This window comes from Mobula birostris, chromosome 12, assembly GCF_030028105.1.
Source record: "Mobula birostris isolate sMobBir1 chromosome 12, sMobBir1.hap1, whole genome shotgun sequence".
NCBI lineage: Eukaryota > Metazoa > Chordata > Chondrichthyes > Myliobatiformes > Myliobatidae > Mobula > Mobula birostris.
The window spans coordinates 5,161,214-5,305,392 of NC_092381.1; the positions used below are offsets into that span (position 1 = coordinate 5,161,214).

General features: G+C 46.2%; 2 protein-coding genes and 1 long non-coding RNA gene across 4 annotated transcripts in view; 2 read left to right on the top strand and 1 right to left on the bottom strand.

Annotated features, from left to right (window-relative positions):
* Nucleotides 1-1,084: 1,084 nt before the first annotated feature.
* Nucleotides 1,085-8,381, bottom strand: ccn1 (cellular communication network factor 1). Its single transcript, XM_072273273.1, has 5 exons — nt 8,157-8,381; nt 7,460-7,670; nt 5,893-6,252; nt 4,334-4,506; nt 1,085-2,704 (listed from the first exon to the last, which is right to left on the bottom strand). Exons 1-5 carry the CDS (start codon nt 8,205-8,207, stop codon nt 2,402-2,404), a joined length of 1,098 nt encoding a protein of 365 aa, XP_072129374.1. The 5' UTR covers nt 8,208-8,381; the 3' UTR covers nt 1,085-2,401.
* A 662-nt stretch (nt 8,382-9,043) lies between these two features.
* On the top strand, nt 9,044-59,463 carry LOC140205726 (uncharacterized). The gene is made up of 4 exons (XR_011887960.1): nt 9,044-9,619; nt 50,605-50,704; nt 54,541-54,772; nt 58,718-59,463. It is a non-coding gene; the product is annotated as an uncharacterized lncRNA (long non-coding RNA).
* A 6,860-nt stretch (nt 59,464-66,323) lies between these two features.
* ddah1 (dimethylarginine dimethylaminohydrolase 1) overlaps nt 66,324-144,179 on the top strand; it is a 154,166-nt gene continuing 76,310 nt past the window's right edge. For both annotated transcript variants that reach the window (XM_072273274.1, XM_072273275.1), the window contains exon 1: nt 66,324-66,658. In XM_072273274.1, coding sequence (XP_072129375.1) covers nt 66,371-66,658 — 288 coding nt within the window. In that variant the 5' untranslated portion in view covers nt 66,324-66,370. The remainder of the gene's footprint in view (nt 66,659-144,179) is intronic.

The window sequence follows — 144,179 nt, forward strand, 5'->3', positions numbered from 1 at the left end:
AAGGCAGAGGTTGTTAGGTTCTTGATTAGTCAGGGTGTCCAGGGTTACAGGGAGAAGGCAGGAGAATGAGGTGGAGAGGGAATATAAATCACCCATGTTGGAATGGTGGAGAAGATCCAAATGCAGCATTAAAAAACAGTAAGATAAAGAACACAATAATAATAAAGTACAATAAATACAAAGGATAGCTTATGTACACTGATTGATTGTATGTCCATGAAATGACGCTCTGCACAGGAGTGCAACTGACAGGCAATGATAAAGTCGTGGTACATGTGTTTTTGATGGTGAGTGGGCTGTGTTGGGCAGCATTGACTTCCCGTTCTAGAGCCTTCCTGGCCACCAGTGCCATTTCCCGGCTATGCATTAATGCTCTCCTAACTGATGTTGGACTCATTGTTAATTTTAAGATGAGGTTATGAGTTTTTTTTAGTTGACTAATGATTGAGGAAGGTGAATGGAATTAAGTCACAGATCAACCAGGACTTCAGTGAAAGGCCATACTTGTTTTAAAGCTTTGGTGAAAAAAGTTGTGTTGCTATTTTGGGAATATGTCACTGGTAGTGTAGATGTTCTGTCCAAACCTGGGACTAAACTAAGACAGTTCAGAATGAACCACAAGGGTTCACTATCAGCTATCCACACAGCAGGTCCAGTCTCTCTCGCTCTCTGCTGAACGATACCCCTGAACCAGGTGGAGGTTCTCATACACACTCTTTATGTATTTAGTGGGATCTGAATTCCCCGGGGAGGATTCGAACTCTTTGTCACTGGATCACTGGTCCCAGGCCTCTGGTTAGTAATCCAGTAACTTAACCACTAAACTATCACATGGTCCGTTTGAGTGATTGCGTGAGTGCATATATGTATATATGTCTGTTATGTGTTACACCACAGTCCTGGGTGGTTCCCGTTCCTTCGTTCAGAGTCCTGCCAACAGTATCCAATGATACCTGATATTGGAACCAGTAAGACCCCAACCAAATCAAACATCTCATTTAATTTTCCTTTTACTTAATTTCTCTCACTTTCATGACTTACAACTGGGTTGAACTTCCAAAGAAACAATCACCTTGCAACAAAATTCAGTTCCATAAATAAATCGTTTAATTTCCTTAAAAAATTAAATCTATGTACATTTAATTCCAGTACGACTTTTTTTTTTACCCGATAGTATCTGCTACATGTGCGATAAATAATGCAACATTCAATGAATATATCGCAGGATTTAACATCACCGATTTCTTCCTCTGTGCTAAAGCAGAACTCCAAACAGTTTTGGCTTCTCGCTGCCATGTAACGTGAGCTGTTCGACCCACACGAGAGAATAACGTGAGCTGTTCACTCGCTGCCTGGCAACTCACAACTTCGTTCGACTTTCTAGTCAAAACCATTGGGTTCTTTTCTTAAACACGACACGATGAACTCGGTCATGGACAGTCCCAAGTCCGGCTGTGAACGGCGGAGGGCCGGGCATGGAGCTAGCAACCCCGTCCCGTTAAAAACCCAGATCTAAAGAAACGCCAACAGAAGCTCCAAAGATCTCATCCCTGGGAGCGGACAGACCTTCGCCTAGAGAATAGGCTACACCTGGAGACAGGGTGAAAGGCTGGCCCAGAACAGAGGACTCTGGTGAGCTGCTGTCGGCAGCCTACAGTCTAGGGGTGGTGGGCTTTAGTAAATAAGAGGACACAATGGGTTGCTAAGAGTACACAATAAGACATTATATAATAATACGAATATACACCATTTTGTTACAATCAGAACAATAAAAGTGAGTAAGCTATGCTCCAATATGAAGCTTTTTCTCTGCTCCAATTAATTGAAGCTTCAACTTAACACTTGAGGGTTCACCCACCCCTCAGTCTCAGTTGCCCCCAAGGGCATTAATGCACAGTGCACATAGGAATAAGTAACAGTCTAACAATTGCTGTAACATTTCCCTCACCTCCGTTCCTGGTCCCTTTTGTACTACCAAGCCAAAGCGACCCCCACCCAGGTAGGCTGGTGAATCTGTGGAATTCACTGCCACAGATGGCTTTGGAGGCTGAGTCATTAGGCATATTTAAGGTTACGGGTAGAATGGAGTTGAGAAGGAAAATAAATTAGCCTTGATCGAACAGCAGAGCAGATTCGATGGGCCGAATGGCTTAATTCTACTCGTAAGTCTCTTGGTCTTACACTCTAAGAGCCTTAAACATCCCAACTGTCTGCGCTCACTGACGGGGAGACAGGAGTGCACAGTTAGAGGCAACCACCCAGTCTTACTGACTTGTACTGGTGTCCGTATAACCATGGGAGAGGATAAATTCCTGCTGGTGGTGTCCCTCTCACTGAAAAGGCGGACGCCTCTGCTGCCTGCCTCGTGCCCACCAGAGATGGCGGCAGGGTGGGGGGGGCTTCAATCGATGAACTTATGGATGTCGTTGTGCAGCATGACGTAAGGACTGGAGGCCTCGTTGTGGTGGGGGCAGTCGTAGTGGCAGCGACAGGACTGGATCATCATCATGTCCTTGGTGAAGGTCTCGCCATCAGGGCAGCGAAAGCGCACTCGGACCGTGCGGGTCTGCTGGGGCGTACAGCAGCGGCCGTCCACGCACGAGCCGCAGTACTTGGAGCGGTACCTCTTCACACTGCTGCAGCCAGCGGAGGTGAAGTGTGTCGCTGTGTTTGACTTCCTCGTTCTAAAACATTTCTTCCCTCTCTGTATTGGGGGAGGAAGAAAGCAAAGTACATGAACTGGCTGTTTGGCAATTCAAACTGCATATAGAACATCAAACAGCACAGTACAGGCCCTTCAGCCCATCATGTTGTACCAGTCCTTTAACTCACTCTAAGGTAAATCTAACCCTTCCCTCCCACATAACCCTCCACTTTTCTGCCACCCATGTGCCTTTCTAAGAGTCTTTTTAATGTCCCTAATGTATCTGCCTTGACCACCACCCCTGGCAGCGCGTTCCATATACCCAGCACTCTCTGCCTCTGAAATCTCCCCTATACTTTCCTCCAATCACTTTAAAATTATGCCCCCTCACATTAGCCATTTCCACCCTTCCTCTGGCTGTCCGCTCTATCTATGCCTCTTATCATCTGGTACACCTCTATCAAGTCACCGCTCATCCTCCTTCCCTCCAAAGAGTAAAGCCCTAGCTCAATCAACCTTTTCTCATAAGACATGCTCTCTAATCCAGGCAGTTTCCTGGTAAATCTCCTCTGCACCCTCTCTAATCCAGGCAGCATCCTGGTAAATCTCCTCTGCACCCTCTCTAATCCAGGCAGCTTTCTGGCAAATCTCCTCTGCATCCTCTCTAATCCAGGCAGCATCCTGGTAAATCTCCTCTGCACCCTCTCTAATCCAGGCAGCTTTCTGGCAAATCTCCTCTGCACCCTCTCTAAAGCTTCCACATCCTCCCTGTAAATGAGGTGACCAGAAATAAACACAATATTCCGAGTGTGGTCTAACCAGGTTTTCAATAAAAATGCCTACAATTCCCACTACCAGCATAATCAAAGACCCCCACCCACCCTAGAAATTGTATCTTCTGCCCAGTGGGAGAAGAGAGAAAAACCTGAAAGCACGTACCACCAGGCTGAAGGACAGCTTCTATCCCACTGTATCAGACTATTGAAGGGTCCTCTAGTGCAATGAGATGGTGTCTGGACCTCACTATCTACGTTGCACCTTGTTGGCTGCCTGCACTGCACTCTCTCTGTAAGTATAACACTTCATTCTGCATTGTTACTGCTTTATCTTGTTCTGCCTCTGCACTGTGTAATGATCTGATATGCATGAACAGTACAAGACAAACCTTTCACTGTACCGAGACCCACAAAAAGTAAACAATATAAAATTCTGTTGTTATAAAACCCAGAGAGAAGTTACAGCCACTTGGCCCAATGAATTTATGACCAGCAAACTCGTACCAGTCTCCCGTGTTTGGCCCATATCCCTCCAAGCCTCGCTCCGACAGTCGTGGGGAGTAAAACATCATGGAACCAGGCCCTTTGGAAGATTGAGTCTGTACTGACCATCACCCTCCCGTTGATACCAATCCTACACTGATCCCATTTCACTCTCCCCCGCTCCCACCCCTCACCCACACATTGTGGGTGATTGACAGCGAAACCCACCGTCCCACACGTCTGCGGGACAAGAGAGGGAACAGCAGCACCCGCGGGAAACCCATACGGTCACATGGAGGACGTGCAAACTCCACGCAGACAGCGCCAGAGGTCGGGATTGAACCCTGGTCCCTGGCACCACACGAGGCAGGGACTCTACCCGCTGCACGAGTGTACGTGCACAGGTGGAGGAGGAGAGCGAGGGTCTCACCTTGAGGTCAGGAAGGGCAACCTGGTGGCAGGGCCGGAGGTTGCAGAGTCTGGTCTCTTTCCGAAGCTTGCATTGGGGGTTGTCATTGGTGACCCTGGTGGAGACACCCACCCCACAGGTCCTGGAACACTGCGACCACTCCGTTGTCTGAACGTAGCACTTGGGTCTCCAAGCTACAACCAAAGAAGGCAGGTGAATGTAGACACATGGGGAATGAAAATTTTTTTGTCATATGTACATTGAACATACAGTATAATGAAATTTTTTTGCTTTGTGATAATCAACCCCGCGGGGCGCCACAGTAGTATAGCAGTCAGTGTGACGCTATTGCAACCTGAGGCGTCTGAGTTCAGAGTTCAATTCCGGCGTCCTCTGTAAGCAAGTTTGTACGTTCATTCCCACGTGCATGAGGGTTTCCTCCGGGTGCTCTGGTTTCCTCCCACACTCCAAAGACGTACTGGTTCGTAGGCTGACTGGTCATTGTAAATTGTCCTGTGATTAGGCTCGGGTTAAATCGGTGGGTTGCTGGGCGGTGTGGTTCGAAGGGCCTGACCCACAGTGTATCTCTAAATAAAATAAATAACTCAGTCCGTGGATGTGCAGGTGTTACCATGCTTCCACCACCAACATAGGCACGTCCGCAACACTAATCCATACACGTCTATGATAGATTGATTTATTTTTGGAGATTTGGCACGGTAACGAGCCCACACTGCCATGTGACCAATTGAGCTACTAACCCGTACATCATTGGAACGTGGGAGGACACCGGAGCACGTGGAGCAAACGGGGAGAACGTGCAAACCCCACACAGACAGCGTCAGGAATTATAGCCCAGTCACTGGCACTGTAGTAGCATTATGCTAGCCATCACATGGAGGAGGACCATGCTGGATCTAACCTTTCCAATTTACCTCACGGAGATGTTTTGCTCTTTTCCACAGTTTGGAAGCAGGATTGAGAGAATTTTCCCTTCCAGGATCTGACACGAGTGCAAGGATTGGGGATGAGGATGGGGGTGGGGGGGCAGCACATTCACTGGAGCAGGGGAGTATGGGTGAGGGGAAAGGTCACAGGGTGAGTGAAGGAGAGGAGCAATAACTGGACGCTCCACCGACTGTCAGAGGCACAAAGGCAGACTGACCACCCGGGCCATGCTCTCTTCTCACTGCTGCCATCAGGAAGGAGGCACAGGAGCCTCAGGATTCGCACCACCAGGTTCAGGAACAGTTACTACCCCTAAACCATCAGGCTCCTGAACCAGAAGGGATAACTTCACTCGCCCCATCACTGAAGTGATACCACAAACTATGGGCTCACTTTCAAAGACTCTTCATCTCATATTCTCGGTATTTATTGATTATTGTTAATTTGCTTAACTCTGCCATAGGCCACTACGAAAGGAGTGATGGCCATGGGGCTAGCAGACCTATCCTGTGAAAACCAGAGCTACAGGACTGCCATCAGAAGCTCCGAGGTCCTCATCCCCGGGAGAAGATGAATCTCATGTCCTTTGACAATAAATTTACTTTGAACTTTGACCCGACACCTGTGCTCACCTGGTTGCCCCTTCATCGTCTTCTTGAGCAGAGAGAGGAGCTGGTTGTTGTAGCGCGGCTGGTCCTGCCACAGTTCCACCGCCGTCTCCTGGCTGAGGATGCCCCGCCCGGTCTCAGCCTCACCCCTGCGCCGGGCCTTGCCCGCGTCGCAGACCCACTCCTCGCAGCAGCGGCCTGGAACCTTGACCAGACGGGGGTTGGGGCAGGCCGCGTCGGGCAGCGACAGCTCCTGGGGGCAGAGGGGGAGGCAGCCGACTGCCCCGTCCATGCAGGTACATTGGTGCTTGCAGTTGGGCCGGAAGATCTCGCCGTTCTGGTAGATCCGGCTGCCGTACTCACAGGGGCGACCCTCCAGCTTGGCTGTGGAAACACAGGGGGAGGCACAAAGGTATGTAAGTGAGGGGGAAAGCGGCAGAGAGCAAGATCCCCTCCCCACACACCCAAAACCACCCAGAGTCCCCTCCCCTCCTGCTCAGTCTCCATAAGACCATTAGCCATAGGAGCAGAAAGGCCTTTCGGCCCATCAAGTCTGCTCTGCCATTTATTATCCCTTTCAACCCCATTCTCCTGCCTTCTCCCCATAATCTTTGACTAATCAAGAACCTATCAACCTCCACTTTAAATACAGCCAATGACTTTGTTTCCACAACAGGTGGTGGTAATGAATTCCACAGGTTCACCCCCACCCCCCGCTAAAGAAATTTCCCCTCATCTCTGTTCTAAATGGACGTCCCTCTAATCTGAGGTTGTGCCCTCTATTCCTAGACTCCCCACTATTGGGAACATCCTCTCCACATCCACTCTAACCAGATCTTTCAATATCCTGATGAAGGGTCTCGGCCCGAAACGTCGACTGTACCTCTTTCTAGAGGTGCTGCCTGGCCTGCTGTGTTCACCAGCAACTTTGATGTGTGTTGCTTGAATTTCCAGCATCTGCAGAATTCCTCGTGTTTGCGTTTTTCAATATTCATCAGGTTTCAATGAGATTCTCTCTGCCCCCCCATTCTTCTAAACTCCAGTCTGACCAGTGCTTTAGAAAGCCTGAGCATCACATCCTTGCTTTTATATTCTAGTCCTCTTGAAGTGAGGATTTGCCTTCCTTGCCACCACTCAACCTGCAAGTTAACCTTTAGGGAATCCTACACAACGACTTCCAAGTCCCTTTGCACCTCAGATTTTTGAATTTTCTCCCAGTTTAAAAAGTAGTCTGTGCCTTTACTCCTTCTACCAAAGTGCATGACAGTACACTTCCCTACACTGTACTCCATCTGCCCGAAGTTCTCCCCGACTAACTGGACTGATAGTTCCCCTCTCAAACATGGGCTGTACTCCCCCTCCTCTCAGGAGACGCCGTCTGCCCCCCCCCACCCCGCCCCCAGCACTCCTGTTTTCTTAGCCCCGAGTTCTAGCATCTGCCGTCTCCTGTGTCTTCGGTTGGAAAAGAGCTGAATTGCATTCCACACGAGTGAAGTCAGGATTGTTCACTGCCAGTCCGTGACCAAAGCAGAACCATACATGGTTTTAAGTGTTGGCGGGGGATCACTGTGGGGCCGGTCCTCCCTCTTACCTCTGCAGATCCCTCGCTGGGCGCTGGGGCTGGCGCCGAAGTTGCACTCGAGGCCTCTGGAGTGGTCGCAGGGCAGCGCCTTGCTACAGTCCTCATTCAGCTGCCGGGCGCAGACTTGGCAACAACCGCAGCCGTCCAAAACCAGGCTGACCCCGGGAGCGCACAGCGGCTCCTGGGGGCACCGGCACTCGGGTCCGCAGCTCAGTTCGGCCTGTGGAAACATCGCGGATCAGTCAGGCTCAACGTGGCAACGGGATTTACAACCCCCACCCCACGCCACACACTCACTGACACACTCACAGACACACATATTCACAGTCACTGACACACACACTCAGACATACACACATTCACAGACATACATACACACAGTCACTGACACACACACACACACACACACAGTACCAAAGCGGTTCGACTCGTAAACGTTACCCCGCATTTGAGGATGGCCGCTCGGCCCCTCCCTCCCGCCCCGTGCTAGACGCGTGGTGCTGGACTCAGGAGCGGCAAACCAGCCGGTGGAGGGATTCAGCGGGTCAGACAGCACCCGTGGGGAGATGTTCCTGGTCGAGACCCTGCCTCCGGGTAGGATTTGGAAGTCCGACCCCATCCACCAAGGACGGGACATTACTCCAGGGCTCGCAAAAGAAAATAATATAGACACAGACATTAAAAGTCTGCAAACCAGGCGACTTACTTCAACGAGGGAGAGGGTGAGGAGGACAGCGACAGCTACACAGTGGATCATTCTGGAGAGAGAAGGGAGCGAAGCCTTTAATTCCTCAGCGAGTCCTTGGCTGGCGACGGTCGTGGAGTCAGTGTGAGTGATTGAGAATGTCAGCGAGCGACTCCGGCTCGAGTTGCGGCTTCTCTGCTAGTCTGGAGTCTCTCGCTGCGCGTTTAGCCTTATATAAGCCTCCCTGGCGTCCTCTCGGCTGACGTTCTCCTTCCCCACCCCACCCCCCTTCAAAAACCTCTGTCTCAGGGCACCTCACCAACAATTTCAGGAATGTCTCCGGCGGGTTTTCCACAGACACCGCCCCGGTTACAGCGGCAGAGAAAAATAATCCGAGCCGTTCCGCTCTTCCCTCTCCCTCCCTCCCCAATGAAAACACCACACATCACTTTTGGACACATCCAACGGGAGTCTGCAAGCAAGGAGGGAGGGAGGGAGGGGGCACACAGCATGCTTTGAAGATTGCATAATAGAATATATACAAACCATTTCGTATTCACTACTGGGAGAATTAGATCTTCTTCCCGCCCCGTACACTTTGCCCGCATCCGTTTTAACACATTCCAGATGAATTATCCTCCACGAGGTAACATTATTCCCATATTTGGTAACGCAGAAATCTCCTCTTTTCCACATTTTTCGACTGCCATCTCGACCACAAAATATTGTTGACATCTCAAAACTTTTTTTTGAGGGAATGTGTATATGTGTGTTTTGTTTTGCTTAAAAAAGGTTTTCATTCATGTTTGAGCAGAGGTCTTGGTGTAGGGTTCCCAGACTTAATCCCGTCTTTTTGGGGAACTTTATTGACGGGGAGACAGAGTTGCGGGGGGGGGGGAGTCACAGTAATTCTGAAAGCGACACTGTTTTGTGTTTTCACTCCCAGTTAGGGGAACGTGGTTTAACCCATGTCTGACCTGGAAAAGTCTGAGAGGTCTGGTGAAAGGACTCGGCCCGAGACGTCGACTGTTTATTCATTTCCATAGATGCTGCCTTACCTGCTGAGTTCCTCCAGCATTGTGTGTGCGCGTGTGTGTGTGTTGTGTGTGTTTATCTGGATTTCCAGCATCTGCAGAATCTCTTGCATTTATAAATTCTGAGACGATTCAGTTTTTCCAAGGAGAACTGCCTGAGAACGTATACTACCTTCTGAAGTGACTCCCTTTTCAATGGTGTGGGTCGCATCTCTGCAATTGGAACTACACGGTGATTCTCTTTTATGTGTAAAGTCACAGCTTTGCTTAAGATTCTAGGAAGATTCTGCACAGCAGACCAGACAGGAATTGTACGCACGCTCTTTCCCGAGCCTCTATTCGGTGTCCTAAATCAGACTGATCCGCAAAGTGCGTGATTAGTTAAAGATCTGAGCACATTCATCTGGTCCAACGACCCCGTGGATTTGTCAGACGCCCGTGGAATTTGAGGTAATTTAGTTTTTTTTTAGCTGTAACTGTTGAAGGAGCAGACTTCCAACAACAATATTGAAGATGTTTTCGGAAGCCCGTTGCGCAGCGGGGCGCGATGGAGGGATGATGTCCCGTGGTCGAACAGCAGCCAGGGAGATGTGTCAGCTATACTGTACCTGACACTGCGGTTAAATTTCGTTCTTGGTTTTCAAGTAACGGGAAAGTGTCAATGCGAGTGTGTGTGTGTGTGTGTGTGTGTGTGTATGTCTGTCTGTGTGTGTGTCTGTGTGTGTATGTATGTTTCCGTGAATGTGTTTGTGTATGTTTGATGTTATGTGTATGTGTATATGTTTGAGTGTGTGTGTATGAGAAATTGTGTGTGTCTGTGAGAGAGTGTGTGTGTATGTTTGTGTGTGTGTATGTGTCTGTGAGAGTGTGTGTGTCTGTGAGAGTGTATGTGTGTGTATGTGTGTGTGTCTGTGAGAGTGTATGTGTATGTGTGTGTCTGAGAGTGCGTGTGTATGTCTGTGTGTCTGTGTGTGTCTGTGAGAGTGTGTGTGTCTGTGTGTGTGTATGTGTATATGTTTGTGTGTGTGTCTGTGTGTATGTCTGTGAGAGTGTGTGTGTGTGTGTGTGTGAGAGAGAGAGAGAGAGAGAGAGAGAGAAATTGTGTGCGTGTGAGAGAAAGATTTATAAAATAGTCAAAGAGAAGGATTATCGTTTCTTGGTAGAGATACCCCGTCAGAATAGTTACACCACGCACACAGACACATACACAAAATATGCGGCTGAAGACGCGAGATTCGGCAGTCAGTCTAGTCGCCGCTTTCATTTGAGAATCTGATGTCCCATTGTAAAATAACTCCCAGAAACAGACGAGCAGGAATTTCCAAATAAGCACATCCTTGTTCCGGCTGTCAGACCTTGGTAGAATCTTCGCAGTCCGCTCTATATTTAGGCATTGTCCGCGTCTCCCTGAAGAAATGTTTACAGATGTGAAAATATTTAGTTGTGGAGTGACTGGAATGGGGAACTGACTAGTAAGTGAACCCTTTGGTTCGAGAGCCTGATGATTGAGAGGTACAGTAATAACTTCCTTAACCTGATGGTGCTGGTCCTGAGGTTCCAGTAGCTCATTCCTGACGGCAGGAACGAGAGAACAGGAACTTTCTTGTTCTTGAATCTGGTAGTGTGGGACTTTAGGGTTCTGTACCTCCTGCCCGGTGCTAGCTGTGAGAAGGTACAATGGGCCGGATAGTGGGGATCTCTGATGAAAGACGTTGCCTTCTTAAGGCAGCACCTCCTGTAGATGTTTCCGATGGTGGGGAGGGACGTGTATTGGGCAGAGTTCACTACTCTCCAGAGCTCCCTTATCTTCCTGCAGTGACTGATCTTTCAGAATCAGATCAGGTTTAATATCACTGGAATATCTCATGAAATTGTTGTTTTGTGGCAGCGATATCTTGCAATATATAATGTTAAAAACCATAAATTACAATAAATTTCTAGAACACGAGGTGAAGAGTCGTTGAAAGTGAGTCTATAGGTTGTGGGAACAGTTCAGTGATGGGGAGAGTGAAGTTATCCCCTCTGGTGCAAGAGCTTGGTGCTTGAGGGGTAATATCTGTTCCTGAGCCTGGTGGTGTGGGCCCTGAGGCTCCTGTACCTTGTTGATGATACACACACACACACACACATACATCTCACAAAGGTAGACAGCACCGGGGTCGGGATCGAACCCGGGACCCTGGCAGCGCTTCTACTCGCGGCGTTGCTGACAGGTTGAAAGCCATAGAACGCAAGGAAAGAATGAGCGATGAATCTTTGAGGGTTTTTTTTTTGGTCGGCAGAGACAGAATCCAAACGCAGGGAGGTCAAACAGCAAGGGCCGAACAAACAGATGAAGTACTGTGAGCATTTCGTTTCGGGACCCCAGGCTGCAGGAAGGCGAGGGCGCAGTGGAGATTAGTGAGGTTGTTGTCAGTGCTGAAGCCCTAGAACGATGCGGAGAACCCGTCAGTGCCGAGCCTGAGAGGAGAATGAGTCATGAACTGGCGGTTTCCCTGAGAGAGAGGTCAAAAACATGGATGGGAGATCAAACGGGGGTTGTGGGGAATTCTTGGGAGGTGAATCGCTGGAATTCTCCACCCCACGGGGTGTGGAGATTGGATCACCAGGGAGATTTGTGTTTGGGTGGAAAAAGCTGCAGAGAGTTATAAATTTAGCTAGCTCAATCATGGACACTAGCTACCACAACATCATGGACATCTTCAAAAGGTGAAACCTCAAAAATGTGGCATCAGTCATTAAGTACCCTCACCATTAGGGACCTGCCTCTTTCTCAATGCTGTCATCAGGGAGGAGCTACAGGAGCCTGAAGACACACACTCAGTGATTCAGGAACAGCTTCTTCCCTCTACCAGCAGATTCCTGAACGGACAATGAACTCATTAACTCATTGTTTTTGCACTAATTATATATATTTATTATTGTAATTTATAGTTTCAAAATTATGTATTGCAATATATTGCTGCCACAAAACAACAATTTCATGACATATTCCAGTGATATTAAACCTGATCTGATTCTGAAAGATCAGTCACTGCAGGAAGATAAGGGAGCTCTGGAGAGCAGTGAACTCTGCCCAATACATCACCGGCACGTCCCCCCCCCCCCCCCCACCCACCATCGGAAACATCTACAGGAGGCGCTGCCTTAAGAAGGCAACGTCTTTCATCAGAGGTCCCCACTATCCGGCCCATGCCATCCTCTCACAGGTGCCGTCAGGAGGAGGCAGAGAAGTCGGAAGACCCACACCACCAGACTGAGAAACAGCTGGTAAGGCCATGCTCTTTTCTTGCTGCTGTCATCAGGGAGGAGGTACAGGAGCCGCACCACCAAAGTTCAGGGACAGTAATTACCTCTCAACCATCAAGCTCCTGAACCAGAGGGGATAACTTCACTCAATTTCAGTCACCCCATCACTGAATCTTTCCACAATCTAGGACTCGCAAGGATTTTCATCTCATGTTCTCTAAATGTATTGCTTATTTATTTACTATTATTATTCATTTTCTTTTGTATTTGCACAGTCTGTTGTTTGTTTGTCCATCCTGTTGGGTGCAGCCTTGGATTTACTGTAGATGCCTGCAAGAAAATGAATCTCAGGGTTGTATACAGTGACATGCATGCCCCTTGCTCAGAACTTTGAGCTACTTCCCTTCAGCCATTCAGTTCGTGAAACTACTGGCAAATTAGAGTTTAGAATGCTATGACCGCTTTGCACTAAAATAGACTTTTTATTGTAATTCTGTTCCGTCTTGTAAAAATTGTGTATGATTTCTGTTTAGCTTTTGTTTTTCTTGTGACTGTTGCTGACCTGAGGCTCTCTGTAGCCCTGTGATGCTGTTGGTTTTCATTGCACCTGTGGATCCAGGGACTTGAGCCGATGACAATCAATGTTATTTATTTACGTAGATACAGTGAGGAACAGGCTCTTCAAGCCTCTCCACCCAGCAGCCTACCTATTTAACCCTAGCCCTGTTTACAATGACCAATTAACCTACCAACTGGTACATCTTTGGACTGCGGGAGGGAACCCACGTGGTCACGGGGAGAACGTACAAACTCCTTACGGATGGCACTGCAATTGAACTCTGAGCTCTGACAGGCTGAGCTGCCAGACTACCATGGTGCCCTTGACTTTGACTTTTATGGGGAACTGGTTAGGGAGATGACCTGGGGCAGATCGGTCATGGTCTAATTGAACCGTGAGACAGAACTGAAGGGCCAAGTAGCCTCCTCCTACTTCTGTTTGCTTGTTCGTGCAGAAGTAGGAAACATTTCAAGAGAGATGGTACAACATAATCTGTTGTACTTCTCTGAGGATCTTCACCTTATCACAGTGGAGAGGCTTGTGAGTTCCTCAGATCCCCAGAGCAATGCCGTCTGGAATTTAGCTCCTGGTAGGGTCACCCTTGGCAGTAAGGTAAGGGGGAGGTTCTAGATAAAGAATGATTCAACCAAGAGCTGGTGGAAGACGATGACACATGGTCAGGTGTCAGATCTCTCAATGGTAGAGCATTTTGGAGATAGTGATCACAATTCTATCTCCTTTACCATAGCATTGGAGAGGGATAGGAACAGACAAGTTAGGGAAACATTTAATTGGAGTAAGGGGAAATATGAGGCTATCAGGCAGGAATTTGGAAGCATAAATTGGAAACAGATGTTCTCAGGGAAACGTATGGAAGAAATGTGGAAAATGTTCAGGGGATATTTGCGTGGAGTTCTGCATAGGTACGTTCCAATGAGACAGGGAAAGGATGGTAGGGTACAGGAACCGTGGTGTACAAAGGCTGTTGTAAATCTAGTCAAGAAGAAAAGAAGAGCTTACGAAAGGTTCAAAAAACTAGGTAATGATAGAGATCTAGAAGATTATAAGGCTAGCAGGAAGGAGATCAAGAAAGAAATTAGGAGAGCCAGAAGGGGCATAAGAAGGCCTTGGCAGACAGGATTAAGGAAAACACCAAGGCATTCTACAAGTATGTTAAAAGTAAGAGGATAAGATGTGAGAGAATAGGACCAATCAAGTGTGACAGTGAAAAAGTGTGTACGGAACCGGAGGAAATAGCAGAGGCACTTAATGAGTACTTTGCTTCAGTATTTACTACGGAAAAGGATTTTGGCAATTATAGGGATGACTTACAGTGGCCCGAAAAGCTCCAGCATGTAGATATTAAGAAAGAGGATGTGCTGGAGCTTTTGGAAAGCATCAAGTTGGATGAGTCACCAGGACCAGATGAGATGTATCTCAGGTTAATGTGGGAGGCAAGGGAGGAGATTGCTGAGCCTCTGGCGATGATCTTTGCATCATCAATGGGGACGAGAGATGTTCTGGAGGATTGGAGGGTTACGGATGTTGTACCATTATTCAAGAAAGGGAGTAGGGAAGTGAGTCTTACTTCAGTGGTTGGTAAGTTGATGAAGAAGATCCTGAGAGGCAGGACTTATGAACATTTAGAGAGGCATAATATGATTAGGAATAGTCAGCATGGCTTTGTGAAAGGCAGGTCATGCCTTATGAACCCAAATGAATTTTTTGAGGATGTGACTAAACACATTGATGATGGTAGAGCAGTAGATGTAGTGTATATGGATTTCAGCAAGGCATTTGACAAGGTACCCCATGCAAGGCTTATTGAGAAAGTAAGGAGGCATGGGATCCAAGGGGACATTGCTTTGTGGATCCAGAACTGGCTTGCCCACAGAAGGCAAAGAGTGGTTGTAGACAGGTCATTTTCTGCATGGAGGTTGGTCACCAGTGGTGTGCCTCAGGGATCTATTCTGTGACCCACTACTCCTCATGATTTTTAGAAATGACCTGGATGAGGAAGTGGAGGGATGGGTTAGTAGATTTGCTGATGACACAAAGGTTGGGGGTGTTGTGGATAGTGTGGAGGGCTGTCAGAGTTTACAGCGGGACATTGATAGGATGCAAAACTGGGCTGAGAAGTGACAGATGGAGTTCAATCCAGATAGCTGTGAAGAGGTTCATTTTGGTAGGTCAAGTATGATGGCAGAATATAGTATTAATGGTAAGACTCTTGGCAGTGTGGAGGATCAGAGTGATCTTGGGGTCCGAGTTCATAGGACACTCAAGGCTGCGACACAGGTTGACTCTGTGGTTCAGAAAGCATAAGGTGCATTTGTCTTCATCAATCGTGGGATTGAGTTTAAGAGCCGAGAGGTAATGTTGCAGCTATATAGGACCCTGGTCAGACCCCACTTGGAGTACTGTGCTCAGTTCTAATTGCCTCACTACAGGGAGGACGTGGAAACCATAGAAAGGGTGCAGAAGAGATTTACAAGGATGTTGCCTGGATTGGGGAGCATGCCTTATGAGAATAAGTTGAGTGAACCCGGCCTTTTTTCCTTGGAGCAACAGAGGATGAGAGGTGATCTGATAGAGGTGAATAAGATAATAAGAGGCATTGATTATGTGGATAGTCAGAGGCTTTTCTCCAAGGCTGATATGGCTACCACAAAAGGGCACAGTTTTAAGGTGCTTGGAAGTAGGTATAGAGGAGATATCAGGGGTAAGTTTTTTACTCAGAGAGTGGTGAGTGCGTGGGCTGCCGGCAACGGTGGTGGTGGAGGCGGGTACGATAGCGTCTTTTAAGAGACTCCTGGACAGGTATATGGAGCTTAGAAAAATAGAGGGCTATGGGGAACCCTAGGTAATTTCTCAGGTAAGGACATGTTCAGCTCAGCTTTGTGGGCCAAAGGGCCTGTATTGTGCTGTAGGTTTTCTATATTTCTGTGTTTCTCTATCACAATGGCTACAGCAGTGAAGGGTTCCCAGTCACCTTACATTTAACGCCACTGGACCCTGATCCTTGATCTCAATCTGTCAAGGACCACGTGATGGGTGCCTGTGCATCAGCCTCCCCACGTTAAACAAAGTCATGCACAGGTGTTCTCCACTAAGGGAATATCCCCTTCGAGGAATATCGCACTTGACTCGAGTGATCGCACTACACTAAACTACTGTGTTGTAACTGAGCTGGTTGAAAGCTAGGGAAGCAGATTAGGCTGAGCAATGTACCCGAGTATACCAGCAGATCCTTTGACAGGCAGAGGTTTAGAGGGATATGGGTCAAACCATGGGAAGTGGGAGCACCTTGGAAGGACATCTTAGTTAGTGTGGATGGGTTTAGCTGAAGGTCCATTTTCTGTGCTGTATTGACTCTGTGACTCTGAAGATCTATCTATCCATATTGATGCACTCGCAAAGAGGACATGTTAGTGGTATGAGTCTGAGGAGGTTTGCTATGTCACCAGAGACTCTGGTGAATTTCTCCAGATCTACTCTGAAGGGCATTCTGACTGGCTGCATCTCTGTTCGGTATAGGGGCTCCAATGCACAGGATCGGAAAAAGCTGCAGACGGTTGTGACTCGGCCATCTCCAGCACGAGCACTGGCCTCCCCCACCTTCGGGGACATTTTCAAAAAGGCAAATCCTCAAGACCGTTGCATCCATTATAAAGAACCCTCACTATCCAGGACATGCCCTCTTCTCATTGCTAACATCAGGGAGGAGCTACAGGAGCCTGAAGACACTCACTCAATGTTTCAGGAACAGCTCCTTCCTCTCCGCCATTAGATTTCTGAATGGACAATGAGCCCACTAACACTAACTTGGTATTTGTCTTTTTGCACTATTTGTATTTCTGTTTGCATTGTAATTTATAGTAATATTTATACATTGCACTGTGCTGCTGCCACAAAACAACACCTTTCACAACGTATTTCATTTGTAAGGCCAGTGATGTTGTGGGGATGGAACTGGACTCTCTGACGGTGGTGTCTGAAAAGAGGATGCTGTCTAAGTTGCATGCCATCTTGGACAATGTCTCCCATCCACTACATAATGTACTGGTTGGGCACAGGAGTACATTCAGCCAGAGACTGATTCCACTGAGATGCAACACAGAGTGTCATAGGAAGTCATTCCTGCCTGTGGCCATCAAACTTTACAACTCCTCCCTTGGAGGGTCAGACACCCGAGCCAATAGGCTGGTCCTGGACTTATTTCATAACTTACTGGCATAATTTACCTATTACTATTTAACTATTTATGGTTCTATTACTATTTATTATTTATGGAGCAACTGTAATGAAAACCAATTTCCCCCGGGATCAATAAAGTATGACTATGACTATGTATGTCAGTGATGATAAACCTGATTCTAATTCAACTTTCAGGATTCTAAACGGGAATCTGAAGGGGAATTTTTCACCCGTGGTGGTTGCCTGAGTGGCTGGAGACAGAGACTCTCACAACATGTGATAAGAAAGAAGATATTGTGGCAGCTCTATAAAACTCTGGTTGGACAGCACTTGGAGTGTTGTGTTCAGTTCTGGTTGTCTAATTATAGGGAGGATGTGGAAGCTTTAGAGAGGGTGCAGAGGAGATTTACCAGGATGCCACCTGGATTAGAGAGCGTGTCTTTTGAGGATAGGCTGAGTGAGCTTGGCTTTTCTCTCTGGAGAGAAGAAGGATGAGTGGTGACTTGATAGAGATGTACGGGACAAGAAGCATGGATAGAGTGGACAGCCAGAGACTTTTCGCCAGGGTGGAAGTGGCTAATACAAGGAGCATAATTTTAAGGTGATTGGAGGAAAGTACAGGGGGATGTCAGGGATAAATTTTTACACTGAGAGTGATGGGTGTGTGGAACGCCCTGCCAGCTGTGGTGGTAGAGACTGACACATTAAGGACATTTAAGGGACTCAGATAGGCAAAGAAAACTGGAGGGCTATGTGGGAGCGAAGGATTACATTGATCGTGGAGTAGGTTAGAAGATCGGCAAAACGTTTTGGGCTGAAGGGTTGTACTGTTTATGTTCTGTTGTATACAGACATTGTTGATCGAAGTGCCTGTTCCTGTACTGAACTGTTCTTTGCTCTATTTTCTGTTTTCGATGTGTTGGAAATATCCTCTGTTCTACACCTTTTAAAGAAATGTGCCATTTCTGGCTCTTGGACTTCACATGTGGCCTAGCTACTAAACCCGGAGGAACCCGTTCTACTGACAGGAGAAGGGGCAAAGGTGGGTTACTGGCATCTTAAAACCAGGCAGGTGGGGCTCGTCAGCCGTGGTTGGCAGCTCATCGAGGAGAAGGAGAACTCTGGTCTCAAACCCCCGCCGCTTTGCGGCTGCACCCACTCACGGGGAAGGCTTCAGGAGTAAACCCTGAGGAAAAACCCAGATCTGGAGTCCCTAAGGCAGTCGTAGGTTGAGTTCAATGCTGACTGGCAACTCCTGCGACACCATTGGTGCCAAATTGTATCGGTCTCTGCCATTGCTTTGGATTCATCTGCTGCATGGAGAGGTGAGGCCTGCTATGTGGGCAACAGCTTGCTCTCCATATCTTACAGACCTGGCTTGTGTAGTGATTGGACTTAGACAATGAGGACACAACATCCATGGTCGACCTGACTAACGGATTTCAAAGTTCAGATGAAATTTTATTATCAAAGTACATATATGTCACTATATACAACCCTGAGATTCATTTTCTTCTCGGCATGCTCAATAAATCTATAGTCCACATTATTGTGACACATACACCCTGTGCCAAATGTATCATTTTATTCTGGAAGTATTTCCACTGGAACCGTTCTAGTGAAGTATTACAGTTGCTGTATATACTAGGTGATCCACTGACCTCAGGTGGGACTTTTAGTCCCTCTTCAGGAATGTAGTGACAATTTCAGAAACATAATGAACATCTTGGTCAAAACATTCCCTGTGACACCTTAAGGACTGCAGTGGTTCAAGGTCAAGTTCAAGTTTAATTGCCATTCAAACATGCTCATGAAGACAGGCAAATGAAACAGCGTGTCTCTGGGGCCAAGGTGCAAAACTCGGGGCCAACAGTCAGACGTAGCACAAGGCACATATAGTTACAATAGAAGAAAAACATAGAGTCACAAAAAAAACCCAGCCCAAGTCCCAGAGTGTCATGGCCTGTAGATTGATGTCATCCTGGAGCCATGTTTCTGCAAGGACAAGAATGCAGCAGTTCCTCATCTCGCACTAGTGCAGCCGCATGCGAACATAATCTGGCTTGTCTTCCACCCAGCATTCTTGAACCAAGCGTTTATAAGGCAGCTCAGTGACCCCTTCTCAATGACATCTAGGGACAGACAATAAACACCGGCTCAGTGAAGCCCACACTCCTTGAATGAATGTAAAGAAAATGTCCATCCCTGTCTCTGGGCTGTGTTGATGTCTCAGAGGTTTTGTGGTTGTGCCTGAGGTGTCACAGCCTTACCTTTGAGCCAGAACTTTGTGGGTTCAAATCCTGCTCCAGACTCCCAACCATAAGACCACAGGACATAGGAGCAGAATTGGGCCATTCAGCCCATCGAGTCTGTTCCACCATTCCAGCATGGCTGATTTATTATTAGTTTCAACTCCATTCTCCTTGAAGATTGGGCCATTGTAAATTGTCCCAGTATGTGGGTGAGGGGGAGTTGACAGTAATGTCAGGCGTATAAAATAATGTGGGCACGTGGCCAAGTGGTTAAGGCATTGGACTAGCGATCTGAAGGTTGTGAGTTTGAGCCCCAGCCGAGGCAATGTGTTGTGTCCTTGAGCAAGGCACTTAATCACACATTGCTCTGTGACGACACTAGTGCCAAGCTGTATGGGTCCTAATGCCCTTCCCTTGGACAACATTGCTGTCGTGGAGACGGGAGACTTGCAGCATGGGCAACCGCCTGTCTTCCATACAACCTTGCCCAGGCCTGCACCCTGGAGGCGCAGATCCATGGTCTCGCAAGACTAATGGCTACGATAAAAGGCATAGATGGAATGAATAGCCAGAGACAAGGTATAATGTTAATTTGATTGGAGGAGAGTATGGGGGGATAGTTGCAGAGGTAAATTTCTTACATAGATTGGTGGGTACGTGGAATATCCTGCCAGGGGTGGTGGTAGAGGCAGATACATTAGGGACATTTAACAGATTCTTAGATAGGCTGATAGATGATAGAAAAAAAAGAGGGCTATATAGGAGGGAAGGGTTAGATTGATGTCCCCTCGTATTAGTCATTCTCTGGGAAAAGTCCCTGGTTGTCCACTTGATCCATGCCTCTTATCATCTTATACACATCTATCAAGTCATCTCCCATCCATCACTCCCAAGCTCACTCAAACTCTGCACCCTCTCTAAAGTTCCCACATCCTTCCTATAGTAAGGTGACTAGAACTGAACACAGCACTCCAAGTGTCATGCAAAGGAGGACGAAGAGAGAAGGGAAGTTTTTGCTTTCTGTTTCTCTTTCCTGGTATTGATGAAGTTCTTGGACTTGAAACATTGACCCTGTTTCTCTCTCCACAGATGCTGACTGACCTGCTGAGTGTTTCCAGCATGCTATTTTGGATTTATAACATCTGTCTTTTGTTTATTTTCCTTATCTGGTCTAAGCCTCCACAGCTGCCCTGACAGCCTCATCATAGCAAATTAGAAAATAGGTTGATAATTTTATTCACAAACAAGAGAAAACCTGCAGATGCTGGAAATCCAAACAACACACACATTTTGTTATTTTATCTATTTATCTATTTATTTAGAGTATCAGGCCCTTCCTGGTTCAGGAACAATTATTATCCCTCTACAATCAGGAAGGAGGTACAGGAGCCTCAGGACTCACACCACCAGGTTCAGGAACAATTACTACTTCTCAGCCAACAGGCTCTTGAACCAGAGGGAATAACTTCACTCACTCCATCACTGAACTGTTCCCACAACCTACAGACTCACTTTCAAGGACTCTTCATCTCATGTTCTCAATATTTATTGCCTATTTATTTATTATTATTTCTATTTTTTTTCAGCTGAAGCTGGTAAAACCTAGAGCTTAGCTAAGCACACTCCTTTGTCAATTACTAGGAACTTTCGGACTATTCTAGTGGCGTTTAGTGTTGTGGCTTTTTGAAAATTTATGTAGCCCTAATTTTTACTGCGTAGCCCTAATTGTTTAATACTATTGTGTAGTGACTTTAGTGATGATACCAGTCGTAGATATTACTATTGGGACAATTTATACTGTGTTCATGTTCCATAGTCTTTCAATTTCCTCTTTTAATTCAATGTATTTCTGGTATATTTCATTTATTGATTTATGTAAGTGTATGAAATCCCCATCAACAAGGTGGAAAAGCTCGAAAGAGTGATCAGCACATATGTGAAACAGTGGCTTGGAAATCCACAATGCTTAAGTCTGTTGTACTGTACAGGAACGGCAAATTGGGAGTACCAATTGCAAGTCTCGTGGAAGAATTCAGATGCACCAAGGTCATGACCCTCACTGAATCTGAAGATACTGTTATTGGAACAGTGGCCCCCCATGTGGCAACTGGGGGGAAGTGGAACCCATCTGTGCTATTCTGACTCTAAGATTGGATCAAGCTTGTATTTATTGTAATTATTATTATTATTATTTCTTTTTTCTTCTTTTTGCATTAGTGCAGTTTGTTGTTTTTTGTACATTGGTAATTTGTCAGCCCTGTTGTATGTGGTCGTTCATTGATTCTATAGTGTTTCTTGCATTTGCTATGATTGCCCACAAGAAAATGAATCCTGGGGTTGTGTACAGTGATATATATGTACTTTGATAATAAATTTACTTTGAACTTTGAACTTCCAGCCCAACAAGCCTGCACAACCCAATAACACCCATGTGACCAATTAATCTAATAACCAGTACATCTGGAAGGAAGCAGGAGCAGCCGTGGAAATCCACACAGTCACGGGGAGAACGTGCAAACTCCTCAGAGACAGCGATGGGAATTGAACCCTGAACACTGCCCTAACTGTCAAGCTACTGTGCCACACAATTGTCACATGCACTGAGGTACAACGAAAATCCTCGTTTTGCACCCGTGCTTGAGGTAGAACAAGGGGAAAGTGAATATAGAATGTAGAATAAAGTGTTACAGTTACAGAGAAATTGCAGTGCAGGTAGGCAATAAGGTGCAAGATCAGAGCAAGTTAGATTGTGAGGTCAATAGTCCATCTTACCATACTGAGGACTGTTCACTAGTTTCATCACAGCAGGCAGTGTGAGAAGGAGCAGGAGCTGTGTCTTCACTGGCCAGGCTAATAGTTACCCCTCAATCAACATTGTAAAGAGTATTAATTGTTCAGTAACACATGTTGTAAAGTGTATTAATTGTTCAGCGACACATGTGTTGTGAAGAGTATTAATTGGTCACTGACACACGTGTTGTGAAGAGTATTGGTCACTGACACACGTGTTGTGAAGAGTATTAATTGGTCACTGATACACATGTTGTGAAGAGTATTAATTGGTCACTGACACACGTGTTGTGAAGAGTATTAATTGGTCACTGACACACGTGTTGTGAAGAGTATTAATTGGTCACTGATACACTCATGGAGAACTGTGTGCAGAGCTCTCTGCACCTGCAGTGCTGTACCTCCCACACAACCACAGTGCCTCCAAGTCCAAAACTACTGCCTGGGCTAAGAGGAACTTGAAGGCTGTGAAAGATACTGGACATATTTCACTACCGATTCATGCTGTTCCCAGGCATGAAGGCAATTTATAGTTAGAACTCACTTCCTATACACTCATCAAATGGCAAACTGTTGCGACAATCTGCCTAGAAAGGCCATAAGACACAGAAGCAGAATTAAGCCATTCGGCCCATCAAGTTTGCTCCACTATTCTATCATGGCTGATTTATTATCCCTCTCAACCCCATTGTCCCCGTAACCTTTGACACACTGACTAATCAGAAACCTATCAACCTCTGCTCTCTGTCATAATGAATTCTGATTATCTACCCTTTGGCTAGAAGAATTCCTTCTCATGTCTGCCCTAAAGTGACGTCCTTCTATTCTAAGGCTGTGACCTCTGGTCCTAGACTCCTATGCTATGGGAAACATCCTCTCCATGTCCTCTCTATCTCAACCTTCCAGGAAGGTCAGTTATCCGATCACTGGTAACCAGCCTCTAAACCTTACCGATGTGTGTTCAGCAGCCTGAGCACAGGCAATCTGCAAACAGATGGCAGACAGCCCGCAGACAGTCCACCGATCATCAAAAGACAAGGGCAGCACTTAGTGTGGTGGCTAGTGTAACACTTCACAGCACCAGTGACCCAGGTTCAATTCCTGGCACTGTGTGTAAGGAGTTTGTACATTCTCCCTGTAACCATTTGGATTTCCACTGGGTGCCCTGGTTTCCTCCGAAATCCCAAAGACATATGGGTTACGGTTAGTAAGTTGTGGCATGCTATTTTGGCGCCAGGAAAAAGCACTTGAAGGCTGACCCCAGCGCATCTTCAAAGTTCAAAGTACAAAGTAAATTTATTATCAAAGTACATGTATGTCACCATATACAACCCTGAGATTCATTTTCTTGTGGGCATTCACAGTAAATACAGGAAACACAATAGAATCAATGAAATATTGCACCCCACAGGAAGAACAAGCAATCAACGTGCAAAAGACAACAAACTCTGCGTGTGTGTTTCCTCGGACTGTGTTGGTTGTTGACACAACGCATTTCACTGTATGTTTCGATGTTAGTCAGTCAGCCAGTGGGTGCCGTCCCGAATCCAGGGGTGGCGGCTATGCACCTCCATCTTCTTCGATCTTGCGCTCTTTTTCTGGCCTCAGCATAACTCAACCCAGTCCATTGCCTCACATTATCGTATCAAGTGGTTCGCTGCCTTCCTCTTTCCCTCTTTCCTCCTATCATCCCTTCCAATAACAATTTCTGCAGTCCACCACCTCTTAACAAGTGCCCGGCATATTCCAGCTTCCTTTTCTGCACATTCTTCAGCAACTCCTTTTCTCTCCTCACTCTCTTCAACATTTCCATATTACTGACCTTCATCACCCATCTAATTTTCTGCATTCTCCTTAAACACCACATTTCAAATGCCTCCGGTCGTCGTTGCGTTTCCTTGCATAAGGTCCACGATTCGACTCCATACAACAAACTGCTCCAGACGTAGCATTTCCAAGTTCTACAACGCAGCCCAAAGTCCAACCTCTTGCTACACAGCACGTCACTCAGGCTCCAGAACGTTGATCTTGCAATCTCAATTCTTTGTCTAATTTCTGTATCACATTTCCCATCTTCTGTCACCATCTGTCCCAAATACACAAACTTCTTGACTTGCTCTATGCCTACGCTATTAATTTTGATTCTGATTTTGGGGACTTCTTTCTTCCGTGATACTACCATCATCTTCATCTTTACAGCATTTATTTTCATTCCAAATCGCTCTCCTTCAGCATTTACTTATCTACTATTCTGAGTAACTCGTCCTCAATCTCGGCTAACAACAGTGAATCATCTGCATACCTCGAGTTGTTCACTGTCACTCCACCAATTTGGGCACCAGCTTCATCGTTCAACACCCTGAAGATTACCTCTGAGTAAATGGTAAATAATAAAGGGGAGATAATGCAGCCCTAGCGAACCCCTTTTTGGATCTCAACTTCCGATGAATTCCCACCACTAGTTCTTATTACTGCCTTCTCAATGAACGTTTGAGAAATGAAGCTAATATTTAATCCACAGTCTACAGACTTCCTGCAGACTGATCACGAACAGTCCAGTCCAGACATTCTGAAGACATTCTGCAGATAGTTCACTGAAAATCCAAAGGAGCCCGTAGACAGGCCATAGGCAGGTCACAGACAGACCCCAGGCCAATTGCAGGCAATCCACAGACAGTCCACGGACAAACCACAGACAGACCACAGACAGACTACAGAAAAACCACAAACGGACCCAAGACAGTCGGCTGCCACTTGTTCTGCAACCCCTGAATAAACCCGTCTATAACTTATTTCCACACAGCCACTAGAGGGCAGTCAGCCACCACCATCATACAATGTCGGGCAACCTGACTGGTAACTCTATAGCACCTTTCTCAACCTCAGCAAGTCGCAAGCATTTCACAATCATAGACTCTCAGAGCTGGAAAACAGGCCTTTCAGCCCAACATGTCCACGATATAAAAGGTTCCTATCTAAGCTGGTCCCAATTGGCCAAATGTGGCCCATATCCCTCAAATGGAGCGGCTTTGTTGGAGAGAGCCAGTGTTAGAGTGGTCCAGCTTTGGGTCAACAGGCTTGGACAAGCGCAAGTGTGGGCTCTAAGTAAGTTTTTTTTCTGTTAGTACATAGCTGAGAATGGGTTAGTGATATATTTCTTGTGTGAGATGTGGGAACGTTGGGAGACCTCCGCTGTCCCTGATAACTGCATCATGAAGTACACCGAGTTGCAGCACCTCAGAAACTGTGTTAAGAAATTGGAGGTGTAACTGGATGACCTTTGGCTCATATGGGAGAATGAGGGGGTGATAGACAGGAACCACAGGGAGGGAGTCACGCCAAGGTTGCAGGAGGAAGGTGCCTGGGTGACTGTCAGCAGAGGGAAAGGGAATGTGCAGATAGTGTAGAATATCCCTGAGACCGTTCTGCTCAATAATAAGTATTCAGCTTTGGATGCAGTTAGGGGGTGGGGGGTTGTTGAGGAACGACCTACAAAGGGGAAGCCACAACGAAGGTCTCTGGAAGGGAGCAGTTACTCTACTGGGGGTATCCTATAGGCACCCTGGTAGCAGCAGAGATACCGAGGCGCAGACTGGGAGGCAGATTTTGGAAAGGTGCAAAAATAAAAGGGTTGTTATCATCAGTGACTTTCACTTCCCTAATACTGATTGGCACCTCATTAGTTCCAATGGTTTAGACGGGGCAGAGTTTGTTAAGTGTGTCCAGGACAGATTCCTGTCACAATATGTTGACAAGCCGACTGGGGGAATACCATACTAGATCTAGTATTAGGTAACGAACCGGGTCAGGTCACAGATCTCTCAGTGAGTGAGCATCTGGGGGACAGTGACCACCGCTCCCTGGCCTTTAGCATTATCATGGAAAAGGATGGAATCAGAGAGGACAGGAAAATTTTTAATTGGGGAAGGGCAAATTATGAAGCTATAAGGCTGGAACTTGTGGGTGTGAATTGGGATGATGTTTTTGCAGGGAAATGTACTGTGGACATGTGGTTGATGTTTAGGGATCTCTTGATGGATGTTAGGGATAAATTTGTCCCGGTGAGGAAGATAAAGAATGGTAGGGTGAAGGAACCATGGGTGACAAGTGAGGTGGAAAATCTAGTCAGGTGGAAGAAGGCAGCATACGTGAGGTTCAGGAAGCAAGGATCAGATGGGTCTATTGAGGAATATAGGGTAGCAAGAAAGGAGCTTAAGAAGGGGCTGAGGAGAGCAAGAAGGGGGCATAAGAAGGCCTTGGCGAGTAGGGTAAAGGAAAACACCAAGACATTCTTCAATTATGTGAAGAACAAAATGATGACAGGAGTGAAGGTAGGACCGATTAGAGATAAAGGTGGGAAGATGTGCCTGGAGGCTGTGGAAGTGAGCAAGGTCCTCAATGAATACTTCTCTTCGGTATTCACCAATGGGAGAGAACTTGATGGTGGTGAGGACAATATGAGTGAGGTTGATGTTCTGGAGCATGTTGATATGAAGGGAGAGGAGGTGTTGGAGTTGTTAAAATACATTAGGACAGATAACTCCCCAAGGCCTGATGGAATATTCCCCAGGCTGCTCCACGAGGTGAGAGAAGAGATTGCTGAGCCTCTGGCTAGAATCTTCAGGTCCTCGTTGTCCACGGGAATGGTACCGGAGGCTTGGAGGGGGCAAATGCTGTCCCCTTGTTCAAAAAAGGTAGTCGGGATAGTTCGGGTAATTATAGACCAGTGAACCTTACGTCTGTGGTGGGAAAGCTGTTGGAAAAGATTCTTAGAGATAGGATCTATGGGCATTTAGAGAATCATGGTCTGATCAGGGACAGTCAGCATAGCTTTGTGAAGGGCAGATTGTGTCTAACAAGCCTGATAGAGTTCTTTGAGGAGGTGAGCAGGCATATTGATGAGGGTAGTGCAGTGGATGTGATATGCATGGATTTTAGTAAGGCATTTGACAAGGTTCCACATGGTAGGCTTATTCAGAAAGACAGAAGGCATGGGATCCAGGGAAGTTTGGCCAGGTGGATTCAGAATTGGCTTGCCTTTAGGAAGCAGAGGGTCATGGTGGAGGGAGTACATTCAGATTGGAGGATTGTGACTAGTGGTGTCCCACAAGGATCAGTTCTGGGACCTCTACTTTTCATGATTTTTATTAATGACTTGGATGTGGAGGTAGAAGGGTGGGTTGGAAAGTTTGCAGACGACACAAAGGTTGGTGGTGTTGTGGATAGTGTGGAGGATTGTCAAAGATTGCAGGGAGACATTGATAGGATGCAGAAGTGGGCTGAGAAGTGGCAGATGGAGTTCAACCCGGAGAAGTGTGAGGTGGTACACTTTGGAAGGACAAACTCCAAGGCAGAGTACAAAGTAAATGGCAGGATACTTGGGAGTGTGGAGGAGCAGAGAGATCTGGGGGTACATGTCCATAGGTCCCTGAAATTGCCTCACAGGTAGATAAGGTCGTTAAGAAAGCTTTTGGGGTGTTAGCTTTCACAAGTCGAGGGATAGAGCTTAAGAGTCGTGGGGTAATGATGCAGCTCTATAAAACTCTGGTTAGGCCACACTTGGAGTACTGTGTCCAGTTCTGGTCGCCTCACTATATGAAGGATGTGGAAGCATTGGAAAGGGTACAGAGGAGATTTACCAGGATGCTGCCTGGTTTAGAGAGTATGCATTATGATCAGAGATCAAGGGAGATTGGACTTCACTCTTTGGAGAGAAGGAGGATGAGGGGAGACATGATAGAGATATTAAGAGGAATAGATAGAGTGGACAGCCAGCGCCTCTTCCCCAGGGCACCACTGCTCAATACAAGAGGACATGGGTTTAAGATAAGGGGTGGGAAGTTCTAGGGGCATACTAGAGGAAGGTTTTTTACTCAGAGAGTGGTTGGTGCATGGAATGAACTGCCTGAGTCAGTGGTGGAGGCAGATACACTAGTGAAGTTTAAGAGACTACTAGACAGGTATATGGAGGAATTTAAGGTGAGGGGTTATATGGGAGGCAGGGTTTGAGGGTTAGCTCAACATTGTGGGCCGAAGGGCCTGTACTGTGCTGTACTATTCTATGTTCTATGTTCTGGCTCTGTGGCTCAGAAGGAAAGTGAAGGGAGAAGAGAGCTACAATACTGACAGAGATTCCATAGTTAGGGGAGTGGACAGGAGATTCTGTGGATGTGAAAGAGATGCCCAGATGATATGTTGTCTGCCAAGTGCCAGGGTCAAGGATGTCTTGGACTGGGTCCACAGCATTCTAAAAGGGTGGGTGAACAGCCAGAAGTTGTGCTACATATTTGTATCAATGACATAGGCAGGAAAAGAGAGGGGGTCCTGAAGAGACAATATAGGGACTATGGCAGAAACGTGAAAAGCAAGACTTCTAGGGTAGTAATCACTGGATTGCTGTTTGTGGCACGCACCGGTAAGGTTAAGAATGAGATGATCTGGCTGAGAAACTGGTGCAGGGGGGCATAGATTCAGATTTCTGGATCACTGGGATCTCTTCTGGGGAAGATATGACCAGTACAAAAAGGATGAGTTAGATCTGAACCTGAGGGGGAGCAATGTCCTTGCAGGCAGGTTTGTTAGAGCTGTTGGGGAGGGTGTAAACTAATTTGACAGGGGATGGGAACCAGAGTGATAGGGCTGAGGATGGGGCAGTTGGTATACAAGTAAATGTAGTGTGTAGTGAGACTGTGAGGAAGGACAGGCAGGTGATTGGGAAAAATTGCTGTCAGTGGGATGAGTTGAAGTGTAACATTGGCGGCAAAGTCAAAAATGGTGATGAATGCTGGACTGAAGGTTTTATACTGAATACACGGAGTGTATGGAATAAGGCAGATGATCTTGTAGCACAGGTAGAGATTGGCAGGTATGAGGTGGGCGTCACTGAATCATAGCTGAAAGATCATAGTTGGGAGCTTAACATCCAAGGCTACACATCTGGGCCGTACCCTCCAAATATCCAGACCTGCCTCTCGGTTTTTTGCAATACCTTACTTTCCCTTTTCTATTTTCTATTTATGATTTATAATTTAAATTTTTACTGTTTACTATCAATTTGTACTCCAGGGAGCGTGAAGTGCAGAATCAAATATTGCTGTGATGATTGTATGCTATAGTATCAATTGTTTGGTGACAATAAAGTAAAGTGTATTGAAAGGACAGGCAGGTAGATGGGGTGGCTCTGTTGGTGCAGAGGAGGTTCACCAGGAAGCTGCCTGGTTTAGAGGGCATGGGCTATCATGAGAGGCTGGATAAACTTGGGTTGTTTTCTCTGGAGGTGGAGGGGAGATCTGATAGAGGTTTATAAGATTACGAGAGGCATAGATAGAGTAGATAGAGAGTATCTGTTTCCCAGGGTAGCGATGTCTAATACCTGAAGGCTTGTATTGAAGGTGAGAGAGGGGTAGTTCAAAGGGGATGAGAGGGGTAAGTTTTTCACTCAGAGTGGTGGATGCCTGGAAAGCACTGCCTGGTATGATGGTAGAGGCAAATACATTAGAGGCTTTTAAGAAATGTTTGGATAAGCACATGGATGTGAGGGAATATGGAGGAATTAGTAGTGAGTGGGTGGCTTTGATTTGCTGTTTAGTGGGCTCAGCTCAACGTTATGAGCTGAATGGCCTGATCCTGTGCTGTACTGTTCTACGTTCTATATAAACCCTTAGAACAGGGTGACATGGGATTGGAAGATGTAGAATCCTTGTGGATAGAGCTAAGCCACTCCAAGGGTAAAAAGACTCTGATGGAAGTTATATACAGATCTCTGAACGGTAGCCAGAACGTGGGCTACAAATTACAGAGGGGGGTTGAAAAGGCATGTCAAAAGGGCAATGTTACAATAGTCATGGGGGATTTCAAAATGCTGCTACATTGGGAAAATCAGGTTGCTGCTGGATCCCAAGAGAGGGAATTTGTAGACTGCCTACAAGATGGCTTTTTAGAGCAGCTCGTGGTTGAGCTCACTGCAGAAAGGCAATTCTGAATTGGGTGTTGTGTAATGAACCACATTCGATTAAGGTGAATAAACCCTAATGAGGCAGAGGTAGAATTCACCCTGCAGTCTGAGAGGGAGAAGGTAAAGCCAGATATATCAGTGTTACAGTGGAGTAAAGAGAAATACAGAGGCACGAGACGGAGCTGGCCAAAATTAATCAGAAGGGAATACTAACAAGGATGATGGCAGAGTGTTTTTGGAAGCAATCCAGAAGGCACAGGATAGGCGTATCCCAGTGATGAAGAAGTATTCATCACTGTCACACCACTGTTCAAAAAAGGATGTAGGCAAAAGGCAGGTAACTATGGGCCAGTTAGCTTAACATCTGTAGTTGGGGAAAATGCTTGAAGCTATCATTAAAGAAGAAATAGCGAGGCATCTGGAAAAAAATTGACCCATCAGGCAGACGCAATGTGGATTCAGCAAAGGCAGGTCCTGCTTGACAAACTTACTGGAGTTCTCTGAGGATATAACAAGCACAGTGGATATAACAAACGTGGATAGAGGGTAACAGATGGACGTTATTTACTTGGATTTCCAGAAGGCGTTCGATAAGGTGCCACATAAAAGACTCATCCATAAGATAAGGATGCATAGAGTTGGGCTGATCTATTAGCATGGATGGAGGATTGGTTAACTAATAGAAAGCAGAGAGTTGGGATATATGGGTGTTACTCCGGTTGACAATCAGTGGTGAGCGATGTGCCGCAGGGGTTGATGCTGGGCCTCTAACTGTTCATGATATATAACGATCTGGAAAAGGGGACCGAGTGTAGTGTATCTACGTTTGATGATGATCCTAAACTGAGTGGAAAAGCAAATTGTGCAGAAGAGTCTGCAGAGAGATGTAGATAGGTTAAGTGAGTGGGCAAGGGTCTGGCAGATGAAGTACAATTGGTAAATGCGAGGTCATCCACTTTAGAAGGAAAATTGAAAGCAGATTATTATTTAAATGTTAGAAAACTGCAGCACGCTGCTGTGCAGAGGGACTTGGGAGTGCTTGTGCATGAATCACAAATGTTGGCTTGCAGGTGCAGCAGGCTATCAGGAAGGCAAATGAAATGTTGGCTTTCATTGCTAGAGGGATTGAATTCAAGAGCAGAGGGGTTATGCTGCAACTGTACAGGGTACTGGTGAGGCCACACATGGAGTACTGTGTGCAGTTCTGGTCTCCTTACTTGAGGAGGGATATACTGGCTTTGGAGGCAGTGCAGAGGAGGTTCACCAGGTTGATTCCAGAGATGAGGGGGTGTGGTTAGCATATGAGGAGAGATTGAGTTGCTTGGGACTGTACTCACTGGAATTCAGAAGAATGAGAGGAGATCTTATAGAAACATAAAATTATGAACGGGATAGAGAAGATAGAGGCAGGAGAGCTGTTTCTAGGGGACAGGGGACGGTTCTAGTCTCAGGACTGGGGAGAGTAGATTTAGGACAGAGATGAGGAGGAACTGCTTTTCCCAGAGAGTGGTGAATCTGTGGAATTCTCTGCCCAATGAAGCAGTGGAGGCTACCTCAGTAAATATACTTAAGACAAAGTTGGATAGATTTTTGCATAGTAGGGGAATTAAGGGTTATGGGGAAAAGGAAGGTAGGTGGAGATAAGTCCATGGCCAGATCAGCCATGATCTTATTGAATGATGGAGCAGGCTCGATGGGTCAGATGGCCGACTCCTGCTCCTATTTCTTATGATCTTATGTTAAAGGCAGGATGCTGCAACCACAGCTGACAAGGAAAGTTAATGACGATATAAGAGCAAAATTGGTGAGGTTAGAGGATTGAGAAGCCTTTAAAAACCACAGAAAGCTAGTCAATAATATAAAAGAGGATACCAAAAGGTTTTTCAGATAAATAAAGAGTAAAAGCGAGGCAAGACTGGATATCGGACTGCTGGAAAATGACACTGGAGTGGTAGTCATGGGGGACAAAGAAATAGTGGACAAACTGTATAGTATTTTGTGTCAGTCTTTGCTATAGAAGATGCTAGCAGTTTGCCGGAAATTCGAGAGTATCAAGGGGCAGGAATGAGTGTTGCTGCTATTACTAAGGAGAAGGTGCTTGGGAAGATGAAAGGTGAAAGTATCATCTGGACCAGATGGACTGCACACTAGAGTTCTGAAAGATGTGGCTGAAGAGATCATGGAGGCATTAGTAATGACCTTTCAAGAATCACTAGATTCTGGAATGGTCCTGGAGGACTGGAAAATTGCAAATGTCACTCCACTCTTTAAGAAGGGATGGAGGCAGAAGAAAGGAAGTTATAGACCAGTTAGTCTGACCTCAGTGGCTGGGCAGATGTTGGAGTTGACTGGTAACAATGAGGTGTCAGTGCGCTTGGAGGCACAGGATAAAGTAGACAAAATTCAGCATGGTTTCCATAAAGAGAAATGTTGCCTAAAAAACTCTGTTGGAATTCTTTGAGGAAATAACAAGCAGGTTAGACAGTCTGTGGATGATGTTTACTTTGATTTTCAGAAGGCTTTTGACAAGGTGCCTCACGTGAGGCTGCTTAACAAGATAAGAGCCATAGTGTTACAGGAAAGGTACTAACATTAGATGATTGGCAGTAGGCAAAGAGTGGGAATGAAGCCTCTGCTGTTTGGCTGCCAGTGTTCCACAGAAGCGGGTGTTGGGACCACTTCTTTTCACATTATATGTCAATGATTTGGATGATGGGAATTGATTGCTTTGTTGATGATACAAAGATAGGTTGAGGGGCAAGTGGTGTTGAGGAAACAGGGAGTCTGCAGAAGGACTTAGACGGATTGGGTGAGTGGGCAAAGAAGTGGCAGATGGAACACAGTTTCAGAAAGTGTATTGTCATGCACTTTTGTGGAAGAAATGAAGGTGTAGACTATTTTCTAAATGGGGAGAAAATTCAAAAATCAGAGGTGCAAAGAGACTTGGGACTCCTCATGCAGGGTTCCCCTAAAGGTTAACTTGCAGGTTGAGTTGGTGGTAAGAAAGGCAAATGCAGTTCCGAGGGGTCTAGAATACAAAAGCAAAGATATAAGGCTGAGGCTTTACAAGGCATTGGTCTGACCGTACTTGGAGTACTGTGAACAGTTTTGTGTCCCTAATCGAAGAAAAGATGTGCTGGCATTGGAGGAAGTCCAGAGGAGATTCATGAGAATTTCGGGAATGAAAGAGTTAACATGGGAGGATTGTTTGATGTCTGTGGGCCTCTTCTTATTGGTGTTTAGAAGAATGGGGGGGGGAACTCATCGAAACCTATTGAATATTCAAAGATTTGGATAGAGCGGATGTGGGGAGGAAATTTCATAGAGTGGATGTAGGGAGGATATTTCGTATAGTGAGTGAATCTTGGACCAGAGGGCACAGCCTCAGACTGGAGGGACGTCCATTTGGAATGAAGATGAGGAGGAATTTCTTTAGCCAGAGAGTGGTGAATCTGTGGAATGTGTTGCCACAGCTGGCTGTAGAGGCCATATCATTGAGTATATTTAAAGTAGAGATTGATAGGTTTTTGATTAATCAGGGCATCAAAAGTTACAGGGAGAAAAAGAAGAATGGTGTTGAAAGGGATAATAAATTAGCCATGATGGAACGATGGAGTAGACCTGATGGGCCAAATGGCCTAATCCTTCGTCTACGTCTTATGTTCTAAAACATTCCTCAGTATGCACATATCCCCAAAGTATCCCTGCACATGAAGTTATGCAAATCTTGCAATCCATTCCTCTCCATGTTTTTATCCACATCTTTTAAATGTTGTCCTGCACTCCCACCCACCACTTCTTCCAGAAGCTTGTTCCATCTACAGACCACCCTCTGCATGAAGAAGCTACCCTCAGATTCCTAATGTATTTCTCACCCTTCAACCCATCAACGCTACAATCATCAGGTTCCCGATATTGTACCTCTTCCTATAATCTTTTATAATTATTCCTATAATTAGATAGATCCTCAGAGATGTTGACACTCAGGAACTTGAAAATGCTCACCCTGTGTACTGCTGATCCCTTGACGTGTTCTTTCAATTTCTCCTCTTGAAGTCCACAATCAATTCCCTGGTTGTACTGATGTTGAGTGCAAGATTGTTGCTGTGACACCACTGAACCAGCTGATCTATCTCTCTCCTGTACGCCCTCTCATTACCATCTGAGATTCTGTCAACAGTAGTTGTGTCATCTGCAAATTTACAGGTGGCGTTTTAGCTGTGCCTAGCCACACAGTCATGAGTATAGAGAGAGTAGAGCAGTGGGCTAAACACGCATCCCTGAGGTATGCCAGTGTTGATCATCAGTGAGGAAGAGGTGTTATTACCAATCTGCGCTGACTGTGGTCATCTGGTGTGTAAGTTAAGGATCCAGTTACACAGGCCCAGGTTTTGGAGCTTTTTGATTAGAACTGAGGGTATGATTGTGTTGAACACTGAGCAGCCTGACATAGATTTACTATTGTGTATAAAGTTTTTTTACATGGAATGTGTCTGACAACTGGATCTCACTGAGCAGCCTGACGTAGATTTACTATTGTGTATAAAGTTTTTTTACATGGAATGTGTCTGACAACTGGATCTCACTGCCAGAGGAGGTGACGGAATCAGTTAGTCAGTCCTGAACAATTAAGAACCATTCAGATATACACTGAAATAGACAAGATAATGAAGGCAAATCTTGCCCTCCAATTGAGGGAAAATAGCAATGGTGTAGAATATAGAACATAGAACAGTGTAGCGCAGTACAGGCCCTTTGGCCCACTATGTTGTGCTGACCCTTTAAACTATACAGTGCAGATTATTAACCAAATCAGTAATTATTTGAGTTGCTGTCACCTTCCAGTCAGCTTGAACCAGTCTGGCCATTCTCCTCTGACTCTCTCATTGACAAGGTGTTTTATCCCCTGAACTGACTTTTGTTTTTTTTTTGCACCACTCTCTGTAAACTCTACAGTCTGATGCAGAACTCATTGATGACAAAGGCAGAACTCATTGACTTCATTCACTTTGCCTCCAACTTCCACCCCGCCCTCAAGTTTACCTGGTCCGTTTCCGACACCTCCCTCCCCTTTCCCAATCTCTGCCTCTATCTCTGGAGACATCTTATCTACTGATGTCTATTACAAACCCACGGACTCTCACAGCTACCTGGACTATAATTCCTCCCACCCTGTTACTTGTAAAAGCGCAATCCTCTTCTCTCAATTCCTCCATCTCCACCACATCTGCTCTCAGGATGAGGTTTTTCATCCCAGAACGAATGAGATGCCATCCTTCTTCAAAGAAAGGGGCTTCCCTTATTCCACCATCAATGCTGCCCTCAACTGTATCTCTTCCATTTCACACATGTCTGCTCTCACCCCATCCTCCCGCCACCCTACCCAGAGATAGGGTTCCTCTTGTCCTCACCTATCACCCCACCAGCACATAATTCTCTGCAACTTCCGCCATCTTCAATGGTATCCCACTACCAAGCACATCTTTCCCTCCTCCCACTTCCTGCTTTCGCTCCCAACATGACTCCCTTGTCCAACTCCTGGCACTCACCCTTGCAAGCAGAACAAATGCTATACTTGCCCCTACACCTCCTCACTCATTACCATTCAGGGCCCCAAATAGTCCTTTCAGGTGAGGTGATACTTCACCTGTGAGTCTATTCGGGTCATATACTGTGTCCAGTGCACACAGTGTGTCCTCCTGTCTATCAGTGAGACCTGACCTAGATTGGGAAACCGTTTCACCGAGCGCCTATGCTCTGTCTGCCACAAAAAGAGGGATCTCTCAGTGGCCACCCATTTCAGTTTCTCATTCCCATTCCAACATGTCGATCCATGGCCTCCTCCACAGTGGTGATGAGGCCGCACTCAGGTTGGAGGAACAACACCTGATATGCCGTCTGGGCAACCTCCAACCTGGTGGCATGAACTTTAATTTCTCGAACTTCTGGTAATGACCCCCCACTTCTTCTTCACCATTCCCCACCCCCTTTTCCCTCTCTCACCTTATCTCCTTGCCTGCCCACTGCCTCCCTCTGGGGCTCCTCCCCCCTTTTCTTTCTTCCATGGCCTTCTGTTCTCTCAAATCAGTCTTCCCCTTCTCCAGCCCTGTATCTCTTTCAACAATCAACTTCCCAGCTCTTTACTTCACCCCTCGCCCTCCTGGTTTTCTCCTATCACCTTGTGTTTCTCCCTCCCCTCTCTCCCTCTACTCCTCACCTTTTTTTCACAAGTCCTGCTGAAGAGTCTCGGCCCAAAACGTCGACTGTACTATTTTCCATAGCTGCTGCCCGGTCTGCTGAGTTCCTCCACCATTTTGTGTCTGTTGCTCGGATTTCCAGCATCGGCAGGTTTTCGCTTGTTTGGGATTGGAACTCTACAGACCGTTGTGTGTGAAAACTCCAAGAGATTTCCTCAGGTATTCCATAAGACCAAAAGACATAGGAGTAGAATTAGGGCATTTGGCCCTTCAAGTCAGCCATTCAATCATGGCTGATCCTTTTTTTCCCCTCCTTAACCCCAGTCACTGGCCTTCTTCCCGTAACCTTTGATGCTGTGTCCAATCAAGAACTTATCAATCTCTGCCTTAAATAAGCCCAATGACCTGGCCTCCACAGTTTCCTGTAGTAATAAATCCCACAAATTCACCACCCTCTGGCTAAAGAAATTTTCTCTGCGTCTCTATTTTAAATGCACACCCCTCTATCCTGAGGCCATGTCCTCTTGTCCTAGACTTCCTCACCATGGGAATCATCCTTTCCACATCTACTCTGTCTAGGACTTTCAACATTAAAAAAGTTTCAATGAGATTCCCACCTCATCCTTCAAAATTCCAGTGAGTACAGACCCAGAGCCATCAAACCTTCCTCATACGATATCCTTTCATTCCCAGAATCATCCTTGTGAATCTCCGCTGGACCCTCTCCAATGCCAGCACATCTTTTCTTAGATGAGAAGCCCAGAACAGTTCACAATACTCAAGGTGAAGCCTCACCAGTGCCTTATAAAGCCCCAGCATCACATCCCTGCTCTTGTATTCGAAACTTCTTGAAATGAATGCTAACATTGCATTTGCCTTCCTCACCACCAGCTTTACATGCAAGTTAACCTTTAGGGTATCCTGTACAAGTACTGCCAAGTCCCTTTGCATCTCATATTTTTGGATTTTCTCCCTATTTAGAAAATAGTCTGCACATTTATTTCTTCTACCAAAGTGCATGACCATGCCATTTCCAACATTATATTTTATTTGCCACTTTCTAGCCCATTCTCCTAATCTGACCAAGTCCTTCTGTAGCCTACCTCTTTCCTCAACACTACCTGCCCCTCCACCAATCTTCCTATCAATCATCTGCAAACTTGGCAAGACTGAGTGTAGTGTAACTAAATTTGATGATGATACAAAGTTGAGTGGAAAACCAAATCATACAGAAGGTATGGAGAGTCTGCAGAGAGATATAAATAGGTTAAGTGAGTGGGCAGGGGTGTGGCAGATGCAGTACAATGTTGCTAGCCAATGACAGCCGATGTTAGGTTGTCTTTAAAGACAGCCCTCGAAAGGCCGAAGGTCCCAATGGAGTATCCGGTAAGAATATAGAACATAGAACATAGAATAGTACAGCACAGTACAGGCCCTTTGGCCCACAATGTTGTGCTGACCCTCAAACCCTGCCTCCCATATAAGCCCCCACCTTAAATTCCTCCATTTACCTGTCTAGTAGTCTCTTAAACTTCACTAGTGTATCTACCTCCACTACTGACTCAGGCAGTGCATTCCACGCACCAACCACTCTCTGAGTAAAAAACCTTCCTCTAATATCCCCCTTGAACTTCCCACCCCTTACCTTAAAGCCATATCCTCTTGTATTGAGCAGTCATGCTCTGGGGAAGAGGTGCTGGCTATCCACTCTATCTATTCCTCTTATTATCTTGTACACCTCTATCATGTCTCCTCTCATCCTCCTTCTCTCCAAAGAGTAAAGCCCTAGCTCCCTTAATCTCTGATCATAATACATACTTTCTAAACCAGGCAGCATCCTGGTAAATCTCCTCTGTACCCTTTCCAATGCTTCCACATCCTTCCTATAGTGAGGCGACCAGAACTGGACACAGTACTCCAAGTGTGGCCTAACTAGAGTTTGATAGAGCTGCATCATTACATCGCGACTCTTAAACTCTATCCCTCGACTTATGAAAGATAACACCCCATAAGCTTTCTTAACTACCTTATCCACCTGTGAGGCAACTTTCAGTGATCTGTGGACATGTACCCCGAGATCCCTCTGCTCCTCCACACTACCAAGTATCCTGCCATTTACTTTGTACTCTGCCTTGGAGTTTGTCCTTCCAAAGTGTACCACCTCACACTTCTCTGGGTTGAACTCCATCTGCCACTTCTCAGCCCACTCCTGCATCCTATCAATGTCTCTCTGCAATCTTTGACAATCCTCTACACTATCTACAACACCACCAACCTTTGTGTCGTCTGCAAACTTGCCAACCCACCCTTCTACCCCCACATCCAGGTCGTTAATAAAAATCACGAAAAGTAGAGGTCCCAGAACAGATCCTTGTGGGACACCACTAGTCACAATCCTCCAATCTGAATGTACTCCCTCCACCACCACCCTCTGCCTTCTGCAGGCAAGCTAATTCTGAATCCACCTGGCCAAACTTCCCTGGATCCCATGCCTTCTGAATTTCTGAACAAGCCTACCATGTGGAACCTTGTCAAATGCCTTACTAAAATCCATATAGATCACATCCACAACACTACCCTCAGCTATATGCCTGGTCACCTCCTCAAAGAACTCTGTCAGGCTTGTTAGACACGATCTGCCCTTCACAAAGCCATGCTAACCGTCCCTGATCAGACCATGATTCTCTAAATGCCCAGAGATCCTATCTCTAAGAATCTTTTCCAACAGCTTTCCCACCACAGACGTAAGGCTCACTGGTCTATCATTACCCGGACTATCCTTACTACCTTTTTTAAATAAGGGAACAACATTCACCTCCCTCCAATCCTCCGGTACCATTCCTGTGGACAATGAGGACGTAAAGATCCTATCCAGAGGCTCAGCAAACTCTTCCCTCACCTCGTGGAGCAGCCTGGGGAAACCTGTGCCAACCAACTAGCAGGAGTATTCAAGGACATTTTCAACCTCTCACTGCTATGGGTGGAAGTTCCCACTTGCTTCAAAAAGTCAACAATTATACCAATGCCTAAGAAGAATAATGTGGTCTGTCTTAATGACTATTGCCTGGTAGCACTCACATCGACAGTGATGAAATGCTTTGAGAGGTTGGTCATGACTAGACTGAGCTCCTGCCTCAGCAAGGACCTGGACCCATTGCAATTTACCTATTACCACAATAGATCAAAGGCAGACACAATCTCAGTGGCTCTTCACATGGCCTTAGGCCACCTGGACAACACAAACACCTATATCAGGATGCTGTTCATTGACTATAGCTCAGCGTTTAATACCATCATTCCCACAATCCTGATTGAGAAGTTGCAAAACCTGGGCCTCTGTATCTCCCTCTGCAATTGGATACTCAACTTCCTAACCGGAAGACCACAGTCTGTGCGGATTAGTGGTAAAATATCCTCCTTGCTGACGATCAACACTAGCGCACCTCAGCTGTGTGTGCTTAGCCCATTGCTCTACTCTCTGTATACACATGACTGTGTGGCTAGGCATAGCGCAAATACCATCTATAAATTTGCTGAAGATACAATCATTGTTGGTAAGAATCTCAGGTGGTGAGGAGAGGGTGTACAGGAGTGAGATATGCCAACTAGTGGAGTGGTGCCACAGCAACAACCTGGCATTCAACGTCAGTAAGACGAAAGAGCTGATTGTGGACTTCAGGAAGGGCAAGACAAAGGAACACATACCAGTCCTCATAGAGGGATCAGAAGTGGAGAGAGTGAGCAGCTTCAAGTTCCTGGGTGTCAATATCTCTGAGGATCTAACCTGGTCCGAACATATCGATGTAGTTATAAAGAAGACAAGACAGCAGCTATACTTCATTAGGGGTTTGAAGGGATTTGGCATGTCAACAAATACACTCAAAAACTTCTATAGTTTTACCATGGAGAGCATTCTGACAGGCCGCATCACTGTCTGGTATGGAGGGGCTACTGCACAGGACCGAAAGAAGCTGCAGAAGGTTGTAAATCTAGTCAGCTCCATCCTGGGCACTAGCCTACAAAGTTCCCAGGACATCTTAAGGGAGCGGTGCCTCAGAAAGGCAGCGTCCATTATTAAGGACCTCCAGCACCCAGGGCATGCCCTTTCCTCACTGTTACCATCAGGCAGGAGATACAGAAGCCTGAAGGCACACACTCAGTGATTCAGGAACAGCTTCTCACTCCCTGCCATCTGATTCCTAAATGTACATTGAACCCTTGGACACAAATTCACTTTTTTAATATACAGTATTTTTGTTTTTGCATGTTTGATTTACCTGTTTATTTATTATTATTTTTTAAATTTGATCTATGTAAGGGGGTTTCGTCTCTTATGTTACTGTGTAGGCTAGTTAAAATGGCTTCTTTGTTATGTTATACTTGGGAATGCTTCTTTGTTATGTTAAATGCTGAGAAAGTCCTTCCCGCTAGCAGTTTGTTTTGTATTATCTATTGATATGTGGATGAATGAACCAATTGGGATAGTTGTTATGACTTTGGTGTATCTGGAAGATTTGTATGTGTGGGGTTTTGGGGCAGAAGGTGGGAGAGAGGGACAGAGGATGAACCAGGTGCTGTGATGTCCGCTAACGGGGTCGGACCCCGAGGAGGGCATTCAGCTAGGAGGGGAGACGGAGGTGGATTCGTGTGGAGTGTCTGGTCGACCACCGTTGTTGGTCCCAGGCAGCCGGTCAAGGTGGTCCGAGGGGTCGCAGGGTGAAGAAGAACGGTCCTGAGCTCCAACTGTTTGTGCACGAAGAGATTGAACTTTGATAAGTGTGGCGCCTTTTATTTTCCTTTTATATTTTATTCTCTATTCATTATATAGTTCCAGTAATATCTATAAACTGTATGTCAGTTATTTGTATCTGGTGTATTATCTGTTATTTGGGTGGGCTGGGGTACCTCACACAGCATCCACACAAACTACTTACCCAGTTTGGCAGGGCCGAGGGCTGTTTCCCTCGATGACAGCGGGCCGAGCGACCCTGAGGGTGGCCGGGGGGGGGGGGCTACATTTATTTATTTATTTATTTATTTTTCTTCTACATTATGTATTGCATTGAATTGCTGCTGCTAAATTAACAAATTTTACACCACATGCTGGTGATAATAAACCTGATTCTGATTAGTAAGTGTGAGGTCATCCACTTAGATTTTTATTTAAATGGAAAAAATTGCAGCATGCTGTTGTGCAGAGGGACTTGGGAGAGCTTGTGCACGAATCACAAAAGGTTGGTTAGTAGGTGCAGCAGACTGTCAAAAAGAGAAATGAAATGTTGGCCTTCATTGCTAGAGGGATTGAATTTATGAGCAGGGAGGTTATGCTGCAACTATACAGGGTACTGGTGAGGCCACACCTGGAGTACTGCGTGCAGTTCTGGTCTCCTTACTTGAGAAGGGGTATTCTGGCTTTGCAGTCGGTGCAGGGGAGGTTCACCAGGTTGATTCCAGAAATGAGGTGGTTAGACTGATTTGGCAGGGGGGATGGGAACCAGAGTGATAGCACTGAGGAAGGGGAAAACAGAAATAAATCAAAGATAGCATGCAACGGAGATGATAGGAATGAAAGGCAGGAGATGAGGCATAATCACAGCCAGTGGGATAATTTACAACAGAAAGAAACAAATGTTGGACTGAAAGTGTTATACTTGAATGCACGCAGCATAAGAAATAAAATGGACAATCTTGAAATTCAGCTACAGATTGGCAAGTTTGATGTTGTGGCCATCTCTGAAACTTGGCTGAAGGATGGCTTCCAAGGATATACGGTGTATCGGAAAGATAGGTTAGTAGGCAGAGGGGGTGGTATAGCCCTGTGTATAAGAAATAATATTAAATCATTAGAAAGAGATGACATAGGATCGGAAGGTGTAGAGTCTCTATGGGTTGAGTTAAGAAATGGCAAGGGTAAAAGGACCCTAATGGCAGTTGTATACAGGCCTCCAAACAGCAGCCAGGATGTGGATTACAAATTACAGCAGGAGATAGAAAAGGTGTGTCAGAAGGGCAATTTAATGATAATCATTGGGGATTTTAACATGAAAGTGGATTGGGAAACCAGGGCCAGTACTCAAGAGAGAGAATTTGTAGAATATCTAAGGAATGGGTTTTTAGAACAGCTTGTTGTTGAGCCCACTAGGGGATCGGCTATGTTGGATTGGGTGTTGTGCAATGATCCAGAGGTGATACGAGAGCTTAAGGTTAAGGAACACTTAGGGAACAGTGATCACAATATGATCAAGTTCACTTTGATATTTCAGAAGGAGAAACTAAATTCCAAAGTGTCAGTATTTCAGTGGAATAAAGGAAAATACAATGGCATGAGAAGGAACTGGCCAAAGTTGACTGGAAAGGGACACTAGCAGGAAGGACAGAAGAGCAGCAATGGCTGGAGTTTCTGTGAAAAATGAGGGAAGTGCAAGACAGGTCATCATCATCAGGTGCCGTGCCCAGTTTGAGCTTTGACTGCCATGGCCCACACACTCCTGTTTCGGGTCAAGTGGATCAATTCATCGGTATTCATTTCCAGTTCTCTGGCTGCTGTCTCCATCATCATTTGTCTTTGTCTTCCTCTTGCTTTCTTCCCTTCAATCTTTCCCATAATTACTGTGCATTCTAACTCCTCTTTCCTAACCACATGTCCAATGAAGTTACGTTGCCTTTTCATGATATCATACATTATTTCTCTTTTTGTCTTTGCTCTGTCCATGACATCCTCATTAGATATTCGTTTCGTCCATGATATTCTTTGCATCCTCCTCAAAAATCACATTTCTGCTGCTACAATTCGTTTCCTCATGTTACTGGATATTGTCCAACATTCTGAGCCATATAACATAACCGGACAAACATAACATTTCAGTGCTCTGAGGTGGGTTGTCATGCCTAGTTTAGTGTTGGTCAGTATACTCTTCATATTCGTAAAGGTGTCTTTTGGCATCCCTATTCTTCTTTTGTGTCCATGTCGCACCTGCCATCTGATGTCACCCAGCTTCCTAGGTAGCAAAAGTTCTGTACTTTTTGGATATCACCATACATTCTGTCTTGTTGCAATTGATAGACCCATTTTTGCACTTTCTTCAACAATTATATCAATTAAGTTTTGTAGTTCTTCCTCCGTACTTGCAATTAACACAGCGTCATCTGCATGTCTGAAATTATTGATGTTTTCACCGCCAACTTTAATTCCCAAGATGTGTCTTATTTTTTGTAATATTGTTTCACTGGACACATTAAATAAATCAGGGGAGAAAACACTCACTTGTCTAACACCTCTCTTGATTTTCGTAAACTGACTCACTTCTCCATCTATTCTTACAGTGACAGTTTGTTCCCAGTACAGATTTCTGATTAGGTGGAGGTCTTTTGAATCTAGATCTAGAGTTTTCTGTAATATTTCAAATAACTTACTGTGCTTCACTTTATCAAATGCTTTTGTGTAGTCGATAAAACAAACACGAGGAAACAAACAAATATTTTTGCACTTGAATAGCTTGTTCTGATAGTATCCTTAACATAAATATTGTGTTTCTTGTACCTTTGTCTTTCACAAAACCACATCGTTCTTTGCCTATTTCAGCTTGTATCTTACTTTTAGCTCTTGTCCTCAAAATTCTTAGAAGTATCTTGGTGATATGACTCATTAAACTTATGGTCCTATGTAATTCACATTCTATTGCTTCAGCTTTCTTAGGAAGAGTGATAAATACTCACATGACCCACTCAGCCAACACACTTTTCATCCCTCTTCCCTCCGGGAAAAGGCTCAGGAGCTTGAAGACTCGTACGGCCAGATTTGGGAACAGCTTCTTTCCAATTGTGATAAGACAGCTGAACGGATACTGACCCAGATCTGGGACGCACCCTCCAACTGTCCGGACCTGCCTGTCGGTTTTTTGCACTACCTTACTTTGCATTTTTTATTTTCTATTCATGATTTATAATTTAAATTTTTAATATTTACTAATTTTTACTATTTTTAATATTTAATATTTGTAATCCAGGGAGTGGGAAGCACAGAATCAAATATCACTGTGATGATTGTACATTCTAGTATCAATTGTTTGGCGACAATATAGTATAAGTATAAATACTGATTTTTTTAATCTCTTCTGGCATTATTCCAGTCTCATCAATGTCATTGATTAAATCAGTAAGTTTTTCAATTCCATAATCTTCAAAGGCGATAATTTGTTCTGTTACTAATTCATCAGGACCTGCTGCCTTTCCTTTCCTCACTTTATTCGATGAGATTATGAACAGGTGGACTGAGTATATTCAGGAATTGTTTGAAGACGATCGAGGCGAAAAATCAGAAATTAAGAAAAACATTGAAGGTCCAAGTATTTTAAAATCTGAAGTTCGTAATGCAAGACAGATATATTCCAAATAAAAAGAAATTTTCAAATGGAAGAAGGACAATACCGTGGCTGACAAGTGAAGTCAGAGCCAAAGTAAAAACAAAAGAGAAGACATACAAGGAAGCCAGAGCTAGTGGGAAGATAGAGGATTGGGGAGCTTGCAGAAGGAAACTAAGAAGGTCATTAGGAAGGAAAAGATGAATTATGAAAGGAAATTGGCGACTAACATCAAAGAAAATACTAAAAGTTTTTTTAAGTATATAAAGGGCAAAGGAGAGTTGACGGTAGATATAGGACCAATAAAATTTGTTGCTGGAGAATTTGTAATGAGAGATACAGAGATGGCAGAGGAACTGAATGCGTATTTTGCATCAGTCTTCACAGTGGAAGACATTTGCAGTATACCGGACATACAAGAGTGTCAGGGAAGTGAAGTATGTGCAGTGAAAATTATGACTGAAAAGGTAACCAGGAAGAAGACCATACATGGCCTCCTCTACTGCCATGATGAGGCTAAACTCAGGTTGGAGGAGCAACACCTCATATACCGTCTAGGTAGTCTCCAGACCCTTGGTATGAACATAGAATTCTCCAACTTCCAGTAATTCCCTCCCCCTCCCTTCCTCTATCCCTATTTCACTCTACCCCCTCCCCCAGCTCCCTAATGGTTCCGCCTCCTTCTTCTACTACCCATTATTTTCAGGGCTATGATGTCAATGCTTCCCCTCCCCCACTCCTTTGTCTTTCAAATTACTGGTCTTTCAACTGAAGCTACAAGCATTCTTCAAATCCTTCCCCATCTTTCATTCTTCAGTCCTGACGAAGGGTTCCGGCCCAAAACATCGACTCATCATTTCTGATTCATGCTGCCCGACCTGCTGAGTTCATCCAGCGTACTGAAAGTGTTGCTGCAAATTAACATTCAGGGTGTTCTGTGCAAGGAGTCCCAAGTCCCTTTGCATCTCAGATTTCTGGATTTTCTCACTGTTTAGAAAATAGTCTCCACATTTATTTCTACAACCGAAGTGCATGACTATGCATTTTCCAACATTGTATTTCATTTGCCATTTTCTTGCCCATTCTCCTAACCTGTCTAAGTCCTTCTGCATCCTGTTTCCTCAACACTACCTGCCCTCCACCAATCTTCGTATCATCTCCAAATTTAGCAACAAAGCCACCTATTCCATCATCTAAGTCATTGATATACAACATAAAATGAAGTGGTTCCAACACCAACCCCTTTCTCGAGTCTATCTCGGACACTTCTCTCCCCTTTCTCGATCTCCCGGACTCCATCTCTGGAGACAGACTGTCCACTGACATCTTCTACAAGCCCACTGACTCTCATAACTACCTCGACTATACCTCTTCCCACCCTGCCACATGCAAAAATTCCATTCCCTATTCCCAGTTCCTCCGGCTCCACCACATCTGTTCCCAGGATGAGGTTTTCCGTTCCAGGACATCTCAAATGTCCTCTTTCTTTAAGGATCGTGGTTTCCCTTCTGCCGTCATCAATGATACCCTCACCCACATCTTCTCCATTTCCTGCACCGGCCCTCACCCCATCCTCCCACCACCACAACAGGGACAGAGTTCCCCTTGTCCCCACCTACCACCCCACCAGCCTCTGGATCCAGCACATTATCCTCTGCAACTTCCGCCACCTTCAACAGGACCCCACCACTAAGCACATCTTTCCCTCTCCACCCCTCTCTGCTTTCCACAGGGATTGGTCCCTCTGCGACTCCCTGATCCACACGTCCCTCCCCACGGATCTCCCACCTGACACTTATCTCTGTAAGCGCAAGTGCTACACCTGTCCCTACACCTCCTCTCTTGCCACCATTCAAGACCCCAAACAGTCCTTCCAGGTGAGGCAACACTTCACTTCTGAGTCTGTTGGGGTCACCTATTGCATCCGGTGCTCCCGGTGCGGCCTCCTCTACATCGGTGAAACCCGACGCAGATTGGGGGACCGCTTCATCGAGCACCTCCGCTCCCTCCGCCACAACAGACAGGATCTCCCAGTAGCCACCCACTTCAACTCTGCTTCCCATTCCCATTTGGATATGTCCATACATGGCCTCCTCTACTGCTATGATGAGGCTAAACTCAGGTTGGAGGAGCAACACCTCATATACCGTCTAGGTAGTCTCCAGCCCCTTGGTGTGAACATAGAATTCTCCAACTTCTGGTAATTCCCTCCCCCTCCCTTCCTCTATCCCTATGTCACTCTGCCCCCTCCCCAGCTGCCTATCACCTCCCTCATGGTTCCGCCTCCTTCTACTACCCATTGTGTTTTCCCCTATTCCTTCTTCACCTTTCCTGCCTATCACCTCCCTGCTTCCCCTCTCCCACCCCTTTATCTTTCCCCTTACTGGTTCTTCACCTGGAACCTACCAGCCTTCTCCTTCCCACCCTCCCCCCACCTTCTTTATAGGGCCTCTGCCCCTTCCCTCTACAGTCCTGACGAAGGGTTCCGGCCCGAAATGTCGACTGATCGTTTCCACGGATGCTGCCGGACCTGCTGAGTTCCTCCAGCGTATTGTGAGTGTTGCGTTGACCCCTGCGGAACACCATGAGTCACTGGCAGCCAACCAGACAAGGATCCTTTTATTCCCACTCGCTGCCTCCTACCATTCAGCCAATGCTCTACATATGCCAGTTACTTTCCTGTAATGCCATGGGCTGTTAACTTGGTAAGCAGCCTCATGTGTGACACCTTGTCAAAGGCCTTATGAAAGTCCAAATATACAACATCCACTGCATCACTTTTATCTATCCTACATGTAATTTCCTCAAATAATTCCACCAGGTTTGTCAGGCAGGATTTTCCCTTAAGGAAACCAAGCTGACTTTGTCCTATCTTGTCCTGTGTCACCAAGTACTCCATAACCTCATCCTTAACAATTGACTCCAGCATCTTCCCAACCACTGAGGTCAGGCTAACTGGTCTATAATTTCCTTTCTGCTGCCTTTCTCCTTTCTTAAAGAGTGGAGTAACATTTGCAATTTTCCAGTCCTCTGGCACCAAGTCAGAGTCCAATAATTTTTGAAAGATTATTTCTAATGCTGCCCCAATCTCTAACACTACCCCTTTCAGAACCCTAGGGTGTAATTCATCTGGTCCAGGTGTCTTGCGTACTCTTAGGTCTTTCAGCTTTTTGAGCACCTTCTCTCTGTAATAGTAACTGCACCCACTTCTCTTCCCTCACAACCTTCAACATCTGGCACACTGTTAGTGTCTTCCACGGTGAAGACTGATGCAAAATACTGATTTAGTTCATCTGCCATCTCCTTGTCCCCCGTTATTATTTCTCCTGCCTCACTTTCTCGTGGTCCTATATCCTCTCTCATCTCTCTTTTATTTTTAACATACTTGAAAAAACTTCTGCTATCCACTTTGATATTGTTTGCTAGCTTGATTTCATATTTAGTCCTTTCCTTCCTAATGATTCTTTTAGTTGTTCTCTGCAGGTTTTTAAAAGCTTCCCAATCCTCTGTCTTACCACTAATTTTTGCTTTGTTGTATGCCTTCTCTTTTGCTTTTACATTAGCTTTGACTTCCCTTGTCAGCCATAGTTGTACTATTTTTCCATTGAATATTTCTTTGTTTTTGGAATATTTCTATCATCCACCTTCATCATTTTCCCCAGAAACACACACCATTGCTCCTCTGCAGTCAAACCTGCCAGCAGCTCCTTCCAATTTACTTTGCCCAACTCCTCTCTGATACCACTGTAATTTCCTTTACTCCATTGAAACACTTTACGTCAGACTTTACTTTCTCCCTATCAAATTTCAAGTTGAGCTCAATCATTTTGTATTCACTGCCTCCTAAGGGTTCTTTCACCTCTGGTTCATTATGCAACACCCAATCCAGTATAACTGATCTCCTAGTAGGTTCAACGACAAACTGCTCTAAAAAGCCATCTCATGGGCATTCAATAAACTCACTCTCTTGAGATCTATTACCAACCTGATTTTCTCATTTGACCTGCATGTTGAAATCTCCTATTACTATCATAACATTGCCCTTTTAACAGGCCTTTTCTATTTCCCATAGTAAGCTGTGGTCCACATCCTGGCTACTGTTGGGAGACCTGTATATAACTGCCATCAGGGTCCTTTTACCCTTGCAGTTTCTTAACTCAACCCACAAAGTTTCAACATTTTCTAATCCTATGTCACATCTTTCTACTGATTTCAGCTGTGGCAGCGTGTTTGTGTCCTTGAGCAAGGCACTTAATCACACATTGCTGCAGTCTGTGCGAGGAATGGCGCCCCACACAGACTTCCAATCTGCGCCTTGTAAGGCATGAAAGTACCTGACGCAGGCCTCTCATGGTCTGAGTTGACGTTCCCCTCCCTCTACTGATTTGATGTCATTCTTTATCAACAAAGCCATGGCAACCCTTCTGCCTACCTTCTTATCCCTCTGAAACAACATGTAATCTTGGACATTCAGCTCCCAACTACAACCATCCTTCAGCCATGATTCAGTGATGGCCACAGCATCATACCTGACAATCTGTAATAGTGCAAAAAGATCATCCACTTTATTTCTTATACTCTGTACATCAAGATATAGTGCTTTGAATACTCTATTTGCTACCCTTTTTGATTCTGCATCCCTAATGTACTGATACTCACCCTGCTGGCTGCAATTTTGTCCCATCACCTGCCTGCCCTTCCTGACAATCTGACTACACGCTATCATTACTTCTTTACCATCCTTCCTTTCCTGAGTCCCGTCACTTTTGTTACCACCCCGCTGCCAAATGAGTTTAAACCCTCCCCAACAGCTCTAACAAAGCTGCCCGTGAGAATATTGGTTCCCATTGGGTTCAAGTGCAACCTGTCACTTTTGAACAGGTCATACCTCCCCCCCCCAGAAGAGATCCCAATGATCCAAGAACCTGAAGCCCTGCCCCCTGCACCAGCTTCTTAGCCATGCATTAATCTGCCAATTCATCCTGCTTCTACCCTGACAGGCATATGGCACAGGCAGCAATCCAGAAATTACTTCCCTGGTGGTCCTCCTTTTCAGCTTTCAAAGTAGCTCATTAAATTCTCTTCTCAGAACCTCTTTGCTTTTCCTGCCTATGTCATTGGTACCAATTTGTACCAAGACATCTAGCTGCTCGCCCTCCCTATCCAAAACATTGTGGACGTGATCCGAAGATGTCCCTGACCCTGGCACTTGGGAGGCAACATACCATTTGGGTGTCCGGTTCACCTCCACAGAATCTCCTGTCTGTTCCTGTATCACCATCACTCCCCTCTTCTCCTTCCTTACCTTCTGCATTAGAGACCCATGCTCAATGCCAGTAACCAGGTCTCCATGGCATTCCCCTGGGAAGTCACCCCTACAACAGCATCCAAAGTGGTATACTGATTATTGAGGGGAATGGCCACCGGGGTGCTCTGTGCTAACTGTCTATTAATGTTCTACTTCTCCTGACAGTCACCCAGCTACTCGCCTCCTGCAACTTCGGGGTGACTACTTCCCTGTAACTGTGATCGATTATCTCCTCACTCGCCCGTACAAGCCGAAGGTCAACCAGCTGCTCTCGAGATCCCTAACACGGTCTTCAAGGAGCTGCTGCCGGATGCACCTCACACAGATGTTGTTCCCTGGGAGACTCTGGGTCTCCCAGGACTCCAACATCCAGCATGAAGAACACACAACAGCCATTTACTACACTCAGTACAGCAAGAGAGAGAAAAAGGAACTTTAACAGAAGCTTACTCAGAGCCAATGCCTTTTTCGAGCTGAAGCCTCCTTTGACCCAAAGCCTGACACTCCTACTCTCACCACAGGCCTACGCCCAACAATGGCCAACCCGCCTGTCCCTTTTGTACTTTCAGACAGGTGTCTTGAACTTGAGAGAAACCTCGTCGCTGTGGCCTGCTCCTGCCACTAATTGGGCTGTTGGAATGAGCTGGAAAACCCAAACCACCCTGTCAGGTACCACAATCATTCCATGGTTAAAGTTACTTTGATTTCCATTCTGTTGTTTGGTCTCAACAACAACTGAACCTCTTGACCATGTCTGCATGCTTTTATGTGTAAGGGGTTTCTTCTTTTATGTTACTGCATAGGCTAATTAAAATGACTTCTTTGTTATGTTGTAATTGTAATGTCTTCTTTGTTATGTTAACTGCTGAGAAAATCCTCCCGCTAGCAGTTTGTTTGGATTATGTTACTGATAAGAGGATGAACGAACCAATTGGGATAGATGTTATTCTTTCTGTGTGACTGTAAGTTATCATGATGCACGGGTTTTGGGGGAGAAGGCGCGAGAGAGACAGAGGATGGACAAGGTGCTGTCCGTCTGCTAGTGGGGTCGGACCCCGAGCAGGAGTCCGAGGTCCAGGGTGTGCGGCGAGTAGAGGAGACGGAGACAGACTAGTGTGGAGCGTCTGGTCGACCACCATTGTTGGTCCCAGGCAGCAGGTCGAGGTGGTCCGAGGGGATCGCAGAGTGAAGAAGAAGGGTCCTGAGCTCCAACTGTTTGTGCACGAAGAGATTGAACTTTCATAAGTATAGCGTCTTTTATTTTCCTTTTATATTTTATCTCTATTAATTATATAGTTCCAGTAATATCTATAAACTGCAAGTCATTTAATTGTATCTGGTGTATTGTCTGTTATGTGGGTGGGGTGGGGTACATCACACAGCATCCACACAAACTAATTACCCAGTTTGGTGGGGCCGAGGGCTGTTTCCCTACACGACAGCAAGCCGAGCGACCCTAAGGCTTGCCGGGGGGCTACATATGTTTTGAGTTGCTCCCAAGTGTTTGACTGATTATATGTTTGCATTAACAAGCAGGTGTACAGGTATACCTGATAAAGAGGCCACAGAATGTAACCTAAGATCAGTCTAACCCCTCCCTCCTACATAGCCCTCCATTTTTCTATCATCCACGTGCCTATCCAAGAGTCTCTTAAATGTCCCTAATGTATCTGTCTCTACCACCACCCCAGGCAGGGAGAAAGACCACTCCCCATTTAAAAAACATTACCTCTGACATCCCCCATTACTATCCTTCAGCCAACTTAAAATCATGCCTCCTCTTTTAAGTTTTTCCGCGCTGGGAAAAAGTCCCCTCTATCAATGCCTCTTATCATCTTGTACATCTTTATCAAGAAAGTTCTCGTCCTCCTTTGTCCACAACCTATGGACAGGTGTTCTTTACCTCACATTATCGATATTTATTGCTTATTTATTTATTTACCTACTTATGTTATTTCTTTTCTCTTGTGTATTTGCACAGTTCGTTGTTTTTTGCACATTGGTTGTTGCCTTTCCTGTTAGGTGTCCTGTCTTTCACTGATTCTATTGTGTTTCTTGTATTTACTGTGAATGCCCACAAGAAAATGAAGCTCAGTGTTGCATACCGTGACATATACGCACTTTGATAATAATTTACTTTGGACTTCGAACTTGCAGGGAGTTTTTACGATCTCCTCATGGCTGTGTGTGTGTGTTACCTGCGGGTTCTCTGGTTTCCTCTCACATTGCAAAGACATTTAAATCAGGGTTAGTGAGTTGTGGGCATGCTGTGTTGTCACCAGAAACATGGTGACACTTGTGGGCTGCCCCCAGCACATCCTTGGACTGTGTTGGTCATTGACACAAATAACACATTTCACTGTATGTTTTGATGTACTGGTAATAAATAAAGCTTTTTGGTGCTAATCTGGGGCTTAAACCATAAATCATAAGAGCAGAATTAGGCCATTCAGCCCATCGTCTGCTCTATTATTCCATCATGGCTGATTTGTTATCCCTCTCAACCTTATTCTCTTGCCTTCTCCCTGTAACCTTTGATGCCCTTTATAAGCCTTGAACCCACAACTAAATTCCATTCCTTGGGAACTTGCTATCTGCCTATTTGCCGCCATTTTCTATTTTCCAGTTGGGGCAACCATTCAGAAATGTTTCTTAAGCCCATTATCTCTGCTGGGGTGTAGGCCGCTGACAGCAACTGACTAGAATCTCTGAAGTGGGCCAGTCCTCTGCGGGAAAACCCTCCTCTCCCACGGATGAGGTCGCTAGACCATCGGTTGGTGTTTGTGTATTGCTGGCTTTTTACAGGAAGGTGTTGCTAGCCCCTTGCCCTACCCACATCCTTTCACATTCCGGCTCGGAGGAGTTCAAAAATTTTATTACATTGACTGTGAAACCTTTTGGGGTTGGGGTGCCCTGAGTGTTTTGGGTTTGGGCTGTCCTGAGTGTTTTGGGGATGGGGTGTCCTGAGTGTCTTGGAGATGAGATGTCCTGAGTGTTTTGGGGTTGGAGTATCCTGAATGTTTTGGGGTTGGGGTGTCCTGAGTGTTTTGGGGTTGGGGTGTCCTGAGTGTTTTGGGAGTGGGGTGTCCTGAGTATTTTGGGTTGGGGTGTCCTGAGTGTTTTGGGAGTGGGGTGTCCTGAGTATTTTGGGTTGGGGTGTCCTGAGTGTTTTGGGGGTGGGGTGTCCTGAGTGTTTTGGGTTGGGGTGTCCTGAGTGTTTTTGGGTTGGGGTGTCCTGAGTGTTTTGGGGGTGGGGTGTCCTGAGTGTTTTGGGTTGGGGTGTCCTGAGTGTTTTGGGATTGGGGTGTCCTGAGTGTTTTGGGGGTGGGGTGTCCTGACCATTTGGGTTTGGATGTCCTCAGTGTTTTGGGGTTGGGCTTTCTGAGTATTTGAATCCGATAAAGAAATAGGAAACATTTCTTTTATCTTCTCTCTCCACTGACTTGCTTAAGCTATTGAGTGTTTCATTGTGGTTGCCTTTTGATTGGCAAATGCTTCTGTACTTTGCTACTCTCTGGGGTTTCCATGACATTGGTCTAGTTCAATTTTCCAGTGTTATAATTTCCTTCCAATTTGCAGAATCACGGGATGATTATTGATCAGAAACAGACCCTTCGGCCCGACTCTCCCTGCTGATCTGTGAATGAAGCATATGCCTCTAAACCTGTATCCCTCTGGCCTTTTTATGCCATGGACTCCTGCCGTTAACCGAGGGGTCCATGTACCCCGGGCTGGGAACTTCTGTCTGCTCTAAAGCTTTCCTATCCATTTACCTCGATATATCACCAAAGACTCTCACAAATTTAGGGGACTCTCACAAAAGGAGGGGAGGGGAAGATGGCAGCGCGATGCAGTGCGCGCGGCCGCTCCGAAATGATATCGTATTTGTAAGAAGGATGCCGTGCACATTCCTGATTTGATGGAGACAGACGTGAGAAGCACAGAGGAACATCTGGAGAAACTTCTGAAATGCCTGCTTCGCTGCCGCTGCTACTGTGCGATTGAGAATCTCCGGAGATGAAGGCCCCAATTCCTCGGCTTTGCCTATTGCCTGTTGCCGGGGCCGGGGCCGAAGTGCTCGGAGATGGTGCTCGGTGTTGGAGGGCTGGTCGGAGGCTCAAAGTTTTCGGACGGACTCAAGAGTCGGCTGTGGTCGGGTGCTTCCAGGGTGCTGGATCAGCAAGTTTGCGGCGCTGGAAGCTCATGGCAGGGAGAGTTTTTCTTCCTTCTACCGTCTGCGTGAGATGATGGGACTTTTGAGAGACTTTGAGACTTTTTTACCATGCTCATGGTCTGTTCTTTATCAAATTACGGTATTGCTTTGCACTGCTGTAACTATATGTTATAATTATGTGGTCTTTGTCAGTTTTTCAGTCTTGTTTGTCTTGTGTTTCTGTGATATCATTCTGGAGGAACATTGTATCATTTCTTAATGCATGCATTACTAAATGACAATAAAAGAGGACTGCGTGTCCTCATAATCTAATCTAATCTAATTTCTACAGATGTTATGTGGAGAGCATTCTGACTGGCTGCATCACCATCTGGTACGGAGGGGCCACTGCAGAGGATCAGAAAAAGCTGCAGAAAGTTGCAAACTAAGTCAGTTCCACCACAGGCACCAGCCTCCCCAGCATCGAGGACAACTTCAACTGGTGATGCCTCGAAAAGGCAGTGTCCATCATTGAGGACCCTCCCTCGCCCAGGATGCGTCCTCTACTCATTGTTACCACCAAGGTGATGGGACAGGAGCCTGAAGACACATGCTGTATCTCAAAATAAAATAAAATAAATACATTTCCGTGACATAAATGGTGATGGAAGAACCTGACAAGTCAGGCAGCATCTGTGAGAAAGCAGACCATCATATACAGGAGCAGAATTTGGCCATTTGGCCCATCGAATCTGCTCCGCTATTCCATCGGGCTGATTTATGATCCCTCTCAATCCCAGTCTCTTGCCTTCTCCCGTAACCTTTGACACCCTGACTGACGAACCTATCAACTGCTATACCCAATGACTTGGCCTCCACAGCCATCTGCGGCAATGAATTCAACAGGTTCGTCAACCTCTGGCTAAAGAAATTTCCCCTCATCTCTGTTCTAAATGATCGCCCCCTCTATGCAGAGACTGTACCCTCTGGTTCTAGACTCCCCCACTATAGGAAAAATCCTCTCCACTCTATCTGGGCCTTTCAATAATTGATAGGTTTCAATGCGATCAGAGACCTTTCCTTGGAACTGGAATGAGTTGAGGCTGTGGTAGGGGGAGCCAACCCTGAACATTAACTGATTGCTCTTTGCAGTTCAAATTTCCACCCTTTGTTTCTTTTCTTTTGATTCTCAAACCCCTGGGAGGTGTAGGTGTTGGATTGTGGAGATCGAGCAAGGGAATACGATGAATTCTAAGTGCCAGCGCATAGGTATGCAAGTGGCTTCTGCCTGTCCTTGCATTTGCTAGAAAGATCATAAGACAGAAGAGCAGAATCAGGCTATTCAAAGTTTCAGGGGTGCATTTAATATTCGAAAAATGTATATAATATACATCCTGAAATTCCTTTTCTTCGCAACCCTCCACGAAAGAAGAATGAATGACAGGTAAGTATTAGAACCCCCAAAGCCCCCCTAACTCCCCCCTCCCACATATAAGCATCAGCAAAGTAATGACACCCCCTCCCCAACCAGCAAAAAACATCGGCACCCCCCACCGAGCACTCAAGCGTGCAGCAAAGCATCAATGAAGATACAGACTTGCAGTACCCCAAAGACTACTTGTTCACCCAGTAATTCGACAGACCACAGGCTCTCTCTCTCTTTCCCTAATAAGGGAGAAAGAGGTGTCCCTGTTTCACCCATTGAGTCTGCTCCACCATTCCATCATGGCTGATTTATTTATTTATTGAGATACAGCGCAGAACAGGCCCTTGCGGCCCCATTGAGCCATGCCTCCCAGTAACCCGGCTACTAAACCCTAGCCTAATCATAGGACAATTTACCATGAGGAATTAACCTACTAACCCATACATCTTTGGACTGTGGTCAGAAACCGGAGCACATGGGGAGAACTCCTTAGCAAGGATGTCAGAATTGAACTCTGAACTCTGACTCCCCAAGCTGTGATGGTGTTGTTCTAACTGCTACGTTACCATGGTGCCCATCTGTATCATCCCTCCCTACCCCAGTCTCCTGCCTTCTCCCCGTAACCTGTGACACCCAGAATACTCAAGACCCTATCAACCTTCACTTCAACTATACTTAATGACTTGGCCTCCACGGCCTTTTGTGGCAACGAATCCCTCAGATTGTTTCCACCCCCCAGTAGCTAAAGAAATTTCTCCTCATATGAGACACAAGACACAGGACTGGAGCAGGAACTTAGTGGAAAAGCAAGATTTGGAAATGAATTATAGATGTTAGGAATTCCCCTGATACCATGTTCCTTTTCACTTGACTGGGAGAAATTGAGAGGTTTCGCAAGGGCAGTACTCTGCCTGCTGTGTTAATTATCCACTGTCACAGGTCTGCCTGACGTGCAAATGGAGCCTGTGTTAGTATGAATCATTTTCCAGAGATGGGCGGGTGGAGGAAGAGAGGGGTGGGAGGGAGGGAGGGGGGGGAGAGAGGGAGATAGAGAGAGAGAGAGAAAGAGAGAGAGAGAGAGAGAGAGAGAACAAACCTGTGGGATGTTGAAATATTGGAAGTTAGCTTTTGATGTACTGTAGAGTGAGCCGGGAGAGAGGAAGAGAGGGTGTGGGGGAAGTGGAAAGGGAAGGAGAGGGAAAGGGAGCTGGAGATGAAGTGGAAAGAGAAAGGGGAGAAGGAGAGAAGAAAAGTGGGATGGAAGATAGGGGTTGAGAGGGGAGGCAGGGAGAGGGAGAGAGGAAGAGAATGGGGGACAGAATGCTGAGAGAGGAAGAGGAAGGGGGTGAGGGAGAGGGAGATGGGGGTGGGAGAGAGAGAAGGGTTAGGGACAGAGAGATACAGAAAGAGAGAGAGTGGCAGAGGGAGAGAGGGCAGTGAGAGTGAGAGAGGGGATGTGAGAGAGGGTGATAGGGGAAGGTAGAGAGGGAGGTTTGAAATTATCTCCCGGATACATACAGCAGTTCAGCAGAGAAACAGGCCCTTTAGCCCAATATGTCTGTGCTAAGCAATGCCCAATTAAGCTCAATCCATTCTCTCTGCATCTGATCCACATTCCTCTATATTCATGTAGCTGTCTAACAGCCTCTATATGCCACTATCATATCTATCTAGCATATCATATCTACTTATCTGTCATATCTGCCTCTACCACCACCCCGGGCAATACACTTATGATACCCACCAGCCTCTATGTCAAAAAACCTTCCCCTCATACCTCCACCAAGCTCTCCCTCCCACTTATCTTAAAGCTAAGTCCTCTGGTATTAGCCATTTCAACCCTGGGAAAGGGACACTGTCTATCAACTCTGTGCTTCTCGTAATCTTATAAACCTCTCTCAGATCTCCCCTCAGCCTCTGGTCTCCGGAGAAAACAACCCAGATTTGTCCAACTTCTGATTATAGCCCATGCCCTCTAATCCAGGCAGCCTCCTGGTTGACCTCTTCTGCACCCTCTCCAAAGCCTCGACATCCTTCCTATAATGGGTTAACCGTAACTGCACACAATACTTCTGATGTGGATGAACCGAAGTTTTATACTGCAACATAACTTGTAGAGTATGACTCTCATGCTCAGTGACCAGGCCCACGAAGGCCATTCTATTTGTTTGCAAAGCTGGTTCGAAGTTCAAGTTTATTGTCATTCAACCATTCACATGTTTACAGCTGAATGAAACATTGTCCCCTGGGGCCTAGGTGCAAAATACTGTACATGTACTCTCACACAGCACATATAGTAACCATCCAGCACAAAATACCAGGAACACAAGCCCCCGAGTGGCCGTGCCTGACATCAAGTATGAGCTGCATGTTTATATAACGTCCCTGCTACTATTATAACGTATGTATTTATTGAGGTACAGCATTTATGGCCTTCCGAGCTGTGTCACCCACTAACCTCCAATTTAATCTTAGCCTAATCACGGGACGATTTACAGTGACCTGCCAGTACTGTATGTCTTCGGACTGTGGGAGGAAACCCCCATGGGGTCACAGGGAGACGAAACGAGCAGTCATATAAACGTGTGAAGCAGCAGTGAAAACTGACCGGTGCACAATGGCCCCTGTCACCCTCACTGTTCCAAAGGCAGGACAGAAAATTGCTACTTTTATGCAGAATTGGGCATTTGGTAAATTATGTTTGAATTCCTTACTCGCAAGATTTTTTAAAATATACTCATTTATGGGATGTGGGTGTGGCCAGCTAAGTCAGCATTTATTGCTCATCCCCAGTAAGATCATTGCCATTCACAATGGAGGTATTAAAAGTCAATTGAAACTACTAACAGTATCACAGGAGAGCCCAACTTTAAATGTATGGATGGAAATTACATAGACATTTACAAAATGGAGAAGATAACAGCATCTGTTAATCATAAGTTGGAACAGTTTTATTCATACTGGAAAAATGGTTTAACTACATAACACCTCATAGGCCTGATTTTCTTCTCACAAGTCAATGAATATGTTGTAAAAAAAAGATCACTCCCTACTCTGTACATAGTTTTCATCTTTCGATTGTTCTTTCTTTCCTCTCCTTTAGGTGTATACCTCAGATAAATATTATGTGGAGATTTCGCAGCGCATCTCGTGCTCCCGGTGCGGCCTCCTGTACATCGGTGAAACCGGACACAGATTGGGGGACCGCTTCGTCGAGCACCTCCGCTCCGTCCGCCACAACAGACAGGATCTCCCGGTAGCCACCCACTTCAACTCTGCTTCCCACTCCCATTCAGATATGTCCATACATGGCCTCCTCTACTGCCATGATCAGGCCAAACTCAGGTTGGAGGAGCAACACCTCATATACCATCTAGGTAGTCTCCAGCCCCTTGGTATGAACATAGAATTCTCCAACTTCCGGTAATTCCCTCCCCCTCCCTTCCCCTATCCCTATGTCACTCTGCCCCTCCCCCAGCTGCCAATCACCTCCTTCATGGTTCCGCCTCCTTCTACTACCCATTGTGTTTTCCCCTATTCCTTCTTCACCTTTCCTGCCTGTCACTTCCCTGCTTCCCCTCCCCCACCCCTTTATCTTTCCCCTCACTGGTTTTTCACCTGGAACCTACCAGCCTTCTCCTTCCCACCCTCCCCCCACCTTCTTTATAGGGCCTCTGCCCCTTCCCTCTACAGTCCTGACGAAGGGTCCCGGCCCGAAACGTTGACCGATCTTTTCCACGAATGCTGCCCGACCTGCTGAGTTCCTCCAGCGTGTTGTGAGAGTTGTAGATGTGGGGATTTGTGACAAATATGATTATGTGAGATATATATATATACAGTATGTTTGTTTGATGATGAAATTCAATAAAAAATAAATTACACAAAAAACTACAAACAGACAACCAATGATATTCTGAAGTTAGTAAAGAAATTACCCCTTAGTTGTTGAGTGTGTTTCACATCCTTCCTTCATTCCTATTTTGTCTATCTCCGGCATGCCCTATTGTGTAAAGGGACACTTTGATTTAGGAAGATCTTTCTAGAAAAGAATCACTACAGAGGCTTCACTTGACAGGCTTGAGTAAATACGGGCACAGTCACCCCAGCATATCTGGTCCCCAGTGGTCTCAGTTCAAAGGTCTCATTTGATTACAACTGCCCCAGGCCATCCTTGCCTGGACATTGCCTTTAACCCTTACTTTACCACAACTTCCACTTATTTGTACCTGATCCCACACCAGCTGTAGGAGGAAATAGCAAGCTTAAACAATGCACTGCAGTCACAGGAAGAATAATCTCATCTCTTCATGATTCAAGAACTGAAATTGCTTAACGCCATTTCCAGTACACAAGTGGAAAGGATAATTATTACTTCAGTTCTGATGCAGCAAAAAAAAACACAATAAGGTGAAGAAGAACACAATAATAATAAAAAACTCGATACATATAAATAGATAGGATAGTTTATATACACAGATTGCACAGAGCTTATGTACATAGATTGTAGGTGGCTTGGTGGAGATATGTCTTTATCAAAGGAGGTGTAAGGCATCGCTTCCCTTCACTAGCCTACAGGTCAAACTAAAGAAATTTGCCCTGTCCCCTAAAACCCTCACAAATTTTTATAGATGCACTGTAGAAAGCATTCTTCTAGGGTGCATCACAACCTGGTATGGAAGTTGTCCTGTCCAAGACCGAAAGAAGCTGCAGAAGATCGTGAACACGGTGCAGTGCATCACATAAACCAATCTTCCGTCCGTGGACTCACTTTACACCGCACGCTGTCAGAGCAGTGCTGCCAGGATAATCAAGGACACGACCCACCCAGCCAACACACTTTTCATCTCTCTTCCCTCCGGGAGAAGGTTCAGGAGCTTGAAGACTCGTACGGCCAGATTTGGGAACAGCTTCTTTCCAACTGTGATAAGACTGCTGAACAGATCCTGACCTGGATCTGGGCCGTACCCTCCAAATATCCAGACCTGCCTCTCGGTTTTTTTGCACTACTTTACTTCCCATTTTTCTATTTTCTATTTATGATTTATAATTTAAATTTTTAATATTTACTAATTTTAACAATTTTTAATATTTAGTATTTGTAATCCAGGGAGTGTGAAGCACAGAATCAAATATCATTGTGATGATTGTATGTTCTAGTACCAATTGTTTAGCAACAATAAAGTATAAAGTATAAAGTAAGTTTAGCACTTGCTCAGCCCCCAGTCAGCGTCATGTGAATCCACGGGAGCCGGCGGTGGCTGGGAGCATGAAGGGCTGGGTTAGAAACATAAAATTCTACAGCACATTACAGCACAACGTTGTGTTGGCCATGGAACCATATGGGTGGGGGTGTTGATCAGCCTCACAGCTTGGGGAAAGTAACTGTTTTTGAGTCTGGTGGTCCTAGTGTGGATGCCATGTAGCCCCCTCCCTGAGAGGAGTGGAACTAACAGTCCATAAGCAGTCAGCAAGGAAGTACATTCAGCTCTGAAGATTCCAGCAGCCGACAGTCATGTGAGGGGAATTGGGAAGAATGGTGACAGACTTGTTGCGGAAGGAAATGAAGGTATTTGGTGAAGGGGTCCTGGTTAACTGGATCAGCGAATTTGTGGATGATTGGGTGTGTAGTGGGCATTGAGGAAGACTATCATGGCTTGCAGCAGGATCTGGAACAGCTGGAAATGGGCTGAAAAATAGCAGATGAAATTTAATGTGGGCAAGTGCAAGGAGTTGCACTTTGGGAGGATCAACCGGGGTAGTCATAAACAGTGAGCGGTAGGGCACTGAGGAGTGTGGTAGGACAAAGGCATCTGGGAATACTGGTCCATAATTCATTGAAAGTGATGCCACAGGCAGATAGGGTCATAAAGGAAGCTATTAGCACATTGGCCATCATTGGTCGAAGTACTGAGTACCGGGGATGGGACGGTATGTTGAAGTTGTATAAGATATTGGTGAGGCCTAATTTGGAGTTACTATGTACAATTACGATCACCTACCTACAGGAAAGATGCAAGTAGGGTTGAAAGAGTTCAGAGAAGATTTACAAGGATGTTACCGAGAGAGGAGGACCTGAGTTATAAGGAAAGATTGAACAGGTTAGAACTTTATTCCTTGGAACGTAGAAGATTGAGGGGAGATTTGACAGAGGTAAACAAAATTATGAGGGGTATAGACAGGGTAAACACAAGCAGGTTTTTTCCTTTGAGGTTGGGTGAGACTACAATCAGAGGTCATGGGTTAAATGTGGAAGGTAAAATGTTTATGGGGAACACTGGGGGAAACTTCTTCACTCAGTGGGAGGCGAGAGTGTAAAAAGCTGCCAATCCAGTTACTATTTCAGCATTGAAGGGAAGTTTGGATAGATACATAGATGGGAGGGGTACGGAGGCTGTAGTCCAGGTGCAGGTGGTGTAACCAGTTTGGCATGAACTAGATCGGCTGGTTTCTGTGCTGTAGTTTAACATGACTCTGTGACTTCACCTATTAAATGCTCCCAATGGCGTTCATCTCAATTGGCCACTGACAACCAAGTCCAGCTCCTGGCCTTCGTGCGGCTTAGTTACTAAGTCCGGCGGAACCGTTTCTACTGACAGGAGAAGGGGCAAAGACGGGTTACGGGCTCCACGAAACTAGTTGCGTCGGGCAGATGGGGGCTCGTCAGCCGTGGTTGGCAGCTCATCATTGAGAAAGAAAACTCTGATCCCAAACCTCCGCTGCCTTGCGGCTATACCTGAAGCACCTTCAGTAACTCCAAAAGACTGAAGTAGGGTAAATACTGAAAGGCTTTTATTCGCCGTAAAATACGACTTCCATGCTGAGTGTCTGCCCCCAGCCTGAGGGGGAAGGGCGAGGAGAAATCACCTTTATTCAGGGGTCTGTGGGAGGAGCCTCAGGGGCAGTCAGCAGAGGGGCGTGTCCAGACAGTTAACCCAGTTACAACATATATATGGTTTACCCCAATACCCACTCATGGGGAGGGCTTCGGAAGTAAACTCCGAGGGGAAAAATACGCAAGTTGAGTCCCTGAGGCAGTCCTATGTTGAGTTCAAAGCTGACTGGCAACTCCTGTGATGCTGCTGGTGCCAGACTGTACCGGTGTCTGCCGTTCCTTTGGGCTCATCAGCAGCGTGGAGAGGGGGAGCCTGCCGCACGGCAACAGCTTGCTCTCCATGTCACACTCCCCTGGGCTGTGTATCCCGTGGAGAGCCGGGACGCGACATCCATGTCGACCCTGACCAGCGGAGGCCTCAAAAGGGTTGGTGGGAAGAGAGAATATGGGGAGGGAAGGTAGGATGAAGGGGGAAATGAATAGTTATATATTTATTTGTTGAGATACAGCGCGGAATAGACCCCTCGGCTTTTCGAGACGCATCGCCCAACAATCTTCTTACTGTGCGCGCTGTTTGGGAGAGTGTGAGAAAAAGGTTTGGTTAGATCTGTAGCATCCTTTCGTTCTGTTTAAATTAAGTTTTGTTCTACTTTAAAATTTGGACGCGGCTGCTTACACGTTTGGTCGCCTTACAGGGGCCGTAAAAGATGTTTTTTTCCCCAGCCGATACCTTGTTTTGGGCGGCCGGTGTTTTCGCTTTTGCTTGCGCATTTCGCTAGAGCTGGCTATCATCGAGGCGCTTGGCGTGTTTTCGACGAGAAAGCGAGCCGATAATTCGGTAGTGGTGAAGTTGCTGGCCTAACGAGGCGAGACCAAGAGTGGCTTCCCGGTATAGTTTACTGGCGGAGAAAGCGAATCGATCAGGAAACAGAAGTCCGGAGAAAGTCCAAGCACTCGTTAGGGCATAGGCGCCATCTGGTACCATTGGGCGCAAAGTAGGAATAATAAGTTTATAAATATAAATAGTAGTTTACTTTTAAGAATTTTAATAAGTGCAATCACTTAATCTTCAGTAGTTCTTTCCCTCTAAAAGTTTAAGAATGCAGCCTCTTTCAGTCTTGCCTTCTAATCCTAGTGTATTCATGGGACAAATGACAATGACAAATTAACCTACCAACGTAACCTGTAGGACTTTGGACTGTAGAAAGAAACCGGAGCACCCGGAGGAAACCCCCGCGTCCGTGGGGAGAACGTCCAAACTCCAACCAGGCAGTGGCGGGAGTTGAACCCGTGGTGCTGGTACTGTAGAGCGTTGTGCTACCAATGACGCTACCGTGTTGCCCCATTGACTGGCTCAGGGCTTGTACCTAATGAGAGGGGAGTTTATTAAAACCCATCGAATATTGAAAGGCCAAGATAGAGTGGACGCGGAGGGAACGTTTCCTATCGTGGAGGAGTCTGGGGCCAGCGGGCGCCGCCTCCAAATACAAGGCCTTACCTTTAGAACAGAATTGAGGAGTAATTTCTTTAGCCAGTGGAATTGCGGGCAACTGACAGCGGTGGAGACTAAGTCATTGGATATATCTAAGGTGGAGGTTAATAGGCTCTTGATTAGTCAGGGTGTCAAAGGTTACCGGGAGAAGGCAGGAGAAAGAGGTTGAGAGGGGTAATAGGGGAAGTGGCAGGGCAGGATCAGACAGGGCTACTGATGGAAACTAAAGGAGGGAGGGCAAATGGAAAAGGAAGAGAATGTGACAGGTGGGGAAGCATACCCAGACATGAGATTCAAGATGAAGATTGTTTAATGTCATTTCCAGTGTAAAGGATAATGAAATAACTGTTACTCCGGATCCAAAGCAGCACTAAAAAAGGATTTAAAAACATAAATAATAAACAACACAATAAATATAAATGCATAAGATAGCTTTTAATCATAAATTGATTGTATGTCCGTAAAGGCGTACATAAGGTGACCGACAGAAAATACTTAAAGTAGTGGCGGGGTTAGTGAGTGGAGGTGTTGATCAGCCTTACTGCTTGGGGTAAGTCGCTGTTTTTGAGTCAATAGACAATAGACAATAGACAATAGGTGCAGGAGTAGGCCATTCGGCCCTTTGAGCCAGCACCGCCATTCACTGTGATCATGGCTGATATCCACTATCAGTATCCAGTTCCTGCCTTATCCCCATAACCTTTGATTCCGCTATCTTTAAGAGCTCTATCCATCTCTTTCTTGAAAGCATCCAGAGACTTGGCCTCCACGGCCTTCTGGGGCAGAGCATTCCATATATCCACCACCCTCTGGGTGAAAAAGTTTTTCCCCAACTCCGTTCTAAATGGCCTACCCTTAATTCTTAAACTGTGGCCTCTGGTTCTGGACTCACCCATCAGCGGGAGCATGCTTTCTGCCTGCAGCGTGTCCAATCCCTTAATAATCTTATATGTTTCAATAAGATTCCCTCTCAGCCTTCTAAATTCCAGGGTATACAAGCCCAGTCGCTCCGATCTTTCAACATATGATAGTCCCACCATCCCGGGAATTAACCTTGTGAACCTACGCTGCACTCCCTCAATAGCAAGAATGTCCTTCCTCAAATTTGGAGACCAAAACTGTCCTGGTGTGGCTGCAATGTAGCCTTCCCCCATCTGTGGAATGATGTGAGTATAGATGTTCATTGTCTAACTCCCTTCAACCTCCTCAGAAAGTGGAGGTGTTGGAGGGCTTTCTTGACTGTGTAGGATGTGTTCTGGGACCATGAGGGGTTGTGTGTGACGTGCACGCCCAGGAGTTTGAAACCGCTCACAGTTTCCACCGCGGTGCCGCTGATGTAAAAAGGGATGTGAGGGGCGAGAATTCTCCTGAAATCGAAAAGCATCTCCTTTGTTTTGTCATTTGCCTGGCACCAGGACCAGAGCTCTCCCACCTCCTCTCTGTGGGGCGTCTCGGGTCATCGATGAACTTGACAATGTGATTACTGGGCTGCTTGGCCCTGCAGTCATGGGTGAGCAGAGTGTACAGCAGTGGGCTCGGCACCCAGTCCCGGTGGGGGGGGGGGGAGGCACCCGTGTTGAGGATAACGGGGAAGGTGAAGCTTCCTGACTTTCTGAGGTCTGTTAGTTGGAAGTCTTGCACAGAGTAGGAAGTTTGAAATTTGTTCACCAAGGTCTGTAGGACGATGGTGTTGAATACTGAACTGAAATCCAGGAGCAGCGTTCTGTCAGGAACTTACTGCACGTTATGTTACTGGTTTAGGGCAGCATTGCAGGTGTTCCGTTTGTCTATATAGAAGGATTCTTAATTGCTGTTTCCAACAGTTTTTGGCCAGTCGGGGTTGTTAGCCCAGAGCTGAACCCCGAACTGGAGAACTGGTGGGCCGCTCTTAGTTTGACTTGACTCTAGCAGGGGTAGATTTCCGGGTCATTGAGGCACACAATCCTCCACACCCTGCAGCAAGGTCCTCTTGGAGGATTCTGACACCGGTGTCCTTGTTTACTAGGTGTGTACGTGGCAGATGATTTGGCGTTTGCCGTGAGGGGGCTCTGTCGGCGAGTGCCAAAGGGGGCAGGAATGGAGTTTGTGCTTTCACCAGCCGTTCAGAGCAGTTGGTGATGATTGGCGTCAGTGCCACCGGCTGGTGGTTCAGTTCTGAAGGCGTGGAGTTCGTTAGTACAGGGATGCTGGAGTCTGATCTGGGATCATTAGCCTGGATTAGTGAGTGAAGAGTTGAAGATGAGGAGGAGACGGTGTGTGGGAATACGAGTGATGGACAGGGACTGTGAGGGGAAAGGTAGGAAGGGTGAGGGATGGAGCAGAAGGCGGGCGAAGCTGCGCTCGGGGCGGCCGTGACCGCGCCCACACCCGTGACCGCGCCCACTTCCCAAGTCTTTAGGTGGTCGGGCTGCTGAGCTTAGACACCGGGGACGATGTCGAGCTTCGGGCGCTACAGTCATGCGGTGGTGCGCGGGATTTCGGACTCGCTTGCGGGCGGCGCTCTGCGGATGAGCCACGAGGGCAAGCCGGTGGACGCGGCGCGGGCCCGGCAGCAGCACGAACACTACGTGCGCACGCTGGGCTCCCGGCTCGGCCTCAAAGTGCTGGAGCTGCCGGCCGATGAGCAGCTGCCCGACTGCGTGTTCGTGGAGGACACGGCGGTGGTTTGCGGGGACACGGCGCTACTGAGCCGGCCCGGGGCGCTCAGCCGGCGGGGAGAGGTACGGACGCGCCCCCGGTCCCTGTCCGCGCTCCCGACGCCCTTCCCGTCCCCATCCGCGCCCCGGCCATCCGTCCTGTCATTCGCGAGGTCCTCCATTACTGCTGACCCTCCGGCCGCTCTCCATTCCTGTCCATCCTCTCTGTCCCTCACTTCCCCTGCCGTCGGTTCCTCATCCACCGGCTCCAACCCTCACTCCCCCTGCTTCCTTGTTCGTCCGCTCCGCTCCGCTCCTCACACACCCCTCACCTGTCCCTCTTCCTTGCCTCTCTCCGGTCCATCCTCTGTCCCTGTCTTCCCCTCCAGCCTCCTCTACTCTCCTGTCCATCCGCTCCGTTCCTCCTCTCCACTCTGCCCCCTTCTCCCCATTCCATACTCTCTGCCCCATCCACACTCCCCTCAGTTCCCCTAATAGCCGCCTTACGCTCCCCTCCACAGCCCGGCACCCGACCCGCCATCCACCCCTGTCCCATCGCCATACCCTATCCCTTTCTCTCGGTTATCTCCGTCGCTTTCTCTACTCAACCTTCCAGTCCTCTGGACTCCCCCTCGTCACCTCGTGTGATGTTGTTTGCAAATATTTTCTCACAGGATCTTCGAGAACATTTCCTATTTCCCTTTGACCCCTCTCCATTACCCTACCCCCTTCTAGTAAATTTACCCCTCTAGCTACCTCTCTCTATGTCAAACACAGTGAGTACGCGAAGGGTTAAGATTCCTTCAAGCAGAAGTTTCTTAAAATTATACTAGTGTTTTGCAGTATTTTTGTAATTTGGATGTACTATTTAGATTTTTGTCCTGATAGGGTGAGTTTGGTTAATAATTTCCTTTGTGATCAATGATGTTAGCGACTAACGTGGTGTTTCTAATCCCTGTTCCAACTGATGTGATTGAATCTGAATCGGGTTTATTATCACTGGTTTTGTGTATTATCACCTGAAATTTGTTTTGTGGCAGCAGTACAGGGCAATACGTTTTAAAAAGACTTAAGTTGTCCGTTGTATCCGACGTTTAGAATATTGAGGGATGATCTTATTGAAACGTATAAATTTCTAAAGGGATTGGACAGGCTAGATGCAGGAAGATTGTTCCGGATGTTGGGGAAGTCCAAAACGGGGGGTCACAGTTTGAGGATAAAGGGGAAGCCTTTTAGGACCAAGATGAGAAAAAAACTTCTTCACACAGAGAGTGGTGAATCTGTGGAATTCTCTGCCACAGCAAACAATTGAGGCCAGTTCATTGGCTATACTTAGGAGGGAGTTAGATATGGCCCTTGTGGCTAAAGGGATCAGGGGGTGTGAGGGAAGGCTGGTACAGGGTTCTGAGCTGAATGTCTACTGAATGGTGGTGCAGGCTCGAAGGGCCGAATGGCATACTCCTGCACCTATTTTCTATGTTTCTATGTGACAGGAAACCTGTGCAGAGTTTTTAAAATGGAAAAGCGTTACACTGGGGCAGTTCCATTCTCTTGACTTCCAAAGTCCAGGTCCACTGGTATGAACAAGCATCATAACTGGGGTCTTCCTTGGTTGCAGTGGGTGACCGCGACTTCCTGTGCTGTCTGCCGAGCATTGCACTACTATCTTCCTGGCCTTTGGGTCTCTCTGTAGATCTCATCTGCCTGTCTGCTGGTGCTGACTTTGCCTGCTAGGACAGGCATGTCCCCATCTCAACCAGGCATGAAGCCTGCCAGCTCTCCTCACCTGGTTTAGCCCGCCTGTTGAAGCGGTGAACCAGGATGTGGCCACTGTCATATGCAAACAGCTACTTGGAGCCACACCACAGGTGAGGATCTGAGTGGCGGCTGGGGACAGAAGGTGAGTGAGCTACCCCAGAATGGACACAACATGCCCCTTCACCAGTGGTATTACCCCTCCCTAGACACTCCATACACCCCACTCTTCTGTTCGTTATGTGCTGTGTCATATGATGAGGGCAATCACAGTCTTTCCAGGACCGTGATTGTTCTTGGCGAACTTTTCTGTAGAAGTGGTTTGCCATTGCCGCCTTCTGGGCAGTGTCTTTACAAGACGGGTGACCCCAGCCAATATCAATAATCTTCAGAGATTGTCTGCCTGGCGTCAGTGGTCACATAACCAGGACTTGTGATGTGCACCAGCTGCTCATAGGACCATCCATCAATGGCTCCCATGGCTTCAGGTGACCCTGATCAGGGGGCTGAGCAGATGCTGCACCTCGCCCAAGGGTGACCTGTAGGCTAGCAGAGGGAAGGAGCACCTTGCATCTCCTTTGGCAGAGACGTATCTCCACCCTGTCACCCAACTATTTATAAGCTATTTAGAATATGATTCAAAATGTGAAGTGTGAATCAACTGTTCAATTTACACCTCTTATTTCAGACTTTGCAGGGTAAATTTGCAATGAGGAATGATGTGAGGGAAATGTAATTTCAGTAAGAAAGTGATAGTGCTGAATTTCAAGCCTTGTGTCTTTTCTTGCTAAACTGTTCGAATCCATCTCCATTCATTTCTGTTGATGATATCAATTCTTTAGGGCTACGATAGGAAACTTTGTCACATGGTGTGAGCAGAATTATCTGCAGCTTAATGTGAAAAAGACTAAGGAGCTGGTGGTAGACCTGAGGAGAGCTAAGGTACCGGTGACCCCTGTTTCCATCCAGGGGGTCAGTGTGGACATGGTGGAGGATTACAAATACTTGGGGATACGAATTGACAATAAACTGGGCTGGACAAAGAACACTGAGGCTGTCTACAAGAAGGGACAGAGCCGTCTCTATTTCCTGAGGAGACTGAGGTCCTTTAACATCTGCCGGACGATGCTGAGGATGTTCTATGAGTCTGTGGTGGCCAGTGCTATCATGTTTGCTGTTGTGTGCTGGGGCAGCAGGCTGAGGGTAGCAGACACCAACAGAATCAACAAACTCATTCGTAAGACCAGTGATATTGTGGGGATGGAACTGGACTCTCTGACGGTGGTGTCTGAAAAGAGGATGCTGTCCAAGTTGCATGCCATCTTGATCAATGTCTCCCATCCACTACATAATGTACTGGTTGGGCACAGGAGTACGTTCAGCCAGAGACTCATTCCTCCGAGGTGCAACACAGAGCGTCATAGGAAGTCATTCCTGCCTGTGGCCATCAAACTTTACAACTGCTCCCTTGGAGGGTCAGACACCCTGAGCCAATAGGCTGGTCCTGGACTTATTTCCTGGCATAATTTACATATTACTATTTAACTATTTATGGTTTATTACTATTTAATTATTTATGGTTTTATTACTATATTATTTATGGTGCAACTGTAATGAAAACCAATTTCCCCGGGATCAATAAAAGTATGACTATGACTCCTTCCAGTTCGAGTGCCCATTCTCATGTTTTCAATTAGGGTTAATATCACTGGCATATTTTGTGAAAATTGTTGTTTTGTGGCTGTAATACTTTGCAATACATTTATAAAAATATAAGTTATTCTAAGTAATATATAAAAAAGAAAATTAAATAAGCAGTACAAGAAGAGAGGGAAAATAGTGAGGTAGTGTACACGGGTTCATCGCCTTTTCGGAAATCTGAGGGGAAGAAACTGTTCCTAAAGTCTTGAGTGTGTGTCTTCAGGCTCCTTTATCTCCTCCTTGATGTAGATGTGATCTGCCCAGTCCATCCGTGAAAAGTAGGTCACGTCCTGGGTGATGGGGGGTGGCAGTTCTTAATGGTGGACGCTGCCTTTTCGAGAATTCAAAGTATATTTATTATCAAATATGCATGCAGTATACAACCCTGAGATTCATCTTCCCACAAACTGCCACAAAAGAAAGAAACTGAAACCTGTTCAAAGAAAACATCAAACACCCAACGTACAAACAAATCACACAAACAGTAAAAAAAAGAGTTTGAAAGACAGAGAATATAAAACCTCAAAACACAGTTTAGGAATGTTCAGCTCAGTTTAGTGCTGTCTTGTTCGATGACTATGCCCCACCCCGATCAAAATTGCACAAAATAGCAATAAACAAAGGGTAATCAGAAATAAATCTTAATATGAACGATAGAGTCCAGTCCACAAACCGCATCAGTTAAACCTTACCAACACTGTGGGAGTGTTGAGCAAGAGGGAGAAGGAGAGAGAGAGACCGATCAAACACAGGCCCCCTACTCCAGGCGCAGTGAGGAAGAGCTTTCTGAAGGACGTTGCTTTTGGTCGATTTGCTTGCTGGCATCATCGCCTTCCTCCAGAAGATGTCCTGGATGCTGGGGAGGCTGGTGCCCATGATGGAGCTGGCTGAGTTCACAACTCTCTGCAGCTTTTTCTGATCCTGTGCAGTGGCCCCCACCCCTCCATACCAGATGGTGATGCTGCCAGTTTGAATGCTCTCCACAGTAATCTGTAGAAACTTGGTGACATACCAAATCTCCTCAAGCTGCTCTTTGTAATTCAATCAACATGTTGGGGCCAGGATGGATCCTGAGCGATGTTGATATCCAGGAACACAAGTCCTGAAATTTATTGTGTTGAGACAGCAATGCAGCACAATACATTTAAAAAAACAGTTATTTAAAAATATGGTTAGCCTTCCAATTTCCACCTTGTATTTCAGGTCTAACAGGGTAAATTTATATTATAAAATTGTGCAAGGAAGATGTAATTTCAGCAGGAAAGTGCAAAGTTTCAAGCCTCGTCTTTTGTTGCAAAACTGCTCCAATTTGGGTCCATGCAGTTCTCAGTTCATGTTGTTGAATATTTAGTCCAACGTTCTGGTTTGAGTACCTAGTGCCCACTCTCGTATTCTGTGTTCCAGTGTTCCAGCTTTTGAAGAAACATATATGTGAGCATTTTTTCAACTATGTCAGGTGCTTAAAATTTTCCCTCTGCCCAATATTCAAATGTTTTCAACTTAATCTGCCCAAGGAATATCTCAAGTTCAGGTTTAATTGTTGTTTAACCTTGTACATGAATAGAGCTGAACAAAGCAGTGCTCCTCCTAGGCAGGGGTTCCCAACCTTCGTTATGTCACTGGCCCCTACATGGCCACCTTTTGATGGCAAAAGAAGTACCAACAGCACACAGTGCATATCATTATGATAGCAGAATAATATAGGAAATAATATAACCCAATCACAAACAAGAGATAATCTGCAGATGCTGGAAATCCAAGCAACACACACAAAATGCTGGAGGAACTCAGCCGGTCAGGCAGCATCTAGGAAAAGAGTACAGTTGACGTTTTGGACCAAAACCCTTCGGCAGGACTCGGCCCGAAACATTGACTGTACTCTTTTCCTCGATACTGCCTGGCCTGCTGAGTTCCTCCAGCATTTTGTGTGTGTTGTAATAATATAACCCAAGATCCTGGGTTTCATGGCCTGTAGATTGATTTGCAAGAAAAAGCACGCAGCAATTCCTCTTTTAGAACGGAGATGAGGAGGAATTTCTTTAGCCAGAGAGTGGTGAATCTGCGGAATTCATTGCCACGGGCAGCTGTGGAGGCCAGGTCATTGGGTGTATTTACGGCAGAGGTTGATGGATCTTTCATTGTTCAGGGCAGAAGGATATATGGGGGGAGGCAGGAGACTGGGGCAGAGAGGAAAAGTTGGATCATCCATGATGAAATGGCAGAACAGACTCAATGGGTCAAATGGCCTAATTCTGCTTCTATAGCCTACAGTCTTACAGGCAGCAAGGGTATTTGGAGCCCAAGCTTACAGCTGACACTGCAAGGTGCTACACTACTCATAAGTCACCAGGCCCACTGATACTAAACTTTAAACCATCGTCACAGCAATGTCATACAAGCCATTGTTCATGATAAACACTTGGTGAAGCCTCCATGGGTCAATGTCGACCATGGGTGTTGCATTCTTGTTGTCTAGATGACACAACCCACGGCAGAACAATGTGGAGAGCAAGCTGTTGTCCATGTAGCAAGCTCCCCTTCTCCATGCAGCTGCTGAATCTAAAGGAACGGCAGAGACTGATACAGTTTGGCACCAGCGACATCGCAGGAGGTGCCAGTCAGCATTGGGCTCAATGTAGGACTGCCTTAGGGACTCCAGATCTGAATTTTTCCTCTGGGTTTACTCCCAAAGCCTCCCCCATGAGTGGGTATAGCCACAGGGCAGCAGAGATTTGAGATCAAAGTTTTCCTTCTTCTGGATGAGCTGCCAGCCACGGCTGACAAGCCCCATCGGCCCAGAGCGACTGGTTTTATGGCGCCAGTAACCCACCCACTAACCCTTCTCCAGTCAGTGGAAATGGTTCTGTTGGGTTTAGTAGCTAGCCCAGGAAGGCCAGGAGCTGGAATCGGTTGTCAGAGTTTATTTGAGATTTGTGCCACTGGGAGCATTTAATAGGTAATGGGAGCTTATCCCCACTACCCTCCCCACCCCACCCCCCAGCTGTGACAATCTTAAGGAGCCCTCTAAATTTCATGCGTATCAATATTCACTAGTTAGCACAGGTGCTAACCTCCCTGCCCTACTCGCTTTACACTTGTGACTTATTTTTTACTTCATTTCTCTTTTGTATTTGCACGTTTTGTATGCAGGCTGTCTTGCCTGTCCTGTTGGGTGTGACCTTTCATTGATTCTATTGTGTTTCCTGTATTTACTGTGAATGTCGACAAGAAAGTGAGTCTCAGGGTAATATAGCGTGACTATGTCCTCTGATCAATAATTTGAACTTCGAATACTAAAGCAGCACACACGACGTGCTGGAGGGACTCAGCCGGTCAGCAGCATCTGTGGAGAGGAATAAAGAGTCGATGTTTTGGGCGGACACCCTTCATCAGGGCTGGAAGGAAAGGGGGGAGAAGCCAGAATAAGAAAGTGAATACTAAGTATATTTTAGTAAATGCTGAATAATCTTCCTTTTGGATTTGTAGAATTCAGTATGTTGATTCAATCTCTATTTGCATTTTCATGCTTCCAATTTGGGGTTGAACAAGCTCTTCAACATCTTTGCAACACTCACAACACGCTGGAGCAACTCAGCAGGCCGGGCAGCATCCGTGGAAACGATCAGTCGACATTTCGGGCCGGAACCCTTCGTCAGGACTGAAGAGGGAAGGGGCAGAGGCCCTATAAAGAAGGTGGGGGGAGGGTGGGAAGGAGAAGGCTGGTAGGTTCCAGGTGAAAAACCAGTAAGGGGAAAGATAAAGGGGTGGGGGAGGGGAAGCAGGGAGGTGACAGGCAGGAAAGGTGAAGAAGGAATAGGGGAAAACACAATGGGTAGTAGAAGGAGGTGGAACCATGAGGGAGGTGATAGGCAGCTGGGGGAGGGGGCAGAGTGACATAGGGATAGGGGTAAGGGTAAGGGAGGGGGAGGAAATTACCAGAAGTTGGAGAATTCTGTGTTCATACCAAGGGGCTGGAGACTACCTAGACGGTATATGAGGTGTTGCTCCTCCAACCTGAGTTTAGCCTCATCATGGCAGTAGAGGAGGCCATGTATGGATGTATCTGAATGGGAGTGGGAAGCAGAGTTGAAGTGGATGGCTACCGGGAGATCCTGTCTGTTGTGGCAGACGGAGCGGAGGTGCTCAACAAAGCTGTCCCCCAATCTGCGTCGGGTTTCACCGACGTAGAGGAGGCCGCACCGGGAGCACCGGATGCAATAGATGACCCCAGCAGACTCACAAGTGAAGTGTTGCCTCACCTGGAAGGACTGTTTGGGGCACTGAATGGTGGCAAGAGAGGAGGTGTAGGGACAGGTGTAGCACTTACATTTACAGGGATAAGTGCCGGGTGGGAGATCCGTGGGGAGGGACGTGTGGACCCCAGGGAGTCGCGGAGGGACCGATCCCTGCAGAAAGCGGAGAGGGGTAGAGAGGGAAAGATGTGCTTAGTGGTGGGGTCCTGTTGAAGGTGGCGGAAGTTGCGGAGGATAATGTGCTGGATCTGGAGGCTGGTGTCAACATCTTTGGCAGTGATAAGATTAGGTGTTGTGTATCACAATCAGCCCATTGTTTAATGATGATAGGTCTTACAGCAGTGGGTGTGCTTTGTGTCTTCTTGTGGTTTTGTTTCACAGAATAAGATGACTTTTTGGCAAAATGACAAAAAGATTGTAACATTTGGTTCTGGATGCAATTTGCTTGTATCTAATCTCTGAAAGGAAAAATCCCAAAGAAAAAAACCAGAGCTACGGTTCTTAAGGCTGAGCTATGTTGGCGGGCTGGTGGTGTAGTGGTATCAACACTGGACTTGAGTCTGAATCCAGCCGGTTTCAGTCTGGGCACCAGAAGTATCTGTGGGGAGGAAAGGCCCGGAAATCTAGTTCTATATCTTAACATGAAAACCCTGTGGACAACTACCCTACCCATAGGGTCACCACGAGTCGACGACAACTCAACAACAAGACGACCTCCATCTCCCAAATCGCAGTAGTGAGGACGATGCACTATTTCATTAGCATGAAAGAAAAGATCCATTTATCAGGGACACTGAAAGCAGACTTAAGCACCACAGCTGGCTTTAGGCATCAGTTGAACTGTCAAGGCATGTTGGAGGGAAAAAACATTCTTTAACTCAAACATGGCTGGACTCAGATATTTTATACAGCTGGGCAAATTGTCTTAGGGTCATGAAATTGAAGATTCCCAAGAATATTAATCAGTCACGTTGATTATCAGACATGGTGTGATATTTGTTTTGTGGCCACAGTACAGCACAAAGATCAGAATCAGGCTTATCTTCACTGATACACGTCATGAAACTTGTTTAGTGGCAGCAGTACAATGCAATACATAAAATAAAGTATAAATTACAAAAAGAAATCTATATGTAGTGCAGAAGCAGTGTGCTGGTGTTCATGGGATCGTTGTCTGTGAAGGGGAAGACGAAGTCCTAAAACAGCAAGTATGTGCCTTCAAGCTCCTGTACTGCCTCCTTGAAGGTAGCAGTGAGAAGAGGGCATGTCGCGAGCAGTGGGGGTCTGTCATGGTGGAGACTGCCTTTTTTGTATCTGAGGCCTCGCCTAATGAAGATGTCCTTGATGGTGGGCAGGCTAGTGCCCATGATGGAGCTGTCTGAGTTTACAACTCTCTGCAGCTTTTTCCGATCCTGTGCAATCGTCCCTCCATACCAGACAGTTAGAATCCTCCTCACAGTCCGTCTGGAGAAATTTGCGAGTCTTTGGCGACATACCAAGTCTCCTCAATCTCCTAATGATATATAGCCACGGTCGTCCCTTCTTTATAATGATATATAGCCACGGTCGTCCCTTCTTTATAATGATATATAGCCACGGTCGTCCCTTCTTTGTAATTGCCTTAATATATTGGGCCCAGGATAGATCCTCGAAGATGTTGACGCCCAGGAACTTGGACCTCGAATAATAAGGATTACTGAGTTGGTAAATCAGGCTCTTGCTCTGGGGAAATGCTACATTTCATCACAGTAGATGTTGCAACAAGAAATGAATAGCTTTGAGGGGCAATAGCGATAGAAGCTGCTTTGTTACTTAGTAGAAAGTTGAAGAAATGATTGAGGAAAAGAAGTAAGCTGTTAAAAAAAAAATGCAATTGTGAAATCAATAGCTATGTGATTTCTTAAAATCTTTTGTTTTGCAAGATGGGGCTGTGGCAATAGCTGTACACAGGTGTTCGAATCACAGGACAAAGAGCGCTTGGAATGGTGAACCAACACTCCCTCTGGCTTGGGAAGGTGTTGCAAGGTTTACTTATTACATCTCGGGGATTTTATGAAAGTTAGAGTCATCGTTAGGTTTCAAGTTCAAATTTGACTGTCATTCAACCATGAGTGAATACAGTCAAACGAAACAATGTTCCTCTGGGGTCAAAACACAGCACCATCAGTAATAAGGTATCACTAAAATGCAGTCACAAAAAAATGATAGTGTCCAAGTCCCTGCAGCTGAACGCAATATAGCTTGTCTTCTGCTGAGTGAATATTGGGGGACAGTACCAATTCCAGCTTGGACAGCGTGCACACCGGAGTGCATGACTCTGCCTCTCTCCTGGGCAGCTGTAAACAGGCAATACTGTGGCTTCAGGCCTTGTCCCTGCTACAGATGTTGTGCAGCCCCCCCCCCCCATTGTCCGCCTCTGCCATCCCATCAATAAATCGGTGACTTGACTTGCAGTGTTCCACGTTAACAATATGCATCAGGGCCTTGAGATCACAGGGGAAGTGACTGAGATGAGTGCTCGCTGTTAGACTGCACGCTGCCTTCACGTACCGACTCCTCCGTCACGTCCCCAACGCAGGTGGCAGCACGACCCACACCAAGTCCAGCTCCTTCGGTTTCTCTGCCAACGAGCACCTCGCTGATGGAGCCAAGCCGTCGCTCTTAGTGTACAACAGGATCTTGCGATCGTAAAAAGAAAATATGTTTGCAAAAGCCAATAACGCCTTTGGTTTTGCCCTGTAGAAGCTGCTGCATTGGAGCGTGCTGCCATCTTACCGGAAGTGAGGGTTAGGTTTATTGTTAATGAAAAACCTCCTTGCAGCAGTATCACAAGCGCAGAGGATCAGCTGAGCAGAGGCTGGATAAACGTGGGTCATTTTCTCTGGAGCATTGCAGGCTCAGGGGAGATCTGGTAGAGGTTTACAACCTTATGAGAGGCATAGATAGTGGACAGAGAGTATCTGTTTCCCAGGGCTGCAATGTCTAATACCTTTTATATATAGGGATCTGTTAGTCTCATGAGACCACAGATTTGTGCCTTGGAAGGTTTCCAGGGCACAGGCCTGGGCAAGGTTGTATGGAAGACCGGCAGTTGCCCATGCTGCAAATCTCCCCTCTCCACAACACCAATGTTGTCCAAGGGAAGGGCATTAGGACCCATACAGCTTGGCATCAGTGTCATCACAGAGCAATCTGTGGTTAAGTGCCTTGCTCAAGGACACACACACTGCCTCAGCCAAGGCTCGAACTAGCGACCTTCAAATCACTAGACGAACACCTTAACCACTTGGCCACGCGCCAACGTCTAATACCAGAGGGCATGCATTGAAAGTGAAATGGGGGATGTGAGGGGTACGTTTTTTACTCAGAAAGTGGTGGGTGCCTGGAATGCACTGGCTGGTATGGTGGTAGAGGCAAATAGATTAGAGGCTTTTAAGAGATGTTGGATAGGCACATGGATGTGAGGAAGATGGAGAGAGATGGACATTGTGTAAGTAGGAGGGATTAATATTCAGATGCTTTTGATTTGCTTTTTAACTGATCTGGCACAGGATTGTGTACCACGCTCCTTTTCCTGTGCTGTACTGCTCTATGTTCTCAAACATTAATTATATACAGTCTTCACAATTAGAACAAAATAAACAACATCGGTTTTAGTGCAAGTTGATCAGAGTGGTTACAGTGTTGCTAGATTGCAGTGATTAGGCTGGTGGCTGTTACATCAGGATCAGAATCTGGGTTATTGTCACCAGCATGTGTTGTGAAATTTGTAACTTAGCAGCAGCAGTAGTTCAATGCAATACATAATATAGAAGAAAAAAATACATAAACAAATGAGTAAATCAATTATAGTATACGTATATAGAATAGATTAAAAATTGTGCAAAACTAGAAATAATATATATTTAAAAAGTGAGGTACTGTTCAGGAGTTCAATGTTCATTTATGAATCAGATGGCAGAGGGGAAGAAGCTGTTCCTGAATCACTGAGTGTGTGCCTTCAGGCTTCTGTACCTCCTACCTGATGGTAACAGTGAGAAAAGGACATGCCCTGGGTGCTGGAGGTCCTTAATAATGGATGCTGCCTTTCTGAGACACCTCTCCTTGAATATGTCTTGGGTACCTTGTAGGCTAGTGCCCAAGGTGGAACTGACTAGATTTAAAACCCTCTGCAGCTTCTCTCGGTCCTCTGCAGTAGGCCCCCCATACCGGACAGTGATGCAGCCTGTCAGAATGTTGTAACAATCTTTTAATCTACCCCTAGATCAATCTAACCCTTTCCTTCTACATAACCTTCCATTTTTCTACCATCATTTGCCTATCTAAGATGTCCCTAATGTACCATATCTGCCTCTCACACCAAAGTATGAATTTAACCTTCCAAAGTGAATAATTACAGGCTGAACTCCATCTGCCGTGTCTCAGCCCAGCTCCACATCCTGACAATGTAGCCTACAGCAACCTTCTAAATTATCCACAACTCCACCAGTCTTCGTATCATCTGCAAACTTACTAACTCACCTTTCCAATTCCTCATCCAAGTCCTTTATATAAAGAAAGATCACAAAGAGTTGGGGTCCCAGAACAGGTCCCTGTGGTAAACTTTGTTCTCTAATCTGGTGGTGTGGAACTTCAGATTTCTGTACCTCCTGCTTGATGGTAGATGTGAAAATATGGCATGGCCATTTGGTGGGGATCTTGAGGTCGTACAGCACAGAAGTGGACTCTTTCCATTTGCCCTCATTAGCACTGCTTTTTTATGTCTTGCCCATTTAATGCCTCTTCAATTTAATTTTGCCTGCTTTCATCATCTATGGTAGCATATTCCAAATATGGTTCAAAAGTTCAAAGCAAGTTCAAAGTTCAAAGTTTATACACCAAATCCAACTTTGAGATTCAGCTTCTTGCAGTCAATCACAAAGAAAGAAACACAATAGATTCACTTTTTTTAAAAAAACACATACCATAAAGACCAGCAAATCTACTGTGAGAGGGGAAAAAAGAACAAATTATTCAAACAATATATAAAAAAAAACAAAACACAGAACATGAACGGTAGAGTCCACAGCAACAGAGCCAATTCAGTGCTGAGGGGAGTGAAGCCAGCCCACAGCCAGCTTAAAGAACAGAGATCTGTTCTGGGACCCTCCTCTTTGTGATTTAAAGGATTTGAATGAGTTAGTTCAATGCTGAGGTGAGGGCTATGTAGGAAGGAAGGATTAGATTGATCTTGCAATAGGTTAAAAGATTCTAGAGATTTTATCCCTGTGTCTTTTTTGCTCATTGGCAAAATGTGCTTCAATTTGAGAAGAAGTACATTTTTTTTTCTCTCTCTTTCTAAGGGTCATTGTAATGTGCCAGGTAAGGAGTGTTTCATTGTTGCTTAACTACTTGTGTGTGGGGGGTGAGGCCTGTAAAGAATGCAAGGATGGGAGAAAAATGTACTGCCCCTTTCTTTTAAAAAAGAACACCTGCAAATTTAACTCTTAAACAGCCGTTCAATTGCGGAAGGCTTTTGCCACCGTGGAGTTGAGAAGGAAAAGGCACAGCGTCATAGAACACTCCAGTAAGAAACAGACCGTTCAGCCCATCTAATCATGCTGAAATATTACTCTGCTGGTCCCACTGATCTCACTCAGACCATAGCCCTCCATATCCCTCCCATTCATGTACCTATCCAAACTCGGAGATGTCAGGGGTAAGTTTTTTACACAGAGAGCGGTGAGTGCGTGGAATGGGCTGCTGGCAACGGCGATGGCGGTGGATACAATAGGGTCTTTGAAGAGACTCCTGTATAGGTACATGGAGCTTAGGAATATAGAGGGCTATGGGTAACCCTAGGTAATTTCTAAAGTACGTACATGTTCGGCACAGCATTGTGGGCCAAGAGGCCTGTATTGTGCTGTAGGTTTTCAATGTTTCTGTGAACCCGTCTGTACATTTCCAATCACAAACAAGAGAAGATCTGCAGACGCAAGACCTAACAGGCTGAGCAACACGCACAAAGTGCTGGAGGAACTCAGCAGGCTAGGCAGCATTTATGGGAAAGAGTACAGTCAACGTTTCGGGCTGAAACCCTTCGGCAGGACCTGAGTTCCTCCAGCATGTTGTGTGTGTTGTCCACGTTTCCACTGGCAGCTCATTACACACTCGCACCACCCTCTGAGTGAAGACATTCTCTCCCCATACCATGTTCCCTTTAAATATTTCACCATGACAAAATTTCCAGAATGATAAGATAAACAATAGATAGTGCTAAAAGACTTCTAAAGAAAATATTAGCTTTATTGGTCAAATGTACACTGAAACATCAGAACATGGAGTGAAATTCGTCGTTTGCATCAACGTTCAACGCAGTCCCTGAAGGTGGGCTGGGGCAGCCTACAGGTGTCACGGTGCTTCCAGTACCAAATAGACCCTAAGACAAGACCATAAGACAAAGGAGCGGAAGTCGGCCATTTGGCCCATCGAAGGGCCCAATGTAGCATGCCCACAACCTACTAACCCCAAGCTGTACGTCCTTGGTGATGGATTTATGTATTTTTGGGGATCTAGCATGGTAACAGGCCCTTCCAGCCCAATTACACCCATGTGACCAATTCACTTAGCAACCAGCACACCTTTGGGATGTGAGAGGAAAGCAGAGGACCCGTAGGAGAACGTACAAACTCCTTATGGATGGCAGTGAGAATTGAACCCCGGTAACTGGCACTGTAAATTGTTATGCTAACCACTATCCTACCTAGTTTACCATAACTAGGTAAACCGTTAAGTTGGGGGAACGAGTCAGACTAACACAGCACAGAGAACAGGTCCTTTGGCCCCACACCGAGCCTGTGTTTGGATCACAACCTTCTAAACCTTTTTGCCATGTAGCTATCCATATTCCTTTTCAATGCTCTGTTCTCAAGATTGTTCAAAGGCACATTTAGTATCTGAATATATATACAGTATACAACCTGAAATTCATCCTCTTCAGATTGTTTAAGGTCATTTCCAGTATGCAGGCATAAAGAAGAATGAGATCATTGTTACTCCGGACTGATACAGTACAGAAATATCAATAAGGATGACAATAATTTTTAAAAAACACAAATAAATATAAGCAGATAAGGTAGCTTATATGCATTGATTGTATGTCCATAGAGTGATACTAGACACAGGAGTGTCTGTACATAAGGTGTCTGACAGGAAATGATAAAGTAGTGCTGGTGTGGAGGGGTGGGTTAGTGGGTGGAGGTGTTGATCAGCCTCACTGCTTGGGAAAAGTAACTGTTTTTGAATCTGGTGGTCCTGATTTGGGTGCTACGAAGCCTTCTCTCTGATGGGAGTGGGACGAACAGTCCATGAGCAGGGTGGGTGGGATCCTTTATGATGTTACTGGCCCTTTTCTGGTACCTTTCTGTTTAGATTGTATGTCCTTGATGCTGGGTGGGCCGGAGCCAGTGAAATGTTAGGCAGATGTGACTACCCGCTGTATAGTCTTCCTCTCCATCTCAGTGAAGCTTCCGTACAACATACTGTACCTGGCTCAGTCATTTTCTCTGCTACATGTACCCACCCCACTCTGCATAAAGTTGTCTCTCAGTTCACTTCTAAATCTCTTTCCCCCTCTCACCATAAACCCATGTCCTGTAGTTCTTCCTTCCCCAGCTCTACAGTGAAGGAGGCTAACTCGTTTGGAGAATCCAATGCACAGGATTGCTAGAGGCTATAGACTGCCAGCCTCCTCACGGGCACAGGATTGCTAGAGGCTGTAGACTGCCAGCTTCTTCATGGACACTGCTCTCCCCACCATTAAGAGCATCTTGTACACCTCAGTCATCACCTCTCAGCCTCGTTTGCTCTACAGAGAAATGGTAAATCTCCTCCACACACTCCCTTAAGCTTCCACATCCTTCCTAGCAGGTGATGTGTAGAGGGAGGGTCTGAGGAGGAAAGGTGGAATGGAATGGTTATTGCATTACATTGAATGGATTTTAAGATGTGACTCTATGTGAATATTGAAGAGTTACTCAAGAAGAGGAAATAACTGATATTAAAAAAAAATCCATTGTGAAATCCAAAGAATTGGCTTTTTTTCCAGTAAAAGTAGATGTATCAATAACTCAAACAACAGGAATTCTGCAGATGCTGGAAATTCAAGCAACACACATAAAAGTTGCTGCGTTCACCAGCAACTTTTATGTGTGTTGCTTGTGTCAATAACTGCCATTGTGCAGGTTCCCAGAACAGGACTGGGAAGGAAGTGGAGAGTTAAACCTTGTGTCTGACTCAGAAGGATGAAAGGTTTAACATTGTTAGAGTAGTAGAACACTACAGCACAGAAAACAGGAGCTGCAGCCTATTTCGTCCATGAAGAATAATTAATCTGCTAAATCCCATCGACCTGCACCTGAACATAGCCCTCCATACCCTTTCCATTCATGTACATATCCAAACTTCTCTTAAACTTCAAAATCAATCTCCGCATGAACCACTTGTGCTGGCAGCTTGTCCCACACTCTCATGGTCCTCTTGAGTGAAGAAGTTTACCCTCATGTTCCTCTAAACTTTTCACCTTTCACCCTTAACCCATGACCTCTGGTTCTAGTCTCACCTGACCTCACTGGTAATAGTCTGCTTGCTTTTACCCTGTTTATACCGCTCTTAATTTTGATTACCACTATCCGTCTCCTCTCATTCTCCGGCACTCCAGGGAGTAAAGTCCTGACCTGTTCAACCTTTCCCTATGACTCAGGCCCTCAAGTCCTGACAACATCCTTGTCAATTTTCTGTGTACTCTTTCAATCTTATTAATACCTTTCCTGTAGATTGGTGAACAGATTGATTCAGTATTAGGTTTCACCATGATGCATGCTCTCCCCATGACCACATGGGGCTCCTTTGGGTGCCCTGGTTTCCTCCCACATTCCGAAGTCGTAAGGGTCAGGGTTAGTAAGTTGTGGGCAAGCTATGTTGATCCCAGAAACGTGGCAACACTGGCAGGCTATCCCAGCACAATCCTCAGACTCTGGACGTTGATGAAAATGACACATTTCACTGTATATTTTGATGTACGCCTGACAAACAATGCTACTCTTTAGATATCTTTATGCAAAACTGTGCATCAAATCAAAAAATTTGGGCCTCAAATTTTCCTTCTGACATGTCAGCCCATGGCCTCCTCTTAGAAACATAGAAACATAGAAAATAGGTGCAGGAGTAGGTCATTCGGCCCTTCGAGCCTGCACCGCCATTTATTATGATCATGGCTGATCATCCAACTCAGAACCCCACCCCAGCCTTCCCTCCATACCCCCTGACCCCCGTAGCCACAAGGGCCATATCTAACTCCCTCTTAAATATAGCCAATGAACTGGCCTCAACTGTTTCCTGTGGCAGAGAATTCCACAGATTCACCACTCTCTGTGTGAAGAAGTTTTTCCTAATCTCGGTCCTAAAAAGCTTCCCCTCTATCCTCAAACTGTGGCCCCTCGTTCTGGACTTCCCCAACATCGGGAACAATCTTCCTGCATCTAGCCTGTCCAATCCCTTTAGGATCTTATACGTTTCAATCAGATCCCCCCTCAATCTTCTAAATTCCAACGAGTACAAGCCCAGTTCATCCAGTCTTTCTTCATATGAAAGTCCTACCATCCCAGGAATCAATCTGGTGAACCTTCTTTGTACTCCCTCTATGGCAAGGATGTCTTTCCTCAGATTAGGGGACCAAAACTGCACACAATACTCCAGGTGTGGTCTCACCAAGGCCTTGTACAACTGCAGTAGTACCTCCCTGCTCCTGTACTCGAATCCTCTCGCTATAAATGCCAGCATACCATTTGCCTTTTTCACCGCCTGCTGTACCTGCATGCCCACTTTCAATGACTGGTGTATAATGACACCCAGGTCTCGTTGCACCTCCCCTTTTCCTAATCGGCCACCATTCAGATAATAATCTGTTTTCCTATTTTTGCCACCAAAGTGGACAACTTCACATTTATCCACATTAAATTGCATCTGCCATGAATTTGCCCACTCACCCAACCTATCCAAGTCACCCTGCATCTTCTTAGCATCCTCCTCACAGCTGACACTGCCTCCCAGCTTCGTGTCATCCGCAAACTTGGAGATGCTGCATTTAATTCCCTCATCCAAGTCATTAATATATATTGTAAACAACTGGGGTCCCAGCACTGAGCCTTGCGGTACCCCACTAGTCACCGCCTGCCATTCTGAAAAGGTCCCGTTTATTCCCACTCTTTGCTTCCTGTCTGCTAACCAATTCTCCACCCACACCAATACCTTACCCCCAATACCGTGTGCTTTAAGTTTGCACACTAATCTCCTGTGTGGGACCTTGTCAAAAGCCTTTTGAAAATCCAAATATACCACATCCACTGGTTCTCCCCTATCCACTCTACTAGTTACATCCTCAAAAAATTCTATGAGATTCGTCAGACATGATTTTCCTTTCACAAATCCATGCTGACTTTGTCCGATCATTTCACCGCTTTCCAAATGTGCTGTTATCACATCCTTGATAACTGACTCCAGCAGTTTCCCCACCACCGACGTTAGGCTAACCGGTCTATAATTCCCCGGTTTCTCTCTCCCTCCTTTTTTAAAAAGTGGAGTTACATTAGCCACCCTCCAATCCTCAGGAACTAGTCCAGAATCTAACGAGTTTTGAAAAATTATCTCTAATGCATCCACTATTTCTTGGGCTACTTCCTTAAGCACTCTAGGATGCAGACCATCTGGCCCTGGGGATTTATCTGCCTTCAATCCCTTCAATTTGCCTAACACCACTTCCCTACTAACATGTATTTCGCTCAGTTCCTCCATCTCACTGGACCCTCTGTCCCCTACTATTTCTGGAAGATTATTTATGTCCTCCTTAGTGAAGACAGAACCAAAGTAATTATTCAATTGGTCTGCCATGTCCTTGCTCCCCATAATCAATTCACCTGTTTCTGTCTGCAGGGGACCTACATTTGTCTTTACAGTCTTTTCCTTTTTACATATCTATAAAAGCTTTTATAGTCCATTTTTATGTTCCCTGCCAGTTTTCTCTCATAATCTTTTTTCCCCTTCCTAATTAAGCCCTTTGTCCTCCTCTGCTGAACTCTGAATTTCTCCCAGTCCTCAGGTGAGCCACTTTCTCTGGCTAATTTGTATGCTTCTTCTTTGGAATTGATACTCTTGTACCATGATGAGGCCACTCTCAGAGTGCAGAAACAACACAACTGGTAGCCTCCAACCTGAGGGCATGAATGTTGATTTCTTCCAGTTTTAAAAAAAATTCCCTTCCCCTCCCCTCTTCTTGTATCCCCCACTCTGGCCTCCTGCCTCTTCTCTCCTGCTTATCACTTCCCCCTGGGTTCCTTTCTCTTTCTCCAGTGGTGCAGTCTTCTCTCCTATCAGATTCCTTCTTCTCCAGCCCTTTACCTTTCCTCTCCACCTGATTTCACCTCTCACCTAGCTATCCTCATTCCCCTGCTCCCACTTTTTTTATTCTGGCATCTTCCCCCTTCCTTTCCAGTCCTGAAAAAAGGCTCTCAACTCAAAATGTCGACAGTTTATATATATCTCCATAGACGCTGCTTGACCTGGTGAGTTCCTGCAGTGCTTTGCGTGTGTTGATGTGGATGTCCGGCATCTGCAGAATCTCTCATGTTTATCAAATTCTTCGTTAACTTCTTTTGATTTGTGTGTTTTTCCAGCTGTTAATGTTATCAGCCCATCCACAATAAGGCATTGGTGAGACCGCGTCTGGAGTGCTGTGTGCAGTTTTGAGCCCCGTATCTAAGAAGGGGTGTGTTGGCATTGAGGGTCCAGAGGAGATTCATGAGAATGATCCTGGCACTGAAAGGGTTAATGTATATGAGGAACATTTATTGAGATACAGCGAGGAATAGGCCTTTCAAGCATACTGCCCAGTAATGTCTCGATTTAACCCTAACCTAATCATGGGGCAATTTACAATGATCAATTAGCCTACCAACCGGTATCAGACCATAAGACATAGGAGCAGAATGAGGCCATCTGGCCCATCGAGTCTGTTCTGCCATTCAATCATGGCTGATCCTCTTTATCTCCTCCTCAACCCCAGTTTCCAGCCTTCTCCCTTTGATGCCATGTCCAATTAAGGTATGTCTTTGAACTGTGGGGGGGGGGGGGGGACTCGAGGACCAGGAGGAAACCCACATGGTTTTGAGGAGACCGTACAAACTCTGTACTGGCAGCAAAGGGAATTGAATCCATGTTGCTTGTACTGAGAGGTGTTGTGCTAGCCACTACACTACCATTTCTTGATGGCTCTGGGCCTGTACTCACTGGAGTTCAGAAGAATGAGGGGATTTTATTGAAACCTGTTTGAATGTCCTAGATAAAGTGGATGTGGAGAGAATGTTTCCTATAGCAGGGAAGTCAAGGACCAGAGGGCACAGCCTCCAAATACAAGGACTTCCCTTTAGAACAGAATTGGAAACTTTTTCTTAGCCAGTGGGGGAATCTGTGGAATTCATTGGTTGTGGAGGCCAAGTCACTGGGTGTAGTTAATGCGGAGGTTGATATGTTCTTGATTAGACAGGGCATTACGGGGAGAGGGCAGGAGAATGGGTTTGAGAGGGATAACAGATCTGCCATGATGGAATGGCAGAACAGACTCCGTGGTCTGGGTGGCCAAATTTTGCTCTTAAGCCTTTTGGTTTTATAATGATTTGATCTGCATGAACATTATGCAAGTCAAACTTCTTACTCTATCTTGGTGGATGTGATGACTATTGACTCCATCACACCTGAGAAAATTCTGTCTTGCTATCTCAAGCCCCACTTCTGGAGTGCATACAGATCAATTAATTACAAGAATTGATAGCTGGGTACGTGACGGTGGGCATTGCCAAGGTGGGCTGAACAGCCTGCAACTGGGCACTGTGACACGTTATGACAACAAAATGCTGGAAAGACTTGGCAGGTCAGGCACCATCTGTGCAGGGAATTAAGTTATGTTTGTTCAAACATGGTATGGCTTTACATTAGAACAGTTTATTACTTACACTGCTGCTATGTATGTGCAACCCCCAGTCACTATTGGAGCTTCCAGTTCCAGGTGAACCCCTCGTATTGCTCACTGGCAACTGAAGTTCTTTGTTATGCACACATAGTAACAGATCTTCCCCCTTGAAAGAAAAATAAAGACAACACTATGTCCTCATAAACCTGTGACAGCAATCCTTTCCAACAAAGATAGTTACATTCCATAGCCAGTCTCTTTTCTTTTTTTTGAATTTTCAACTGTTCAAATTTCAACTTCAATTGTAATGAATTGTAATAATTCCCTTATCTACTCGGCAACTTTCAATCAGTCTCTGAGGTGGTTTAATGGTCAAGATTCAAGATTGTTTTATGTCATTTCCAGTACACAAATGTAAAGGAGAAAAAATATAATTGTTACCCTAGATTTGATGTAGCACAAAAGCACAATAAAATGTAATAATAATAAAAAAAACACAATAAATAGAAACACATAAGGTAGCTTAAATGCATTGATTGTATGTCCAGAAAGTGATGCTAGGCACAGGAGTGTCTGTACATAAGGTGACTGACAGGAAATGATAACGTAGTGGTGGTTGGGGGTGTGGTGGGGTCAGTTAGTGGGTGGAGGTGTTTGGCCCTTAACTGTGACTTTCTGTATGTACGTCCTTGATGACGGGTAGGCTGGTGCCAGTGATGCATTGGACAGTTTTAACTACCCGCCTAGAGCTGTCATTGGACAGTTTTAACTACCCGCTGTAGAGCTGTCATTGGACGGTTTTAACTATCTGCCTAGAGCTTTGCTGTCTGCTGCAGTGCAGTTTCCGTACCAAGCAGGGATACAGCTTGTTACATTAGAGCAGTGAAAGTATACGGTTGGCAGGTAAAGGAGGACTCCATCACAGGTGCGTGGCAGGACACAGAATGTTTTGAGAGGCCGTTGAGGTCATTTTAGAGAGAATGCAAGGAGTGTTGAGTAAAAGAAACAAAATAAAACACCATTCTGAAACAGCATGTCTTTGATTCAGAGAAGAATTTATCCATGTTGGGTAAATGAGATTGTGTCAATAGCTGTCATTATTAAATCAATATCCAGATATATCTTGGACTGAAAGATATATAAGCAGAGTTCTGACTGGAGGTTTCACTGACCCATATCAGAAGGGTTTAATGAAATCAAATATCAATTCACTGGTGGATTTCACAATCATTTTATGAGAAAATGTTTCAGATCTCTTTCCTTTTGGCTCATGCTCTCGGTAGTATGGAATTGCCCAATGTGTTACTTTCTGACTCTGTGTTCCAGCATGGAGGGCAGCAGGTAATTTGAGCAAGACCAGCAGTCAGGGAGAGAAATGACACAGCCTTAATTTTTTCAAAGTAGCTTGAGCAAGTCTTGCCTCTCCCCTCCACCTGTAATAAAACCAAGGACATAACAAACTCTTGAGGCTTTGCTGCTAATTTTAGTCTATTGCATTGCATTGCATCAGAATACTGATTTTCCTTCACTATAATGTGGTGCCTTCCTGAAAGGGAGGATTGGACGGCGCCGCGGGAGCGCGATGGATTCGATGGCGTCATGGTAGCGCAGTGGATAATACAAAGCTTTTACAGCCCAGGCACTCTGGAGTTCGGGGTTCAATTCCAGTGCTGACCGTAAGGAATTTGTGTGTTCCTCCCACTCATCACACGGATTTCCTCCAGGAGCTCCAGTTTCCTCTCTCTGTCCAAAAACGTATGGGCTAGTAGAATCAAATTACCAGTTGATTAGGCTGGGGTTAAATCGACAGGTTAAGTAGACACCACACTTATACATTCCGCTCCCCTCAAGTAAAACCGGTCTTTAAGCAAGGGGAACTTCTCATCAGCTGATGAATGTGTGGAATTCTTCACCTCGGTGTGAAGATTGAATCGTTGATTAAAAGGGGAGGGAGAGAATACCCTATTTGAATGTCCTGCTGTTCCTCTTCCACTCCCTGACTCACGGACATCCTACACTGGGCACCCTTCATCTTTTATTACTGCTGTTTGATGTATTTATTGGAGGTCTCCATCGGTCTGGGTTAACCATGGTTGTTGCATCCTATCTGTCTAGATGTGCAAGCCAGGACGGGACAATATGGAGAGCAAGCTGACACACATGCAGCAAACTCTCTCTTTCTCTCTCTCTGTCCACGTATCTGCTGAACCCAAAGGAACGGCAGAGACCGATACGGTTTGGCACCAGCAGCATCACAGGAGTTGCCAGCCAGCATTGAACTCAACGTAGAACTGCCTTAGGGACTCCAGCTCCGGATTTTTCTGCAGGTTTACTCCCGAAGCCTTCCCCATGATTGGGTAAAGCCACAAGGCAGTGGAGGTTTAAGGTCAGAGTTTCCCTTCTAGATGAGCTGCCAACCACAGCTGAAGAGGCCCATCTTCTTGAAGGGACTGGTTTTAAGTGCCAGTTTCCTGCTTTTGCTACTTCTGTCAGTAGAAACAATTTCTCCGGGCTTGGTAGCTAAGCCAGACCTGAAGGCCAGGAACTTGACTTAGTTGCCGGAGGCTACTTGAGATGCGCACCATAGGGAGCATTTAATAGGAAGTGGGAGTTCATCTCCGATACCACCCCTTGTCTATGACAACCTTAAGGAAACATATTTATATGACTTTGTTTTATTATAATAATGTCAGTGACATTGTAATGTCTTACATAAAATGCATCTCACATTTTGCGTCATCCCATCGGTCTTCACTCAGGGACTTGTGCTAATATTATTTTGTGACTGTACGTGCTGGATCATAGCTATATATTGTATGTGTGACTCTATGTATGGTGTTTTCCATCTTGGCCCCAGAGAAACAATGTTTTGTTTGGCTGTATACGTGGTGTGTTTAACTTCAGCTTGAACTTGCAATGTTTGACAGATCAGGGGGCTGAAAGCGAGGGGTGCGAACTGGAACAGAAGAGGAGATGAGGCCTGTGGCAAATCAGCCATGATCACATCGAATGATGGGATAGGATAGTGGACCGAATGGCCCCACTTCATGTGCAGGAGTGTTCGTGGCAGAGAGCTCTAGTGAGCATAATCTGTGGGGGTGGGGGCACAGTAGCATTGTCATATGCATAAGAAAATTACAGTGCCAGAGTCTTGGGTTCGATTCCCTCCACTGTTGTGTAAAGAGTTTGTACATTCTCCACGTGACCGCATGACTTTGCTCTGGATGCAGCTGTTTCTTTCCACAGCCTTGAGGCATACTGCTTCGTAGGCTAATTTGTCATTTTAAATTGTCTACAATTAGGGGTAAGTAGGTGGTTTGCTGGGGAGTGTAGCTTGTTGGACCAGAAGGGACCCTTCCAAGCTGTATCTCTAAATCTCTAGATAAAATAATCATTGCCTTTTCCTGAACACACTGCGGAGAAAAGACATTAGCTGATTGAAGCTGGATCCTTCAGTTCAGATTTATGATCATTTAAAAGCTTGGCCAATTTGCTTGAAGCCTTGGCATGGTCTGAAACTGCCAAAGACCTTGAATGGAAAAGCCTACAAGAAGTGGATACAGCCCAGTCCGTCGCAGGAAAGCTCTCCCCACCACTGAAAACATTTAGAGGAGCACTGTCTCAGGAAAGCAGCCTCCATCATCAGGGACCCCTACCACCCAGGACGTGCTCTACTCGCTGCTGCCGTCAGGAAGGAGGTACAGGAGCCTTTGACCTCTCGGCACTGGGTTCAAAACCAGCTATTACCCCTCAACCCGCAGGCCCTTGAACTAAAGGGGATAACTTCACACAGCCCACGGACTCGCTTTCAAGGACTCATGTTGATACTTATTGCTTATTTATTTATTACTATTATTTTTGTGTATTTGCACAGCTTCTTAACTTTTGCATCTTGATTGTCCGTCTTCTTTGATCCGGTCTTTTGTTGATTCTATTGGTTTTCTTTGTAATTACTGTGAATGCCCGTATAAAATGGATCTTGCTGTTTAATATGGTGACGTATATGTACCTTGATAATAAATTTACTTTGAAGGGAACAAATCGAATGATTGGGTCTCCATTACCCAAGAATTTCAGAGGTTCCCCTCGATTTGGGGGAAGCATTTCCCAAGTGCCTTGCATTAGATGTCTAGCCCCTTATTTTATAACCCTTAGAGGTCAGAGGTGAAGGGTGAAATGTACAAGGGAAACCTCTTCACTCATAGGGTGGTGAGAGTGTGCAACGAACTGCCAGCACAAGTGGTGAATGTGGGTTCAGTTTCAGCACTTCGGAGTAGTTTGGATGGGAGTGGCTGGAGGACTCTAATCCAGGTTTGGGTGCGTGGGACAGGTTAGAATAGTAGTCAGAGATGGATTAGATGTCACTGTGTCCACACCCCCACCCCCCCCCTCCCCAACCCTCCGCTTTCTGTTGGGATTGCTCTCTCCATGATTCCCTTCTCGATTCAGAGGCTGCCCGTTGTAAACTGGGGGACTGCTTTGTCAAAGCACCTTTGCTGCTTCTGCAGAGGCAAGATTTCCCGGTGACCAACCATTTAAATGCCCATTCCCATTCTTTTCACTCTCAGGTTGAAGGAGCAACATGTTAATAGTCCTGACGAAGGGTCTCGGCCTGAAACATCGACTGTACCTCTTCCTAGAGATGCTGCCTGGCCTGCTGCGTTCACCAGCAACTTTGATAAAGTGTGTTGCATATTCTATTTGGGTAGCCACCATCCTGATAAAATCTGACCATTACTCCGGCAAGCTACCAACCACCAGATAATAACTCGTGCAACACGCAAAATGCTGGAGGAACTCAGCAGGTCAGGCAGCCTCTGTGGAAAAGAGTAAACAGTTAACTTTTCCGGGTGAGACCCTTCTTCAGGACCGGAAAGGAAGGGGGAAGATGCCAGAATAAAAAGGTGGGGGGAGTGGAAGTAGGCCAGCTTGAAGGTGATAGGTGAAGCCAGGTGGGTGGGAAAGGTCAAAGGCTGGAGAAGAAAGAATGTTATGGGAGAGGATAGTGGACCATAGGAGATGGGGAAGAGGGAGGGGACCCAGGGGGAAGTAATAGGCAGGTGCCCAGTTCATGCAGGTCACAAGCACAGATCACTCTCTGGTATGTGCTAAAGAATTTGGTAATGTTTTTGAATGACGTTAAGTGTAATGCTGGCTTTGTTTCAAGCTTTCTGATCTATTAGGGTCATTGTTCCCTCAGTAATGGAGCTGTGTAATATATCCAGGTTATACCTGTGCAACAGTTGCAAAATAATACTATATGTCTTGCTGTACTCAGTGACTTTTATTTTGCAGTATCAGGTTTAATATCACTGGTATATGTCGTGAAATGTGTTGTTTTGTGACAGCAGTAATTACACTACACAAAAAACTATAAATTACAAGTAATATATATATAAAAATGAAAAATGAGAGCAAAGAAAAAATAGTTGTGCACTGTACATGGGTACATTGTCCATTCAGAGATCTGATGGTGATGGGGAAGAAACTGTCCCTGAAGTGTTGAGGGTGTCTTCAGGCTCCTGTACCACCTCCTTGATGGTAGGAATGAGAAGAGGGTATGTCCTGGGCGATTTGGGTTTTTTTTATGACGGATGTTGCCTTTTCAAGGCATCTCCTATTGAAGCTGTCCTCAATGCTGGGGAGACTGGGGAGACTCGTGTCCATGATGGAGCTGGCTGAGTTTACAACACTCTGTGGCCTTTTCCGATTCTGATCGGTGGCCCTTCCGTACCAGACGGTGATGGAACCAGTCAGAATGCTCTCCATGGTACATCTGTAGAAATTTGCGAGAGACTTTCCTTTTCAAAGTTCACAGCAAATGTATTATCAAAGTACGGTTATATCAAAATACGCTATCCTGAGATTCATTTTCTTCCAGACATTCACAGCAGAACAACAAAACACACAACAGCTGGCAAGCAATCAATGTGCAAAAAAAGACAGACTCTGCTTCCCATTCCCATTCGGTTATGTCCATATGTGGCCTCCTCTACTACCATGATGAGGCTAAACTCAGGTTGGAGGAGCAACACCTCATATACCATCTAGGTAGTCTCCAGCCCCTTGGTATGAGCACAGAATTGTCCAACTTCTGGTAATTCCCTCCCTCTCCCTTCCTCTACCCCTATTTCCCTCTGCCCCCTCCCCCAGCTGCCTACCTCCTCCCTCATGGTTCCACCTCCTTCTACTACCCATTGTGTTTTCCCCTATTCCTTCTTCACCTTTCCTGCCTATCCCCTCCCCCAGCCCTTTATCTTTCCCCTTACTGGTTTTTCACCTGGAATCTACCAGCCTTCTCCTTCCCACCCTCCTCCCACCTTTTTTATAGGGCCTCTGCCCCCTCCCTCTACAGTCCTGATGAAGGGTTCCGGCCCGAAATGTTGACTGATCATTTTCACGGATGCTGCCCAACCTGCTGAATTCCTCCAACGTGTTGGGATGGTAAGTTTTAGCTTGTGTCTTCACCACCACTCGCTCTATTGGCTGATTTTATTGAACTGCTACGAACTAACAATCATTATTCTGACTTTCAGTGAAACTCATTTCTCTCAACAACCTCTTCACCCCCTGTGCACAAGAACCCTGGAACCAGTCTATTACAGTAAAAAAAAATGCTTAAAGTAAAGCTCATGGTTTGATTAAATAATTATGGGTTGGTTTTACGAGGGACATTTTGCAATCTTGCAATAAGTCAAACCCTTTCAAAGCACTTTAAGAGTTATCTCCAGAGGATTTGATTTTATTGGTAACTGTTGATAATTGCAGAGTTCTCCTTACTCTATGAGATTAGAAAATTATTGCCAACATTCTTCAGAATTCATTGTGCTCTTTCAGATTCAGATTTATTTATCCAAAGCAGTACGCACAACACGCTGGAGGAACTTGGCAGGTCAGGCAGCATACATGGAAATGAATCATTTCGGGCCAAGTCCCTTCTTCGGGGCTGAAAAGAAAGGGGGAAGATGCCAGAATAAAAAAAAAAGAGTGGGAGCGGGGGAGGCAGAGTAGCTGGAAGGTGATAGGTGAAGCCAGGTGGTTGGGAAAGGTAAAGAGCTGGAGAAGAAGGAATCTGAAAGGAGAGGAGAGTGTACCATGGGAGAGGAGGAAGGAGGAGGGGCACCAGGGGGAGGTGATAGGCAGCTGAGAAGAGGTAAGAGACCAGAGTGGGGAATAGAAGAGGGGAGGGGAAAGAAAACATTTTTTTTAAAACCAGAAGGAGTAATCTATATTAATGCCATCAGATTGGAGGCTATGCAGACAGAATATAAGGTGTGACCTCATCACTCAACAAGAGACTAACATGTCGAAATGGGAATGGACATTTAAGATGTTGGCCCACCAGGAAATTCCGTTTTTTTTGGCGGATGGAGCGGAGGTGCTCAGCAAAGTGGTCCTCCAATTTATTTATCATCTGTCCATCAAAACATAGTGAAATGCATCATTTGTGTTAAGAACCAACACAACCTAAGGATGTGCCGGGGGCAGCCCACAAGTGTTGCCACACATCGGAATCTGCTTTGTTATCACTGGCACATGTTGTGAAATTAGTTGTTTTGTGGCAGCAGTACATTGCAGTACATAATAGATCTCTAATGATGTGGGGTGGGATGTAAACTATTGGGGTGGAGAATTGGCATATGGACTTTAATCCTGGTAGGTGTGAGGTGTTGCACTTGGGTAGGTCAAATGTAAGGAGAGGGTCATGACTATCCCTCGAGGTTGAGGATGATGGTCTTCGTTCTGAAGAAGTGGCCCACAGAGTGAAGACGCCTGTGCGTGTATTTGTTTAATGTGTACTTGATGTTGCACTCCAAGAAACCCACGATACTTCACAAATCAACCAACTGATTCCAATGGCATGAAAACCATGACGATTGAAGCTGATCGATTTGATGCAGCCTTCATCCGCCTTCACAGCCGTTGAGTTCGAAGTAACTTTGTCCGCCTGTTCCACTGTTGAGGTCTTGGTTGGATTGTTCTTTGTCAGGGACCTCACCCTCAACCTTACAGCCATGGGCGACCCTACCAGGAGCACAGCTCCAGACGGCATTGCTCTCAGGATCACAGGACCACACAAGCTTCTCCACCGCGACAAGGTGACAAGCCATGGAGAAGAAGGAGAGGGTACACCCTTAATAACGGGAGATGTTCAGAGTGATTTTTTAAAATATTTTATTTACAATTTTCAGTTTTACAAAGACAAAATATATTGAAGATGTACAATAGTCATAGTCATACTTTGTTGATCCCGGGGGAAATTGGTTTTTGTTACAGTTGCACCGTAAATAATTAAATAGTAATAAAACCATAAATAATTAAATAGTAATATGTAAATTATACCAGGAAATAAGTCCGGGACCAGCCTATTGGCTCAGGGTGTCTGACCCTCCAAGGGAGGAGTTGTAAAGTTTGATGGCCACAGGCAGGAATGACTTCCTATGACGCTCTGTGTTACATCTCGGTGGAATGAGTCTCTGGCTGAACGTACTCCTGTGCCCAACCAGTACATTATGTAGTGGATGAGAGACATTGTCCAAGATGGCATGCAACTTGGACAGCATCCTCTTTTCAGACACCACCGTCAAAGAGTCCAGTTCTATCCCCACAACTTCAATGAGTTTGTTGATTCTGTTGGTGTCTGCTACCCTCAGCCTGCTGCCCCAGCACACAACAGCAAACATGATAGCACTGGCCACCACAGATTTGTAGACCATCCTCAGCATCATCCGACAGATGTTAAAGGACCTCAGTCTCCTCAGGAAATAGAGATGGCTCTGACCCTTCTTGTAGACAGCCTCAGTGTTCTTTGACCAGTCCAGTTTATTGTCAATTCGTATCCCCAGGTATTTGTAATCCTCCACCATGTCCACACTGACCCGTTGGATGGAAATACAGCTCCAGGTGGAGCAGAGACAAAACAAATCAAAAACAAAAAGGCTGCCAGACAATTTACAAGATTACATAAGTAAACTTTCAGAAAAAGAGTTGACACGATAGTGACATCACAGAAGCAATGTAAAGTAAAATGAATAAAGAAATCTGGTTAGACACCACACCCACTCATGAGCCTAGACAGGGTTCAGAGTGATCTTGAGAAGCAAGTTCATAGCTGCCTGGAAGTGGTTACACATTTTGATAAGGGTGGTAAATAAGGCATGTGGAATGCTTATCTGTATTAGTTCAAGAGTCAGAGAGTTATGCTGCAGCTTTATAAAGCTCTAGTTAGGCCGCACCTGGAATATTGCATGTAGTTCTTGTTGCCCCGTTATAGCAAGGATGTCAAGGCTCTGGAGGGATGTGGAAGAGGTTCACCAGGACACTGCCTGGATTTGAGAGCAGGTACTATAACGAGAGTTCAGACAAACTTGAGTTGTTTTCTCTGGAGTGACGGAGGCTGAGCGGAGATCTGACAGAGGTTTGTAAGATTGAGAGGCATAGATGGAGTAGACAGGCTGTATCATTTTCCCAGCGTTGACATGTCCAATACGAGAGGGTGTGTTTTTGAGTTCAGAGTGCTTGTGCAGCAAGTTTTATTGGACTGGGTGAGATGGGTGCCTGGAGTGCACTGCTGGGGAGGTGGTGAAGGTAAATACAACAGGTTGTAAAACAAATAGCAGTATGGTACAAGAAGCTGTCAGTTAGGCACATTTGGGTGATGTGGACATCGCATCAGCAGGCGATTTGGTTAGTTGGGCATTTACTCAGTGTTTCGGCACAATGTGGTGTCTGAAGGGTTTGCTCCAGTGCTGCACGATTCTTCCTCCCCAGTTATTACTGGGGGGAGAAAGAGATTCATCTTTCACCCTGTTTGTACTCCTTCCCCCTTCCTTACCAGTCTTGATGAGGGGTCTCGGCCCAGAACATTGACGGTTTATTCATTTCCGTAGATGCCTGGCCTGCTGAGTTCCTCCAGCGTTTTGTGTGTGTTGAGCAAGATCACAACGAGGAGTATTTTGAGGTCAAGAGGACATTTTATCGTACATGACGTGTCTGTTCAAGAGGCTGATAACAGTGAGGTAGAAGCTGTCCTTGAACCTGGTGGGACATACTTTCAGGTTTTTGTGTCTTCTGCCTGGTGGGAGGGGGAGAAGAGAGAATGTCTGGGGTGGGTGGGGTCCTTGACTTTGTTAGCTGCTTCACTGAGGCAATGACAGTGTAGACAGTCTGTGGTGGGGAGGCCGATACCGAGGCAATGGGAACTGTAGCCAGTCCACGGAGGAGAGGCTGATACCTCTTCCATATCCATGAACATACTTACTGTCACGGTTCACAATCGTGCTGAGGCATCAGTAGAACGTTGTGCACGTGACCTGGTCTGATGGCTGGGGACGGTGTGCGTGGAAAATGTCATTGTCCTGGTCAGCAGTGTGTCAGCATTCCGATGTGTTTGCTGTTGTGTGCAGAAAAACAATCAATGCTGTGCTGGTGCACTCTCTGACAAGGCTGAATAAAGGTCGTCAAATTTATCATTAAATTATAAATTACCTTGATAAACTTTTACAAATGCCTTGTAATGGATAATGAAATTTCTGTGACATGAACACAAAAACAAGGAAATACAATGGAATTTATGAAAAGCTGTCCCTAAACAAAGATTGACAACGAACGTTGCGCAAACCAAGGCAGATTGTGCAAATAAAGTACTGACGATGAGCATTGTGGAGTCCTTGAGAGTGAGTGTGTAGGTTGTGGAATCGGTTCAGTGTTGTGGTGAGTGAAGTTATTCACTCCAGTACGAGAGCCTGATGGTTGAGGGGTAGTAACTGTTCCTGACCCTGGTGGTGTGGGTCCTGAGGCTCCTGTACCTCCTTCCTGATGGCTGAGGGGTAATAACTGTTCCTGAACCTGGTGGTGTGGGCCCTGAGGCTCCCGTACCTCCTTCCTGATGGCAGCAGTGAGAAGAGAGCCTGGCCTGGGTGGTGGGGGGGTCCCTGATGATGGATGCTGCTTTCTCGAGGCAGTACTTCTTGTCGATGCCCTCATTGGTGGGGTAGGCTTTACCCGTGATGGACTGGGGCAAATCCACCCCTTTCTGTAGACTCTTCCGCTCCTGGGCTTTGCTAAGTGGTTGTGGTTTAACCAGTTAATAATTTGATTAAATAAGGAAGCTGGACTCCTGTTAATGTTTTTTGTTTTGTTTGTTTATTTATTTTATTGAGATACAGCGAGGAACAGGGCCCTTCCAGCTCATCAGTTGCGCCACCCAGCAATCCTCCAATTTGACCCGAGCCTAATCATAGGACAATTTACAATGAACAATTAACCTATCAACCGGTACGTCTTTGGACTGTGAGCGGAAGCCGGAGCACCCGGAGGGAACGCACGCGGTCGGGGGAGCGTACACACTCCTCGCAGGCAACAGCAGCAATTGAAACCAGATTGCCCGTACTGTGAAGAAGTTTGCTAACCACTGCCGCCACTGTGCACCCCCATCGTTCCACCATTCCAGCAGCTGATAAAAGAGATGGGCTCTACTTGTCTCATGTAGTCTGAAACATTAAAACGTGCAGTGTTTGGGTCAACGACCAACACAGGTCCAGGACGTACTGGTGCAGCCTGCAAATGTTGCCGTGGTTCCAGTCACAACGTATCGTGGCCAAAGACCTACTCCTTTGTCTTTGGAATGTGGGAGGAAAGCGGAGTGTCCCGGGGAAACCCACACAGTCACGGAGAGAACATACCAACTCCTTGCAGACAGCAGCGGGAATTGAACCCTGACCTTACAGCTGGCTACTGTGAAGCCTTGCGTTAACTGCTGCGCTATCAGATCACCCAACAGAATGGCCAGAAGGTGGTGAATCCATTGCCGCATTCGGCTATGGAGGCAAGGCATTGGGTGCATTTAAAATGGAGAGTGCTAAGTTCTTGATTAGCCAGGGCATCAAAGGTTACAGGGAGAAGTCAGGAGAATGGGGTTGAGAGGGAAGAATGTACTCAGTGGCCACTCTATTAGGACCAGGACTTTGGCCCTGGTGTAGTCTTATGTCGCTGTAGCCCATCCACTTCAGGGCTCAACATATTGTGCGTTCAGAGATGCTCTTCTGCACACCACTGTTGTAATGTCTGGTTATTTGAGTTACTGTCACCTTCCTGTCAGCTTGAAATAGTCTGGCCATTCTCCTCTCATTAACAACAAGGTGTTTTTGTCCACAGAACTGCCATTCACTGGATTAATTTTGTTTCTTGCACCATACTCTGTAAACTCTAGAGACTGTTCATGAGAGCAGCAGTTTCTGAGATACTCGAACCACCCCATCTGACACCAACAATTACTCCACAATCAGTCAGTTAGATCACACTTCTTCCGCATTCTGATGTTTGGTCTGAACAACAACTGAACCTCTTGACCATGTCTGTATGCTTTTATGCATTGAGTTGCTGTCAAATTAGATACCGGCATTAACAAGCAGGAGTCCAGGAGTCAAGTACTTATTAAAGTGGCCACTGAGTGTATGTTTGATGATATTCACCATTATTCTACTCTCTACAGTGACTTTTCCTTCATTTATTTAGTGATACAGAGCACAGTAGGCCCTTTTGCCCATTTGAGCCTGGCAACTGCAACCAAATCAGATTAACCCTAACCTAATCATAGAACAATTTACAACTCAGATAACCTACCCAGTAAGCCTTTGGGCTCTGGGAGGAAAGCAGAGCATCTGGGGAAAACCCTTACAGATGGCACCAGAATTGAATGTGGAACAGTGGAACAGCCGTATCTGTAATGGCATCGCAGTAACCACTGCGCTATCGTGGTGCCCAGTTTTGTCCAATTGCAGATCCGACGCTGGGTTTCACTGTGTTCCTGTTTTAATGAAGAAGGGATTGATTGATAAAATGCTAAAGCAGAGGGAATTAGCAGGAGTAAGTCACCCGCTCTCTCTAACCTACTTGGACATTCAGTATCACTGTGACTGATCTGCGCTGGCTGCAGATCCCCTTCGCAAACAGACTTTCTCTGTTCAAGAACAGAGCAAAATAGAATTCTTTCTGATACTGCCCAGTAACAGGGGGAAGTGATGCCAACCAGATGTTCGAGGAGAGGTTTTCAAGGCATTTCAATGTTCTTTTTCACTGCTAAATTAGCCCATAAACCTTGTGCACATTTCTGGGAGCGCCTTTCAATAATGTTGCATTGAAATGTTATTGCTGGTGCTTTCTAATCGTTGCTGGAGTATTGGCTTAGATCAGAAAATCATAAGACAAAGGAGCGGAATCAGGCCATTCAGCCCATTGAGTCTGCTCTGCCATTCCATCATGGCTGATTTATTATCCCTCTTAATCCCATTCTCCTGCCTTCTCCCTGTAACCTTTTGATGCCCTGAATAGTCAAGAACCTATCAACCTCCACAAACAGGAGAAAATCTGCAGATGCTGGAAATCCAAGCAACACAGACAAAATGCTGGAGGAACTCAGCAAGCCAGGCAGCATCCAGGAAAAGAATACAATTGATGTTTTGGGCTGAAACCCTTTGGCAAGACCCTATCGACCTCCAATTTAAATACATCCAATGACTTGGCCTCCACAGCCATCTGTGGCAACGGATTGCACAGATTCACCAATCTCTGGCTATGAAAATTCCTCCTCATCTCTGTTCTAAATGGACGTCCCTCTATTCTGAGGCTGTGCCCTCTGCTCCTAGACTCCCTCACTATAGGAAACATCCTCTCCACATCCACTCTATCTAGACCTTTCAGTATTCAATAGGTTTCAATAAGATTCCTCCGACTACAATTCCAGTGAGTACAGGCACAGAGCCATCAAAAGTTCCTCATGCATTTAAACCTTACAGTCCAGGGATCATTCTCATGAATCTCATCTGGACAGTTGCCAATCCCAGCATATTCTTTCCTAGACAGGAGGCCCAAAACTGCTCACTATACTCCAGGTGCGGTCTGACCAATGCCTTACAAAGCCTCAGTGTCATCTCCACCCGCTGTGATTCACGTTGGGATGAGATCGGAGGTGGGAGTGGGAGCGAAAAATAATCAACTAAGAAGGCATATGGTGCATTGGCCTTCATCAATCGTGGGATTGAGTTTAGGAGCTGAGAGGTAATGTTGCAGCTATATAGGACCCTGGTGTGATCCCACTTGGAGTACTGCACTCAGTTCTGGTCGCCTCACTACAGGAAGGATGTGGAAACCATAGAAAGGGTGCAGAGGAGACTTACAAGGATGTTGCCTGGATTGGGGAGCATGCCTTATGAGAATAGGTTGAGTGAACTCGGCTTTTTCTCCTTGAAGCAACGGAGGATGAGAGGTGACCTGATAGAGGTGTATAAGATGATGAGAGGCATTGATCGTGTGGATAGTCAGAGGCTTTTTCCCAGGGCTGAAATGGCTAACATGGGAAGGCGTAGATTTAAGGTGCTTGGAAGAAGGTACAGAGGAGATGTTGGGTAAGTTTTTTACGCAGAGAGTGGTGAGTGTGTGGAATGGGCTGCCGGCGGTGGTGGAGGTGGATGCGATAAGGTCTTTTAAGAGAATCCTGGACAGGTACATGGAGCTCTGAATAATAGAGGGCTATGGGTAACCCTAGGTAATTTTGAAGGTAAGGACATGTTCGGCACAGGTTTGTAGGCCGACGTGCCTGTATTGTGCTGTAGGTTTTCTATGTTCTATGTAAATGTAAACTATTGTTATTCATACAACATGGATATAACATGGAAGGAAGACTTTTATCATGTTCGACTTGCTAGTTGTCTCAGAGGACCCATGAGGCCAACCTGTACTTGGATTTGAGTGACCCTTCCTCAGTACTGCCCCTCCCACAGTGTAGCTCTCCCTCAATACCACACTTTCCACAGTATGGCTCTCCTTTATTACCACCCCTTCCACAGTGTGACTTTCCCAATGGATCACCCTCCAACAGTGTGACCCTCCCTCACTCTCCCAATGGATCACCCTTCAACGATGTGACCCTCCCTCAGTCTCCCAATGGATCACCCTTCAATGACGTGACCCTCCCTCATTCTCCCAGTGGATCACCCTCCATTTATAACCTTATAACCATATAACAATTACAGCATGGAAACAGGCCATCTTGGCCCTTCTAGACCATGCCGAACTCTTACTCTCACCTAATCCAACCCACCTGCACTTGGCCCATAACCCTCCATTCCTTTTCTGTCCCATATAGCTGTCCAATTTAATTTTAAATGACAACATCGAACCTGCCTAAACCACTTCTGCTGGAAGCTCATTCCACACAGCTACCACTCTCTGAGTAAAGAAGTTCCCCCTCATGTTACCTTTAAACTTTTGCCCTTTAACTCTCAACTCATGTCCTCTTGTTTGAATCTCCCCCACTCACAATGGAAAAAGCCTATCCATGTCAACTCTATCAATCCCCTCATAATTTTAAACACCTCTATCAAGCCCCCCTTCAACCTTCTATGCTCCAAAGAATAAAGACCCAACTTGTTCAACCTTTCTCTGTAACTTGGGAGATGAAACCCAGGTAACATGCTAGTAAACTCATGGTTAACATTAATGAGTGTGAAGATTAGAAGAGTTTTTCTGCTGTGATGCACCATGATATATATCAGATGGGGGCTATTGTTTAATCATATCTGTAGAATCTGGATTATAAACCCCAGAGATTCTGCAGATGCTGGAAATCCAGAGCAACACAAAATGCTGGAGGAACTGAGCAGGTCAGGCAGCATTGATGGAAAAGAGTAAACAGTCAATGTTTCATGCCAAGACTCTTCACCAGGACAGGGAAGGAAGGGCAAAGATGCCAGAATAAGAAAGTGGAGGGAGGGGACGTAGTACAAGCTGGCAGGAGAGGGGTGAGAGCAGGAGAGGGGGACAGTTAGAGGGTGGGGAGGAGTGAAGTGAGAAGTTGGGAGATGATCCTTGGAAAAGGTAAAGGGCTGACAAAGGAGGAATCTGATAGGAGAGGAACATGGACCATGGAAGGAGGAGGGGCACCAGGGGGAGGTGATGTACAGTTGAGAAGAGATGTGGTGACAGGGGAGCCAGAATGGGGAATGGTAAAAGAGAGAGGGGGAAAGATTACCAGAAGTTGGAGAACTCCATGTTCAAGCCATCAATTTGGAAGCTACCCAGATGGAATATGAAGTGCTGCTCCTCCGACCTGAGGATGGCCTCATTGTGGCAGTAAAGGAGCCCGTGGACCGACATGTCGGAATGGGAGATAGAATTAAAATGGCCTCATTGTGGCAGTAAAGGAGCCCGTGGACCGACATGTCGGAATGGGGAAGAACAATGGGTTCTGCCCGTTGTGGCGGACGGAGCAACGGTGCTGAGCAAAGTATAGTATCTGCATGTCGGTGTAGAATACTGTACAAGAAGAGACGTGTCACACTGGTGGGGGAAGGGTGTGGAAAAACTGAGACATGGTCATTGTAATCCCTGGAAGATTGGAGAAGCGGGGCATTTCACAAACTACCTCCACTGCAAGCCGTTGTTGTACAGTGACAGAATCAGGTTTATCATTGCTGACAAATGTTGTGAAATATGTTCCTTGCAGCAGTAAAAAGACATGAAAATTAGCATGTGGGCTGGGGTGGTGCTGAGGAACAGGGTCTAGGAGAGAAACTCTCTTCTCGCTGCTGCCATCAGGGACGAGGTACAGGAGCTTCAGGACTGACACCACCAGGTTCAGGAACAGTTATTACCCCTCAACCATCAGGCTCTTGAACCAGAGGGGATAACTTCACTCCTCACCTCAATACTAGTATCAGTTTCAAGGACTCTTCATCCCATCTTCTAATATTTGTTGCTTATCTATTTATTATTATGATTTTGTTCATTTCTTTGTAGTTTCTATTTGCACACTGGTTGTTTGTCTGTCCTGTTGGGCACAGCCTCTCAATGATTCTATTGTGTTTTGTGTAGTTATTGAGAATGCCCTCTAGTAGATGAATGTCAGGGTTGTATATGTGACATATATGTACTTTGATAATAAATGTTTGAACTTTGAAAAGGTGAGATGCCTCTAGTCTACTTAATGTACAAGTCAGTTTAAGGTAAAGGAATTTTATATATGGGTTGCCATGGCAACCTTATTGCAAACCATGGCTGTGAGCATCTGATGTAACAGCCAACCTTCCCCGTCCCAGCTCCAGTGAACAGAGTAATTGTAAACCGGTCAGTCAGCCGTGAGAATCAACATAGTGCCACAGTAGTGGCTGGAAATGTGGAAAGGTATAGACTGTTTGTAAAAAAACTTCGGTAAAGGAATGAGAGTCAACGTCTGGTTTTTATTGTAAATAAGTTTTATTCTTGACTAAGGTTTGAGAGTCAATGAATAGTTTATTGTAAACATCTTTATTTTGAATAAGGACTGAGAGCCAGCGAATAGTTTATTGTAAGCAGCTAGTCAACGAATAGTTTTTGTAAATAGTTTTATTTTGTAATATTTCTGAATAAAGTATATTTTTAGGAAAAAATATCGCTGGAATATAACATGAACACTCTGCGGCAGTCGTACAGCACAATACATAATCACAAAATACAGATTACAATAAGAAATATATACAAAAATTAAGCATATTGTGCAAAAAGGCAGAAAAAAATAGTGAGGTGGTGTTCATGAGTTCTTTGTCCATTCAGAAATCTGATGGTGGAGGGGAAGGAGCTGTTCCTGAAACAAAAAGAGTGTGTCTTCAGGCTCCTGTACCTCCTCCCTGATGGTAGTGATGAGAGGAGGTGATGGTAGTAATGAGAAGAGGGCATGTCCTGGGTGATGGGAGTGCTTCATGATGGATTCTGCTCCTTGAGGCATGGCCTTTTGAAGATGTCCTGGTTGCTGGGGAGTCTGGTGTCCATGGTGGAGCTGGCTGAGTTTACAACTATCTGCAGCTTTTTCCCATCCCTCCATTCAAGACAGTGAAGCAACCAGTTAGAATGCTCTCCGTGGTCCACAGGAGTAACAGCACAAAGAGCCCTCTTGATGTGTGATGACTCTGCAGAAAAGCGCAGACTGAATAGATTCATTGATTCTGACACAGTCCTGCCTCGGTTCCGACCCTGCTGAAATACAGATGCACCTCTTGACAATATGGCACGTCCTTTACCCGCTCAACTGCTGAATCATGAACTCATCAGACAGAGCAAAGCCTTTCAGCCCATCCATCCTAGGACAGCTTTATTTATTAATTTTCATTTTATTTAGAGATGCAACGTGGAAGAGGCCTTTCTGGCCTAGTGAGCTATGGATGCGGAGGAGATTGAGCAGGATGCTGCCTGGATTCGAGAGCATGTCTTGTGAGGATAGATTAAGTGAGTTAGAGCTTTGCTTTTTGTCTGAAGAAGGATGGGAGGTGACTTGATAGAGGTGTACAAGATGATAAGAGGTGTAGATCAAATGGACAGTCGGCCCTTCTTTTTCCAGTATAACTGGGCATAATGTAAAGGTGATTGGAGGAAAGTATAAGAGGGATGTCAGAGGTAAGTTTTTTTTTTACACAGAGAACACTAAGTGTGTGGAACACCCTGCAGGAGTGGTGGTTGGGGCAGATAAATTAGGGACATTTAAGAGGCTCTTGGATTGCCATGTGGATTATAGACAGATTGAGGGTTATGTAGGACGGAAGGGTTAAATTGACCTTGGAGTAGGCTAAAATCTCGATACAACATCGAAGCTAAAGAACCTGTGCTGGACTGTAATGTTCTACTCTCTAGCTTAGTACTGGGAAACAAATCTTGACCCTGGTATGTAATAGATTACATTTGTGCAACTCAATTGCTATTTGTTATAAATGTTAATGCAATTTAACTTTTAATCGTTGATAGAATGGACAGCCAGCTCCTTTTTCCCAGAGTGGAAATGGCTAATGTGACATGGCATTTGAAGGTGATTGGAGTAAAGTATAGGGGCGATATCAGAGGTACAACCTTTGCACACAGCGGTGGGTGTGTGGAATGTACTATTGGGAGTGTTGGAGGCAGATGCATTAGGACAATCAGAAGACTCTTAGACAGGTATATGGGTGGTAGAGAAATGGAGGGGTGTGTGGGGCAAATGGTTAGATTGATCTTCGAGTTGGTTAAAACCTCAGCACACCATTGTGGGCTGAAGGGCCTGTACTGTGCTTGAATGTTCTATGATCTGTGACTTAACCAAGGCTACAGGAGCTTCAGGACCCACACCACCAGGTTCAGGAATAGTTATTGCTCCTCAACCATCAGGCTTTTGAGAAAAAGAGGATAACATCACTCAACTTCACCTGCCTCATCATTGAAATGTTCCCATAACCTGTGGGCTCAATTGCAAGGACTCATCATCTCATGTTCCTGATATTTGTTGCTTATTTTTTATTTTTTATTATTATTATTATTTATTTTTGATTTGCCTAGTTAGTTGTCTTTTACACACTGGTTGGTGTGATCTTTTGTTGATTCTATTATGGTTATCTTATTCTATTATAGATTTGTTGAATATGCCAGCAAGGCAATGAATCTTGGGGCTGTACGTGGTGAATATGTTCTTTGATAATGAATTTACTTTGAACTTTGAGTAGTGTAAACAGAGTCCATGAAGGAGAGGCTGGTTCCTGAGCTGTGCCCACAACTCCTTGCAGTTTCTTGCCGTCACGGGCAGGGCACTTGCCGTACTATGATGTTCATGAACCATTCTCGTATGCGTGAATGTCCTTGGACTTAGGCCTGGCAAGTCGTGGAAACCATTGTTGACTAGAACAGATGCAATGGGCCAAATGGCCTCTGCCTCAGAGGGAAGAAATGTGCATTGTTCCTGCATGATTGGCATGGATTAATTCCATTTGTGTTGAGATCAAGATTCCTAAAAATGCCTCCAACCTGATGGCATGAACATCTATATCTCCAGCTTCTTTACCTTTTCCACCTATCACCTCCCAGCTTCTTACTTCATTTCCCCCTCCCCTGCCTGATTCATTTATAACCTTCAAGTTTATACCCTGTCCCCTCCCCCCACCTTCTTATTCTGGCATCTTCCCCCTTCCTTTGCAGTCCTGGTGAAGGGTCTCTGCCTGAAGCATTGACTGGTGGTTCATTTCCATCGATGCTGCCTGACCTGCTGAGTTCCTCCAGCATTTTGTGTGAGCGTGGCTCTGGATTTCCAACATCTGCAGAATCTCTTGTGTTCCTAGAAATGTTTCCAATATTTCCCTGCTGATCAATGTATTTTCAGTTAATACATATCACGGGGAGCTTGACCAAGCCCTAGTAATTTGTTTAAATATTCATCGGAAGAATGTTCTTGGCCTCGTACAAGGCTTGGAAATCAAGAGTCTGGTTGGTTTCCTGACTGTGCCTGTGTGTTTTGGTGCTCAGGCGGTTACACTTCTCCCATTCCGAAGTTGTAATAAATTACAGATGTATATTCTCCCAGTGTTCCACATCAGAAAAAGTATTCAACTGTGACCGTTTTCCTTCCTGGGGGGTGGGGGGAGATGTAATGAAAGTACCTGTGGATACGGTGGCTGGAGAACGTCTGGCTGAACACTTGGAGACATGGGCTTACGTCCTGGAGATGGAGTTTCAGATTGGAACAGAACAGCTCTGCAATTTCAACTTAAAGTAAATGGATGGATCTTTCTCCCCCTTTGCTTTCTGCGCTGTAACTCAGTACAAATAGACAGATCTCTCTTCCCCCCCCCCCCCCCCCACCAATTGCTTTCTGCACTGTCTCACTGGAACTCACTGTTAGTTAAAAGGTAAAGTCTGTTCCGAGCCTTGTGGCCCATCAGGCCGGTGCTTATGCCAATTTCTGTGGCGTGAAGTGACTGAGAGTACGAGACTGCCCCCTGGATGCCAGTAGACTGCCAGTCTATCGCGAGGTTCACCCCCGGCATTTGCCGGTACCCATCTTCAGCTGGGTGGACTGGAGCAGTGTGTGGTGAAGTGCCTTGCTCAAAGACACAACACACTGCCTTGGCCGAGACTCGAACCCACGACCTTCAGATCATGAGCACCACACCCTAACCACTTGGCCACGCGCCACGGAACTCACTGTAACTCAGTACAAATGGATGGATCTCTCCCCCCCTCCACCCCCACCATTGCTTTCTGCACTGGAACTCACTGGAACTCAGTACAAATGGACAGATCTCTCTCCCCCATCACTTTCTCTTCTATAACTCAATAATAAGCCCATTTACATTTGTTCTTTGGGGACGCCACAGTGGCATAATGATTAGCACGATGCTATTACTCTGAACTCTGGGTGTCAGAGTTCAGAGATCAATTTCAGTGCAGTCTGTAAAGAGTTTGTAGATTCTTTTTTGTGACTGTGTGGGCTTCCTCCAGGTACCCCAGTTTCTTCCCACAGTCCAAAGACTTGCAAGTTAGTAGGATAATCAGTCATTGTAAATTGTTCTGTGATGAGGCGAGGGTTAAGTAGGTGGGTCACTGGGCAGTGTAGCATGTTGGGCCAGAAGGTCCCGCTCCATGCTGATCTCTGAATAAACAAATCAAGAATCCATTGTCCTAACGGGCTAACACATTCGGTAAGGGGGGAAAGTTCCTGCTTTTTTAATGGAGGTAAAGAGAGAATTACTAAACTTTTAAATGGGTTTTTCGTGGCCAGTGGGGTTGGTCAGAAGTAGCTACCACCCAGGACACCATTGGGTGGCAGGCACGAAGTAGGAAAAGGGATGAAATGGTCTTTCTTTGTGGTGACAGGCAGTGACGAGCAGGATACTGCAGGGGGGTCAGTGTTTGTGTCTCAGCTGATCACTTCAAGGATTTGGATATAACATTTCTAAGTTTGCCAAGCTGGGCAAAATTCTGAGTTGTGGGAAGGACACGCAGAGGTGACTGGGGAAAATACAGGATAGATGCAGTATAACAGAGATTAACGCGAAGGCACCACTTAGCAAAAAATGAAAGGCAAGGTATAATTTAAATATAGGCAGATTGGGAAGCATCAATATAGAAAGGGTCTTAGAGAAACAAAGTTCAGAGTAAATTTATTATCAAAGTGCATACTGTATATGTCACCATTTAGAATTAGAATCCGGTTTAATAGCACCGGCATATGTCATGGAATTTGACTTTGTTGCAACACTACAATGTACTCAACATAGAGAAAAATAACTGAATAGCACTGTGTGTGTGAGGTGGTGTTCACGGGTTCAATGCCCATTCAAAGATCAGATGGCAGAGGGGAAGAAGCTGTTCCTGAATCGTTCAGTCTTCTGGACCTCCTTCCTGATGGAAGCAACAAAAACGAGGCATGACCTGGGTGATGTGGGTCTTAGTGAGGGATGCTGCCTTTTAGAGGCATCACTCCTTGAAGATACTATGGAGCCCATGATGGAGCTGGCTAAGTTTACAACTCCTGCAGCCTACTTCAATCCTGAGCAGTCTTACTGATGTTGAGTGACACCACTCACTGTGACACCACTCAACCAGCTGATATATCTCACTGCTGTGTGCCCTCTCAGCAACATCTGAAATTCTGCCCACAATGTCTACCAACAGTTACAACCCTGAGCTTTATTTTCTTGTGGGCATTCATAGTAAATATAAGGAAACACAAGAGAATCAATGAAAAACCACAGGTGACAGAAATGGACAAACGGACAATGTGCAAAAGACAAAAAATTGTGCAAAACCAAAAAGTAAATGAATAAATAAGTTCATTGATGGGGTGAATGAAGCTGAGTGAAGTTATCCCATTTGGTTCAAGATCCTGATGGTTGAGTGGTAATGACTGTTTTTGAGCCTGGTTGAGTGGGATCTGAGGCTCCTGTACCTCCTCCCTGATGGCAGCAGTGAGAAGAGAGCGTGGCCTGGATGCTGGTGCCCTGAGACAGTGCTCCATGTAGATGTACTCAATAGTGGGGAGGTTATAACTTATCAGTGGTGTGTGTTTTATCTCCAGTCAGAGTATGAGACAACCACAACTTCTTTTTCTTTGTCCTTGTTACACTTAAAAAGGCCATAAGCAGTCAGTCCTGTGCCTTTCTTGACTTGCAAAGAGCCTCTGGATCAATATCACCAGACCCAATGAAGGTTGTAGATAGGATTGATAGTTTTTTCTCTCCATCAGGGTAGTGGGGTTTGGATAGCATGGTGGTGTAGCGGTTAGCACAACACTGTACAGCACTGGGTGTAAGATCAGGGTTCGATTCCCGCACTGCCTGTCAGGAGTTGGTGAACATCTTCCCTGTGACCACATGGGTTCTGTGGGCTCCCTCCCCCCCCCCCACCACTCCCAGCACTGCTTGATGATTTGATTCCACACAACACATTTCACTGTATGTTAGATGTATGGGAGAATTAAGTTAATTTTTAAAACTACGGAGCACAGGTTTAAGATGAGAGGAGAAAGATTATTAAAGGCAACCCAAGGGGTAAGTGTCTTCACTCAGAGAGTGATGTGTATATTGAACCAGCTGCCAGATGAAGTAGTTGAGGCAGGTACATTAACAATATTTAAAAGGTACTCAGACAGATACAGAGATAGGAAAGAATTTGAGGGCTGAATACTGGCAAAAAGGTCTAGCACAGATGGGAGTCTTGGTTGGCATTGATACATTGATAAGATGGGACGAAGGGCTTGTTTGTGTGCTGTTTTACTCTATGCCAGTGTTATTGAGGACCCACACCACTAGGTTCAGGAATAGTTATTACCCCTCAACCATCAGGCTGCTGAAGCAGAGGGTTAACTTCACTCAAATTCACTCTCCCCAACACTGGACTGTTTCCACAACCTATGGACTCACTTTCAAGGACTCTTCATCTCATGTTCTTGATATGTATTATTTATTTTTTGTTATTATTTTGTTTGTTTCTTTTTATCTGCACAGTTTGTTTTCTGTTGCTCATTGGCTGTCCATCTTGTGTGTGGTTTTTCAGCAAATCTATTGTGTTTCTGTGAACGCCTGTAAGAAAATGGGTTGTATATGGTGACATATATGTACTCTGCCAATAAACTTTCTTTGAACTTTTAACACTAGCTCCCCAGCGCAACACACAAAATGCAGGAGGAAATCAGCAGATCATTCAGCATCTATGGAGGGGAATAAACAGTCATCGTTTTGGGCCGAGACCCTTCATCTGCGCTCTCCAAAGCCGGCAACAGTACTATGAATTTTTTCTGCTTTCTCTTCAGCTTATTCCTGCAGTGTGGTGACTAAAACGGTGCACCAGTGTGATCCAACTGATCATTGAACGACGAGCATTGAAAGCCAACAAGTGGGTGTGCAGGAAATTAGGGAGGCAAGTGGTGTTTGACCAGAATTCCAGAGGTTTTGAGTGGAGCAGCAAGGGTGGTTTATTAGTTTACTGGACCTGGTATGGCCACACCTGAAATATGCTGAGTATGCAGTAGCAGAGAGGGAGTATTCAGCTGGGCTGTTCCTTGGGTGGGGACTGCCAAGGGAGGAGAGGATTGTTTGGACCTTAGAAGGTAGCGAGGGATCCCACTGAAAATGCAAAATGCTGTCCAAATCTAAACTGCGAAACTTAGGTCGACACAAGAGATTCTGCAGATGCGGGAAACCTGGAGCAACACAGTGGAGGGGAACACAACGTTTCGGGCCGAGATGCTTCATCAGGACCTCATGATCATTAAGCCATGATTCTAATCCAAGGACTGGTTGTGATCTGGAACCCACTGCCTGTAAGAAGGTGGAAGCTGATGCACTTGTGGTTTTGGTAGTTAAAAAAACACAGGGCTATGGGAAAATAAGTGACTGGATGGCTGGCAAAGGGCCAAATAGCTTCCTTCCCTCCTATAGACAGATGCTGGAAATGCTAGAGGGCTTCAGCAGGACAGGCAGCAACTACGGGTTCAGACTCCGATTCAGAATCTGAATGTTTTGACTGTTTATTCCACCTGCCTGACTGGCTGAGTTTGTCCGGCAGTGTGTGTAGGAATGATTGTACAGCAAAGTGGTTTATTATTGTCGCAGTGAAAATCTTTATTTTGCATGCCATCCACGTGGATTATTTCATCAGTTCAGTGCAATAACACAACTCAGGATTGTTTAATACCATTTCCAGTCCACAAGAGTATAGGAGAATGAAGTAATTGTTACTCTAGTTCCGGTACAGCACAAAAAAACACAGTGAGATAAAGATCGCAATAATAGAAAACATCAGATATCAAGGTAAGACAATAACAGGGTGCAGGACAACATGCCAAAGCTCCAGAGAAAGTGCAGTGCAGGCAATAAAGTGCAAGGTCACAATGAGATAAAACCTGAGGTCACAAATCCATCTTGTCATACCAGCAAACAACAGGAATTCTGTAGATGCTGGAAATTCAAGCAACACACATCAAAGTTGCCGGTGAACGCAGCAGGCCAGGCAGCATCTGTAGGAAGAAGTGCAGTCGACGTTTCAGGCCGAGACCCTTCGTCAGGACTAACTGAAGGAAGAGCTAGTAAGGGATTTGAAAGTTGGAGGGGGAGGGGGAGATCCAAAATGATAGGAGAAGACAGGAGGGGGAGGGATAGAGCCAAGAGCTGGACAGGTGATAGGCAAAAGGGGATACGAGAGGATCATGGGACAGGAGGTCCAGGAAGAAAGACAAGGGGGGGGGGACCCAGAGGATAGGCAAGGGGTATATTCAGAGGGACAGAGGGAGAAAAGGGAGAGTGAGAGAAAGAATGTGTGCATAAAAATAAGTAACAAATGGGGTATGAGGGGGAGGTGGGGCGTTAGCGTAAGTTAGAGAAGTCGATGTTCATGCCATCAGGTTGGAGGCTACCCAGACGGAATATAAGGTGTTGTTTCTCCAACCTGAGTGTGGCTTCATCTTTACAGTAGAGGAGGCTGTGGATAGACATGTCAGAATGGGAATGGGATGTGGAATTAAAATGTGTGGCCACTGGGAGATCCTGCTTTCTCTGGCGGACAGAGCGTAGGTGTTCAGCAAAGCGGTCTCCCAGTCTGCGGGTCTCGCCAATATATAAAAGGCCACATCGGTAGCACCGGACGCAGTATATCACCCCAGTCGACTCACAGGTGAAGTGTTGCCTCACCTGGAAGGACTGTTTGGGGCCCTGAATGGTGGTAAGGGAGGAAGTGTAAGGGCATGTGTAGCACTTGTTCCGCTTACACGGATAAGTGCCAGGAGGGAGATCAGTGGGGAGGGATGGTGGGGACGAATGGACAAGGGAGTTGTGTAGGGAGCGATCCCTGCAGAATGCAGGGGGGGGGGGAGGGAAAGATGTGCTTAGTGGTGGGATCCCGTTGGAGCTGGCGGAATCCCGTTGGGGCTGGCGGAAGTTACGGAGAATAATATGTTGGACCCGGAGGCTGGTGGGGTGGTAGGTGAGGACCAGGGGAACCCTATTCCTAGTGGGGTGGCGGGAGGATGGAGTGAGAGCAGATGTACGTGAAATGGGGGAGATGCGTTTAAGAGCAGAGTTGATAGTGGAGGAAGGGAAGCCCCTTTCTTTAAAAAAGGAAGACATCTCCCTCGTCCTAGAATGAAAAGCCTCATCCTGAGAGCAGATGCGGCGGAGACAGAGGAATTGCGAGAAGGGGATGGCGTTTTTGCAAGAGACAGAGTGAGAAGAGGAATAGTCCAGATAGCTGTGAGAGTCAGTAGGCTTATAGTAGACATCAGTGGATAAGCTGTCTCCAGAGACAGAGACAGAAAGATCTAGAAAGGGGAGGGAGGTGTCGGAAATGGACCAGGTAAACTTGAGAGCAGGGTGAAAGTTGGAGGCAAAGTTAATAAAGTCAACGAGTTCTGCATGCGTGAAGGAAGCAGCGCCAATGCAGTCGTCGATGTAGCAAAGGAAAAGTGGGGGACAGATACCAGAATAGGCACGGAACATAGATTGTTCCACAAAGTCAACAAAAAGGCAGGCATATCTAGGACCCATACGGGTGCCCATAGCTACACCTTTAGTTTGGAGGAAGTGGGAGGAGCCAAAGGAGAAACTATTAAGATTGAGGACTAATTCCGCTAGACGGAGCAGGGTGGTGGTAGAGGGGAACTGATTAGGTCTGGAATCCAAAAAGAAGCGTAGAGCTTTGAGACCTTCCTGATGGGGGATGGAAGTATATAAGGACTGGGCATCCATGGTGAAAATAAAGCGGTGGGGGCCAGGGAACTTAAAATCATCGAAAAGTTTAAGAGCGTGAGAAGTGTCACGAACATAGGTCGGAAGGGATTGAACAAGGGGTGATAAAACAGTGTCGGGGTATGCAGAAATGAGTTCGGTGGGGCAGGAGCAAGCTGAAACAATGGGTCTACCTGGACAGGCAGGTTTGTGGATCTTGGGTGGGAGGTAGAAACGGGAAGTGCGGGGTGTGGGAACTATAAGGTTGGTAGCAGTGGATGGGAGATCCACTGAGCGGATAAAGTCGGTGATGGTGTGGGAGACAATGGCCTGGTGCTCCTTAGTGGGGTCACGATCGAGGGGTAAATAAGAGGAGGTATCCGCGAGTTGTCGCTGTGCCTCGGCAAGGTAGAGGTCAGTACGCCAGACTACAACAGCACCGCTTATCGGCGGGTTTAATAATAAGGTTAGGATTAGTGCGGAGGGAGTGGAGAGCACAGCGTTCCGAAGGAGTGAGGTTGGAATGGGGACAAGGTGCGGTGAAGTCGAGACGGTTGATGTCCCGTCGGCAATTAGCGATAAAGAGATCCAGAGCAGGCAGAAGACCAGAGCGGGGTGTCCATGAAGAAGAGGAGGGTTGAAGACGGGAGAAGGGGTCATCGGTGGGGGTGGAAGAGTCCTTGCCGAAGAAGTAGGCTCGGAGACGGAGACGGAGACGGCGGAAGAAAAGTTCCGCATCGTGGCGAACACGGAACTCGCTGAAGTGTGGGCGAAGGGGGACAAACGTGAGGCCCTTACTGAGAACAGAGCGTTCTGCCTCCGACAGTTGAAGGTCGGAGGGGATGGTAAAGACCCGGCACGGATGAGAGTTGGGATCAGAGGGGGGAGGGGGGAGGCTGGGGGTGTCAATGGAGAGGGGAGGGTTGGGGTGAGAGGAAGATGGAGCCTCTGAGGGCCCAGGAGTTGACGGTGGGATCTGAGGAAGACGTACTGACCTCTACCTTGCCGAGGCACAGCGACAACTAGCGGAGTAGTCTGGCGTACTGACCTCTACCTTGCCGAGGCACAGCGACAACTCGCGGATACCTCCTCTTATTTACCCCTCGATCGTGACCCCACTAAGGAGCACCAGGCCATTGTCTCCCACACCATCACCGACTTTATCCGCTCAGGGGATCTCCCATCCACTGCTACCAACCTTATAGTTCCCACACCCCGCACTTCCCGTTTCTACCTCCCACCCAAGATCCACAAACCTGCCTGTCCAGGTAGACCCATTGTTTCAGCTTGCTCCTGCCCCACCGAACTCATTTCTGCATACCTCGACACTGTTTTATCACCCCTTGTTCAATCCCTTCCGACCTATGTTCGTGACACTTCTCACGCTCTTAAACTTTTCGATGATTTTAAGTTCCCTGGCCCCCACCGCTTTATTTTCACCATGGATGTCCAGTCCTTATATACTTCCATCCCCCATCAGGAAGGTCTCAAAGCTCTACGCTTCTTTTTGGATTCCAGACCTAATCAGTTCCCCTCTACCACCACCCTGCTCAGTCTAGCGGAATTAGTCCGCACTCTTAATAATTTCTCCTTTGGCTCCTCCCACTTCCTCCAAACTAAAGGTGTAGCTATGGGCACCCGTATGGGTCCTAGCTATGTCTGCCTTTTTGTTGGCTTTGTGGAACAATAACGCAGGTCTTAGACGACGGCAAGCGGGAGAGTCTGGATCAGCCACTGACCCTGGACGAGCTGACAGGCTCCATCCGTTCCTTTGGGTCGGGTAAGACTCCCGGAAGCGACGGCTTACCGGCTGAGTTGTACTCGGCTCTGTGGAACTGGATGGGCCCAGACCTGCTGGAAGTGGACAACGCTATGCTTCTGGCCAGCAGTATGTCTGAGTCCATGAGGAAGGGCATCATCACCCTCATCTACAAGCAGAAGGGGGAAAGGGAGGACATTAGAAATTGGAGACCTATCTCTCTCCTGAATGTGGATTACAAGATCCTGTCCAAGGCTATCGCCAACAGGGTCAAGTCTGCTCTGGGACAGGTGATCCACCCGGACCAAACCTGTGCTGTACCGGGCAGGAAGATCTCAGACAGCCTCGCGCTGCTGAGGGACACCATCGCCTACGTGCAGGACAGGGGGGTGGACGCCTGCCTGGTCAGCTTGGACCAGGAGAAAGCCTTCGACAGGATATCGCACACGTACATGGCGGACGTGCTCTCCAAAATGGGATTTGGGGAGGGAATCCGGAATTGGATTAGACTGCTCTACACAGACATCCGTAGTGCAGTCCAGGTCAACGGGTGGGAAACAGACAGCTTCCCCATCAGGTCTGGAGTCAGGCAGGGCTGTCCCCTCTCCCCTGTCTTGTTTGTCTGCTGCATAGAACCCTTTGTGGAAGCCATCAGGAGGGATGAGGGCATAAGAGGGGTGACGCTGCCAGGCAGTGGAGGGACCCAAGTGAAAACCTCCCTGTACATGAACGATGTCACCGTCTTCTGCTCTGATCCGAGGTCAGTTCGCAGGTTGATTGGCACCTGCGAACAGTTCGAGCTAGCGTCGGGGGCCAGGGTCAACCGCACGAAGAGCGAAGGCATGCTCTTCGGCAACTGGCCCGACCGATCCAGTGTCCCCTTCACCATCAGGTCTGACCACGTGAAGGTGTTGGGGATCTGGTTCGGAGGGGCTGAGGCGTGCAACAAGAACTGGCAGGAGCGGACTGCCAAGGTGAAACAGAAACTGTGACTGTGGGGAGGGCGCTCCCTGTCGATAACGGGCAAGAACCTGGTCATCAGGTGTGAGGTGCTCTCAGGGCTGCTGTACTTGGCGCAGGTCTGGCCCGTCCCCCGCTCCTACAGCTCGGAAATCACCCGGGCTGTCTTCAGATTCGTCTGGGGATCCAAGATGGAGCGGGTGAGACGGACCGTCATGCACAAGTCCCTGGACAACGGGGGCAAGAACGTCCCCAATGTCGCCCTCATCCTGATGGCCAGCTTCGTATGTGGCTGCATCAGGTTGTGTGTAGAACCCAGGTATGTGGGCACCAAGTACCACTATGTGCCCAGGTTCTACCTGTCGCCCTGGCTACGAAGGATGGGTCTGGCCCCACTCCCGCGCAACGCCCCAGTCAGCTGGTCGTTGCCGGCATACCTGTCCTACGTAGAAAAGTTCTTCCAGGAGAACGCCTTTGACCACAGGGCCATCAGGCAGTGGTCGGCACGTAGTGTCCTGCAGGCACTGCAGGAGAAGGACGTGATGGACACAGTGGGGTAGTTCCCTGAGCAGACTGTCCAGTTCATCTGGCAAAATGCCTCATCGCCAGATCTCACCAACAGGCACCAAGACCTCGCCTGGCTGGCGGTGAGAGGAGCCCTCCCAGTCAGAGCCCTCCTGTACGACCGGAACGTCGTCTCCGCACCCCACTGCCCACGGGAGGACTGCAGTGAGGAGGAGTCTGTGACCCACCTCTTTGCACACTGTCAGTTCGCAGAGAGGGTGTGGAGGAGGATGGACGGGCTAGTGTCACGTTTTATCCCCAGCAGCTGCGTAACAGAGGACTCTCTGATCTACGGGCTGTTCCCGGGGACGCACAAGGAGACCAACATCCGGTGCTGCTGGCAGATCATCAACTCGGTGAAAGACGCTCTTTGGTCGGCCCGAAACTTGATGATCTATCAGCACATGGAGACGTCCGTAGGAGAATGCTGCCGACTGGCACATTCTCGCTGCAGGAGTACGTGCTGAGGGACGCTCTGAAACTCGGTGCAGCCACCGCAAGGGCCCGGTGGGGAAGGACCACAGTATAGGTTTCTCCACCCGTGGGAGTGGGAGGGGTCGGTGGGCGGGGAGTATACCCCTCAACAAAGATATGGTAAGCTGAACTACTGGAGTGCCACGTGGGTGGCTATTAATACTGATATGTACTGACTATAATGGAAACGTATGTAAAGGATGAAAAGTTATTAAATGGTTTATTGTATATATTTATTTTTGAATAAAGTATATTTTGAAATAAAAAAAATTCTGGTATCTGTCCCCCACTTTTCCTTCGCTACATCAACGACTGCATTGGCGCTGCTTCCTGCACGCATGCAGAACTCGTTGACACCTCCCTCCCCTTTCTAGATCTTTCTGTCTCTGTCTCTGGAGACAGCTTATCCACTGATGTCTACTATAAGCCTACTGACTCTCACAGCTATCTGGACTATTCCTCTTCTCACCCTGTCTCTTGCAAAAACGCCATCCCCTTCTCGCAATTCCTCCGTCTCCGCCGCATCTGCTCTCAGGATGAGGCTTTTCATTCTAGGACGAGGGAGATGTCTTCATTTTTTAAAGAAAGGGGCTTCCCTTCCTCCACTATCAACTCTGCTCTTAAACGCATCTCCCCCATTTCACGTACATCTGCTCTCACTCCATCCTCCCGCCACCCCACTAGGAATAGGGTTCCCCTGGTCCTCACCTACCACCCCACCAGCCTCCGGGTCCAACATATTATTCTCCGTAACTTCCGCCACCTCCAACAGGATCCCACCACTAAGCACATCTTTCCCTCCCCCCCCCCTCCCCCCCCCCTCTGCATTCCGCAGGGATCGCTCCCTACACAACTCCCTTGTCCATTCATCCCCCCCCCCATCCCTCCCCACTGATCTCCCTCCTGGCACTTAATCGTGTAAGCGGAACAAGTGCTACACATGCCCTTACACTTCCTCCCTTACCACCATTCAGGGCCCCAAACAGTCCTTCCAGGTGAGGCAACACTTCACCTGTGAGTCGACTGGGGTGATATACTGCGTCCGGTGCTCCCGATGTGGCCTTTTATATATTGGCGAGACCCGACGCAAACTGGGAGACCGCTTTGCTGAACATCTACGCTCTGTCTGCCAGAGAAAGCAGGATCTCCCAGTGGCCACACATTTTAATTCCACATCCCATTCCCATTCTGATATGTCTATCCACGGCCTCCTCTACTGTAAAGATGAAGCCACACTCAAGTTGGAGGAACAACACCTTATATTCCGCCTGGGTAGCCTCCAACCTGATGGCGTGAACATCGACTTCTCTAACTTCCGCTAAGGCCCCACCTCCCCCTCATACCCCATCTGTTACTTATTTTTATGCACACATTCTTTCTCTCACTCTCCTTTTTCTCCCTCTGTCCCTCTGAATATATCCCTTGCCCATCCTCTGTGTCCCCCCCCCCTTGTCTTTCTTCCCAGACCTCCTGTCCCATGATCCTCTCGTATCCCCTTTTCCCAATCACCTGTCCAGCTCTTGGCTCCATTCCTCCCCCTTCTGTCTTCTCCTATCATTTTGGATCTCCCCCTCCCCCTCCAACTTTCAAATCCCTTACTCACTCTTCCTTCAGTTAGTCCTGACGAAGGGTCTCGGCCTGAAACGTCGACTGTACCTCTTCCTAGAGATGCTGCCTGGCCTGCTGCGTTCACCGGCAACTTTGATGTGTGTTGCTTGTCATACTAGGACATGCTGTTTGGTTAGTTTTATTGTTTGCATGTTTTATTTTAACTCTCTCTCTGCCCATTGGGTGTTGGATTTTTTTTAAATGGGTTCTTTTGGGTTTCTTGTTTGGTGGCTGCCTGTAAGGAGACAAATCTCAAGGTTGTACGATGTATACATACTTTGAACTTTGAAGTTAAGAAACCATTCAGATGTCCAATAACAGCGGGGTAGAAGCTGTTCCTGAGCCTGGTGGGACGTGCTTTCAGGCTTTTGTATCTTCTGTGTGATGGGAGAGGGGAGAAGAGAGAATGTTTGAGGTATGTGGAGTCTTCAATTATGCTGGTTGTTTAAACAAGATGGCGTCAATAACCAACGCGACTAACGGCAACGTCCTGCAGACAGTTCACAAGACTATTACTATTTCTAAATATACTTCCACAATTAATCTATGTGTGATTGGAGTCCACAATTTACATTTTGATAATGTGTTTTTGGGCCGACTGAGCGATCTGGTGCTTTTGCAGTCTCAGAGGGAAATCGGCGTGGTTGAGAACAGAGCGTGCAGCCTAACGTGGGGCACAAACCCATGACAGCTCCATTACTGGTCTTGCTTGCTGCTGCCGGGGGAAGATGCAGAAATCTTTAGTCTTGGGCAGGGTTTGATCAGCATAGTTTGTGGATTGGACTCACTTTAGAGGACTCTGCAGTTCATGTTATATGTGTTTATGCTTCCTGGTTACTCCTTTTTTAATTATTGCTATTTTGCACGATTTTGATTGGGGCACTTCACAGACTGGTTTTGCGGCCTGCAGTCAATGAATGACACAATGCTGAACTGAACCGGACAACTGAACATTCCGAGACTGTTTCAAGCACTCTGTGGTTTGTGATTTGAGGTTTAATATTATGCGCGTTAGTCACTCAATTTTTTTGCTGTTTGCACGATTTGTTTTTTTGCGTAGGGTGATATTTTCTTTGGGTTCCATGCTGTTCCTTGGTTTTGTGGCTGTCCGTGGAAAGACGAATCGCAGGGTTGTACTGAACACCGCATACATGCATTGATAATGTACTTTGAATCTTGGTATCGTTGCAGTGAGAAGCGTCAACAGTAGGAAGGTTAGTCTCCATGCTGTGCTGAGCTGTGTCCACAGCTCTGCAGTTTCTTGTGGGCACAGGCAGAGCAGTTGGAATTACCAAGGTGTGATACACCTTGATAAGACACTTGCTATAGTGCATCAATAAATTTTGGTGAGGGTCAAAAGGGAACACGCTGAACGTCTCAGAACCTTTGCATAACTCGGAGAGAGTCTGTTCATAGAGCGAACTGTTCTCCTCAGAAAGAGGGGAGTGATCGGGGATGAGGTGCCACAGGACCTAGACACTCCCTCTTCTCTCCCTTCCCATCCAACTGGAGATAGAAAAGCCTGAAAGTACACGGGAGGATCTCATTGAAATTTATCGAATATTGAAAGAGTGAGATGGTGAGAAGTTTGATAAGTTTGTGATTAGTTGGGGAGAAGGCAGGAGAATAAGACTGAAAGGGATAATAAATCAGCCATGATGAACTGGCGGAACAGACTCAGTTGGTCAAATGGCCTCATTTGCTCCAATGTCTTGTGGCCTAAATACAAAATACACAATAGAGTCAATGGAGGTCATTCCTGCCTGTGGCCATCAAACTTTACAACTCCTCCCTTGGAGGGTCAGACACCCCGAGCCAATAGGCTGGTCTTGGACTTATTTCCTGGCATAATTTACATATTACTGTTTAACTATTTATGGTTTTATTACTATTTAATTATTTATGGTGCAACTGTAACGAAAACCAATTTCCCCCGGGATCAATAAAATATGACTATGACTATGACTATGGAAGATTGCACCTAACAGGACAGACAAACAACTAACCAATGTACAAAAGACAACAAACTGTGCAAATACAAAAAGAAAGCCAAAAAAACTAATAAATAAGCAATAAACATCAAGAATATGAGATGAAGAGTCCTTGAAAATGAGTTCATAGGTTGTTGGAATAATCGGTGCAGATATTCTCAATTTTTGAGGAGGACTTTACCCGTGATGGACTGGTCTATATTCACTACTTTTTATAGGATTTTCTGCTCAAGGGCATTGGTGTTTCCATACCAGGCTGTGTTGCAGCCAGTCAATATACTCTCCACCACCCATCTATAGAAGTTCGTCAAAGTTTTAGATGTCATGCCAAATTGTTGCAAATTCCTGAGGAAGTAGAGGTGCTGCCGTACTTCTTTGTAATTGCTCTTATGTTCTGGGCCCAGGACAGGCCCTCTGAGGAGCTTGAAGCTGCTGACCCTCTCCACCTCTGACCCATCCAGTTTCCTCCTGAAGTCAATAATCATCTCCTTGGTCTTGCTGGCATTGAGTGAGAGATTGTTGTTGTGGCACCACTCAGCCAGATTTTCAATCCCCCTGCAATGTGCTGATTCTGGGACCTAAAGCTCTTGCACCTCCTGCCCGATGGTAGTAGTGAGAAGAGAGCACAGTTGACTAGCACAGATCTGCGCTACAGATTCAAAATATCCTGGTCCACAGTGTTGTTGAACCAGAGAATTTCAACTGCAGAACCACAAATTCCAGTCCATGGTGAAGCCATGGGGCTTGGTTTTCATGTTTATGTTAGAGTCCATGGGAAGTATGGGCTTACCACGCCATGTCTGGAACTGATGGGATTTAATTCTTTGGATGGATGCCACTACTAACTCTGAAGTTTGCTCGCATGCAGACAGTAAATAAATTTTCTTTGGCACGTCCTCGAATGATCTCTGAAGTATGTAGTTCTACCTCACAAACTTCCCTGGAAACAGTAGGCGTGCTTATTAGATTAAGCATTTAAAACACTCTGATGGGGGAAGAGCCAATTTGCGATCAGGTTGCAAGGTAACAAGGCAGAGTGCTGTTACTGTGATCTCATGCTGTAGTAATAGTTATTGACACTTGGGTCCAGGGTTCATCTCGATCACAGCTCACACTGATCTGAATGTTGGTAGCAGTTGTGAGCCGGGAATCTGCCTCCTAGATGGTCATTCAAACTCCACTCCTCACCCCTCTGAGCGCATGGCAGCTAATGATCATTACCTGGGTGTAATCATAGTCATAGTCATAGTCATACTTCATTGATCCCGGGGGAAATTGGTTTTCGTTACAGTTGCACCATAAATAATAAATAGTAATAGAACCATAAATAGTTAAATAGTAATATGTAAATTATGCCAGTAAATTATGAAATAAATCCAGGACCAGCCTATCGGCACAGGGTGTCTGACCCTCCAAGGGAGGAGTTGTAAAGTTTGATGGCCACAGGCAGGAATGACTTCCTACGATGCTCTGTGTCGCATCTCAGTGGAATGAGTCTCTGGCTGAATGTACTCCTGTGCGCAACCATTACATTATGTAGTGGATGGGAGACATTGTCCAAGATGGCATGCAACTTAGACAGCATCCTCTTTTCAGACACCACCGTCAGAGAGTCCAGTTCCATCCCCACAACATCACTGGCCTTTCGAATAAGTTTGTTGATTCTGTTGGTGTCTGCCACCCCCAGCCTGCTGCCCCAGCACACAACAGCAAACATGATCACACTGGCCACCACAGACTCGTAGAACATCCTCAGCATCGTGCAGCAGATGTTAAAGGACCTCAGTCTCCTCAGGAAATAGAGACGGCTCTGACTCTTCTTGTAGACAGCCTCAGTGTTCTTTGACCAGTCCAGTTTATTGTCAATTCGTATCCCCAGGTATTTGTAATCCTCCACCATGTCCACACTGACCCCCTGGATGAAAACAGGTCACCGGTACCTTAGCTCTCCTCAGGTCTACCACCAGCTCCTTAGTCTTTTTCACATTAAGCTGCAGATAATCTTGTGTGATCTTCCGCGGGATATTCAAACGTTTGTTTATCATCAAAGTATACAACTCTGAAATTCTTCTTCTCGTATAGCCATGAAAGAAAAGCATGGTAATCCCCAGATTCTCCACCCCGCCCCCACACAAAAAATGAGAACAATCAGACGAAAAACACAAAATGTAAAAGCTCTAAGACTGGGGAAAAAAAGTTTATAGTTCATAGTCCGTATCCATATCCATACCTAAAACCCAGAAAACCTGGGAAACATTTGCCACATGAAGTGCAGTCAAACGTCAGCTCCTGAGGAAATAGCAGAGGTACTTAATGAATACTTCAGTATTCACTATGGAAAAGGATCTTGCTGATTGTAGTGCTGACTTGCAGCTGACTGAAAAGCTTGAGCATGTAGATATTAAGAAAGAGGATGTGCTGGAGCTTTTGGAAAGCATCAAGTTGGATAAGTCGCCGGGACTGGATGAGATGTACCCCAGGCTACTGTGGGAGGCGAGGGAGGAGATCACTGAGCCTCTGGCGATGATCTTTGAATCATCAATGGGGGATGGGAGAGGTTCTGGAGGATTGGAGGATTGCAAATGTTGTTCCATTATTCAAAAAAGGGAGTAGAGATAGCCCAGGAAATTATAGACCAGTGAGTCTTACTTCAGTGGTTGCTGAGTTGATGGAGAAGATCCTGAGAGGCAGGATTTATGAACATTTGGAGAGGTATAATATGATTAGGAATAGTCAGCATGGTTTGGTCAAGGGCAGGTCGTGCCTTACAAGCCAGATTGAATTTTTTGAGGATGTGACTAAACACATTGATGAAGGAAGAGCATAAGATGTAGTGTATATGGATTTCAGCAAGGTATTTGATAAGGTACCGCATGCAAGGCTTATTGAGGAGGCATGGGATCCAAGGGGACATTGCTTTGTGGATCCAGAACTGGCTTGCCCACAGAAGGCAAAGAGTGGTTGTGGACAGGTCATATTCTGCATGGAGGTCGGTGACCAGTGGTGTGTCTCAGGGATCTGTTCTGTGACCCCTACTCTTCGTGATTTTTATAAATGACCTGGATGAGGAAGCGGAGGGATGGGTTAGTAAGTTTGCTGATGACACAAAGGTTGGGAGTGTTGTGGATAGTATGGAGGACTGTCAGAGGTTGCAGCGGGACATTGATAGGATGCAAAACTGGGCTGAGAAATGGCAGATGGAGTTGAATCCAAATAAGTGTGAAGTGGTTCATTTTGGTTGGTCAAATATGATGGCAGAATATAGTATTAATTGTAAGACTGGAGGATAAGAGGGTTCTTGGGGTCCAAGTCCATAGGGTGCTCAAAACAGCTGCGCAGGTTGGCTCTGTGGTTAAGAAGGCATACGGTGTATTGGCCTTCATCAATCGTGGAATTGAATTTAGGAGTCGAGAGGTAATGTTGCAGCTATATAGGACGCTGGTCAGACCCCACTTGGAGTACTGTGCTCAGTTCTGGTCGCCTCACTACAGGAAGGATGTGGAAGCCATAGAAAGGGTGCAGAGGAGACTTACAAGGATGTTGCCTGGATTGGGGAGCGTGCCTTATGAAAACAAGTTGAGTGAACTCGGCCTTTTCTCCTTGGAGCGATGGAGGATGAGAGGTGACCTGATAAAGGTGTATAAGATGATGAGAGGCATTGATCGTGTGGATAGTCAGAGGCTTTTTCCCAGGGCTGAAATGGTTAGCACAAGAGGACACAGGTTTAAGGTGCTGAGGAGTAGGTACAGAGAAGATGTCAGTGTTAAGTTTTTTACTCAGAGAGTGGTGAGTGCGTGGAGTGGGCTGCCGGCAACGGTGGTGGAGGTGGATATGATAGGGTCTTTTAAGAGACTTTTGGATAGATACATGGAGCTTAGAAAAATAGAGGGCTATGGGTAACCCTAGCAATTTCTAAGGTAGGGACACGTTCGGCACAACTTTGTGGGCTGAAGGGCCTGAATTGTGCTGTAGGTTTCTATGTTATGTTTCAGTACAATACAATACATATGCATAAACAATTATAAATTAAATTTTATGTACTTATTGTATAAATTAAGTTCGTTCATTATGTGGCATATTGTATGACGTGAGCGATCACGGTCTTTCCATGGCCACGAATGTTCTTGGCATTTTTTCTACAGAAGTGGTTTTGCCATTGCTTTGTTCTGGGCTGTGTCTTTACAAGACGGGTGACCCCAGCCCAGCCATTATCAATACTCGTCAGAGATTGTCTGCCTGGTGAGAGTGGTTGCATAACCAGGACTTGTGATATGCCCCGGCTCCAGAGACAATCGTTCTCCATGTGCTCCCATGCGTCACGTGACCTTGATCCGGGGGTGGGGAGGCTGAGCTGGTGCTACACCTTGCCCAAGGGTGACCTGCAGGCTAGCAGAGGGATGGAGCGCCTCACACCTCCTTTGGTGGAGAGGTTTCTCCACGAGTAACTAGTGCAAAAAGAGCAAAAAGATGTAGTGAAGTAGTGTTCTTGAGTCCATTGTCCTGAAGCTGTTTCTGAATCACTGAGAGTGTGTCTTCAGGCTCCTGTATCTCCTCCCTGATGGTAGCAATGAGAAGAGGACACGTCCTGGGTGATGGGGGTCCTTACAGATGGATGCTGCCTTCCTGAGGCACTGTAGATGTCCTGGATGCTGGGAGGCCAGTGCCCATGATGGAGCTGACTGAGTTCACAACTTTCTGCACTGGGCTTGCAGTTGAGATGCTTTGCATTTATGGACAACATATTGGAGTAAATAACTTAAATTTACAGACAAATTCTGGGCAAGAAAATAATCTGCTTGTTCCACCTCACCAAGCTTTAATGAAGGCTTTCAAAATTACGTGGATTACTTGTGGGAGATTAAGAACACAAAATATGTTCCTCAATTGAGGCATTGATCATTTGGATAGTCAGAGGCTTTTTCCCAGGGCGGGAATGGCTCGCACAAGAGGGCACAGTTTTAAAATTGTTATAAACCAGCAGCAATAGAGATGAATTTGAGACGGGATTTTATAAAAAAACGACGACGACTTTTATTAATCTCTACTCAAATAAACATGGAAAAGTAAACGAACGATTAACTTAAATGGATAATAATAAGTTATGACGCAGAATACGATTTCACAAAGTAACTGACCTTTCGACAAAGTGATCATCGCACAATACCCAAACCTTGTCAGGGTTAACAAACCATGCGTGCCACGTATGGCTGGGGTTCCAAATGTCAATCACACCCATAATGCGCCGAAAGCCACTGGTTAACCTCAATCCTTTTGAGGTTTGTTCGGATTCTTCACTCTCACTCTTTCTTCTTCTCTGATGGCGTAACTACCAACGGTGGACTCCCAACGAAATGAACTACGCAACAACTGCGGTTTCTCCTTGTATACCAGTTGGAACATGACATCACATCACCCCACTATCACAAGACCATTACATCATTCCAATAGCACAAGGCGTATTCACGAGATACTCACGGGACAGGTAACAAGGTGCTTGGAAATAGGTACAGAGGAGATGTCAGGGGTAAGTTTTGTACGCAGAGAGTGATGAGTGTGTGTAATGGGCTGCCGGTGACTGGTGCAAGTGGGTACAATAGGGTCTTTTAAGAGACTCCTGGACAGGTGGATGGAGCTCAGTAAAATAGAGGGCTATGGGTAACCCTAGGTAATTTCTAAGGTAAGGACATGTTCAGCACAGCATTGTGGGCCGAAGGGCTTGTACTGTGCTGTAGGTTTTCTTTGTTTCTATATTCTTGTCCACCATCAGATTTCTGAACGGTCCATGAGCCCCTCAACACCACCTCATTCTTTCACATTTTTTTTGTACGATTTAGTGGGTGACACAATAGCATAGTGGTTAGCAAGACCCTTTACAGCACCAACAATCAGTGCTCAATTCTCACTGCTGGCTGTAAGGAGTGTGTACGTTCACCCGGTGACCGTGTGGGCTTCTCCCAGTTGCTCCCGTTTCCTCCACAGTCCAATGACAGATGGATGAGGGTTAATAACTTGTGGACATGCAGTGTTGGCTTTGGAAGTGTGGAGACACTGATGAGCTGTCCCCAGCATTCCTCTGACTCTGTTGGTCAAGATGCAAGCCATGCATTTCATTGCATTTTTTTTGGTGAGTGTGAAAATACAGCTAATCTTGTCTTCTGTAATTTTATGGTCATTTTGTATCTTTGTACTGGACAGTTGCTGCAGAATAGTAAATGTCATGCCATTTAAGTCTGTGAAAATAAATCTCACTCTGATGGGTGTTTGTACCAGTGATCCCAGGAATGAAAGGGTTAACGTATGAGGCAGGCGTGCCATGGCTCTGAGCCTCTACTTTCTAGAGTTTAGAAGAATGAAGGTCGGATTTCATTGAAACCTATCGAATGTTGAAAGGCCTAGCTAGAGTGGTTATGGAGAGGATGTTTCCTATAGTGGGGAGACTAGGACCAGAGGGCACAGCCTCAGAATAGAGGGACATCCCTTTAAAACAGCGATGAGGAGGAATTTCTTTAGCCAGGGGGTAGTGAATCTGTGGAATTCATTACTAGAGACATCTGTGCAGGCCAAGTCATTGGGTATATTTAACGTGGAAGTTGATAGATTCTTGAGAAGTCAGGGTGTCAAAGGTTATGGGGAGGGGGGAAGGCAGGGGAATGGAGTTGAGTAGGATAATGAATCAGCGACGATGAAATAGCAGAGCAGACTCAATGGGTTGAATTGCCTAATTCTGCTCTAATGTCTTATGGTCTTGTCGTCTTTAGCTGCTTAGAGTCTGAGGTTCAGGAATTCCTTCAACAAACCTTTCTTCCTCTTTCCTTCAAACCATTCCATTACGTGAATCCCTTTGAACATTTGCATATTTTTCCCTAATGTTTATTTCTGTCATGACTGGAATTTGATGTTTCCTGCATTAATGTTAAGAATTTACCATACATCACAGCACAGTCAAGCCTGTCAGTCAGTCGTGGTGCCGATCTTTTAATCTGCTCCAATTTCACCCCTCCCTCCTCCATAACCCTCCATTCTTTCTATCATCTATGTGTATCTTTAAATGCTCCTAATGTATCTGCCTCTGCCACCACCCTGGCAGTGCGTTTCACACACCCACCACTCTGTAAATAAATAAATGAACAAACTACCTCTGACATTCTCCCTGTACTTTCCTCCAATCACCTTAAAATTATGTCCCCTAATACTGCAAACAACAGGAAATCTGCAGATGCTGGAAATACAAGCAACACACATAAAAGTTGCTGGTGAACGCAACAGGCCAGGCAGCATCTCTAGGAAGAGGTACAGTCGACGTTTCAGGCCGAGACCCTTCGTCAGGACTAACTGAAGGAAGAGTGAGTAAGGGATTTGAAAGTTGGAGGGGGAGGGGGAGATCCAAAATGATAGGAGAAGACAGGAGGGGGAGGGATGGAACCAAGAGCTGGACAGGTGATAGGCAAAAGGGATATGAGAGGATCATGGGACAGGAGGTCCGGGGAGAAAGACGGAGGGGGTGGGACCCAGAGGATGGGCAAGAGGTATATTCAGAGGGACAGACGGAGAAAAAGGAGAGTGAGAGAAAGAATGTGTGTATAAAAATAAGTAACAGATGCGGTACGAGGTGGAGGTGGGGCGTTAGCGGAAGTTAGAGAAGTCGATGTTCATGCCATCAGGCTGGAGGTTACCCAGACGGAATATAAGGTGTTGTTCCTCCAACCTGAGTGTGGCTTCATCTTTATAGTAGAGGAGGCCGTGGATAGACATGTCAGAATGGGAATGGGATGTGGAATTAAAATGTGTGGCCACTGGGAGATCCTGCTTTCTCTGGCGGACAGAGCGTAGATGTTCAGCAAAGCAGTCTCCCAGTCTGCGTCGGTCTCGCCAATATATAGAAGGCCACATCGGGAGCACCGGACGCAGTATATCACCCCAGCTGACTCACAGGTAAAGTGTTGCCTCACCTGGAAGGACTGTTTGGGGCCCTGAATGGTGGTAAGGGAGGAAGTGTAAGGGCATGTGTAGCACTTGTTCCGCTTACACGGATAAGTGCCAGGAGGGAGATCAGTGGGGAGGGATGGGGGGGGACAAATGGACAAGGGAGTCGCGTAGGGAGCGATCCCTGCGGAATCCAGAGAGAGGGGGGGAGGGAAAGATATGCTTAGTGGTGGGATCCCGTTGGAGCCGGCGGAAGTTACGGAGAATAATATGTTGGACCCGGAGGCTGGTGGGGTGGTAGGTGAGGACCAGGGGAACCCTATTCCTAGTGGGGTGGCGGGAGGATGGAGTGAGAGCAGATGTACGTGAAATGGGGGAGATGCGTTTAAGAGCAGAGTTGATAGTGGAGGAAGGGAAGCCCCTTTCTTTAAAAAAGGAGGACATCTCCCTCGTCCTAGAATGAAAAGCCTCATCCTGGGAGCAGATGCGGCAGAGACAGAGGAATTGCGAGAAGGGGATGGGGTTTTTGCAAGAGACAGGGTGAGAAGAGGAATAGTCCAGATAGCTGTGAGAGTCAGTAGGCTTATAGTAGACATCAGTGGATAAGCTGTCTCCAGAGACAGAGACAGAAAGATCTAGAAAGGGGAGGGAGGTGTCGGAAATGGACCAGATAAACTTGAGGGCAGGGTGAAAGTTGGAGACAAAGTTAATAAAGTCAACGAGCTCTGCATGCGTGCAGGAAGCAGCGCCAATGCAGTCGTCGATGTTGCGAAGGAAAAGTGGGGGACAGATACCAGAATAGGCACGGAACATAGATTGTTCCACAAAGCCAACAAAAAGGCAGGCATATCTAGGACCCATACGGGTGCCCATAGCTACACCTTTAGTTTGGAGGAAGTGGGAGGAGCCACTTCAGTTAGTCCTGACGAAGGGTCTCGGCCTGAAACGTCGACTGTACCTTTTCCTAGAGATGCTGCCTGGCCTGCTGCGTTCACATGCAACTTTGATGTGTGTCCCCTAATACTAGTCATTTCCACCCTGGGTGATCAGCTTTATTTGTCATACGTACATGGAGATATACAGTGAAATGCATCGTTTTGTTCAAGTGAAAACGAATCGGTGCCTCTTACTTTCTGGCACACCACTGCTGATCAGAGAAAGCATCCTCCCCTCACTTCCCACCCCCCTCGGGGTAGCAATCAGCACAAGTGATGACCCTCCCACCCCAGACCTTTTGTTTATTCATTTATTTGTTTGTTGATTGAGATACCGCGAGGAACTGTCCTTCCAGCCGTGCCACCCAGTAACCCACCGATTTAACCCTCGCCTAATCACAGGACAGTTTACAAAGACCGATTAACCTACCAACTGGTATGGCTTTGGACTGTGGGAGGAAACCAGAGCACCCGGAGGAAACCCACGCGATCACGGGGAGAATGTACAGGTCTACAATTCCTTATCCGAAATCCTTGGGGCCAGTTGCATTTCAGAATTCAGAGTTTTTCGGATTTCAGAAAATTGATAATTATGTTTGAGTGCCGGTGGACTTTAGGACCCGGGGGAGCTCTGGACCTACGCACATCCTCCCGTATACTTTAAATCATCTCTAGATTACTTATAATACCTAATACAATGTAAATGCTATGTAAATAGTTGTTATACTGTATTGTTTAGGGAATAATGACAAGAAAAGAAGTCTGTACTTGCTCAAACAATGAGTGCTGGAGAGAGAACTTCTGGGTTTTCTTGATCCGCGCTCTTTTACAAATACTGTTACAGTTTATTATAGAGTAATATACTGATAAATGAAATGGTGGGATAATTATGGACCATAAATACTCTAGTACATTTTATTTCCAACAAAAACATTCAATAAAACATAAATATACAGCTTCAAAAGAACCGAATCAAACACATGGTAAACGACTTACTGGAATAAATGTAGAACGTAAATACTCTAGGACATATACAGGTTCAAACTAAGCTAAGTATGTACAGGTACCTCTAGTTAAACTGCAATACGTCTGGCAAACAAAGCTAAATACTCTACAGGTACAGTACCTGATGGGCCAGGAACAGGATTCTCAAGTTATGAAGCAGCACTACAACAGACAGCATTTTTAAAGACTTCTTCAAGTGTCATCTGTCTCATTAACATAGGTTTATGTCTAAGCAATCTCTCTTTAACTGAGTAAACTGCCGTAATCTCTTGCTCACTGATAAATGCCCGTTGTTCAAGGCCAGCAATTAACTTGAATTGAGTGGCGTCAGCTGTTGGCGCGCCAAACCAGCCTTGTTACGACACGCTCCACACTCCACGAAGAAAACTTCGGTTTCCGGAGCTTTTTGGTTTTCAGAGTTTCGGATAAGGGATTGTGGACCTGTACAAACTCCTTACTGTCAACGGCAGGAGTTGAACCTGGGTGACCTGTTCGGTAAGGTGTTGTGCTAATCACTATGGAACCGTGCCACCACAGTCACCCCCAGTCAGGAAGAAGATCAGAAAGCTTGTAAGCATATACCACCAGACTCAAGGAAAGCATACATCATACACAGCACGTAAAACAAAATATTAACATAAATAAATTATTAATATAAAATCCAAAAACGCAAGTGAAGTACGCAGCACAAGTAAGCAGATTGCTGACCTATTCACGAGGCCTAGTATCGTAGCATCGAAGAGACTGAACAATGTTTGGATGACGATTTAGGCACCAGGCCAGGTTGAAAAGGTCAGGGTGTCAGGGCCTGAGGCAAGAGACGGGCTGGTTCAGATTGCTGCGCCACTCTGAGAACGGACTCTGCGGACTTCAGAATGTCCCTCGCTTTGTTTACTGTTTGCATGATTTGTTGTTTTTTGGGTTCATTTGGGTTCCTTTGTTTGTGGCTGCCTGGTGGGAGATGAATCTGAGGTTGTATAATGTCTACGTACTTTGATAATAAATGTACTTTGAATTTTGGCGGCATATTCATTAGTCTCATGGTCTGAGGGAGGAAGCTGTTACCCAGTCCGACAGTCCTAGTCCTGATGCTCCGTGACCTCCTTCCTGAAAGTAGCAGGTCAAAGGGATGGGTGATAGGGATTCTCAGAAATATTCATAGCTCCAGGAAAGTGGCTACACAGGTCAATAGGGTTTTTGAAAAGGCTTATGGAATGCGTGTTTTTATTAGTTAAGGCATTCAGTTCAAAAGTCAAGAGGTTATTGGAGAACTGTGCAGACGCAACAGACGTGCTCCCGTGCAGGTCCGGTGAAGAGCTTTAAAAACCCAGTCTCTACAGGACGGAGGCACTGTTCCGCCAGCCGAGCGGCTGTTGTGGGGAGCGGTCATTGTCGGAGTAGTCTGAGGCACAGTAGTAAGGCTTTAGCTCAACAGCGAGAACAGACAGGCAAGATAAATAGGTGAGTTCATGTCTTATTTCTTATTTCACTCTCAAGAGAATAGGGGGTATGTCTACAGAGCCAGTGTTCTGTTCTGGGTGTCAAGTGTGGGATTTCCAGGAGACTTCCCAGCCTCTCTGATAGCCACATCTGTACCAGGTGCATCAAGATGCAGCTCCTTATAAATCGTGTTAGGGAACTGGAGCTGCAGCTCGATGATCTTCAGCTTGTTAGGGAAGGTGAATCAGTGTTAGACAGGAACTACAGGGAGGTAGTCACCCCAGGGCTACAGGAGATAGATAAATGGGAGACTGTCAGGAGAGGAAAGGGAGAATGTCAGATAGTGGAGAGCACCCCTATGGCCGTCCCCCTCAACAATTAGTACTCCATTTTGAGTACTGTTGGGGAGGGGGACACAACCCACCTGGGGGAAGCAACAGTGACCGTACCGCTGGCACTGAGTCTGGCCCTGTGACTCAGGAGGGTAGAGAACTGAAGATGATAGTAGCAGGAACAGGGGACTCTACAGTCAGGGGGACAGATAGGCAGTTCTGTGGATTCAAAAAGGAAACATGGATGGTAGTTTGCCTCCCAGGTGCCAGGGTCCGAGATGTTTCTGGACACATCCACAATATCCTGAAAAGGGAGGGTGAGGAAGTCATGGTACATATTTGTGCCAACGATATAGGTAGAAAAAGGGAGGAGGTCCAGAAAAAAGAATACAGGGAGTTAGGAAGGAAGCTGAGAAGCAGGACCTCAAGGGTAGTAATCTCGGGATTGCTGCCTGTGCCATACTACGGTGAATATAGGAATAGAATGAGGTGGCAGATAAATGAGTGGCTGAAGAATTGGAGTAGGTGGCAGCGATTCAGATTTCTGGATAATTGGGACTTCTTCTGGGGCTGGTGGGACCTGTACAAAAGAGACGGGTTGGCCTTTAATCCGAGGGGGACCAATATTCTTGTGGGCAGGTTTAGTAGAGCTGACGGGAGTGGCTTAAACTAATATTGAAGCGGGATGGGAACCAGTATGGTAGAGCTGAGGATGAGGATGAGCCAGCAGGTTTACAAGTAGATGATGGATGTAATATGAATGTAAGGAAGGACAAGCCAATGACTGGGTACAAATGTAGACAGAGCAAAGAGTGAAATTGTACCACAGAGGCAAAATTCAAAAGGGCAAAGAATGCAGGACTGAAGGTGCAGTATTTAAAAGCGTGTTGCATTCAGAGTAAGGTGGACAAACTTGAGGCGCAATGAGAGATCGGTCAGTATGACATTGTGGTCATCACTGAATTATGGCTGTAAGAAGGCCAGATTTGGGAGCTTAACATCAAAGGACATACTCTGTATCAAAGGACAGGCAGGAAGGCGTAGATGGTACTATGGCTCTGTTAGTAAGAGATGAAATTACATCTTTAGAAAGAGGTGACATAAGGTCAGAGAATGTTGAATCTATGTGGGTGGAGTTAAGAAACTGCAAGGGTGAAAAAACCATTATGGGAACCATATACAGGCCTCCAAATAGTAGCCAAGATGTGGTGCCGAGATCGCAAGGGGTGATCGAAAAGGCATGTAATAAGGGTAATGTCACGATTGTAATGGGGACCTCAATATACAAGGGGATTGGGAAAATCAGTTGGTGTCAGTTCACAAAAGAGGGAATTTGTTGAATGCCTACAAGATGGCTTTTTAGAGCAGTTTGTTCTTCAGCCTAATTGGGGAAAAACTATTGTAGACTGGGTGTGGTGTAATTATCAGGATCTTATTAGGGAGTTTAATGTAAAGGAACCTTTAGGAGGCAGTGATCATACTGTGATTGAATTCATACTGCAATTTGAGAAGGAGAAGCATAACTCACATGTATCAGTATCACAATGAAATAAAAGGAATTACAGAGGCATGAGAGAGGAGCTTCTCCAGGTGGATTAGAGGGGGATACTGGTGGGGATGATGGCAGAGCAGAGGTGGCTAACGTTTCTGTGAACAGTTCACAAGGCGCAGGATAGAAATGTCCCACAGAGGAAGAAGTTTTCAAATGGCAGGGTAGGCAACCGTAGCTGACAAAGGAAATTAAGGACTGAATAAAGCCAAGGAAAAGGCATATCAGGTAGCAGAACTGAGTGGGAAATTGGATGATTGGGAAGCTTTTAAAATCCAACAAAAGGCAACTAAAAAAATCTATAAGAAGGGAAAAGATAAAATATGAGAGCAGACTAGACAATAATATGAAGCAGGATTATGGAAGTTTTTTCAGTTTTATAAAAAATAAAAGAGAGGTGAGAATTGATACTGGACCACTGGAAAATGATGCTGGTGAGGTAGTAATGGGGGACAAAGAAATGACAGATGAACTCAAAGGGTACTTTGCATCGGTCTTCACTGTGGAAGACACTAGCAGTGCGCCAGAGATCCGTGAGTGTCGGGGAGCAGGAGTGAGTCCCATTGCTATGACAAAGGAAAAAGTGCGAGGCAAGCTCAACGGTCTTGAGATGGATAAGTCACTTGGACCAGAAGGACTACATCCCAGAGTCCTGAGAGAGGTTGTTGAAGAGGTAACCGATCCATTGGTCATGATCTTTCAAGAATCACCAGATTCTGGCGCAGTCCTGGAGGACTGTAAGATTGAAAATGTCACTCCACTCTTTAAGAAGGGAGAAAGGCAAAAGAAAGGAAGCTATAGGCCAGTTAGTCTAACCTCAGTGGTTGGGAAAGTGTTTGGAGTCTGTTATTAAGGATGAGGTTTTGAGGTACTTGGAGACTAATGACAAAGTAAGTCAAAGTCAGCATGGTTTCTGCCAAGGGAAATCTTGCCTGATAAATCTGAAGTAACAAGCAGGGTGGACAAAAGAGAGACAGTGGATATCATTCAATTGGATTTTCAGAAGGCATTTAATAAGGTGCCACACATGAGGCTACTTAACAAGATAAAATTCTATGGTGTTACAGGAAAGATATTGGTACAGACAGCGGAATGGCTGACAGGCGGGAGGCAGCGAGTGGGAATAAAAGGGGGCCTTTTCTGGTTGGCTACCAGTAACTAGTGGTGGTCCTCAGGGATCAGTATTGGGACTGCAACTTTTCACATTGTTTGTCAATGATTTGGATAATGAAATTGATAGCTTTGTGGCAAAGTTTGTGGATGATACGAAGATAGGTGGAGGGGTTGGTTTTGCTGAGGAAGTGATGCATTGCAGCAGGACTTCAACAAAATGGAAGAATGGGCAAAAAGTGGCAGACGGAATACAGTGTTGGGAAATGTACGATATTGCATTTTGCTAAAAGGAACAATAGTGCAGACCGTTATCTAAACGGGGAGAAGGTTCAAACATCAGAGATGTAGAGATACTCGGGTGTCCTTGTGAAGACTCCCAAAAGGTTAAATGCCAACATTGCATTTACCTTCTTTACCACAGACTTAACCTGTAAATTAACCTTTCAAGGGGAATAGAATATAAAAACAAGGAGATAATGCTGAGACTTTATAAGACACTAGTCAGGCCGTACTTAGAGTATTGTCAACAGTTTTGGGCCCCATATCTCAGAAAGGATGTGTTGTCATTGGAGAGAGTCCAGGGGAGGTTCACAAGGATGATTCCAGGAATGAAGGGGTTAACATATGAGGAGCTTTTGGCAGCTTTGGGCCTGTACTCACTAGAATTTAGAAGAATGCGGGGGGATCTCATTGAAACCTACTGAATGTTGAAAGGACTAGATAGGGTAGATGTGGAGAAGATGTTTCCTGTGGTGGGGGTATCCAGAACTAGAGGGCACAGTCTCAAAATTGAAGGGATGACCTTTTAGAACAGAGGTAAGGAGGATTTTTTTTATTATTCAGAGAGTAGTAAATCTGTGGAATGCTCTGCCACAGACTGTGGTGGAGGCAAGTCCATGGGTATATTTAAGGAGGAAGTTGATAGTTTCCTGATTAGTCAGGGCATCAAAGGATATGGTGAGAAGGCAGGTGTATGGGTTGAGTGGGATCTGGGATCAACTATGATGAAATGGCAGAGCAGACTCGTTGGGCTGAATGGCCTAATTCTCCTACCTCTTATTGTCTTGTGTTGCAACATTATAAAACTGGCTAGGTCACATCTGGAGTATTGCATACAGTTTTGGTCACCCTACTATAGGAAGGATGTTGTGACTTTGAAGGGGTGCAGGACTGGTTTACCATGAGAGGCTGGTCAAGCCTTGGTTCTTGTCTTTGGAGCAATGAAGGCCTAGGGAGATCCGGTAGAGGTTTATAAGATTATGTGAGGCATAGATACGGTAGGCAGGGAATATCTGTTTCCCAGCGAGAAATGTATAATACCAGACGACATGTATTGAAGGTGAGAGGGGTAGGTTGAAAGTGAATGTTGAGGGGTAAGTTCTTTTACTCAGAGTGGTGGATGCTTGGAATGCACTGCTTGGTACGGTGGTAGAGACAAATACGTTAGAGGCTTTTAAGAGACATTTAGGTAGGTGCATGAATGTGAGGAAGGTGGAGGGATATGGAATTGCGTAGGAAGGAGTGTCTTTAAGATTTTACGATTTACTTTTTAACTAGTTTGGCACAACATTGTGCGCTGAACGACCTGTTCCTGTCTTGTACTGCTCTGTGTAATTCTTCAGGCCCTTTGTCTCCAGTGCTGCCGGTAACTGTGGGGGAGGGAGACCCCAGTGATCCCCTGGTGGTTTTCATTAACCTGTCCACCTGCGCACCACAATTTCTCTGTAATTTGTAATTATATATTGTTTTTTCTCCTATTTTTGCTACCTCAAGCCACTTGTGTTTGGAATAGTTTGTGTTCTTGGTCGGGGAACAGACCTTTTCACTGTACTTAGAACCTGTGTCAATAATAAACCAATGGCAAATTATCTATAAATTCAAGTTTTGTTAACTAGAGGAGATTGTGATCGCCAGTAAAAAATATTATTTAGGGCACGGATTGACCTGAGAGGAGAGATAATGGAAACTGAATCTATAATAGCTGCTTTTAACAGGGAATCAATATCTGGGAAAAAAAAAGTAGCGATGGAAAAGGTCAGAGGTCAGGGACAAAGTGGATTGTTCTTTCCGTGAAGGGACAGGCGAGGTAAGCAGCGTCTATCATCGGGATTCCCACCTTCCAGTGCTCTCCTCGCTCTGCCTTCTGGGAGGAGGTACAGGAACTGCAGGACTCACACCACCAGGTTCAGGAATAGTTATTACCCCTCAATCATCAGGCTCCTGAACCAGACAGGTTAACTTCACCCCTCACCCAACGCTGAACTGTCCCCACAACCAATGGACTCACTTTCAAAGACTCTTCATCGCATGTCCTTGATATTTATTGTCTATTTATTTACTGTTTTTTTTCCATTTTCTTTTTGCATTGCAGTGCACAACTTTCAATATTTATTTTATTTTTTTCGTTTTGTATTTGCACAGTTTGTTGTCCTTGGTACATTGGTTGTTTGTCCGTCCTGTCGGGTGCAGTCTTTCACTGATTCCATTGTGTTTCTTGCATTGACTGCAAATGCCCACAACAAAATGAATCTCAGGGCTGTATATGGTGACATATATGTACTTTGATAATAAATTTACTTCGAACTTTGAAACTGGTGGTCTTGGCCTGTAAGGTTCAAAGTCAATTACTACCAGCCTATACAACCCTGACATTCATTTGCCCGCAGGCATTGACCGTAAATACAAAAAGCACAATACTGTATAATTATTGAAGGTACATGCCCAACGAGATGGACAAACAACCAATATCCAAAAGACAACTAACTATGCAAATACAAAAAGAGAGAAAAAACAAAATAATAAATAAGCAACAAATATTGACAGCATGAGACAAAGTGTCCTTTAAAGTGAGTTTATAGGTTTGGGGCCAGTTCAATGTTGGGGCAATATAATTTAAGACCCCACCCACCCTGGACATTCCCTCTTCTCCCGTCTCCCTTCAGGCAGAAGGTACAAAAGCCTGAAAGCACGTACACCAGGCTCGAGGACAGCTTCTATCCCACTGTTAGCAGACTCTTGAACAGTCCCCTAGGACAATAAGGTAGACACTTGATATCATAATCTACCTCGTTCTGATCTTCCTTATTGTTTACCGGTGTCTGCACTGTCTCTGTAACCGTAACACTTAATTCTGCATTCTGTTATTGTTTTCCCAGGTTCTACCTCAATGTACAGATGTGATGAAACAATCTGCATGGATGGCGTGCAGAACACAGTTTATCACTGTACCTTGGTACCTGTGACAATAACATAGCATCTTCCTCTTAAAGAGTGGGAGAAGTCTAGAACCAGAGGGCACAGCCTCAGAATAGCGGGGCGTCCGTTTAGAACAGAGATGAGGGGAATTTCTTTACCCAGAAGGTGGTGAATCTCTGGTATCCATTATCACAGATGGCTGTGGAGGCCAAGTCATTGAATATATTTATAGAGGAAGTTGGTGGTTTCTTGGTTAGTCAGAGTGTCAAAGGTTCAAAGGTCAAACAGAGAAGGCAGGAGAATGGGATTGAGAGGGAAAATAAATCAGCCATGATGGAATGTCAAGAGCAGGCTTGATGGGCTGAATGGCCTTTCCCTCCTTATGGTCTTATCTCCATCTGCACCAGAGGTGGATCCACTATGGAGTGGCCTTGTTGACACAGTTCACTGTGTGAAGACGAGAGTTTTTGCAAATGCTGGAAATCCAGAGCAACATGCACAAAGTGATGTAGAAGCTCAACAGGTCAGACATCTTTGGAAATGAATAAACAGTTGACGTTTCGGGTTGAAACTCTTCATCAGGATGGGAAAGGAAGGGGGAAGATGCCAGAAAAGGGTGGGTGGGGGGAGGGGAATGAGTATCAGCTAGAAGGTGAGAGGTGAAGCCAGGCGGGTGGGGAAGTGGGGGATGAAGTAAGAAGCTAGGACGTGATTGGTGGAAGAGCTAAAGGGCTGAAGAAGGGGGAATCTCATTGGAGAGGAGAGTGGACTATGGGAGGAAGGGAAGGAGGAGGGCCACCAGGCGGAGGTGATAGGCAGGTGAGGAGGTGAGGTAAGGGGCCAGACTGGGAAATGGAAGAAGGAAGGGGAAAAATTCCCAGAAGCTGGCAAAATCGATGTTCATGCCATCAGTTTGGATGCTCCTGCAGCGTGCGGTGTGAAGACTGTCATTTATCAGGACAACTCATGCATCACTGGAGCCATGCTGTGAAGATTACAGGTTGAGGTATGTGAATGTGACAGGCGCTGCTTAGCAGGCAAGGAGTAGGAGGTTCCTTGTCTGCACTTCAACAAGCGTATATAACAAGCAAAGTTTGTTCTTCTGAAAGTGGGTCAGTGCTGGCATCTGTTATCGTAACGGCAGAGGAATGGAGCGGTGTAGTCCATTTCCCTTGTACTCAAAGTCCCTAGCAGTGGGATTATTTACACTCAGTGGTCACTTCCTTTGGAATCTCCTGTACCTAGTAAAGTGGCCACGGAGTGTATGTTCCTGGTCTTCTGTTGCTGTAGCCCATCCACTTCAAGGTTCAATGAGTTGTGCTTTTCTCTGCATTACCATTGTAATGCGTGGTTATTGAGTTACTGGCAGCTTGAACCAGTCTGGCCATTCTCCTCTGACCTCTCTCGTTCACAAGGCACTTTCGCTCGTATTCCAAAGGCATACAGATTAGGGCAGGGGAGTTGTGGACATGCTGTGTTAGCACTGGAGTATGTGACAACACTTGCAGGCTGCCCCCAGCACACCCTCGGACTGTGTTGGCTGTAGACGCGAGCAACGCCTTTCACTGCATGTTTCGATGTACCTGTGACAAATAAAGCTAATCCGAGATCTCTTGTTCATCCTGGCAAAGTTAAGATCAAGTTGTCTGTTCGGCCCATCTGGTCCATACTGGCCTTGAGTTCCCCACTCTCTGCTTCTGCATCTCACAGCATCAGTACTGTCTCCATTGCCTCCCCCCCCCCAAACTTCTGGTTTTCAGCCCAAGCCCTTCACCGCCCCCCATCCCTCTGGGGAAACAAGAACTGTACAGTCATTCGGCCCAGAAACAGGCCTTGCTTCCCATCGTGTCCGTGACCGCCATCAATAACTCACACAGTCAGCGGGAGAACCTACAAACTCCACGCAGGCAGAATGCCCATTCGACAGGGGCATCCATTGACTGGTCCCCTCATCCCATCAGCTGGCCTACTGACCTCACAGCCTACCTCAATGTCACCCTGCACCTTGCTGCACTTTCTCTGTAACTGTGACACTCTATTCCGCATTCTGCCGTTGTTTGACCCAGCCCCGCCTCGATGCACTGAAATGTTGAAATGATTTGTATGGACACAAGTACAAGATTATTTAATAGCAATCTTCAGTACTCGAGTGAAAGGAAGAACAAAATGATTGTGACGCCAGATCTAATGCAGCATAAACATCAATAGAAAAGCAGTCCTATAAACCACAACGTACAAGTAACTGAGTGTGGCCGTATATATGTAAGATTATCTTATATACAGTACCTAGACTGTATGTGTACAGTATATGTGTATATGTCCATGAAGTTACAGTAGGTGCAGCGTATCTAAACACAAGCTGACTGACAGAAAATGTTAAAATGACAAAATGATTCTTGGCTTCTTGGTCGCAGCAGGGCAGATGAAATCAGAGTAGAACAGAGACTGTCAGTGTGGGTTGGGTATGAGGTGTGGAGTGTCAGTGTGAAGTGTCAGTGTGGAGTGTCAGTGTGGAGTGACAGTGTGGAGTGTCAGTGTGGAGTGTCAGTGTGGAGTGTCAGTGTGAAGTGTCAGTGTGGAGTGACAGTGTGGAGTGTCAGTGTGGAGTGTCAGTGTGGAGTGACAGTGTGGAGTGTCAGTGTGGAGTGTCAGTGTGGAGTGTCAGTGTGAAGTGACAGTGAATGGGGGCTGAAGGGGATGGTGAGGGACTGTGGAGAGGAGTGTGTCAGTGTGGGTATGAGGTGTGGAGTGTCAGTGTGGAGTGTCAGTGTGGAGTGTCAGTGTGGAGTGACAGTGTGGAGTGTCAGTGTGGAGTGTCAGTGTGGAGTGTCAGTGTGAAGTGTCAGTGTGGAGTGACAGTGTGGAGTGACAGTGTGGAGTGTCAGTGTGGAGTGTCAGTGTGGAGTGTCAGTGTGAAGTGACAGTGAATGGGGGCTGAAGGGGATGGTGAGGGACTGTGGAGAGGAGTGTGTCAGTGTGGGTATGAGGTGTGGAGTGTCAGTGTGAAGTGACAGTGAATGGGGATGAAGGGGATGGTGAGGGACTGTGGAGAGGAGTGTGTCAGTGTGGGTATGAGGTGTGCAGTGTCAGTGTGGAGTGACAGTGAATGGGGGCTGAAGGGGATGGTGAGGGACTGTGGAGAGGAGTGTGTCGGTGTGGGTATGAGGTGTGGAGTGTCAGTGTGAAGTGACAGTGAATGGGGGCTGAAGGGGATGGTGAGGGACTGTGGAGAGGAGTGTGTCAGTGTGGGTATGAGGTGTGGAGTGTCAGTGTGAAGTGACAGTGAATGGGGGGATGAAGGGGATGGTGAGGGACTGTGGAGAGGAGTGTGTCAGTGTGGGTATGAGGTGTGGAGTGTCAGTGTGGAGTGACAGTGTGGAGTGTCAGTGTGGAGTGTCAGTGTGGAGTGTCAGTGTGAAGTGTCAGTGTGGAGTGACAGTGTGGAGTGTCAGTGTGGAGTGTCAGTGTGGAGTGACAGTGTGGAGTGTCAGTGTGAAGTGACAGTGAATGGGGATGAAGGGGATGGTGAGGGACTGTGGAGAGGAGTGTGTCAGTGTGGGTATGTGGTGTGGAGTGTCAGTGTGAAGTGACAGTGAATGGGGGCTGAAGGGGATGGTGAGGGACCGTGGAGAGGAGTGTGTCGGTGTGGGTATGAGATGTGGAGTGTCAGTGTGAAGTGACAGTGAATGGGGGGATGAAGGGGATGGTGAGGGACTGTGGAGAGGAGTGTGTCAGTGTGGGTATGAGGTGTGGGGTGTCAGTGTGGAGTGACAGTGAATGGGGGCTGAAGGGGATGGTGAGGGACTGTGGAGAGGAGTGTGTCAGTGTGGGTATGAGGTGTGGAGTGTCAGTGTGAAGTGACAGTGAATGGGGGCTGAAGGGGATGGTGAGGGACTGTGGAGAGGAGTGTGTCGGTGTGGGTATGAGGTGTGGAGTGTCAGTGTGGAGTGACAGTGAATGGGGGGATGAAGGGGGTGATGAGGGACTGTGGAGAGGAGTGTGTCAGTGTGGGTATGAGGTGTGGAGTGTCAGTGTGGAGTGTCAGTGAATGGGGGGGATGAAGGGGGTGGTGAGGGACTGTGGAGAGGAGTGTGTCAGTGTGGGTATGAGGTGTGGAGTGTCAGTGTGGAGTGACAGTGAATGGGGGGATGGGGTGGTGAGGGACTGTGGAGAGGAGTGTGTCAGTGTGGGTATGAGGTGTGGAGTGTCAGTGTGAAGTGACAGTGAATGGGGGGATGAAGGGGATGGTGAGGGACTGTGGAGAGGAGTGTGTCAGTGTGGGTATGAGGTGTGGAGTGTCAGTGTGGAGTGTCAGTGAATGGGGGGATGAAGGGGGTGAGGAGGGACTGTGGAGAGGAGTGTGTCAGTCTGGGTATGAGGTGTGGAGTGTCAGTGTGGAGTGTCAGTGAATGGGGGGGATGAAGGGGGTGGTGAGGGACTGTGGAGAGGAGTGTGTCAGTGTGGGTATGAGGTGTGGAGTGTCAGTGTGAAGTGACAGTGAATGGGGGGATGAAGGGGGTGGTGAGGGACTGTGGAGAGGAGTGTGTCAGTGTGGGTATGAGATGTGGAGTGTCAGTGTGAAGTGACAGTGAATGGGGGGATGAAGGGGGTGATGAGGGACTGTGGAGAGGAGTGTGTCAGTGTGGGTATGAGGTGTAGAGTGTCAGTGTGAAGTGACAGTGAATGGGGGGATGAAGGGGATGGTGAGGGACTGTGGAGAGGAGTGTGTCAGTGTGGGTATGAGGTGTGGAGTGTCAGTGTGAAGTGACAGTGAATGGGGGATGAAGGGGGTGATGAGGGACTGTGGAGAGGAGTGTGTCAGTGTGGGTATGAGGTGTGGAGTGTCAGTGTGAAGTGACAGTGAATGGGGGCTGAAGGGGGTGATGAGGGACTGTGGAGAGGAGTGTGTCAGTGTGGGTATGAGGTGTGGAGTGTCAGTGTAAAGTGACAGTGAATGGGGGGATGAAGGGAGTGATGAGGGACTGTGGAGAGGAGTGTGTCAGTGTGGGTATGAGGTGTGGAGTGTCAGTGTACAGTGACAGTGAATGGGGGGATGGGGTG

Bases quoted from the DNA above. Each gene is read 5' to 3' on its own strand.
- ccn1 (XM_072273273.1), bottom strand. From the start codon at position 8,207: ATGATCCACTGTGTAGCTGTCGCTGTCCTCCTCACCCTCTCCCTCGTT. The intron at 4,507-5,892 runs GTGAGCACAGGT...CTTTGGTTGTAG, and splicing joins GACGATGAAGGGGCAACCAG to CTTGGAGACCCAAGTGCTAC. The intron at 2,705-4,333 runs GTGAGACCCTCG...CCCCCAATACAG, and splicing joins TTGCCCTTCCTGACCTCAAG to AGAGGGAAGAAATGTTTTAG.